Here is a 144,179-nt window from a genome sequence, read left to right as displayed (position 1 = left end):
TCAAGATGGCAGTGTCACAGAAATACCAGCTTCTGCCCCCAAAATGGGACTTTGGCTCTCCAAAACAAGACATTTTCTCCCAGAAATACCAGGACTCTTAGAAATACCTCACGTTTCATCTCAAGAATACTGCTTTCCACTCCTCAAGATCACACTGACTCCCATCACAATGGCCTTTTCTCCCACATACACCAGCTTTCTCCCAAATACACGACATTTTCTCCCACATACACCCGTTTTCTCCCAAAGATGGGACATATTCTCCCAGAAATGCCAGCTTATTCTTTGAGAAACGGCCTTTTTTCCCCAAAATACCAGCCTTTTCCCTCTCTAGCATCTGTTTCCTCACCAATACCTGGCATTTTCTCCCAGAAACACCAGCTTTCTCACAGATACATCACCTTCCCCCCCCCACATCAGACCTCTTCTCCCAGAAATACCAGGACTCTGCTGAATATTTCCCATTTCCTCCGGAACATACAGCATTACACTCCGCAAGAGGACAGTTTCTTTCAGAAATGTGGCATTTTATCACAGATACGCCATTTTTATGCCCAGTAGAGCTCCTTTTCTCCCAGAAATAGCACTGCTCTTAGGAAGAGCTCCCATTTTCTAACCAAAATGCTGCTTTACACTCCTCAAGATCACACTTACCCCCATCAAGATGGCAGTGTCAGAGAAATACCAGCTTCTGCCCCCAAAATGGGACTTTGGCTCTCCAAAACAAGACATTTTCTCCCAGAAATACCAGGACTCTTAGAAATACCTCACGTTTCATCTCAAGAATACTGCTTTCCACTCCTCAAGATCACACTGACTCCCATCACAATGGCCTTTTCTCCCACATACACCAGCTTTCTCCCAAATACACGACATTTTCTCCCACATACACCCGTTTTCTCCCAAAGATGGGACATATTCTCCCAGAAATGCCAGCTTATTCTTTAAAAAACGGCCTTTTTTCCCCAAAATACCAGCCTTTTCCCTCTCTAGCATCTGTTTCCTCACCAATACCTGGCATTTTCTCCCAGAAACACCAGCTTTCTCACAGATACATCACCTTCCCCCCCCCACATCAGACCTCTTCTCCCAGAAATACCAGGACTCTGCTGAATATTTCCCATTTCCTCCGGAACATACAGCATTACACTCCGCAAGAGGACAGTTTCTTTCAGAAATGTGGCATTTTATCACAGATACGCCATTTTTATGCCCAGTAGAGCTCCTTTTCTCCCAGAAATAGCACTGCTCTTAGGAAGAGCTCCCATTTTCTAACCAAAATGCTGCTTTACACTCCTCAAGATCACACTTACCCCCATCAAGATGGCAGTGTCAGAGAAATACCAGCTTCTGCCCCCAAAATGGGACTTTGGCTCTCCAAAACAAGACATTTTCTCCCAGAAATACCAGGACTCTTAGAAATACCTCACGTTTCATCTCAAGAATACTGCTTTCCACTCCTCAAGATCACACTGACTCCCATCACAATGGCCTTTTCTCCCACATACACCAGCTTTCTCCCAAATACACGACATTTTCTCCCACATACACCCGTTTTCTCCCAAAGATGGGACATATTCTCCCAGAAATGCCAGCTTATTCTTTGAGAAACGGCCTTTTTTCCCCAAAATACCAGCCTTTTCCCTCTCTAGCATCTGTTTCCTCACCAATACCTGGCATTTTCTCCCAGAAACACCAGCTTTCTCACAGATACATCACCTTCCCCCCCCCACATCAGACCTCTTCTCCCAGAAATACCAGGACTCTGCTGAATATTTCCCATTTCCTCCGGAACATACAGCATTACACTCCGCAAGAGGACAGTTTCTTTCAGAAATGTGGCATTTTATCACAGATACGCCATTTTTATGCCCAGTAGAGCTCCTTTTCTCCCAGAAATAGCACTGCTCTTAGGAAGAGCTCCCATTTTCTAACCAAAATGCTGCTTTACACTCCTCAAGATCACACTTACCCCCATCAAGATGGCAGTGTCACAGAAATACCAGCTTCTGCCCCCAAAATGGGACTTTGGCTCTCCAAAACAAGACATTTTCTCCCAGAAATACCAGGACTCTTAGAAATACCTCACGTTTCATCTCAAGAATACTGCTTTCCACTCCTCAAGATCACACTGACTCCCATCACAATGGCCTTTTCTCCCACATACACCAGCTTTCTCCCAAATACACGACATTTTCTCCCACATACACCCGTTTTCTCCCAAAGATGGGACATATTCTCCCAGAAATGCCAGCTTATTCTTTAAAAAACGGCCTTTTTTCCCCAAAATACCAGCCTTTTCCCTCTCTAGCATCTGTTTCCTCACCAATACCTGGCATTTTCTCCCAGAAACACCAGCTTTCTCACAGATACATCACCTTCCCCCCCCCACATCAGACCTCTTCTCCCAGAAATACCAGGACTCTGCTGAATATTTCCCATTTCCTCCGGAACATACAGCATTACACTCCGCAAGAGGACAGTTTCTTTCAGAAATGTGGCATTTTATCACAGATACGCCATTTTTATGCCCAGTAGAGCTCCTTTTCTCCCAGAAATAGCACTGCTCTTAGGAAGAGCTCCCATTTTCTAACCAAAATGCTGCTTTACACTCCTCAAGATCACACTTACCCCCATCAAGATGGCAGTGTCACAGAAATACCAGCTTCTGCCCCCAAAATGGGACTTTGGCTCTCCAAAACAAGACATTTTCTCCCAGAAATACCAGGACTCTTAGAAATACCTCACGTTTCATCTCAAGAATACTGCTTTCCACTCCTCAAGATCACACTGACTCCCATCACAATGGCCTTTTCTCCCACATACACCAGCTTTCTCCCAAATACACGACATTTTCTCCCACATACACCCGTTTTCTCCCAAAGATGGGACATATTCTCCCAGAAATGCCAGCTTATTCTTTAAAAAACGGCCTTTTTTCCCCAAAATACCAGCCTTTTCCCTCTCTAGCATCTGTTTCCTCACCAATACCTGGCATTTTCTCCCAGAAACACCAGCTTTCTCACAGATACATCACCTTCCCCCCCCCACATCAGACCTCTTCTCCCAGAAATACCAGGACTCTGCTGAATATTTCCCATTTCCTCCGGAACATACAGCATTACACTCCGCAAGAGGACAGTTTCTTTCAGAAATGTGGCATTTTATCACAGATACGCCATTTTTATGCCCAGTAGAGCTCCTTTTCTCCCAGAAATAGCACTGCTCTTAGGAAGAGCTCCCATTTTCTAACCAAAATGCTGCTTTACACTCCTCAAGATCACACTTACCCCCATCAAGATGGCAGTGTCAGAGAAATACCAGCTTCTGCCCCCAAAATGGGACTTTGGCTCTCCAAAACAAGACATTTTCTCCCAGAAATACCAGGACTCTTAGAAATACCTCACGTTTCATCTCAAGAATACTGCTTTCCACTCCTCAAGATCACACTGACTCCCATCACAATGGCCTTTTCTCCCACATACACCAGCTTTCTCCCAAATACACGACATTTTCTCCCACATACACCCGTTTTCTCCCAAAGATGGGACATATTCTCCCAGAAATGCCAGCTTATTCTTTGAGAAACGGCCTTTTTTCCCCAAAATACCAGCCTTTTCCCTCTCTAGCATCTGTTTCCTCACCAATACCTGGCATTTTCTCCCAGAAACACCAGCTTTCTCACAGATACATCACCTTCCCCCCCCCACATCAGACCTCTTCTCCCAGAAATACCAGGACTCTGCTGAATATTTCCCATTTCCTCCGGAACATACAGCATTACACTCCGCAAGAGGACAGTTTCTTTCAGAAATGTGGCATTTTATCACAGATACGCCATTTTTATGCCCAGTAGAGCTCCTTTTCTCCCAGAAATAGCACTGCTCTTAGGAAGAGCTCCCATTTTCTAACCAAAATGCTGCTTTACACTCCTCAAGATCACACTTACCCCCATCAAGATGGCAGTGTCAGAGAAATACCAGCTTCTGCCCCCAGAATGGGACTTTGGCTCTCCAAAACAAGACATTTTCTCCCAGAAATACCAGGACTCTTAGAAATACCTCACGTTTCATCTCAAGAATACTGCTTTCCACTCCTCAAGATCACACTGACTCCCATCACAATGGCCTTTTCTCCCACATACACCAGCTTTCTCCCAAATACACGACATTTTCTCCCACATACACCCGTTTTCTCCCAAAGATGGGACATATTCTCCCAGAAATGCCAGCTTATTCTTTGAGAAACGGCCTTTTTTCCCCAAAATACCAGCCTTTTCCCTCTCTAGCATCTGTTTCCTCACCAATACCTGGCATTTTCTCCCAGAAACACCAGCTTTCTCACAGATACATCACCTTCCCCCCCCCACATCAGACCTCTTCTCCCAGAAATACCAGGACTCTGCTGAATATTTCCCATTTCCTCCGGAACATACAGCATTACACTCCGCAAGAGGACAGTTTCTTTCAGAAATGTGGCATTTTATCACAGATACGCCATTTTTATGCCCAGTAGAGCTCCTTTTCTCCCAGAAATAGCACTGCTCTTAGGAAGAGCTCCCATTTTCTAACCAAAATGCTGCTTTACACTCCTCAAGATCACACTTACCCCCATCAAGATGGCAGTGTCAGAGAAATACCAGCTTCTGCCCCCAAAATGGGACTTTGGCTCTCCAAAACAAGACATTTTCTCCCAGAAATACCAGGACTCTTAGAAATACCTCACGTTTCATCTCAAGAATACTGCTTTCCACTCCTCAAGATCACACTGACTCCCATCACAATGGCCTTTTCTCCCACATACACCAGCTTTCTCCCAAATACACGACATTTTCTCCCACATACACCCGTTTTCTCCCAAAGATGGGACATATTCTCCCAGAAATGCCAGCTTATTCTTTAAAAAACGGCCTTTTTTCCCCAAAATACCAGCCTTTTCCCTCTCTAGCATCTGTTTCCTCACCAATACCTGGCATTTTCTCCCAGAAACACCAGCTTTCTCACAGATACATCACCTTCCCCCCCCCACATCAGACCTCTTCTCCCAGAAATACCAGGACTCTGCTGAATATTTCCCATTTCCTCCGGAACATACAGCATTACACTCCGCAAGAGGACAGTTTCTTTCAGAAATGTGGCATTTTATCACAGATACACCATTTTTATGCCCAGTAGAGCTCCTTTTCTCCCAGAAATAGCACTGCTCTTAGGAAGAGCTCCCATTTTCTAACCAAAATGCTGCTTTACACTCCTCAAGATCACACTTACCCCCATCAAGATGGCAGTGTCAGAGAAATACCAGCTTCTGCCCCCAAAATGGGACTTTGGCTCTCCAAAACAAGACATTTTCTCCCAGAAATACCAGGACTCTTAGAAATACCTCACGTTTCATCTCAAGAATACTGCTTTCCACTCCTCAAGATCACACTGACTCCCATCACAATGGCCTTTTCTCCCACATACACCAGCTTTCTCCCAAATACACGACATTTTCTCCCACATACACCCGTTTTCTCCCAAAGATGGGACATATTCTCCCAGAAATGCCAGCTTATTCTTTGAGAAACGGCCTTTTTTCCCCAAAATACCAGCCTTTTCCCTCTCTAGCATCTGTTTCCTCACCAATACCTGGCATTTTCTCCCAGAAACACCAGCTTTCTCACAGATACATCACCTTCCCCCCCACATCAGACCTCTTCTCCCAGAAATACCAGGACTCTGCTGAATATTTCCCATTTCCTCCGGAACATACAGCATTACACTCCGCAAGAGGACAGTTTCTTTCAGAAATGTGGCATTTTATCACAGATACGCCATTTTTATGCCCAGTAGAGCTCCTTTTCTCCCAGAAATAGCACTGCTCTTAGGAAGAGCTCCCATTTTCTAACCAAAATGCTGCTTTACACTCCTCAAGATCACACTTACCCCCATCAAGATGGCAGTGTCACAGAAATACCAGCTTCTGCCCCCAAAATGGGACTTTGGCTCTCCAAAACAAGACATTTTCTCCCAGAAATACCAGGACTCTTAGAAATACCTCACGTTTCATCTCAAGAATACTGCTTTCCACTCCTCAAGATCACACTGACTCCCATCACAATGGCCTTTTCTCCCACATACACCAGCTTTCTCCCAAATACACGACATTTTCTCCCACATACACCCGTTTTCTCCCAAAGATGGGACATATTCTCCCAGAAATGCCAGCTTATTCTTTAAAAAACGGCCTTTTTTCCCCAAAATACCAGCCTTTTCCCTCTCTAGCATCTGTTTCCTCACCAATACCTGGCATTTTCTCCCAGAAACACCAGCTTTCTCACAGATACATCACCTTCCCCCCCCCACATCAGACCTCTTCTCCCAGAAATACCAGGACTCTGCTGAATATTTCCCATTTCCTCCGGAACATACAGCATTACACTCCGCAAGAGGACAGTTTCTTTCAGAAATGTGGCATTTTATCACAGATACGCCATTTTTATGCCCAGTAGAGCTCCTTTTCTCCCAGAAATAGCACTGCTCTTAGGAAGAGCTCCCATTTTCTAACCAAAATGCTGCTTTACACTCCTCAAGATCACACTTACCCCCATCAAGATGGCAGTGTCACAGAAATACCAGCTTCTGCCCCCAAAATGGGACTTTGGCTCTCCAAAACAAGACATTTTCTCCCAGAAATACCAGGACTCTTAGAAATACCTCACGTTTCATCTCAAGAATACTGCTTTCCACTCCTCAAGATCACACTGACTCCCATCACAATGGCCTTTTCTCCCACATACACCAGCTTTCTCCCAAATACACGACATTTTCTCCCACATACACCCGTTTTCTCCCAAAGATGGGACATATTCTCCCAGAAATGCCAGCTTATTCTTTGAGAAACGGCCTTTTTTCCCCAAAATACCAGCCTTTTCCCTCTCTAGCATCTGTTTCCTCACCAATACCTGGCATTTTCTCCCAGAAACACCAGCTTTCTCACAGATACATCACCTTCCCCCCCCCACATCAGACCTCTTCTCCCAGAAATACCAGGACTCTGCTGAATATTTCCCATTTCCTCCGGAACATACAGCATTACACTCCGCAAGAGGACAGTTTCTTTCAGAAATGTGGCATTTTATCACAGATACGCCATTTTTATGCCCAGTAGAGCTCCTTTTCTCCCAGAAATAGCACTGCTCTTAGGAAGAGCTCCCATTTTCTAACCAAAATGCTGCTTTACACTCCTCAAGATCACACTTACCCCCATCAAGATGGCAGTGTCACAGAAATACCAGCTTCTGCCCCCAAAATGGGACTTTGGCTCTCCAAAACAAGACATTTTCTCCCAGAAATACCAGGACTCTTAGAAATACCTCACGTTTCATCTCAAGAATACTGCTTTCCACTCCTCAAGATCACACTGACTCCCATCACAATGGCCTTTTCTCCCACATACACCAGCTTTCTCCCAAATACACGACATTTTCTCCCACATACACCCGTTTTCTCCCAAAGATGGGACATATTCTCCCAGAAATGCCAGCTTATTCTTTAAAAAACGGCCTTTTTTCCCCAAAATACCAGCCTTTTCCCTCTCTAGCATCTGTTTCCTCACCAATACCTGGCATTTTCTCCCAGAAACACCAGCTTTCTCACAGATACATCACCTTCCCCCCCCCACATCAGACCTCTTCTCCCAGAAATACCAGGACTCTGCTGAATATTTCCCATTTCCTCCGGAACATACAGCATTACACTCCGCAAGAGGACAGTTTCTTTCAGAAATGTGGCATTTTATCACAGATACGCCATTTTTATGCCCAGTAGAGCTCCTTTTCTCCCAGAAATAGCACTGCTCTTAGGAAGAGCTCCCATTTTCTAACCAAAATGCTGCTTTACACTCCTCAAGATCACACTTACCCCCGTCAAGATGGCAGTGTCACAGAAATACCAGCTTCTGCCCCCAAAATGGGACTTTGGCTCTCCAAAACAAGACATTTTCTCCCAGAAATACCAGGACTCTTAGAAATACCTCACGTTTCATCTCAAGAATACTGCTTTCCACTCCTCAAGATCACACTGACTCCCATCACAATGGCCTTTTCTCCCACATACACCAGCTTTCTCCCAAATACACGACATTTTCTCCCACATACACCCGTTTTCTCCCAAAGATGGGACATATTCTCCCAGAAATGCCAGCTTATTCTTTAAAAAACGGCCTTTTTTCCCCAAAATACCAGCCTTTTCCCTCTCTAGCATCTGTTTCCTCACCAATACCTGGCATTTTCTCCCAGAAACACCAGCTTTCTCACAGATACATCACCTTCCCCCCCCCACATCAGACCTCTTCTCCCAGAAATACCAGGACTCTGCTGAATATTTCCCATTTCCTCCGGAACATACAGCATTACACTCCGCAAGAGGACAGTTTCTTTCAGAAATGTGGCATTTTATCACAGATACGCCATTTTTATGCCCAGTAGAGCTCCTTTTCTCCCAGAAATAGCACTGCTCTTAGGAAGAGCTCCCATTTTCTAACCAAAATGCTGCTTTACACTCCTCAAGATCACACTTACCCCCATCAAGATGGCAGTGTCACAGAAATACCAGCTTCTGCCCCCAAAATGGGACTTTGGCTCTCCAAAACAAGACATTTTCTCCCAGAAATACCAGGACTCTTAGAAATACCTCACGTTTCATCTCAAGAATACTGCTTTCCACTCCTCAAGATCACACTGACTCCCATCACAATGGCCTTTTCTCCCACATACACCAGCTTTCTCCCAAATACACGACATTTTCTCCCACATACACCCGTTTTCTCCCAAAGATGGGACATATTCTCCCAGAAATGCCAGCTTATTCTTTGAGAAACGGCCTTTTTTCCCCAAAATACCAGCCTTTTCCCTCTCTAGCATCTGTTTCCTCACCAATACCTGGCATTTTCTCCCAGAAACACCAGCTTTCTCACAGATACATCACCTTCCCCCCCCCACATCAGACCTCTTCTCCCAGAAATACCAGGACTCTGCTGAATATTTCCCATTTCCTCCGGAACATACAGCATTACACTCCGCAAGAGGACAGTTTCTTTCAGAAATGTGGCATTTTATCACAGATACGCCATTTTTATGCCCAGTAGAGCTCCTTTTCTCCCAGAAATAGCACTGCTCTTAGGAAGAGCTCCCATTTTCTAACCAAAATGCTGCTTTACACTCCTCAAGATCACACTTACCCCCATCAAGATGGCAGTGTCAGAGAAATACCAGCTTCTGCCCCCAAAATGGGACTTTGGCTCTCCAAAACAAGACATTTTCTCCCAGAAATACCAGGACTCTTAGAAATACCTCACGTTTCATCTCAAGAATACTGCTTTCCACTCCTCAAGATCACACTGACTCCCATCACAATGGCCTTTTCTCCCACATACACCAGCTTTCTCCCAAATACACGACATTTTCTCCCACATACACCCGTTTTCTCCCAAAGATGGGACATATTCTCCCAGAAATGCCAGCTTATTCTTTGAGAAACGGCCTTTTTTCCCCAAAATACCAGCCTTTTCCCTCTCTAGCATCTGTTTCCTCACCAATACCTGGCATTTTCTCCCAGAAACACCAGCTTTCTCACAGATACATCACCTTCCCCCCCCCACATCAGACCTCTTCTCCCAGAAATACCAGGACTCTGCTGAATATTTCCCATTTCCTCCGGAACATACAGCATTACACTCCGCAAGAGGACAGTTTCTTTCAGAAACGTGGCATTTTATCACAGATACGCCATTTTTATGCCCAGTAGAGCTCCTTTTCTCCCAGAAATAGCACTGCTCTTAGGAAGAGCTCCCATTTTCTAACCAAAATGCTGCTTTACACTCCTCAAGATCACACTTACCCCCATCAAGATGGCAGTGTCAGAGAAATACCAGCTTCTGCCCCCAAAATGGGACTTTGGCTCTCCAAAACAAGACATTTTCTCCCAGAAATACCAGGACTCTTAGAAATACCTCACGTTTCATCTCAAGAATACTGCTTTCCACTCCTCAAGATCACACTGACTCCCATCACAATGGCCTTTTCTCCCACATACACCAGCTTTCTCCCAAATACACGACATTTTCTCCCACATACACCCGTTTTCTCCCAAAGATGGGACATATTCTCCCAGAAATGCCAGCTTATTCTTTGAGAAACGGCCTTTTTTCCCCAAAATACCAGCCTTTTCCCTCTCTAGCATCTGTTTCCTCACCAATACCTGGCATTTTCTCCCAGAAACACCAGCTTTCTCACAGATACATCACCTTCCCCCCCCCACATCAGACCTCTTCTCCCAGAAATACCAGGACTCTGCTGAATATTTCCCATTTCCTCCGGAACATACAGCATTACACTCCGCAAGAGGACAGTTTCTTTCAGAAATGTGGCATTTTATCACAGATACGCCATTTTTATGCCCAGTAGAGCTCCTTTTCTCCCAGAAATAGCACTGCTCTTAGGAAGAGCTCCCATTTTCTAACCAAAATGCTGCTTTACACTCCTCAAGATCACACTTACCCCCATCAAGATGGCAGTGTCAGAGAAATACCAGCTTCTGCCCCCAAAATGGGACTTTGGCTCTCCAAAACAAGACATTTTCTCCCAGAAATACCAGGACTCTTAGAAATACCTCACGTTTCATCTCAAGAATACTGCTTTCCACTCCTCAAGATCACACTGACTCCCATCACAATGGCCTTTTCTCCCACATACACCAGCTTTCTCCCAAATACACGACATTTTCTCCCACATACACCCGTTTTCTCCCAAAGATGGGACATATTCTCCCAGAAATGCCAGCTTATTCTTTGAGAAACGGCCTTTTTTCCCCAAAATACCAGCCTTTTCCCTCTCTAGCATCTGTTTCCTCACCAATACCTGGCATTTTCTCCCAGAAACACCAGCTTTCTCACAGATACATCACCTTCCCCCCCCCACATCAGACCTCTTCTCCCAGAAATACCAGGACTCTGCTGAATATTTCCCATTTCCTCCGGAACATACAGCATTACACTCCGCAAGAGGACAGTTTCTTTCAGAAACGTGGCATTTTATCACAGATACGCCATTTTTATGCCCAGTAGAGCTCCTTTTCTCCCAGAAATAGCACTGCTCTTAGGAAGAGCTCCCATTTTCTAACCAAAATGCTGCTTTACACTCCTCAAGATCACACTTACCCCCATCAAGATGGCAGTGTCACAGAAATACCAGCTTCTGCCCCCAAAATGGGACTTTGGCTCTCCAAAACAAGACATTTTCTCCCAGAAATACCAGGACTCTTAGAAATACCTCACGTTTCATCTCAAGAATACTGCTTTCCACTCCTCAAGATCACACTGACTCCCATCACAATGGCCTTTTCTCCCACATACACCAGCTTTCTCCCAAATACACGACATTTTCTCCCACATACACCCGTTTTCTCCCAAAGATGGGACATATTCTCCCAGAAATGCCAGCTTATTCTTTAAAAAACGGCCTTTTTTCCCCAAAATACCAGCCTTTTCCCTCTCTAGCATCTGTTTCCTCACCAATACCTGGCATTTTCTCCCAGAAACACCAGCTTTCTCACAGATACATCACCTTCCCCCCCCCACATCAGACCTCTTCTCCCAGAAATACCAGGACTCTGCTGAATATTTCCCATTTCCTCCGGAACATACAGCATTACACTCCGCAAGAGGACAGTTTCTTTCAGAAATGTGGCATTTTATCACAGATACGCCATTTTTATGCCCAGTAGAGCTCCTTTTCTCCCAGAAATAGCACTGCTCTTAGGAAGAGCTCCCATTTTCTAACCAAAATGCTGCTTTACACTCCTCAAGATCACACTTACCCCCATCAAGATGGCAGTGTCACAGAAATACCAGCTTCTGCCCCCAAAATGGGACTTTGGCTCTCCAAAACAAGACATTTTCTCCCAGAAATACCAGGACTCTTAGAAATACCTCACGTTTCATCTCAAGAATACTGCTTTCCACTCCTCAAGATCACACTGACTCCCATCACAATGGCCTTTTCTCCCACATACACCAGCTTTCTCCCAAATACACGACATTTTCTCCCACATACACCCGTTTTCTCCCAAAGATGGGACATATTCTCCCAGAAATGCCAGCTTATTCTTTGAGAAACGGCCTTTTTTCCCCAAAATACCAGCCTTTTCCCTCTCTAGCATCTGTTTCCTCACCAATACCTGGCATTTTCTCCCAGAAACACCAGCTTTCTCACAGATACATCACCTTCCCCCCCCCACATCAGACCTCTTCTCCCAGAAATACCAGGACTCTGCTGAATATTTCCCATTTCCTCCGGAACATACAGCATTACACTCCGCAAGAGGACAGTTTCTTTCAGAAATGTGGCATTTTATCACAGATACACCATTTTTATGCCCAGTAGAGCTCCTTTTCTCCCAGAAATAGCACTGCTCTTAGGAAGAGCTCCCATTTTCTAACCAAAATGCTGCTTTACACTCCTCAAGATCACACTTACCCCCATCAAGATGGCAGTGTCACAGAAATACCAGCTTCTGCCCCCAAAATGGGACTTTGGCTCTCCAAAACAAGACATTTTCTCCCAGAAATACCAGGACTCTTAGAAATACCTCACGTTTCATCTCAAGAATACTGCTTTCCACTCCTCAAGATCACACTGACTCCCATCACAATGGCCTTTTCTCCCACATACACCAGCTTTCTCCCAAATACACGACATTTTCTCCCACATACACCCGTTTTCTCCCAAAGATGGGACATATTCTCCCAGAAATGCCAGCTTATTCTTTAAAAAACGGCCTTTTTTCCCCAAAATACCAGCCTTTTCCCTCTCTAGCATCTGTTTCCTCACCAATACCTGGCATTTTCTCCCAGAAACACCAGCTTTCTCACAGATACATCACCTTCCCCCCCCCACATCAGACCTCTTCTCCCAGAAATACCAGGACTCTGCTGAATATTTCCCATTTCCTCCGGAACATACAGCATTACACTCCACAAGAGGACAGTTTCTTTCAGAAATGTGGCATTTTATCACAGATACGCCATTTTTATGCCCAGTAGAGCTCCTTTTCTCCCAGAAATAGCACTGCTCTTAGGAAGAGCTCCCATTTTCTAACCAAAATGCTGCTTTACACTCCTCAAGATCACACTTACCCTCATCAAGATGGCAGTGTCACAGAAATACCAGCTTCTGCCCCCAAAATGGGACTTTGGCTCTCCAAAACAAGACATTTTCTCCCAGAAATACCAGGACTCTTAGAAATACCTCACGTTTCATCTCAAGAATACTGCTTTCCACTCCTCAAGATCACACTGACTCCCATCACAATGGCCTTTTCTCCCACATACACCAGCTTTCTCCCAAATACACGACGTTTTCTCCCACATACACCCGTTTTCTCCCAAAGATGGGACATATTCTCCCAGAAATGCCAGCTTATTCTTTAAAAAACGGCCTTTTTTCCCCAAAATACCAGCCTTTTCCCTCTCTAGCATCTGTTTCCTCACCAATACCTGGCATTTTCTCCCAGAAACACCAGCTTTCTCACAGATACATCACCTTCCCCCCCCCACATCAGACCTCTTCTCCCAGAAATACCAGGACTCTGCTGAATATTTCCCATTTCCTCCGGAACATACAGCATTACACTCCGCAAGAGGACAGTTTCTTTCAGAAATGTGGCATTTTATCACAGATACGCCATTTTTATGCCCAGTAGAGCTCCTTTTCTCCCAGAAATAGCACTGCTCTTAGGAAGAGCTCCCATTTTCTAACCAAAATGCTGCTTTACACTCCTCAAGATCACACTTACCCCCATCAAGATGGCAGTGTCAGAGAAATACCAGCTTCTGCCCCCAAAATGGGACTTTGGCTCTCCAAAACAAGACATTTTCTCCCAGAAATACCAGGACTCTTAGAAATACCTCACGTTTCATCTCAAGAATACTGCTTTCCACTCCTCAAGATCACACTGACTCCCATCACAATGGCCTTTTCTCCCACATACACCAGCTTTCTCCCAAATACACGACGTTTTCTCCCACATACACCCGTTTTCTCCCAAAGATGGGACATATTCTCCCAGAAATGCCAGCTTATTCTTTAAAAAACGGCCTTTTTTCCCCAAAATACCAGCCTTTTCCCTCTCTAGCATCTGTTTCCTCACCAATACCTGGCATTTTCTCCCAGAAACACCAGCTTTCTCACAGATACATCACCTTCCCCCCCCCACATCAGACCTCTTCTCCCAGAAATACCAGGACTCTGCTGAATATTTCCCATTTCCTCCGGAACATACAGCATTACACTCCGCAAGAGGACAGTTTCTTTCAGAAATGTGGCATTTTATCACAGATACGCCATTTTTATGCCCAGTAGAGCTCCTTTTCTCCCAGAAATAGCACTGCTCTTAGGAAGAGCTCCCATTTTCTAACCAAAATGCTGCTTTACACTCCTCAAGATCACACTTACCCCCATCAAGATGGCAGTGTCAGAGAAATACCAGCTTCTGCCCCCAAAATGGGACTTTGGCTCTCCAAAACAAGACATTTTCTCCCAGAAATACCAGGACTCTTAGAAATACCTCACGTTTCATCTCAAGAATACTGCTTTCCACTCCTCAAGATCACACTGACTCCCATCACAATGGCCTTTTCTCCCACATACACCAGCTTTCTCCCAAATACACGACATTTTCTCCCACATACACCCGTTTTCTCCCAAAGATGGGACATATTCTCCCAGAAATGCCAGCTTATTCTTTGAGAAACGGCCTTTTTTCCCCAAAATACCAGCCTTTTCCCTCTCTAGCATCTGTTTCCTCACCAATACCTGGCATTTTCTCCCAGAAACACCAGCTTTCTCACAGATACATCACCTTCCCCCCCCCCACATCAGACCTCTTCTCCCAGAAATACCAGGACTCTGCTGAATATTTCCCATTTCCTCCGGAACATACAGCATTACACTCCGCAAGAGGACAGTTTCTTTCAGAAATGTGGCATTTTATCACAGATACACCATTTTTATGCCCAGTAGAGCTCCTTTTCTCCCAGAAATAGCACTGCTCTTAGGAAGAGCTCCCATTTTCTAACCAAAATGCTGCTTTACACTCCTCAAGATCACACTTACCCCCATCAAGATGGCAGTGTCACAGAAATACCAGCTTCTGCCCCCAAAATGGGACTTTGGCTCTCCAAAACAAGACATTTTCTCCCAGAAATACCAGGACTCTTAGAAATACCTCACGTTTCATCTCAAGAATACTGCTTTCCACTCCTCAAGATCACACTGACTCCCATCACAATGGCCTTTTCTCCCACATACACCAGCTTTCTCCCAAATACACGACATTTTCTCCCACATACACCCGTTTTCTCCCAAAGATGGGACATATTCTCCCAGAAATGCCAGCTTATTCTTTAAAAAACGGCCTTTTTTCCCCAAAATACCAGCCTTTTCCCTCTCTAGCATCTGTTTCCTCACCAATACCTGGCATTTTCTCCCAGAAACACCAGCTTTCTCACAGATACATCACCTTCCCCCCCCCCACATCAGACCTCTTCTCCCAGAAATACCAGGACTCTGCTGAATATTTCCCATTTCCTCCGGAACATACAGCATTACACTCCGCAAGAGGACAGTTTCTTTCAGAAATGTGGCATTTTGTCACAGATACACCATTTTTATGCCCAGTAGAGCTCCTTTTCTCCCAGAAATAGCACTGCTCTTAGGAAGAGCTCCCATTTTCTAACCAAAATGCTGCTTTACACTCCTCAAGATCACACTTACCCCCATCAAGATGGCAGTGTCACAGAAATACCAGCTTCTGCCCCCAAAATGGGACTTTGGCTCTCCAAAACAAGACATTTTCTCCCAGAAATACCAGGACTCTTAGAAATACCTCACGTTTCATCTCAAGAATACTGCTTTCCACTCCTCAAGATCACACTGACTCCCATCACAATGGCCTTTTCTCCCACATACACCAGCTTTCTCCCAAATACACGACATTTTCTCCCACATACACCCGTTTTCTCCCAAAGATGGGACATATTCTCCCAGAAATGCCAGCTTATTCTTTAAAAAACGGCCTTTTTTCCCCAAAATACCAGCCTTTTCCCTCTCTAGCATCTGTTTCCTCACCAATACCTGGCATTTTCTCCCAGAAACACCAGCTTTCTCACAGATACATCACCTTCCCCCCCCCACATCAGACCTCTTCTCCCAGAAATACCAGGACTCTGCTGAATATTTCCCATTTCCTCCGGAACATACAGCATTACACTCCGCAAGAGGACAGTTTCTTTCAGAAATGTGGCATTTTATCACAGATACGCCATTTTTATGCCCAGTAGAGCTCCTTTTCTCCCAGAAATAGCACTGCTCTTAGGAAGAGCTCCCATTTTCTAACCAAAATGCTGCTTTACACTCCTCAAGATCACACTTACCCCCATCAAGATGGCAGTGTCAGAGAAATACCAGCTTCTGCCCCCAAAATGGGACTTTGGCTCTCCAAAACAAGACATTTTCTCCCAGAAATACCAGGACTCTTAGAAATACCTCACGTTTCATCTCAAGAATACTGCTTTCCACTCCTCAAGATCACACTGACTCCCATCACAATGGCCTTTTCTCCCACATACACCAGCTTTCTCCCAAATACACGACATTTTCTCCCACATACACCCGTTTTCTCCCAAAGATGGGACATATTCTCCCAGAAATGCCAGCTTATTCTTTAAAAAACGGCCTTTTTTCCCCAAAATACCAGCCTTTTCCCTCTCTAGCATCTGTTTCCTCACCAATACCTGGCATTTTCTCCCAGAAACACCAGCTTTCTCACAGATACATCACCTTCCCCCCCCCACATCAGACCTCTTCTCCCAGAAATACCAGGACTCTGCTGAATATTTCCCATTTCCTCCGGAACATACAGCATTACACTCCGCAAGAGGACAGTTTCTTTCAGAAACGTGGCATTTTATCACAGATACACCATTTTTATGCCCAGTAGAGCTCCTTTTCTCCCAGAAATAGCACTGCTCTTAGGAAGAGCTCCCATTTTCTAACCAAAATGCTGCTTTACACTCCTCAAGATCACACTTACCCCCATCAAGATGGCAGTGTCAGAGAAATACCAGCTTCTGCCCCCAAAATGGGACTTTGGCTCTCCAAAACAAGACATTTTCTCCCAGAAATACCAGGACTCTTAGAAATACCTCACGTTTCATCTCAAGAATACTGCTTTCCACTCCTCAAGATCACACTGACTCCCATCACAATGGCCTTTTCTCCCACATACACCAGCTTTCTCCCAAATACACGACATTTTCTCCCACATACACCCGTTTTCTCCCAAAGATGGGACATATTCTCCCAGAAATGCCAGCTTATTCTTTAAAAAACGGCCTTTTTTCCCCAAAATACCAGCCTTTTCCCTCTCTAGCATCTGTTTCCTCACCAATACCTGGCATTTTCTCCCAGAAACACCAGCTTTCTCACAGATACATCACCTTCCCCCCCCCACATCAGACCTCTTCTCCCAGAAATACCAGGACTCTGCTGAATATTTCCCATTTCCTCCGGAACATACAGCATTACACTCCGCAAGAGGACAGTTTCTTTCAGAAACGTGGCATTTTATCACAGATACGCCATTTTTATGCCCAGTAGAGCTCCTTTTCTCCCAGAAATAGCACTGCTCTTAGGAAGAGCTCCCATTTTCTAACCAAAATGCTGCTTTACACTCCTCAAGATCACACTTACCCCCATCAAGATGGCAGTGTCAGAGAAATACCAGCTTCTGCCCCCAAAATGGGACTTTGGCTCTCCAAAACAAGACATTTTCTCCCAGAAATACCAGGACTCTTAGAAATACCTCACGTTTCATCTCAAGAATACTGCTTTCCACTCCTCAAGATCACACTGACTCCCATCACAATGGCCTTTTCTCCCACATACACCAGCTTTCTCCCAAATACACGACATTTTCTCCCACATACACCCGTTTTCTCCCAAAGATGGGACATATTCTCCCAGAAATGCCAGCTTATTCTTTAAAAAACGGCCTTTTTTCCCCAAAATACCAGCCTTTTCCCTCTCTAGCATCTGTTTCCTCACCAATACCTGGCATTTTCTCCCAGAAACACCAGCTTTCTCACAGATACATCACCTTCCCCCCCCCACATCAGACCTCTTCTCCCAGAAATACCAGGACTCTGCTGAATATTTCCCATTTCCTCCGGAACATACAGCATTACACTCCGCAAGAGGACAGTTTCTTTCAGAAACGTGGCATTTTATCACAGATACGCCATTTTTATGCCCAGTAGAGCTCCTTTTCTCCCAGAAATAGCACTGCTCTTAGGAAGAGCTCCCATTTTCTAACCAAAATGCTGCTTTACACTCCTCAAGATCACACTTACCCCCATCAAGATGGCAGTGTCAGAGAAATACCAGCTTCTGCCCCCAAAATGGGACTTTGGCTCTCCAAAACAAGACATTTTCTCCCAGAAATACCAGGACTCTTAGAAATACCTCACGTTTCATCTCAAGAATACTGCTTTCCACTCCTCAAGATCACACTGACTCCCATCACAATGGCCTTTTCTCCCACATACACCAGCTTTCTCCCAAATACACGACATTTTCTCCCACATACACCCGTTTTCTCCCAAAGATGGGACATATTCTCCCAGAAATGCCAGCTTATTCTTTAAAAAACGGCCTTTTTTCCCCAAAATACCAGCCTTTTCCCTCTCTAGCATCTGTTTCCTCACCAATACCTGGCATTTTCTCCCAGAAACACCAGCTTTCTCACAGATACATCACCTTCCCCCCCCCACATCAGACCTCTTCTCCCAGAAATACCAGGACTCTGCTGAATATTTCCCATTTCCTCCGGAACATACAGCATTACACTCCGCAAGAGGACAGTTTCTTTCAGAAATGTGGCATTTTATCACAGATACGCCATTTTTATGCCCAGTAGAGCTCCTTTTCTCCCAGAAATAGCACTGCTCTTAGGAAGAGCTCCCATTTTCTAACCAAAATGCTGCTTTACACTCCTCAAGATCACACTTACCCCCATCAAGATGGCAGTGTCACAGAAATACCAGCTTCTGCCCCCAAAATGGGACTTTGGCTCTCCAAAACAAGACATTTTCTCCCAGAAATACCAGGACTCTTAGAAATACCTCACGTTTCATCTCAAGAATACTGCTTTCCACTCCTCAACATCACACTGACTCCCATCACAATGGCCTTTTCTCCCACATACACCAGCTTTCTCCCAAATACACGACATTTTCTCCCACATACACCCGTTTTCTCCCAAAGATGGGACATATTCTCCCAGAAATGCCAGCTTATTCTTTAAAAAACGGCCTTTTTTCCCCAAAATACCAGCCTTTTCCCTCTCTAGCATCTGTTTCCTCACCAATACCTGGCATTTTCTCCCAGAAACACCAGCTTTCTCACAGATACATCACCTTCCCCCCCCCACATCAGACCTCTTCTCCCAGAAATACCAGGACTCTGCTGAATATTTCCCATTTCCTCCGGAACATACAGCATTACACTCCGCAAGAGGACAGTTTCTTTCAGAAAAGTGGCATTTTATCACAGATACACCATTTTTATGCCCAGTAGAGCTCCTTTTCTCCCAGAAATAGCACTGCTCTTAGGAAGAGCTCCCATTTTCTAACCAAAATGCTGCTTTACACTCCTCAAGATCACACTTACCCCCATCAAGATGGCAGTGTCACAGAAATACCAGCTTCTGCCCCCAAAATGGGACTTTGGCTCTCCAAAACAAGACATTTTCTCCCAGAAATACCAGGACTCTTAGAAATACCTCACGTTTCATCTCAAGAATACTGCTTTCCACTCCTCAACATCACACTGACTCCCATCACAATGGCCTTTTCTCCCACATACACCAGCTTTCTCCCAAATACACGACATTTTCTCCCACATACACCCGTTTTCTCCCAAAGATGGGACATATTCTCCCAGAAATGCCAGCTTATTCTTTAAAAAACGGCCATTTTCCCCAAAATACCAGCCTTTTCCCTCTCTAGCATCTGTTTCCTCACCAATACCTGGCATTTTCTCCCAGAAACACCAGCTTTCTCACAGATACATCACCTTCCCCCCCCCCACATCAGACCTCTTCTCCCAGAAATACCAGGACTCTGCTGAATATTTCCCATTTCCTCCGGAACATACAGCATTACACTCCGCAAGAGGACAGTTTCTTTCAGAAATGTGGCATTTTATCACAGATACACCATTTTTATGCCCAGTAGAGCTCCTTTTCTCCCAGAAATAGCACTGCTCTTAGGAAGAGCTCCCATTTTCTAACCAAAATGCTGCTTTACACTCCTCAAGATCACACTTACCCCCATCAAGATGGCAGTGTCACAGAAATACCAGCTTCTGCCCCCAAAATGGGACTTTGGCTCTCCAAAACAAGACATTTTCTCCCAGAAATACCAGGACTCTTAGAAATACCTCACGTTTCATCTCAAGAATACTGCTTTCCACTCCTCAAGATCACACTGACTCCCATCACAATGGCCTTTTCTCCCACATACACCAGCTTTCTCCCAAATACACGACATTTTCTCCCACATACACCCGTTTTCTCCCAAAGATGGGACATATTCTCCCAGAAATGCCAGCTTATTCTTTAAAAAACGGCCTTTTTTCCCCAAAATACCAGCCTTTTCCCTCTCTAGCATCTGTTTCCTCACCAATACCTGGCATTTTCTCCCAGAAACACCAGCTTTCTCACAGATACATCACCTTCCCCCCCCCACATCAGACCTCTTCTCCCAGAAATACCAGGACTCTGCTGAATATTTCCCATTTCCTCCGGAACATACAGCATTACACTCCGCAAGAGGACAGTTTCTTTCAGAAAAGTGGCATTTTATCACAGATACACCATTTTTATGCCCAGTAGAGCTCCTTTTCTCCCAGAAATAGCACTGCTCTTAGGAAGAGCTCCCATTTTCTAACCAAAATGCTGCTTTACACTCCTCAAGATCACACTTACCCCCATCAAGATGGCAGTGTCACAGAAATACCAGCTTCTGCCCCCAAAATGGGACTTTGGCTCTCCAAAACAAGACATTTTCTCCCAGAAATACCAGGACTCTTAGAAATACCTCACGTTTCATCTCAAGAATACTGCTTTCCACTCCTCAAGATCACACTGACTCCCATCACAATGGCCTTTTCTCCCACATACACCAGCTTTCTCCCAAATACACGACATTTTCTCCCACATACACCCGTTTTCTCCCAAAGATGGGACATATTCTCCCAGAAATGCCAGCTTATTCTTTAAAAAACGGCCTTTTTTCCCCAAAATACCAGCCTTTTCCCTCTCTAGCATCTGTTTCCTCACCAATACCTGGCATTTTCTCCCAGAAACACCAGCTTTCTCACAGATACATCACCTTCCCCCCCCCACATCAGACCTCTTCTCCCAGAAATACCAGGACTCTGCTGAATATTTCCCATTTCCTCCGGAACATACAGCATTACACTCCGCAAGAGGACAGTTTCTTTCAGAAATGTGGCATTTTATCACAGATACACCATTTTTATGCCCAGTAGAGCTCCTTTTCTCCCAGAAATAGCACTGCTCTTAGGAAGAGCTCCCATTTTCTAACCAAAATGCTGCTTTACACTCCTCAAGATCACACTTACCCCCATCAAGATGGCAGTGTCACAGAAATACCAGCTTCTGCCCCCAAAATGGGACTTTGGCTCTCCAAAACAAGACATTTTCTCCCAGAAATACCAGGACTCTTAGAAATACCTCACGTTTCATCTCAAGAATACTGCTTTCCACTCCTCAAGATCACACTGACTCCCATCACAATGGCCTTTTCTCCCACATACACCAGCTTTCTCCCAAATACACGACATTTTCTCCCACATACACCCGTTTTCTCCCAAAGATGGGACATATTCTCCCAGAAATGCCAGCTTATTCTTTAAAAAACGGCCTTTTTTCCCCAAAATACCAGCCTTTTCCCTCTCTAGCATCTGTTTCCTCACCAATACCTGGCATTTTCTCCCAGAAACACCAGCTTTCTCACAGATACATCACCTTCCCCCCCCCACATCAGACCTCTTCTCCCAGAAATACCAGGACTCTGCTGAATATTTCCCATTTCCTCCGGAACATACAGCATTACACTCCGCAAGAGGACAGTTTCTTTCAGAAAAGTGGCATTTTATCACAGATACACCATTTTTATGCCCAGTAGAGCTCCTTTTCTCCCAGAAATAGCACTGCTCTTAGGAAGAGCTCCCATTTTCTAACCAAAATGCTGCTTTACACTCCTCAAGATCACACTTACCCCCATCAAGATGGCAGTGTCACAGAAATACCAGCTTCTGCCCCCAAAATGGGACTTTGGCTCTCCAAAACAAGACATTTTCTCCCAGAAATACCAGGACTCTTAGAAATACCTCACGTTTCATCTCAAGAATACTGCTTTCCACTCCTCAACATCACACTGACTCCCATCACAATGGCCTTTTCTCCCACATACACCAGCTTTCTCCCAAATACACGACATTTTCTCCCACATACACCCGTTTTCTCCCAAAGATGGGACATATTCTCCCAGAAATGCCAGCTTATTCTTTAAAAAACGGCCATTTTCCCCAAAATACCAGCCTTTTCCCTCTCTAGCATCTGTTTCCTCACCAATACCTGGCATTTTCTCCCAGAAACACCAGCTTTCTCACAGATACATCACCTTCCCCCCCCCCACATCAGACCTCTTCTCCCAGAAATACCAGGACTCTGCTGAATATTTCCCATTTCCTCCGGAACATACAGCATTACACTCCGCAAGAGGACAGTTTCTTTCAGAAATGTGGCATTTTATCACAGATACACCATTTTTATGCCCAGTAGAGCTCCTTTTCTCCCAGAAATAGCACTGCTCTTAGGAAGAGCTCCCATTTTCTAACCAAAATGCTGCTTTACACTCCTCAAGATCACACTTACCCCCATCAAGATGGCAGTGTCACAGAAATACCAGCTTCTGCCCCCAAAATGGGACTTTGGCTCTCCAAAACAAGACATTTTCTCCCAGAAATACCAGGACTCTTAGAAATACCTCACGTTTCATCTCAAGAATACTGCTTTCCACTCCTCAAGATCACACTGACTCCCATCACAATGGCCTTTTCTCCCACATACACCAGCTTTCTCCCAAATACACGACATTTTCTCCCACATACACCCGTTTTCTCCCAAAGATGGGACATATTCTCCCAGAAATGCCAGCTTATTCTTTAAAAAACGGCCTTTTTTCCCCAAAATACCAGCCTTTTCCCTCTCTAGCATCTGTTTCCTCACCAATACCTGGCATTTTCTCCCAGAAACACCAGCTTTCTCACAGATACATCACCTTCCCCCCCCCACATCAGACCTCTTCTCCCAGAAATACCAGGACTCTGCTGAATATTTCCCATTTCCTCCGGAACATACAGCATTACACTCCGCAAGAGGACAGTTTCTTTCAGAAATGTGGCATTTTATCACAGATACACCATTTTTATGCCCAGTAGAGCTCCTTTTCTCCCAGAAATAGCACTGCTCTTAGGAAGAGCTCCCATTTTCTAACCAAAATGCTGCTTTACACTCCTCAAGATCACACTTACCCCCATCAAGATGGCAGTGTCACAGAAATACCAGCTTCTGCCCCCAAAATGGGACTTTGGCTCTCCAAAACAAGACATTTTCTCCCAGAAATACCAGGACTCTTAGAAATACCTCACGTTTCATCTCAAGAATACTGCTTTCCACTCCTCAAGATCACACTGACTCCCATCACAATGGCCTTTTCTCCCACATACACCAGCTTTCTCCCAAATACACGACATTTTCTCCCACATACACCCGTTTTCTCCCAAAGATGGGACATATTCTCCCAGAAATGCCAGCTTATTCTTTAAAAAACGGCCTTTTTTTCCCAAAATGCCAGCTTTCTCACAAACACCTGTCATTTTCCAACCAAGTCTGCTACTATCTCCCAGAAACAGCCGGTTTCCGAGAAATACCTGACGTTTGCTCTCCCAAATACTACTTGACACTCCTCCAGAGGACATTGTCTCCCCTATTTACCACGTTGTCTCCCCAAGAGACCACTTGGCACACCAAAAAGACCACCGTTGCTCTCCAGTACAAGATCTTCTTTCCCACCGGTTCCCACTTTTCTCCCCCAGCTATGTCATTTCCTCCCAGAAATGCCACTTTTCCCTTGGAAATTTCACCTTCTCTTCCAAAAAGAGGAGATTTGCTCCCAGAAATACCCCTTCTCTTACAACTGCCACACGCTTTCTCCCCAAAAAGCCTCCATGACAATGCCAAATGGGACACTTGCAGCCAAGAAGAGGACACCTTCTCTCAGAAAGACCACTTTTCTCCCCAAGAGAGGAGATTTTCTCCCAATTGGATGACATTTGCTGTAAGAAAGACCTGTTTTCTTCCCTCAAGAGGACATTGTCTTTCCCACTGAGGACATTTTCTCCCAGAAGTGCCGCTACTCTGTGAAACACCTCCATTTCCTCCCAAATCTACTCCATGACACGCCTCAGGATGACACTGAGTCCCCGATTTGGGGCATTTTCTCCCAGAAATACCACTTCTCTCCCAAAGGGATGGCCTTTTCCCTCTCTAGCATCTGTTTCCTCACCAATACCTGGCATTTTCTCCCAGAAACACCAGCTTTCTCACAGATACATCACCTTCCCCCCCCACATCAGACCTCTTCTCCCAGAAATACCAGAACTCTGCTGAATATTTCCCATTTCCTCCGGAACATACAGCATTACACTCCGCAAGAGGACAGTTTCTTTCAGAAATGTGGCATTTTATCACAGATACGCCATTTTTATGCCCAGTAGAGCTCCTTTTCTCCCAGAAATAGCACTGCTCTTAGGAAGAGCTCCCATTTTCTAACCAAAATGCTGCTTTACACTCCTCAAGATCACACTTACCCCCATCAAGATGGCAGTGTCAGAGAAATACCAGCTTCTGCCCCCAAAATGGGACTTTGGCTCTCCAAAACAAGACATTTTCTCCCAGAAATACCAGGACTCTTAGAAATACCTCACGTTTCATCTCAAGAATACTGCTTTCCACTCCTCAAGATCACACTGACTCCCATCACAATGGCCTTTTCTCCCACATACACCAGCTTTCTCCCAAATACACGACATTTTCTCCCACATACACCCGTTTTCTCCCAAAGATGGGACATATTCTCCCAGAAATGCCAGCTTATTCTTAAAAAAACGGCCTTTTTTTCCCAAAATGCCAGCTTTCTCACAAACACCTGTCATTTTCCAACCAAGTCTGCTACTATCTCCCAGAAACAGCCGGTTTCCGAGAAATACCTGACGTTTGCTCTCCCAAATACTACTTGACACTCCTCCAGAGGACATTGTCTCCCCTATTTACCACGTTGTCTCCCCAAGAGACCACTTGGCACACCAAAAAGACCACCGTTGCTCTCCAGTACAAGATCTTCTTTCCCACCGGTTCCCACTTTTCTCCCCCAGCTATGTCATTTCCTCCCAGAAATGCCACTTTTCCCTTGGAAATTTCACCTTCTCTTCCAAAAAGAGGAGATTTGCTCCCAGAAATACCCCTTCTCTTACAACTGCCACACGCTTTCTCCCCAAAAAGCCTCCATGACAATGCCAAATGGGACACTTGCAGCCAAGAAGAGGACACCTTCTCTCAGAAAGACCACTTTTCTCCCCAAGAGAGGAGATTTTCTCCCAATTGGATGACATTTGCTGTAAGAAAGACCTGTTTTCTTCCCTCAAGAGGACATTGTCTTTCCCACTGAGGACATTTTCTCCCAGAAGTGCCGCTACTCTGTGAAACACCTCCATTTCCTCCCAAATCTACTCCATGACACGCCTCAGGATGACACTTACTCCCCGATTTGGGGCATTTTCTCCCAGAAATACCACTTCTCTCCCAAAGGGATGGCCTTTTCCCTCTCTAGCATCTGTTTCCTCACCAATACCTGGCATTTTCTCCCAGAAACACCAGCTTTCTCACAGATACATCACCTTCCCCCCCCCACATCAGACCTCTTCTCCCAGAAATACCAGGACTCTGCTGAATATTTCCCATTTCCTCCGGAACATACAGCATTACACTCCGCAAGAGGACAGTTTCTTTCAGAAACGTGGCGTTTTATCACAGATACACCATTTTTATGCCCAGTAGAGCTCCTTTTCTCCCAGAAATAGCACTGCTCTTAGGAAGAGCTCCCATTTTCTAACCAAAATGCTGCTTTACACTCCTCAAGATCACACTTACCCCCATCAAGATGGCAGTGTCACAGAAATACCAGCTTCTGCCCCCAAAATGGGACTTTGGCTCTCCAAAACAAGACATTTTCTCCCAGAAATACCAGGACTCTTAGAAATACCTCACGTTTCATCTCAAGAATACTGCTTTCCACTCCTCAAGATCACACTGACTCCCATCACAATGGCCTTTTCTCCCACATACACCAGCTTTCTCCCAAATACACGACATTTTCTCCCACATACACCCGTTTTCTCCCAAAGATGGGACATATTCTCCCAGAAATGCCAGCTTATTCTTTAAAAAACGGCCTTTTTTTCCCAAAATGCCAGCTTTCTCACAAACACCTGTCATTTTCCAACCAAGTCTGCTACTATCTCCCAGAAACAGCCGGTTTCCGAGAAATACCTGACGTTTGCTCTCCCAAATACTACTTGACACTCCTCCAGAGGACATTGTCTCCCCTATTTACCACGTTGTCTCCCCAAGAGACCACTTGGCACACCAAAAAGACCACCGTTGCTCTCCAGTACAAGATCTTCTTTCCCACCGGTTCCCACTTTTCTCCCCCAGCTATGTCATTTCCTCCCAGAAATGCCACTTTTCCCTTGGAAATTTCACCTTCTCTTCCAAAAAGAGGAGATTTGCTCCCAGAAATACCCCTTCTCTTACAACTGCCACACGCTTTCTCCCCAAAAAGCCTCCATGACAATGCCAAATGGGACACTTGCAGCCAAGAAGAGGACACCTTCTCTCAGAAAGACCACTTTTCTCCCCAAGAGAGGAGATTTTCTCCCAATTGGATGACATTTGCTGTAAGAAAGACCTGTTTTCTTCCCTCAAGAGGACATTGTCTTTCCCACTGAGGACATTTTCTCCCAGAAGTGCCGCTACTCTGTGAAACACCTCCATTTCCTCCCAAATCTACTCCATGACACGCCTCAGGATGACACTTACTCCCCGATTTGGGGCATTTTCTCCCAGAAATACCACTTCTCTCCCAAAGGGATGGCATTTTCCCTCTCTAGCATCTGTTTCCTCACCAATACCTGGCATTTTCTCCCAGAAACACCAGCTTTCTCACAGATACATCACCTTCCCCCCCCCACATCAGACCTCTTCTCCCAGAAATACCAGGACTCTGCTGAATATTTCCCATTTCCTCCGGAACATACAGCATTACACTCCGCAAGAGGACAGTTTCTTTCAGAAACGTGGCGTTTTATCACAGATACACCATTTTTATGCCCAGTAGAGCTCCTTTTCTCCCAGAAATAGCACTGCTCTTAGGAAGAGCTCCCATTTTCTAACCAAAATGCTGCTTTACACTCCTCAAGATCACACTTACCCCCATCAAGATGGCAGTGTCACAGAAATACCAGCTTCTGCCCCCAAAATGGGACTTTGGCTCTCCAAAACAAGACATTTTCTCCCAGAAATACCAGGACTCTTAGAAATACCTCACGTTTCATCTCAAGAATACTGCTTTCCACTCCTCAAGATCACACTGACTCCCATCACAATGGCCTTTTCTCCCACATACACCAGCTTTCTCCCAAATACACGACATTTTCTCCCACATACACCCGTTTTCTCCCAAAGATGGGACATATTCTCCCAGAAATGCCAGCTTATTCTTTAAAAAACGGCCTTTTTTCCCCAAAATACCAGCCTTTTCCCTCTCTAGCATCTGTTTCCTCACCAATACCTGGCATTTTCTCCCAGAAACACCAGCTTTCTCACAGATACATCACCTTCCCCCCCCCACATCAGACCTCTTCTCCCAGAAATACCAGGACTCTGCTGAATATTTCCCATTTCCTCCGGAACATACAGCATTACACTCCGCAAGAGGACAGTTTCTTTCAGAAACGTGGCATTTTATCACAGATACGCCATTTTTATGCCCAGTAGAGCTCCTTTTCTCCCAGAAATAGCACTGCTCTTAGGAAGAGCTCCCATTTTCTAACCAAAATGCTGCTTTACACTCCTCAAGATCACACTTACCCCCATCAAGATGGCAGTGTCACAGAAATACCAGCTTCTGCCCCCAAAATGGGACTTTGGCTCTCCAAAACAAGACATTTTCTCCCAGAAATACCAGGACTCTTAGAAATACCTCACGTTTCATCTCAAGAATACTGCTTTCCACTCCTCAAGATCACACTGACTCCCATCACAATGGCCTTTTCTCCCACATACACCAGCTTTCTCCCAAATACACGACATTTTCTCCCACATACACCCGTTTTCTCCCAGAGATGGGACATATTCTCCCAGAAATGCCAGCTTATTCTTTAAAAAACGGCCTTTTTTCCCCAAAATACCAGCCTTTTCCCTCTCTAGCATCTGTTTCCTCACCAATACCTGGCATTTTCTCCCAGAAACACCAGCTTTCTCACAGATACATCACCTTCCCCCCCCCACATCAGACCTCTTCTCCCAGAAATACCAGGACTCTGCTGAATATTTCCCATTTCCTCCGGAACATACAGCATTACACTCCGCAAGAGGACAGTTTCTTTCAGAAACGTGGCATTTTATCACAGATACACCATTTTTATGCCCAGTAGAGCTCCTTTTCTCCCAGAAATAGCACTGCTCTTAGGAAGAGCTCCCATTTTCTAACCAAAATGCTGCTTTACACTCCTCAAGATCACACTTACCCCCATCAAGATGGCAGTGTCACAGAAATACCAGCTTCTGCCCCCAAAATGGGACTTTGGCTCTCCAAAACAAGACATTTTCTCCCAGAAATACCAGGACTCTTAGAAATACCTCACGTTTCATCTCAAGAATACTGCTTTCCACTCCTCAAGATCACACTGACTCCCATCACAATGGCCTTTTCTCCCACATACACCAGCTTTCTCCCAAATACACGACATTTTCTCCCACATACACCCGTTTTCTCCCAAAGATGGGACATATTCTCCCAGAAATGCCAGCTTATTCTTTAAAAAACGGCCTTTTTTCCCCAAAATACCAGCTTTCTCACAAACACCTGTCATTTTCCAACCAAGTCTGCTACTATCTCCCAGAAACAGCCGGTTTCCGAGAAATACCTGACGTTTGCTCTCCCAAATACTACTTGACACTCCTCCAGAGGACATTGTCTCCCCTATTTACCACGTTGTCTCCCCAAGAGACCACTTGGCACACCAAAAAGACCACCGTTGCTCTCCAGTACAAGATCTTCTTTCCCACCGGTTCCCACTTTTCTCCCCCAGCTATGTCATTTCCTCCCAGAAATGCCACTTTTCCCTTGGAAATTTCACCTTCTCTTCCAAAAAGAGGAGATTTGCTCCCAGAAATACCCCTTCTCTTACAACTGCCACACGCTTTCTCCCCAAAAAGCCTCCATGACAATGCCAAATGGGACACTTGCAGCCAAGAAGAGGACACCTTCTCTCAGAAAGACCACTTTTCTCCCCAAGAGAGGAGATTTTCTCCCAAGTGGATGACATTTGCTGTAAGAAAGACCTGTTTTCTTCCCTCAAGAGGACATTGTCTTTCCCACTGAGGACATTTTCTCCCAGAAGTGCCGCTACTCTGTGAAACACCTCCATTTCCTCCCAAATCTACTCCATGACACGCCTCAGGATGACACTTACTCCCCGATTTGGGGCATTTTCTCCCAGAAATACCACTTCTCTCCCAAAGGGGAGAAACCACTTCTCTCCCTTTTCCCTCTCTAGCATCTGTTTCCTCACCAATACCTGACATTTTCTCCCAGAAACACCAGCTTTCTCACAGATACATCACCTTCTCCCCCCCACATCAGATGTTCCCTCCCAGAAATATGGCATTTGATCACAGATATACTCTTTCAAGGGAATACCAGGTTTCATAAAAATACCTCATAATTTCTCCATGAAGTTCGTTAGCAAGATGACACTTTCACCCTAAATAGGAGATTTTCTCTCAGAAATGCATGCTTCCCCCTCACAGAACGGCATCTTCTCCCCAAATTAGGACATTATCTCCCCGAAATACCACATTTCTACAATCCAATGACATTATCTCTACGGAGAGTTTGCAGTTGCTGCCCGTTAAATCTCTTTTCTCCCCGAATACCACTTTCAGACTTCAACAGCGGTCTTGTCGGATGCCGAGAAAGGGCGACTTCAGCCGGATGCTTTTCTCGGACGAGCGGCTTCTTCTGCGCACATCGCAAAGGAGTGGTTCTGACTTCTCCTTGTGTCCATGCATTCTGCACTACGCTTCTCTCTCATTCTTAACCCTTGATTCCTAGGGACATTTCGTTTTTCTCTGTTTTTCCGATGCTACACTTCAGCATTCTGTGACGAACAGAGTGGAAGGGAAAAGCCCCTCTAATAAGGCAGCTAGAAGTTCCAGGAGAGACACACGTTGTGCTTTCAGAGAGGACGTTACAGAAAGTCGAGAGATGTGGATTCTTTCCTGCGGAGAAAAAAAACCCTGTTTTCAGGAAATGCAGTATTCTGAAATCGCACGTTCTCGGCATAGCAATTTCGCTATTTCGCTCTCGTGGGTGGACAGCGCCACTCTCTGTTAACCGCTTCGGAGAGTTTGCAGTTGCTGGCCGAGACATCGCGGTTCTCCCCGAATGCCGCTGTGTGCCTTCAGCAGCGGTCTCGTCTCTCTCGCATGCCGAGAAAGAGCGACTTCAGCCGGATGCTTTTCTCGGACGAGCGGCTTCTTCTGCGCACATCGCAAAGGAGCGGTTCTTGTCTTCTCCTTGTGTCCATGCATTCTGCACTACGCTTCTCTCTCATTCTTATGCCTTTCCGTTTATTCCTAGGGACATTTCGTTTTTCTCTGTTTTTCCGATGCTACACTTCAGCATTCTGTGACGAACAGAGTGGAAGGGAAAAGCCCCTCTAATAAGGCAGCTAGAAGTTCCAGGAGCGACACACGTTGTGCTTTCAGAGAGGACGTTACAGAAAGTCGAGAGATGTGGATTCTTTCCTGCGGAGAAAAAACCCCCTGTTTTCAGGAAATGCAGTATTCTGAAATCGCACGTTCTCGGCATAGCAATTTCGCTATTTCGCTCTCGTGGGTGGACAGCGCCACTCTCTGTTAACCGCTTCGGAGAGTTTGCAGTTGCTGGCCGTTAAATCGCTTTTCTCCCGAATGCCGCTTTGTGCCTTCAGCAGCGGTCTCGTCTCTCTCGCATGCCGAGAAAGAGCGACTTCAGCCGGATGCTTTTCTCGGACGAGCGGCTTCTTCTGCGCACATCGCAAAGGAGCGGTTCTTGTCTTCTCCTTGTGTCCATGCATTCTGCACTACGCTTCTCTCTCATTCTTATGCCTTTCCGTTTATTCCTAGGGACATTTCGTTTTTCTCTGTTTTTCCGATGCTACACTTCAGCATTCTGTGACGAACAGAGTGGAAGGGAAAAGCCCCTCTAATAAGGCAGCTAGAAGTTCCAGGAGCGACACACGTTGTGCTTTCAGAGAGGACGTTACAGAAAGTCGAGAGATGTGGATTCTTTCCTGCGGAGAAAAAACCCCCTGTTTTCAGGAAATGCAGTATTCTGAAATCGCACGTTCTCGGCATAGCAATTTCGCTATTTCGCTCTCGTGGGTGGACAGCGCCACTCTCTGTTAACCGCTTCGGAGAGTTTGCAGTTGCTGGCCGTTAAATCGCTTTTCTCCCCGAATGCCGCTTTGTGCCTTCAGCAGCGGTCTCGTCTCTCTCGCATGCCGAGAAAGAGCGACTTCAGCCGGATGCTTTTCTCGGACGAGCGGCTTCTTCTGCGCACATCGCAAAGGAGCGGTTCTTGTCTTCTCCTTGTGTCCATGCATTCTGCACTACGCTTCTCTCTCATTCTTATGCCTTTCCGTTTATTCCTAGGGACATTTCGTTTTTCTCTGTTTTTCCGATGCTACACTTCAGCATTCTGTGACGAACAGAGTGGAAGGGAAAAGCCCCTCTAATAAGGCAGCTAGAAGTTCCAGGAGCGACACACGTTGTGCTTTCAGAGAGGACGTTACAGAAAGTCGAGAGATGTGGATTCTTTCCTGCGGAGAAAAAACCCCCTGTTTTCAGGAAATGCAGTATTCTGAAATCGCACGTTCTCGGCATAGCAATTTCGCTATTTCGCTCTCGTGGGTGGACAGCGCCACTCTCTGTTAACCGCTTCGGAGAGTTTGCAGTTGCTGGTCGAGAAATCGCGGTTCTCCCCGAATGCCGCTGTGTGCCTTCAGCAGCGGTCTCGTCTCTCTCGCATGCCGAGAAAGAGCGACTTCAGCCGGATGCTTTTCTCGGACGAGCGGCTTCTTCTGCGCACATCGCAAAGGAGCGGTTCTTGTCTTCTCCTTGTGTCCATGCATTCTGCACTACGCTTCCCTCTCATTCTTAACCCTTGATTCCTAGGGACATTTCGTTTTTCTCTGTTTTTCCGATGCTACACTTCAGCATTCTGTGACGAACAGAGTGGAAGGGAAAAGCCCCTCTAATAAGGCAGCTAGAAGTTCCAGGAGCGACACACGTTGTGCTTTCAGAGAGGACGTTACAGAAAGTCGAGAGATGTGGATTCTTTCCTGCGGAGAAAAAACCCCCTGTTTTCAGGAAATGCAGTATTCTGAAATCGCACGTTCTCGGCATAGCAATTTCGCTATTTCGCTCTCGTGGGTGGACAGCGCCACTCTCTGTTAACCGCTTCGGAGAGTTTGCAGTTGCTGGCCGTTAAATCGCTTTTCTCCCCGAATGCCGCTTTGTGCCTTCAGCAGCGGTCTCGTCTCTCTCGCATGCCGAGAAAGAGCGACTTCAGCCGGATGCTTTTCTCGGACGAGCGGCTTCTTCTGCGCACATCGCAAAGGAGCGGTTCTTGTCTTCTTGTGTCCATGCATTCTGCACTACGCTTCTCTCTCATTCTTAACCCTTGATTCCTAGGGACATTTCGTTTTTCTCTGTTTTTCCGATGCTACACTTCAGCATTCTGTGACGAACAGAGTGGAAGGGAAAAGCCCCTCTAATAAGGCAGCTAGAAGTTCCAGGAGCGACACACGTTGTGCTTTCAGAGAGGACGTTACAGAAAGTCGAGAGATGTGGATTCTTTCCTGCGGAGAAAAAACCCCCTGTTTTCAGGAAATGCAGTATTCTGAAATCGCACGTTCTCGGCATAGCAATTTCGCTATTTCGCTCTCGTGGGTGGACGGCGCCACTCTCTGTTAACCGCTTCGGAGAGTTTGCAGTTGCTGGCCGAGAAATCGCGGTTCTCTCCGAATGCCGCTGTGTGCCTTCAGCAGCGGTCTCGACTCTCTCGCATGCCGAGAAAGAGCGACTTCAGCCGGATGTTTTTCTCGGACGAGCGGCCTCTTCTGCGCACATCGCAAAGGAGCGGTTCTTGTCTTCTCCTTGTGTCCATGCATTCTGCACTACGCTTCTCTCTCATTCTTAACCCTTGATTCCTAGGGACATTTCGTTTTTCTCTGTTTTTCCGATGCTACACTTCAGCATTCTGTGACGAACAGAGTGGAAGGGAAAAGCCCCTCTAATAAGGCAGCTAGAAGTTCCAGGAGCGACACACGTTGTGCTTTCAGAGAGGACGTTACAGAAAGTCGAGAGATGTGGATTCTTTCCTGCGGAGAAAAAACCCCCTGTTTTCAGGAAATGCAGTATTCTGAAATCGCACGTTCTCGGCATAGCAATTTCGCTATTTCGCTCTCGTGGGTGGACGGCGCCACTCTCTGTTAACCGCTTCGGAGAGTTTGCAGTTGCTGGTCGAGAAATCGCGGTTCTCCCCGAATGCCGCTGTGTGCCTTCAGCAGCGGTCTCGTCTCTCTCGCATGCCGAGAAAGAGCGACTTCAGCCGGATGCTTTTCTCGGACGAGCGGCTTCTTCTGCGCACATCGCAAAGGAGCGGTTCTTGTCTTCTCCTTGTGTCCATGCATTCTGCACTACGCGTCTCTCTCATTCTTATGCCTTTCCGTTTATTCCTAGGGACATTTCGTTTTTCTCTGTTTTTCCGATGCTACACTTCAGCATTCTGTGACGAACAGAGTGGAAGGGAAAATCCCCTCTAATAAGGTAGCTAGAAGTTCCAGGAGCGACACACGTTGTGCTTTCAGAGAGGACGTTACAGAAAGTCGAGAGATGTGGATTCTTTCCTGCGGAGAAAAAACCCCCTGTTTTCAGGAAATGCAGTATTCTGAAATCGCACGTTCTCGGCATAGCAATTTCGCTATTTCGCTCTCGTGGGGGGACGGCGCCACTCTCTGTTAACCGCTTCGGAGAGTTTGCAGTTGCTGGTCGAGAAATCGCGGTTCTCCCCGAATGCCGCTTTGTGCCTTCAGCAGCGGTCTCGTCTCTCTCGCATGCCGAGAAAGAGCGACTTCAGCCGGATGCTTTTCTCGGACGAGCGGCTTCTTCTGCGCACATCGCAAAGGAGCGGTTCTTGTCTTCTCCTTGTGTCCATGCATTCTGCACTACGCTTCTCTCTCATTCTTATGCCTTTCCGTTTATTCCTAGGGACATTTCGTTTTTCTCTGTTTTTCCGATGCTACACTTCAGCATTCTGTGACGAACAGAGTGGAAGGGAAAAGCCCCTCTAATAAGGCAGCTAGAAGTTCCAGGAGCGACACACGTTGTGCTTTCAGAGAGGACGTTACAGAAAGTCGAGAGATGTGGATTCTTTCCTGCGGAGAAAAAACCCCCTGTTTTCAGGAAATGCAGTATTCTGAAATCGCACGTTCTCGGCATAGCAATTTCGCTATTTCGCTCTCGTGGGTGGACAGCGCCACTCTCTGTTAACCGCTTCGGAGAGTTTGCAGTTGCTGGCCGTTAAATCGCTTTTCTCCCCGAATGCCGCTTTGTGCCTTCAGCAGCGGTCTCGTCTCTCTCGCATGCCGAGAAAGAGCGACTTCAGCCGAATGCTTTTCTCGGACGAGCGGCTTCTTCTGCGCACATCGCAAAGGAGCGGTTCTTGTCTTCTCCTTGTGTCCATGCATTCTGCACTACGCTTCTCTCTCATTCTTAACCCTTGATTCCTAGGGACATTTCGTTTTTCTCTGTTTTTCCGATGCTACACTTCAGCATTCTGTGACGAACAGAGTGGAAGGGAAAAGCCCCTCTAATAAGGCAGCTAGAAGTTCCAGGAGCGACACACGTTGTGCTTTCAGAGAGGACGTTACAGAAAGTCGAGAGATGTGGATTCTTTCCTGCGGAGAAAAAACCCCCTGTTTTCAGGAAATGCAGTATTCTGAAATCGCACGTTCTCGGCATAGCAATTTCGCTATTTCGCTCTCGTGGGTGGACGGCGCCACTCTCTGTTAACCGCTTCGGAGAGTTTGCAGTTGCTGGCCGAGAAATCGCGGTTCTCTCCGAATGCCGCTGTGTGCCTTCAGCAGCGGTCTCGTCTCTCTCGCATGCCGAGAAAGAGCGACTTCAGCCGGATGTTTTTCTCGGACGAGCGGCTTCTTCTGCGCACATCCCAAAGGAGCGGTTCTTGTCTTCTCCTTGTGTCCATGCATTCTGCACTACGCTTCTCTCTCATTCTTAACCCTTGATTCCTAGGGACATTTCGTTTTTCTCTGTTTTTCCGATGCTACACTTCAGCATTCTGTGACGAACAGAGTGGAAGGGAAAATCCCCTCTAATAAGGCAGCTAGAAGTTCCAGGAGCGACACACGTTGTGCTTTCAGAGAGGACGTTACAGAAAGTCGAGAGATGTGGATTCTTTCCTGCGGAGAAAAAACCCCCTGTTTTCAGGAAATGCAGTATTCTGAAATCGCACGTTCTCGGCATAGCAATTTCGCTATTTCGCTCTCTTGGGTGGACGGCGCCACTCTCTGTTAACCGCTTCGGAGAGTTTGCAGTTGCTGGTCGAGAAATCGCGGTTCTCCCCGAATGCCGCTGTGTGCCTTCAGCAGCGGTCTCGTCTCTCTCGCATGCCGAGAAAGAGCGACTTCAGCCGGATGCTTTTCTCGGACGAGCGGCTTCTTCTGCGCACATCGCAAAGGAGCGGTTCTTGTCTTCTCCTTGTGTCCATGCATTCTGCACTACGCTTCTCTCTCATTCTTATGCCTTTCCGTTTATTCCTAGGGACATTTCGTTTTTCTCTGTTTTTCCGATGCTACACTTCAGCATTCTGTGACGAACAGAGTGGAAGGGAAAAGCCCCTCTAATAAGGCAGCTAGAAGTTCCAGGAGCGACACACGTTGTGCTTTCAGAGAGGACGTTACAGAAAGTCGAGAGATGTGGATTCTTTCCTGCGGAGAAAAAACCCCCTGTTTTCAGGAAATGCAGTATTCTGAAATCGCACGTTCTCGGCATAGCAATTTCGCTATTTCGCTCTCGTGGGTGGACAGCGCCACTCTCTGTTAACCGCTTCGGAGAGTTTGCAGTTGCTGGCCGTTAAATCGCTTTTCTCCCCGAATGCCGCTTTGTGCCTTCAGCAGCGGTCTCGTCTCTCTCGCATGCCGAGAAAGAGCGACTTCAGCCGGATGCTTTTCTCGGACGAGCGGCTTCTTCTGCGCACATCGCAAAGGAGCGGTTCTTGTCTTCTCCTTGTGTCCATGCATTCTGCACTACGCTTCTCTCTCATTCTTATGCCTTTCCGTTTATTCCTAGGGACATTTCGTTTTTCTCTGTTTTTCCGATGCTACACTTCAGCATTCTGTGACGAACAGAGTGGAAGGGAAAAGCCCCTCTAATAAGGCAGCTAGAAGTTCCAGGAGCGACACACGTTGTGCTTTCAGAGAGGACGTTACAGAAAGTCGAGAGATGTGGATTCTTTCCTGCGGAGAAAAAACCCCCTGTTTTCAGGAAATGCAGTATTCTGAAATCGCACGTTCTCGGCATAGCAATTTCGCTATTTCGCTCTCGTGGGTGGACGGCGCCACTCTCTGTTAACCGCTTCGGAGAGTTTGCAGTTGCTGGCCGAGAAATCGCGGTTCTCTCCGAATGCCGCTGTGTGCCTTCAGCAGCGGTCTCGTCTCTCTCGCATGCCGAGAAAGAGCGACTTCAGCCGGATGTTTTTCTCGGACGAGCGGCTTCTTCTGCGCACATCGCAAAGGAGCGGTTCTTGTCTTCTCCTTGTGTCCATGCATTCTGCACTACGCTTCTCTCTCATTCTTAACCCTTGATTCCTAGGGACATTTCGTTTTTCTCTGTTTTTCCGATGCTACACTTCAGCATTCTGTGACGAACAGAGTGGAAGGGAAAATCCCCTCTAATAAGGCAGCTAGAAGTTCCAGGAGCGACACACGTTGTGCTTTCAGAGAGGACGTTACAGAAAGTCGAGAGATGTGGATTCTTTCCTGCGGAGAAAAAACCCCCTGTTTTCAGGAAATGCAGTATTCTGAAATCGCACGTTCTCGGCATAGCAATTTCGCTATTTCGCTCTCGTGGGTGGACGGCGCCACTCTCTGTTAACCGCTTCGGAGAGTTTGCAGTTGCTGGTCGAGAAATCGCGGTTCTCCCCGAATGCCGCTGTGTGCCTTCAGCAGCGGTCTCGTCTCTCTCGCATGCCGAGAAAGAGCGACTTCAGCCGGATGCTTTTCTCGGACGAGCGGCTTCTTCTGCGCACATCGCAAAGGAGCGGTTCTTGTCTTCTCCTTGTGTCCATGCATTCTGCACTACGCTTCTCTCTCATTCTTATGCCTTTCCGTTTATTCCTAGGGACATTTCGTTTTTCTCTGTTTTTCCGATGCTACACTTCAGCATTCTGTGACGAACAGAGTGGAAGGGAAAAGCCCCTCTAATAAGGCAGCTAGAAGTTCCAGGAGCGACACACGTTGTGCTTTCAGAGAGGACGTTACAGAAAGTCGAGAGATGTGGATTCTTTCCTGCGGAGAAAAAACCCCCTGTTTTCAGGAAATGCAGTATTCTGAAATCGCACGTTCTCGGCATAGCAATTTCGCTATTTCGCTCTCGTGGGTGGACAGCGCCACTCTCTGTTAACCGCTTCGGAGAGTTTGCAGTTGCTGGCCGTTAAATCGCTTTTCTCCCCGAATGCCGCTTTGTGCCTTCAGCAGCGGTCTCGTCTCTCTCGCATGCCGAGAAAGAGCGACTTCAGCCGGATGCTTTTCTCGGACGAGCGGCTTCTTCTGCGCACATCGCAAAGGAGCGGTTCTTGTCTTCTCCTTGTGTCCATGCATTCTGCACTACGCTTCTCTCTCATTCTTATGCCTTTCCGTTTATTCCTAGGGACATTTCGTTTTTCTCTGTTTTTCCGATGCTACACTTCAGCATTCTGTGACGAACAGAGTGGAAGGGAAAAGCCCCTCTAATAAGGCAGCTAGAAGTTCCAGGAGCGACACACGTTGTGCTTTCAGAGAGGACGTTACAGAAAGTCGAGAGATGTGGATTCTTTCCTGCGGAGAAAAAACCCCCTGTTTTCAGGAAATGCAGTATTCTGAAATCGCACGTTCTCGGCATAGCAATTTCGCTATTTCGCTCTCGTGGGTGGACGGCGCCACTCTCTGTTAACCGCTTCGGAGAGTTTGCAGTTGCTGGCCGAGAAATCGCGGTTCTCTCCGAATGCCGCTGTGTGCCTTCAGCAGCGGTCTCGTCTCTCTCGCATGCCGAGAAAGAGCGACTTCAGCCGGATGTTTTTCTCGGACGAGCGGCTTCTTCTGCGCACATCGCAAAGGAGCGGTTCTTGTCTTCTCCTTGTGTCCATGCATTCTGCACTACGCTTCTCTCTCATTCTTAACCCTTGATTCCTAGGGACATTTCGTTTTTCTCTGTTTTTCCGATGCTACACTTCAGCATTCTGTGACGAACAGAGTGGAAGGGAAAATCCCCTCTAATAAGGCAGCTAGAAGTTCCAGGAGCGACACACGTTGTGCTTTCAGAGAGGACGTTACAGAAAGTCGAGAGATGTGGATTCTTTCCTGCGGAGAAAAAACCCCCTGTTTTCAGGAAATGCAGTATTCTGAAATCGCACGTTCTCGGCATAGCAATTTCGCTATTTCGCTCTCGTGGGTGGACGGCGCCACTCTCTGTTAACCGCTTCGGAGAGTTTGCAGTTGCTGGTCGAGAAATCGCGGTTCTCCCCGAATGCCGCTGTGTGCCTTCAGCAGCGGTCTCGTCTCTCTCGCATGCCGAGAAAGAGCGACTTCAGCCGGATGCTTTTCTCGGACGAGCGGCTTCTTCTGCGCACATCGCAAAGGAGCGGTTCTTGTCTTCTCCTTGTGTCCATGCATTCTGCACTACGCGTCTCTCTCATTCTTATGCCTTTCCGTTTATTCCTAGGGACATTTCGTTTTTCTCTGTTTTTCCGATGCTACACTTCAGCATTCTGTGACGAACAGAGTGGAAGGGAAAATCCCCTCTAATAAGGCAGCTAGAAGTTCCAGGAGCGACACACGTTGTGCTTTCAGAGAGGACGTTACAGAAAGTCGAGAGATGTGGATTCTTTCCTGCGGAGAAAAAACCCCCTGTTTTCAGGAAATGCAGTATTCTGAAATCGCACGTTCTCGGCATAGCAATTTCGCTATTTCGCTCTCGTGGGTGGACGGCGCCACTCTCTGTTAACCGCTTCGGAGAGTTTGCAGTTGCTGGCCGTTAAATCGCTTTTCTCCCCGAATGCCGCTTTGTGCCTTCAGCAGCGGTCTCGTCTCTCTCGCATGCCGAGAAAGAGCGACTTCAGCCGGATGCTTTTCTCGGACGAGCGGCTTCTTCTGCGCACATCGCAAAGGAGCGGTTCTTGTCTTCTCCTTGTGTCCATGCATTCTGCACTACGCTTCTCTCTCATTCTTAACCCTTGATTCCTAGGGACATTTCGTTTTTCTCTGTTTTTCCGATGCTACACTTCAGCATTCTGTGAAGAACAGAGTGGAAGGGAAAAGCCCCTCTAATAAGGCAGCTAGAAGTTCCAGGAGCGACACACGTTGTGCTTTCAGAGAGGACGTTACAGAAAGTCGAGAGATGTGGATTCTTTCCTGCGGAGAAAAAACCCCCTGTTTTCAGGAAATGCAGTATTCTGAAATCGCACGTTCTCGGCATAGCAATTTCGCTATTTCGCTCTCGTGGGTGGACAGCGCCACTCTCTGTTAACCGCTTCGGAGAGTTTGCAGTTGCTGGCCGTTAAATCGCTTTTCTCCCCGAATGCCGCTTTGTGCCTTCAGCAGCGGTCTCGTCTCTCTCGCATGCCGAGAAAGAGCGACTTCAGCCGGATGCTTTTCTCGGACGAGCGGCTTCTTCTGCGCACATCGCAAAGGAGCGGTTCTTGTCTTCTCCTTGTGTCCATGCATTCTGCACTACGCTTCTCTCTCATTCTTATGCCTTTCCGTTTATTCCTAGGGACATTTCGTTTTTCTCTGTTTTTCCGATGCTACACTTCAGCATTCTGTGACGAACAGAGTGGAAGGGAAAAGCCCCTCTAATAAGGCAGCTAGAAGTTCCAGGAGCGACACACGTTGTGCTTTCAGAGAGGACGTTACAGAAAGTCGAGAGATGTGGATTCTTTCCTGCGGAGAAAAAACCCCCTGTTTTCAGGAAATGCAGTATTCTGAAATCGCACGTTCTCGGCATAGCAATTTCGCTATTTCGCTCTCGTGGGTGGACGGCGCCACTCTCTGTTAACCGCTTCGGAGAGTTTGCAGTTGCTGGCCGAGAAATCGCGGTTCTCTCCGAATGCCGCTGTGTGCCTTCAGCAGCGGTCTCGTCTCTCTCGCATGCCGAGAAAGAGCGACTTCAGCCGGATGTTTTTCTCGGACGAGCGGCTTCTTCTGCGCACATCGCAAAGGAGCGGTTCTTGTCTTCTCCTTGTGTCCATGCATTCTGCACTACGCTTCTCTCTCATTCTTATGCCTTTCCGTTTATTCCTAGGGACATTTCGTTTTTCTCTGTTTTTCCGATGCTACACTTCAGCATTCTGTGACGAACAGAGTGGAAGGGAAAATCCCCTCTAATAAGGCAGCTAGAAGTTCCAGGAGCGACACACGTTGTGCTTTCAGAGAGGACGTTACAGAAAGTCGAGAGATGTGGATTCTTTCCTGCGGAGAAAAAACCCCCTGTTTTCAGGAAATGCAGTATTCTGAAATCGCACGTTCTCGGCATAGCAATTTCGCTATTTCGCTCTCGTGGGTGGACGGCGCCACTCTCTGTTAACCGCTTCGGAGAGTTTGCAGTTGCTGGTCGAGAAATCGCGGTTCTCCCCGAATGCCGCTGTGTGCCTTCAGCAGCGGTCTCGTCTCTCTCGCATGCCGAGAAAGAGCGACTTCAGCCGGATGCTTTTCTCGGACGAGCGGCTTCTTCTGCGCACATCGCAAAGGAGCGGTTCTTGTCTTCTCCTTGTGTCCATGCATTCTGCACTACGCTTCTCTCTCATTCTTATGCCTTTCCGTTTATTCCTAGGGACATTTCGTTTTTCTCTGTTTTTCCGATGCTACACTTCAGCATTCTGTGACGAACAGAGTGGAAGGGAAAAGCCCCTCTAATAAGGCAGCTAGAAGTTCCAGGAGCGACACACGTTGTGCTTTCAGAGAGGACGTTACAGAAAGTCGAGAGATGTGGATTCTTTCCTGCGGAGAAAAAACCCCCTGTTTTCAGGAAATGCAGTATTCTGAAATCGCACGTTCTCGGCATAGCAATTTCGCTATTTCGCTCTCGTGGGTGGACAGCGCCACTCTCTGTTAACCGCTTCGGAGAGTTTGCAGTTGCTGGCCGTTAAATCGCTTTTCTCCCCGAATGCCGCTTTGTGCCTTCAGCAGCGGTCTCGTCTCTCTCGCATGCCGAGAAAGAGCGACTTCAGCCGGATGCTTTTCTCGGACGAGCGGCTTCTTCTGCGCACATCGCAAAGGAGCGGTTCTTGTCTTCTCCTTGTGTCCATGCATTCTGCACTACGCTTCTCTCTCATTCTTATGCCTTTCCGTTTATTCCTAGGGACATTTCGTTTTTCTCTGTTTTTCCGATGCTACACTTCAGCATTCTGTGACGAACAGAGTGGAAGGGAAAAGCCCCTCTAATAAGGCAGCTAGAAGTTCCAGGAGCGACACACGTTGTGCTTTCAGAGAGGACGTTACAGAAAGTCGAGAGATGTGGATTCTTTCCTGCGGAGAAAAAACCCCCTGTTTTCAGGAAATGCAGTATTCTGAAATCGCACGTTCTCGGCATAGCAATTTCGCTATTTCGCTCTCGTGGGTGGACGGCGCCACTCTCTGTTAACCGCTTCGGAGAGTTTGCAGTTGCTGGCCGAGAAATCGCGGTTCTCTCCGAATGCCGCTGTGTGCCTTCAGCAGCGGTCTCGTCTCTCTCGCATGCCGAGAAAGAGCGACTTCAGCCGGATGTTTTTCTCGGACGAGCGGCTTCTTCTGCGCACATCGCAAAGGAGCGGTTCTTGTCTTCTCCTTGTGTCCATGCATTCTGCACTACGCTTCTCTCTCATTCTTAACCCTTGATTCCTAGGGACATTTCGTTTTTCTCTGTTTTTCCGATGCTACACTTCAGCATTCTGTGACGAACAGAGTGGAAGGGAAAATCCCCTCTAATAAGGCAGCTAGAAGTTCCAGGAGCGACACACGTTGTGCTTTCAGAGAGGACGTTACAGAAAGTCGAGAGATGTGGATTCTTTCCTGCGGAGAAAAAACCCCCTGTTTTCAGGAAATGCAGTATTCTGAAATCGCACGTTCTCGGCATAGCAATTTCGCTATTTCGCTCTCGTGGGTGGACGGCGCCACTCTCTGTTAACCGCTTCGGAGAGTTTGCAGTTGCTGGTCGAGAAATCGCGGTTCTCCCCGAATGCCGCTGTGTGCCTTCAGCAGCGGTCTCGTCTCTCTCGCATGCCGAGAAAGAGCGACTTCAGCCGGATGCTTTTCTCGGACGAGCGGCTTCTTCTGCGCACATCGCAAAGGAGCGGTTCTTGTCTTCTCCTTGTGTCCATGCATTCTGCACTACGCGTCTCTCTCATTCTTATGCCTTTCCGTTTATTCCTAGGGACATTTCGTTTTTCTCTGTTTTTCCGATGCTACACTTCAGCATTCTGTGACGAACAGAGTGGAAGGGAAAATCCCCTCTAATAAGGCAGCTAGAAGTTCCAGGAGCGACACACGTTGTGCTTTCAGAGAGGACGTTACAGAAAGTCGAGAGATGTGGATTCTTTCCTGCGGAGAAAAAACCCCCTGTTTTCAGGAAATGCAGTATTCTGAAATCGCACGTTCTCGGCATAGCAATTTCGCTATTTCGCTCTCGTGGGTGGACGGCGCCACTCTCTGTTAACCGCTTCGGAGAGTTTGCAGTTGCTGGCCGTTAAATCGCTTTTCTCCCCGAATGCCGCTTTGTGCCTTCAGCAGCGGTCTCGTCTCTCTCGCATGCCGAGAAAGAGCGACTTCAGCCGGATGCTTTTCTCGGACGAGCGGCTTCTTCTGCGCACATCGCAAAGGAGCGGTTCTTGTCTTCTCCTTGTGTCCATGCATTCTGCACTACGCTTCTCTCTCATTCTTAACCCTTGATTCCTAGGGACATTTCGTTTTTCTCTGTTTTTCCGATGCTACACTTCAGCATTCTGTGAAGAACAGAGTGGAAGGGAAAAGCCCCTCTAATAAGGCAGCTAGAAGTTCCAGGAGCGACACACGTTGTGCTTTCAGAGAGGACGTTACAGAAAGTCGAGAGATGTGGATTCTTTCCTGCGGAGAAAAAACCCCCTGTTTTCAGGAAATGCAGTATTCTGAAATCGCACGTTCTCGGCATAGCAATTTCGCTATTTCGCTCTCGTGGGTGGACAGCGCCACTCTCTGTTAACCGCTTCGGAGAGTTTGCAGTTGCTGGCCGTTAAATCGCTTTTCTCCCCGAATGCCGCTTTGTGCCTTCAGCAGCGGTCTCGTCTCTCTCGCATGCCGAGAAAGAGCGACTTCAGCCGGATGCTTTTCTCGGACGAGCGGCTTCTTCTGCGCACATCGCAAAGGAGCGGTTCTTGTCTTCTCCTTGTGTCCATGCATTCTGCACTACGCTTCTCTCTCATTCTTATGCCTTTCCGTTTATTCCTAGGGACATTTCGTTTTTCTCTGTTTTTCCGATGCTACACTTCAGCATTCTGTGACGAACAGAGTGGAAGGGAAAAGCCCCTCTAATAAGGCAGCTAGAAGTTCCAGGAGCGACACACGTTGTGCTTTCAGAGAGGACGTTACAGAAAGTCGAGAGATGTGGATTCTTTCCTGCGGAGAAAAAACCCCCTGTTTTCAGGAAATGCAGTATTCTGAAATCGCACGTTCTCGGCATAGCAATTTCGCTATTTCGCTCTCGTGGGTGGACGGCGCCACTCTCTGTTAACCGCTTCGGAGAGTTTGCAGTTGCTGGCCGAGAAATCGCGGTTCTCTCCGAATGCCGCTGTGTGCCTTCAGCAGCGGTCTCGTCTCTCTCGCATGCCGAGAAAGAGCGACTTCAGCCGGATGTTTTTCTCGGACGAGCGGCTTCTTCTGCGCACATCGCAAAGGAGCGGTTCTTGTCTTCTCCTTGTGTCCATGCATTCTGCACTACGCTTCTCTCTCATTCTTAACCCTTGATTCCTAGGGACATTTCGTTTTTCTCTGTTTTTCCGATGCTACACTTCAGCATTCTGTGACGAACAGAGTGGAAGGGAAAATCCCCTCTAATAAGGCAGCTAGAAGTTCCAGGAGCGACACACGTTGTGCTTTCAGAGAGGACGTTACAGAAAGTCGAGAGATGTGGATTCTTTCCTGCGGAGAAAAAACCCCCTGTTTTCAGGAAATGCAGTATTCTGAAATCGCACGTTCTCGGCATAGCAATTTCGCTATTTCGCTCTCGTGGGTGGACGGCGCCACTCTCTGTTAACCGCTTCGGAGAGTTTGCAGTTGCTGGTCGAGAAATCGCGGTTCTCCCCGAATGCCGCTGTGTGCCTTCAGCAGCGGTCTCGTCTCTCTCGCATGCCGAGAAAGAGCGACTTCAGCCGGATGCTTTTCTCGGACGAGCGGCTTCTTCTGCGCACATCGCAAAGGAGCGGTTCTTGTCTTCTCCTTGTGTCCATGCATTCTGCACTACGCGTCTCTCTCATTCTTATGCCTTTCCGTTTATTCCTAGGGACATTTCGTTTTTCTCTGTTTTTCCGATGCTACACTTCAGCATTCTGTGACGAACAGAGTGGAAGGGAAAATCCCCTCTAATAAGGCAGCTAGAAGTTCCAGGAGCGACACACGTTGTGCTTTCAGAGAGGACGTTACAGAAAGTCGAGAGATGTGGATTCTTTCCTGCGGAGAAAAAACCCCCTGTTTTCAGGAAATGCAGTATTCTGAAATCGCACGTTCTCGGCATAGCAATTTCGCTATTTCGCTCTCGTGGGTGGACGGCGCCACTCTCTGTTAACCGCTTCGGAGAGTTTGCAGTTGCTGGCCGAGAAATCGCGGTTCTCTCCGAATGCCGCTGTGTGCCTTCAGCAGCGGTCTCGTCTCTCTCGCATGCCGAGAAAGAGCGACTTCAGCCGGATGTTTTTCTCGGACGAGCGGCTTCTTCTGCGCACATCCCAAAGGAGCGGTTCTTGTCTTCTCCTTGTGTCCATGCATTCTGCACTACGCTTCTCTCTCATTCTTAACCCTTGATTCCTAGGGACATTTCGTTTTTCTCTGTTTTTCCGATGCTACACTTCAGCATTCTGTGACGAACAGAGTGGAAGGGAAAATCCCCTCTAATAAGGCAGCTAGAAGTTCCAGGAGCGACACACGTTGTGCTTTCAGAGAGGACGTTACAGAAAGTCGAGAGATGTGGATTCTTTCCTGCGGAGAAAAAACCCCCTGTTTTCAGGAAATGCAGTATTCTGAAATCGCACGTTCTCGGCATAGCAATTTCGCTATTTCGCTCTCGTGGGTGGACGGCGCCACTCTCTGTTAACCGCTTCGGAGAGTTTGCAGTTGCTGGTCGAGAAATCGCGGTTCTCCCCGAATGCCGCTGTGTGCCTTCAGCAGCGGTCTCGTCTCTCTCGCATGCCGAGAAAGAGCGACTTCAGCCGGATGCTTTTCTCGGACGAGCGGCTTCTTCTGCGCACATCGCAAAGGAGCGGTTCTTGTCTTCTCCTTGTGTCCATGCATTCTGCACTACGCTTCTCTCTCATTCTTATGCCTTTCCGTTTATTCCTAGGGACATTTCGTTTTTCTCTGTTTTTCCGATGCTACACTTCAGCATTCTGTGACGAACAGAGTGGAAGGGAAAAGCCCCTCTAATAAGGCAGCTAGAAGTTCCAGGAGCGACACACGTTGTGCTTTCAGAGAGGACGTTACAGAAAGTCGAGAGATGTGGATTCTTTCCTGCGGAGAAAAAACCCCCTGTTTTCAGGAAATGCAGTATTCTGAAATCGCACGTTCTCGGCATAGCAATTTCGCTATTTCGCTCTCGTGGGTGGACAGCGCCACTCTCTGTTAACCGCTTCGGAGAGTTTGCAGTTGCTGGCCGTTAAATCGCTTTTCTCCCCGAATGCCGCTTTGTGCCTTCAGCAGCGGTCTCGTCTCTCTCGCATGCCGAGAAAGAGCGACTTCAGCCGGATGCTTTTCTCGGACGAGCGGCTTCTTCTGCGCACATCGCAAAGGAGCGGTTCTTGTCTTCTCCTTGTGTCCATGCATTCTGCACTACGCTTCTCTCTCATTCTTAACCCTTGATTCCTAGGGACATTTCGTTTTTCTCTGTTTTTCCGATGCTACACTTCAGCATTCTGTGAAGAACAGAGTGGAAGGGAAAAGCCCCTCTAATAAGGCAGCTAGAAGTTCCAGGAGCGACACACGTTGTGCTTTCAGAGAGGACGTTACAGAAAGTCGAGAGATGTGGATTCTTTCCTGCGGAGAAAAAACCCCCTGTTTTCAGGAAATGCAGTATTCTGAAATCGCACGTTCTCGGCATAGCAATTTCGCTATTTCGCTCTCGTGGGTGGACGGCGCCACTCTCTGTTAACCGCTTCGGAGAGTTTGCAGTTGCTGGCCGAGAAATCGCGGTTCTCTCCGAATGCCGCTGTGTGCCTTCAGCAGCGGTCTCGTCTCTCTCGCATGCCGAGAAAGAACGACTTCAGCCGGATGCTTTTCTCGGACGAGCGGCTTCTTCTGCGCACATCGCAAAGGAGCGGTTCTTGTCTTCTCCTTGTGTCCATGCATTCTGCACTACGCTTCTCTCTCATTCTTAACCCTTGATTCCTAGGGACATTTCGTTTTTCTCTGTTTTTCCGATGCTACACTTCAGCATTCTGTGACGAACAGAGTGGAAGGGAAAATCCCCTCTAATAAGGTAGCTAGAAGTTCCAGGAGCGACACACGTTGTGCTTTCAGAGAGGACGTTACAGAAAGTCGAGAGATGTGGATTCTTTCCTGCGGAGAAAAAACCCCCTGTTTTCAGGAAATGCAGTATTCTGAAATCGCACGTTCTCGGCATAGCAATTTCGCTATTTCGCTCTCGTGGGTGGGTGCGCCACTCTCTGTTAACCGCTTCGGAGAGTTTGCAGTTGCTGGTCGAGAAATCGCGGTTCTCCCCGAATGCCGCTGTGTGCCTTCAGCAGCGGTCTCGTCTCTCTCGCATGCCGAGAAAGAGCGACTTCAGCCGGATGCTTTTCTCGGACGAGCGGCTTCTTCTGCGCACATCGCAAAGGAGCGGTTCTTGTCTTCTCCTTGTGTCCATGCATTCTGCACTACGCGTCTCTCTCATTCTTATGCCTTTCCGTTTATTCCTAGGGACATTTCGTTTTTCTCTGTTTTTCCGATGCTACACTTCAGCATTCTGTGAAGAACAGAGTGGAAGGGAAAAGCCCCTCTAATAAGGCAGCTAGAAGTTCCAGGAGAGACACACGTTTTGTGCTTTCAGAGAGGACGTTACAGAAAGTCGAGAGATGTGGATTCTTTCCTGCGGAGAAAAAACCCCCTGTTTTCAGGAAATGCAGTATTCTGAAATCGCACGTTCTCGGCATAGCAATTTCGCTATTTCGCTCTCGTGGGTGGACGGCACCACTCTCTGTTAACCGCTTCGGAGAGTTTGCAGTTGCTGGCCGAGAAATCGCGGTTCTCCCCGAATGCCGCTGTGTGCCTTCAGCAGCGGTCTCGTCTCTCTCGCATGCCGAGAAAGAGCGACTTCAGCCGGATGCTTTTCTCGGACGAGCGGCTTCTTCTGCGCACATCCCAAAGGAGCGGTTCTTGTCTTCTCCTTGTGTCCATGCATTCTGCACTACGCTTCTCTCTCATTCTTATGCCTTTCCGTTTATTCCTAGGGACATTTCGTTTTTCTCTGTTTTTCCGATGCTACACTTCAGCATTCTGTGACGAACAGAGTGGAAGGGAAAAGCCCCTCTAATAAGGCAGCTAGAAGTTCCAGGAGCGACACACGTTGTGCTTTCAGAGAGGACGTTACAGAAAGTCGAGAGATGTGGATTCTTTCCTGCGGAGAAAAAACCCCCTGTTTTCAGGAAATGCAGTATTCTGAAATCGCACGTTCTCGGCATAGCAATTTCGCTATTTCGCTCTCGTGGGTGGACAGCGCCACTCTCTGTTAACCGCTTCGGAGAGTTTGCAGTTGCTGGCCGTTAAATCGCTTTTCTCCCCGAATGCCGCTTTGTGCCTTCAGCAGCGGTCTCGTCTCTCTCGCATGCCGAGAAAGAGCGACTTCAGCCGGATGCTTTTCTCGGACGAGCGGCTTCTTCTGCGCACATCGCAAAGGAGCGGTTCTTGTCTTCTCCTTGTGTCCATGCATTCTGCACTACGCTTCTCTCTCATTCTTAACCCTTGATTCCTAGGGACATTTCGTTTTTCTCTGTTTTTCCGATGCTACACTTCAGCATTCTGTGAAGAACAGAGTGGAAGGGAAAAGCCCCTCTAATAAGGCAGCTAGAAGTTCCAGGAGCGACACACGTTGTGCTTTCAGAGAGGACGTTACAGAAAGTCGAGAGATGTGGATTCTTTCCTGCGGAGAAAAAACCCCCTGTTTTCAGGAAATGCAGTATTCTGAAATCGCACGTTCTCGGCATAGCAATTTCGCTATTTCGCTCTCGTGGGTGGACGGCGCCACTCTCTGTTAACCGCTTCGGAGAGTTTGCAGTTGCTGGCCGAGAAATCGCGGTTCTCTCCGAATGCCGCTGTGTGCCTTCAGCAGCGGTCTCGTCTCTCTCGCATGCCGAGAAAGAACGACTTCAGCCGGATGCTTTTCTCGGACGAGCGGCTTCTTCTGCGCACATCGCAAAGGAGCGGTTCTTGTCTTCTCCTTGTGTCCATGCATTCTGCACTACGCTTCTCTCTCATTCTTAACCCTTGATTCCTAGGGACATTTCGTTTTTCTCTGTTTTTCCGATGCTACACTTCAGCATTCTGTGACGAACAGAGTGGAAGGGAAAATCCCCTCTAATAAGGTAGCTAGAAGTTCCAGGAGCGACACACGTTGTGCTTTCAGAGAGGACGTTACAGAAAGTCGAGAGATGTGGATTCTTTCCTGCGGAGAAAAAACCCCCTGTTTTCAGGAAATGCAGTATTCTGAAATCGCACGTTCTCGGCATAGCAATTTCGCTATTTCGCTCTCGTGGGTGGGTGCGCCACTCTCTGTTAACCGCTTCGGAGAGTTTGCAGTTGCTGGTCGAGAAATCGCGGTTCTCCCCGAATGCCGCTGTGTGCCTTCAGCAGCGGTCTCGTCTCTCTCGCATGCCGAGAAAGAGCGACTTCAGCCGGATGCTTTTCTCGGACGAGCGGCTTCTTCTGCGCACATCGCAAAGGAGCGGTTCTTGTCTTCTCCTTGTGTCCATGCATTCTGCACTACGCGTCTCTCTCATTCTTATGCCTTTCCGTTTATTCCTAGGGACATTTCGTTTTTCTCTGTTTTTCCGATGCTACACTTCAGCATTCTGTGAAGAACAGAGTGGAAGGGAAAAGCCCCTCTAATAAGGCAGCTAGAAGTTCCAGGAGAGACACACGTTTTGTGCTTTCAGAGAGGACGTTACAGAAAGTCGAGAGATGTGGATTCTTTCCTGCGGAGAAAAAACCCCCTGTTTTCAGGAAATGCAGTATTCTGAAATCGCACGTTCTTGGCATAGCAATTTCGCTATTTCGCTCTCGTGGGTGGACGGCACCACTCTCTGTTAACCGCTTCGGAGAGTTTGCAGTTGCTGGCCGAGAAATCGCGGTTCTCCCCGAATGCCGCTGTGTGCCTTCAGCAGCGGTCTCGTCTCTCTCGCATGCCGAGAAAGAGCGACTTCAGCCGGATGCTTTTCTCGGACGAGCGGCTTTTTCTGCGCACATCCCAAAGGAGCGGTTCTTGTCTTCTCCTTGTGTCCATGCATTCTGCACTACGCTTCTCTCTCATTCTTAACCCTTGATTCCTAGGGACATTTCGTTTTTCTCTGTTTTTCCGATGCTACACTTCAGCATTCTGTGACGAACAGAGTGGAAGGGAAAAGCCCCTCTAATAAGGCAGCTAGAAGTTCCAGGAGAGACACACGTTGTGCTTTCAGAGAGGACGTTACAGAAAGTCGAGAGATGTGGATTCTTTCCTGCGGAGAAAAAACCCCCTGTTTTCAGGAAATGCAGTATTCTGAAATCGCACGTTCTCGGCATAGCAATTTCGCTATTTCGCTCTCGTGGGTGGACGGCGCCACTCTCTGTTAACCGCTTCGGAGAGTTTGCAGTTGCTGGTCGAGAAATCGCTTTTCTCCCCGAATGCCGCTGTGTGCCTTCAGCAGCGGTCTCGTCTCTCTCGCATGCCGAGAAAGAGCGACTTCAGCCGGATGCTTTTCTCGGACGAGCGGCTTCTTCTGCGCACATCGCAAAGGAGCGGTTCTTGTCTTCTCCTTGTGTCCATGCATTCTGCACTACGCTTCTCTCTCATTCTTAACCCTTGATTCCTAGGGACATTTCGTTTTTCTCTGTTTTTCCGATGCTACACTTCAGCATTCTGTGACGAACAGAGTGGAAGGGAAAAGCCCCTCTAATAAGGCAGCTAGAAGTTCCAGGAGCGACACACGTTGTGCTTTCAGAGAGGACGTTACAGAAAGTCGAGAGATGTGGATTCTTTCCTGCGGAGAAAAAACCCCCTGTTTTCAGGAAATGCAGTATTCTGAAATCGCACGTTCTCGGCATAGCAATTTCGCTATTTCGCTCTCGTGGGTGGACGGCGCCACTCTCTGTTAACCGCTTCGGAGAGTTTGCAGTTGCTGGCCGAGAAATCGCGGTTCTCTCCGAATGCCGCTGTGTGCCTTCAGCAGCGGTCTCGTCTCTCTCGCATGCCGAGAAAGAACGACTTCAGCCGGATGCTTTTCTCGGACGAGCGGCTTCTTCTACGCGCATCGCAAAGGAGCGGTTCTTGTCTTCTCCTTGTGTCCATGCATTCTGCACTACGCGTCTCTCTCATTCTTATGCCTTTCCGTTTATTCCTAGGGACATTTCGTTTTTCTCTGTTTTTCCGATGCTACACTTCAGCATTCTGTGACGAACAGAGTGGAAGGGAAAAGCCCCTCTAATAAGGCAGCTAGAAGTTCCAGGAGCGACACACGTTATGCTTTCAGAGAGGACGTTACAGAAAGTCGAGAGATGTGGATTCTTTCCTGCGGAGAAAAAACCCCCTGTTTTCAGGAAATGCAGTATTCTGAAATCGCACGTTCTCGGCATAGCAATTTCGCTATTTCGCTCTCGTGGGTGGACGGCGCCACTCTCTGTTAACCGCTTCGGAGAGTTTGCAGTTGCTGGCCGAGAAATCGCGGTTCTCCCCGAATGCCGCTGTGTGCCTTCAGCAGCGGTCTCGTCTCTCTCGCATGCCGAGAAAGAGCGACTTCAGCCGGATGCTTTTCTCGGACGAGCGGCTTCTTCTGCGCACATCGCAAAGGAGCGGTTCTTGTCTTCTCCTTGTGTCCATGCATTCTGCACTACGCGTCTCTCTCATTCTTATGCCTTTCCGTTTATTCCTAGGGACATTTCGTTTTTCTCTGTTTTTCCGATGCTACACTTCAGCATTCTGTGAAGAACAGAGTGGAAGGGAAAAGCCCCTCTAATAAGGCAGCTAGAAGTTCCAGGAGAGACACACGTTGTGCTTTCAGAGAGGACGTTACAGAAAGTCGAGAGATGTGGATTCTTTCCTGCGGAGAAAAAACCCCCTGTTTTCAGGAAATGCAGTATTCTGAAATCGCACGTTCTCGGCATAGCAATTTCGCTATTTCGCTCTCGTGGGTGGACAGCGCCACTCTCTGTTAACCGCTTCGGAGAGTTTGCAGTTGCTGGCCGTTAAATCGCTTTTCTCCCCGAATGCCGCTGTGTGCCTTCAGCAGCGGTCTCGTCTCTCTCGCATGCCGAGAAAGAGCGACTTCAGCCGGATGCTTTTCTCGGACGAGCGGCTTCTTCTGCGCACATCGCAAAGGAGCGGTTCTTGTCTTCTCCTTGTGTCCATGCATTCTGCACTACGCTTCTCTCTCATTCTTAACCCTTGATTCCTAGGGACATTTCGTTTTTCTCTGTTTTTCCGATGCTACACTTCAGCATTCTGTGACGAACAGAGTGGAAGGGAAAAGCCCCTCTAATAAGGCAGCTAGAAGTTCCAGGAGAGACACACGTTGTGCTTTCAGAGAGGACGTTACAGAAAGTCGAGAGATGTGGATTCTTTCCTGCGGAGAAAAAACCCCCTGTTTTCAGGAAATGCAGTATTCTGAAATCGCACGTTCTCGGCATAGCAATTTCGCTATTTCGCTCTCGTGGGTGGACGACGCCACTCTCTGTTAACCGCTTCGGAGAGTTTGCAGTTGCTGGCCGAGAAATCGCGGTTCTCTCCGAATGCCGCTGTGTGCCTTCAGCAGCGGTCTCGTCTCTCTCGCATGCCGAGAAAGAACGACTTCAGCCGGATGCTTTTCTCGGACGAGCGGCTTCTTCTGCGCACATCGCAAAGGAGCGGTTCTTGTCTTCTCCTTGTGTCCATGCATTCTGCACTACGCTTCTCTCTCATTCTTATGCCTTTCCGTTTATTCCTAGGGACATTTCGTTTTTCTCTGTATGCAGAATTCAAACGATGCGGTTCAACGCGAGAGCCAATTTAGACGTGCGTGTGCGAAATAACGGAACTGTGATGCCAAGAACGTGTGAATTCTGAATACTGCATTGCCTGAAAACAGGGGGTTTTTTCTCCGCAGGAAAGAATCCACATCTCTCGACTTTCTGTAACGTCCTCTCTGAAAGCACAACGTGTGTCTCTCCTGGAACTTCTAGCTGCCTTATTAGAGGGGCTTTTCCCTTCCACTCTGTTCGTCACAGAATGCTGAAGTGTAGCATCGGAAAAACAGAGAAAAACGAAATGTCCCTAGGAATCAAGGGTTAAGAATGAGAGAGAAGCGTAGTGCAGAATGCATGGACACAAGGAGAAGACAAGAACCGCTCCTTTGCGATGTGCGCAGAAGAAGCCGCTCGTCCGAGAAAAGCATCCGGCTGAAGTCGCCCTTTCTCGGCATCCGACAAGACCGCTGTTGAAGTCTGAAAGTGGTATTCGGGGAGAAAAGAGATTTAACGGGCAGCAACTGCAAACTCTCCGTAGAGATAATGTCATTGGATTGGAGAAATGTGGTATTTCGGGGAGATAATGTCCTAATTTGGGGAGAAGATGCCGTTCTGTGAGGGGGAAGCATGCATTTCTGAGAGAAAATCTCCTATTTAGGGTGAAAGTGTCATCTTGCTAACGAACTTCATGGAGAAATTATGAGGTATTTTTATGAAACCTGGTATTACCTTGAAAGAGTATATCTGTGATCAAATGCCATATTTCTGGGAGGGAACATCTGATGTGGGGGGGAGAAGGTGATGTATGTGTGAGAAAGCTGGTGTTTCTGGGAGAAAATGTCAGGTATTGGTGAGGAAACAGATGCTAGAGAGGGAAAAGGGAGAGAAGTGGTTTCTCCCCTTTGGGAGAGAAGTGGTATTTCTGGGAGAAAATGCCCCAAATCGGGGAGTAAGTGTCATCCTGAGGCGTGTCATGGAGTAGATTTGGGAGGAAATGGAGGTGTTTCACAGAGTAGCGGCACTTCTGGGAGAAAATGTCCTCAGTGGGAAAGACAATGTCCTCTTGAGGGAAGAAAACAGGTCTTTCTTACAGCAAATGTCATCCAATTGGGAGAAAATCTCCTCTCTTGGGGAGAAAAGTGGTCTTTCTGAGAGAAGGTGTCCTCTTCTTGGCTGCAAGTGTCCCATTTGGCATTGTCATGGAGGCTTTTTGGGGAGAAAGCGTGTGGCAGTTGTAAGAGAAGGGGTATTTCTGGGAGCAAATCTCCTCTTTTTGGAAGAGAAGGTGAAATTTCCAAGGGAAAAGTGGCATTTCTGGGAGGAAATGACATAGCTGGGGGAGAAAAGTGGGAACCGGTGGGAAAGAAGATCTTGTACTGGAGAGCAACGGTGGTCTTTTTGGTGTGCCAAGTGGTCTCTTGGGGAGACAACGTGGTAAATAGGGGAGACAATGTCCTCTGGAGGAGTGTCAAGTAGTATTTGGGAGAGCAAACGTCAGGTATTTCTCGGAAACCGGCTGTTTCTGGGAGATAGTAGCAGACTTGGTTGGAAAATGACAGGTGTTTGTGAGAAAGCTGGTATTTTGGGGAAAAAAGGCCGTTTTTTAAAGAATAAGCTGGCATTTCTGGGAGAATATGTCCCATCTTTGGGAGAAAACGGGTGTATGTGGGAGAAAATGTCGTGTATTTGGGAGAAAGCTGGTGTATGTGGGAGAAAAGGCCATTGTGATGGGAGTCAGTGTGATCTTGAGGAGTGGAAAGCAGTATTCTTGAGATGAAACGTGAGGTATTTCTAAGAGTCCTGGTATTTCTGGGAGAAAATGTCTTGTTTTGGAGAGCCAAAGTCCCATTTTGGGGGCAGAAGCTGGTATTTCTGTGACACTGCCATCTTGATGGGGGTAAGTGTGATCTTGAGGAGTGTAAAGCAGCATTTTGGTTAGAAAATGGGAGCTCTTCCTAAGAGCAGTGCTATTTCTGGGAGAAAAGGAGCTCTACTGGGCATAAAAATGGCGTATCTGTGATAAAATGCCACATTTCTGAAAGAAACTGTCGTCTTGCGGAGTGTAATGCTGTATGTTCCGGAGGAAATGGGAAATATTCAGCAGAGTCCTGGTATTTCTGGGAGAAGAGGTCTGATGTGGGGGGGGGAAGGTGATGTATCTGTGAGAAAGCTGGTGTTTCTGGGAGAAAATGCCAGGTATTGGTGAGGAAACAGATGCTAGAGAGGGAAAAGGCTGGTATTTTGGGGAAAAAAGGCCGTTTTTTAAAGAATAAGCTGGCATTTCTGGGAGAATATGTCCCATCTTTGGGAGAAAACGGGTGTATGTGGGAGAAAATGTCGTGTATTTGGGAGAAAGCTGGTGTATGTGGGAGAAAAGGCCATTGTGATGGGAGTCAGTGTGATCTTGAGGAGTGGAAAGCAGTATTCTTGAGATGAAACGTGAGGTATTTCTAAGAGTCCTGGTATTTCTGGGAGAAAATGTCTTGTTTTGGAGAGCCAAAGTCCCATTTTGGGGGCAGAAGCTGGTATTTCTGTGACACTGCCATCTTGATGGGGGTAAGTGTGATCTTGAGGAGTGTAAAGCAGCATTTTGGTTAGAAAATGGGAGCTCTTCCTAAGAGCAGTGCTATTTCTGGGAGAAAAGGAGCTCTACTGGGCATAAAAATGGTGTATCTGTGATAAAATGCCACATTTCTGAAAGAAACTGTCGTCTTGCGGAGTGTAATGCTGTATGTTCCGGAGGAAATGGGAAATATTCAGCAGAGTCCTGGTATTTCTGGGAGAAGAGGTCTGATGTGGGGGGGGAAGGTGATGTATCTGTGAGAAAGCTGGTGTTTCTGGGAGAAAATGCCAGGTATTGGTGAGGAAACAGATGCTAGAGAGGGAAAAGGCTGGTATTTTGGGGAAAAAAGGCCGTTTTTTAAAGAATAAGCTGGCATTTCTGGGAGAATATGTCCCATCTTTGGGAGAAAATGGGTGTATGTGGGAGAAAATGTCGTGTATTTGGGAGAAAGCTGGTGTATGTGGGAGAAAAGGCCATTGTGATGGGAGTCAGTGTGATCTTGAGGAGTGGAAAGCAGTATTCTTGAGATGAAACGTGAGGTATTTCTAAGAGTCCTGGTATTTCTGGGAGAAAATGTCTTGTTTTGGAGAGCCAAAGTCCCATTTTGGGGGCAGAAGCTGGTATTTCTGTGACACTGCCATCTTGATGGGGGTAAGTGTGATCTTGAGGAGTGTAAAGCAGCATTTTGGTTAGAAAATGGGAGCTCTTCCTAAGAGCAGTGCTATTTCTGGGAGAAAAGGAGCTCTACTGGGCATAAAAATGGTGTATCTGTGATAAAATGCCACGTTTCTGAAAGAAACTGTCCTCTTGCGGAGTGTAATGCTGTATGTTCCGGAGGAAATGGGAAATATTCAGCAGAGTCCTGGTATTTCTGGGAGAAGAGGTCTGATGTGGGGGGGGGAAGGTGATGTATCTGTGAGAAAGCTGGTGTTTCTGGGAGAAAATGCCAACTATTGGTGAGGAAAGAGATGCAAGTGTCATCCTGAGGCGTGTCATGAAGTAGATTTGGGAGGAAATGGAGGTGTTTCAAAGAGTAGCGGCACTTCTGGGAGAAAATGTCCTCAGTGGGAAAGACAATGTCCTCTTGAGGGAAGAAAACAGGTCTTTCTTACAGCAAATGTCATCCACTTGGGAGAAAATCTCCTCTCTTGGGGAGAAAAGTGGTCTTTCTGAGAGAAGGTGTCCTCTTCTTGGCTGCAAGTGTCCCATTTGGCATTGTCATGGAGGCTTTTTGGGGAGAAAGCGTGTGGCAGTTGTAAGAGAAGGGGTATTTCTGGGAGCAAATCTCCTCTTTTTGGAAGAGAAGGTGAAATTTCCAAGGGAAAAGTGGCATTTCTGGGAGGAAATGACATAGCTGGGGGAGAAAAGTGGGAACCGGTGGGAAAGAAGATCTTGTACTGGAGAGCAACGGTGGTCTTTTTGGTGTGCCAAGTGGTCTTTTGGGGAGACAACGTGGTAAATAGGGGAGACAATGTCCTCTGGAGGAGTGTCAAGTAGTATTTGGGAGAGCAAACGTCAGGTATTTCTCGGAAACCGGCTGTTTCTGGGAGATAGTAGCAGACTTGGTTGGAAAATGACAGGTGTTTGTGAGAAAGCTGGTATTTTGGGGAAAAAAGGCCGTTTTTTAAAGAATAAGCTGGCATTTCTGGGAGAATATGTCCCATCTTTGGGAGAAAACGGGTGTATGTGGGAGAAAATGTCGTGTATTTGGGAGAAAGCTGGTGTATGTGGGAGAAAAGGCCATTGTGATGGGAGTCAGTGTGATCTTGAGGAGTGGAAAGCAGTATTCTTGAGATGAAACGTGAGGTATTTCTAAGAGTCCTGGTATTTCTGGGAGAAAATGTCTTGTTTTGTTTTATTGTTTTTAATATTTATATATTTTTTATGTTGCAATTTCAAGGAAACACTTCGATAGAAATTGCTTTTAATTCTTTTGGCATACATAGAAGATGTGAAAATGCATATCATATTTTCACATGAATGTAGTAACACAAAAAAAGTTCAAAGCAGTAACTGATACACTCAATTATAAAAGCTGCCCTTCCTGTGCAAGAAATGTAACTCAGCCCTTGGGCTAGATGCCATTCTGTGTCATTGATGTAAACCTGGCGGACGGTACAAATACTCTGATTTTAAAATGGCATGACTAGAAATGGAGTCTTTCCTCTAGCTTTTAAGTTTTAAGAAACATAAAATATGTACGTATGCTTGGCAACTTTTCCTTTCATTATATACAAAAGTGACTCTCTCTAAAATAACTGTCAAACTAAGAGGGACTGTCAGAAACCTATCACAGGAGGTAATCTATTTGCTCAGGTTGCTGAAGAGCAATGAAAAAGTAGATATTGAGTTTCAGTTTTCAGCACATACATTAAAGTCCCATGCCTGTAATTAGGTCTCCTACCTTCCAAATAGAATTTTAAAAAAGTTTGATACATGATTATTTTAAATTATTTTTCTATAATTGGTTAGTGGTATTGTGGAACACATATTTAAGGATTAATGATGAGAAACATTAGAAATCCAAAAAGTGTAAAATTCCATGCAAACTCAATTAAGTTTCAAGGACATTTCCATCAGAAAGAATGGAAATGAAGAAAGAACGGAGCCCCCAGGCTGGTTGTTGAGTGAGAATTACTGCTTACCCAGCATCCGTTTGCTTCATCAAATGTCCCCCATCTGCTCACAGAAACCTCTCTAAGATGCTTTTCTGAAGAATATTTGGCAGCATGTTTCCCAGGGCTGATGCCTAGAGGAGAGGGTTACATGGAGACTTGCTGTCTATCTTGATGGCAAACCCCTCCTAAGTAGGAATCCAGAGCTGGTGACTCACTTTGTAGTCTTGTATAGGTCTGGGGCAAGACAACATTATGGCAGTGGGGAGATATTCATGGTCAGGCTGGACAGGCCTCTGAGGTCTCTGACCTCTGTGGGTGTCCCTGTTCATTACTGGGGAACTGGACTCAATGGTCTGTAAGAGTCCCTTCCAACTCAAAAAAAAATTCTATGATTCTATGATTCTATGAATATTCCTGGTTTTATTACAAGTACAAATACTGATAAAGCCTACATTCAAATTGTTTATTCCTTGCTTTTGGAGAAGCTAAAACACTAGCACTAAGAGTTTTAATCAACGTAGATAATAGCTTGTCAGTTGTTATGCACAGTGGTACGTGCACCCAGTTTGAAATTTCAGTGCCATTAATGTTTTTAATTTTTTAAGTGATATGACACAGTACATGCAATCAACAATAATGAACATACCATGGTTCAGGACCCCTGATCTCTCAGCTAGTAATTTAAAATATTTTCATGTGTAGAGACAAGACAAGTATTATGTCCTAAATGGAGTCTAGGTCCCCAGCACTATTTCTCTCTCTATTTGATCCCTAAAAACAACTGTTTTCTTGCCAAAGATTTTGCATCGTTAAATCTCCTTTCTGAAACAATGAATATTGTGTAGTTGCAGGCCACTTTTTCAAACCTGTGGACATTCCCTTTGCTTCTACTTCTTTAAGCAACCTGCAGTTGCAATACACTTTTGCAGTACAGTCTTGAACCTCTTTATTCCTTGTTTTTCAGTCACCATGGGCTGTGTCTGTGCTGTCTTTGTAACCAGGACCAGGGAATGACCTCTTTTCTCCCAGTCAGTTTTCTCAACACATCTACTGGTGTGGATGAAGCAAGCAAAGGCAACAAGAAAAGCAAATACAATTATACTAGCAAGCAGGAGTATCATTTATTATAGATGATAATCACATGTTGGTTTGTCACTAGGTGTGTTTAATCAACAACTTTCTTTTTGAAATAAGAGTGAAGATAAAAGAAAAGTTCAAATAGGATTCCTACATGTCTCGTTTTCATTAAAGATTAGATCTGCTACAACACGATGAACTGAGGATAATATAATGTAACGTCCAAACACTTTTTTTCAAGTAATGTTAACACTGAATGAAAGGTATACAGGCTTCAATGAAATTAGGCAGTTGAGGCCTAGTTGAATGCTATTTGTTGTTGAATGGTATTTGTGACAGTGTTGAAAGAAATGGCTGATGTTATTGTAAAGTTACTGTCTGTCATCTATGAAAAACGGTGTTCTGCACAGGTCTGTGAGTGTTAGAAATGGGCTTTCTTGAAGAGCTGTCTTTATGGAAAAGGAGGCATTGCTTGCAAACTGGTAAATTGGGAAAAAAAAAAAAAAAAAGTAACATTTCTGATTTCCAATTTAGTTATTAGAAAATCCCCATCATCTCTCTTTATATTATATGAATACTCCATGGTGTCCTTGGGATGACAAGATGCCTGTACTGCTATTTAGATATGCACAAATACAACAAATCCATGGGCAGATCTTTCCCCTACTGCATTTTTTTAATGTATTTCTTTATTGCTAAACTAAAAGGAAAATAATAGTAGAAAAAATTCAATCACCTTAATCAGCACATGCAAGTCTTAAAAATCTTTTTCTTGCTCTGTAATACTGAAAAGACCTGATGGGAAATGTTACCTTCCAAATTTTGCTCTGTGTATATGCATTTCCTATTTAAACCCTCACTCAGCAAGAGAAGGAAAAACACTTCTCAGTTTCAGTGTAAGTGCCCCATGGAATTTTCTACAGGAAAAATATCACTTTAGATCTGTCAGACAATAACATTTTATTACCTCAAGGATGTTATCTGAACCTGAGGTCTAATATCTAAATGAACTGCAGTTCAGATTATTTGAGATTTAGCAGAAAGACAGAGGGATGGAAAGTTTCATAGAAAGATTCTATGGGGAGAAGTCTCATTCATTTATTGTGGATAAATATGATGAAAAGGTATTCATATACCAAGTTTTAATAACTGTATGGTTAACAGGAGGAACAGTAGACAGCTTTGAGCAGTAGCTGACATACAGAACAGGAGAGTTGGAAGAGTAATATTTCCAAGAAGATTAATTTAATTTAAAGGCAGAATGTTTTTTGGCTATTGGAAAGTCCTCTGCTGTGTTGAGCAAAAGGATAGATATACTGGCTGAAAATAAACCTGTAAAAGTGAGGTAATGCATTTACTAAAACAACAATAATTGCTATATCAGGATGGATCATATATTAAAGGCAATAAAACTCTGATTAATAGCTGTCAGGTTATTTCTTTATTTTCTCAAATATTTATTTGAGCGCAACATACTATAAATACTTTAAAGAAAATGTTTATCTTATATTTGTACATGATTGCACTCAGTAATACATGGAAGAGCAGCCACTGAAGTGGGAGGATCATAAGCCCAATGTATGTGAAGAGAGAGAGCAATAAATTTGATTCTTCTCAGCATTTTTCTGTTACAGGTTTTGAGAAACTTGTTAGATTTTAGTACCTGCAAATGTAAATGAAACCAACATAAAATACCATACATAACCTTATTACTTTAAATAACATAGAAAATATGGATTGGAAGACTCGTGTGCATGTTCTTTTTTTCTGTCTTAGACCTGAATAAAGCTGTAAAGAAGAAATTAATGCTCTAGTAAGTCACTGTCAACTCTTGCAAGTCCATTTGGGAGAAAATTTGACACTCCATTTTTTTTTTCTTGTTGTCCTTCTATCTCCTACTCTCCTTTCTGTGTATGTTTATTATTTGCCTCATTTCTGTGAAAACAAATCAGGCTCCATTAATAAAAGCAAAAACTGTTTAAGGCCATCCATCTTACTCTTTCTCCTCAAAGGTTTGCTGCCACTTGTTCTATCACAGAGGACTGCAAAACTTTTTTGCTCCACATTGTTACCCTCTAAAGATAAAATGAATAAATTGCTTAAGAAGATGTTGAAAGACTCTTAATGGTGCATTTATGATCATAACATACGTATTTGTGAGACCTAAGGATTTTTATTCATTCTATTTTTGTTCAATGTAAAATCAAGATTAACTTCTTAGATTTTCTGGACATCCTCGTTGTATAAATTTAATTTTTTACTCCTTTTCCTTGTACAACTTCTGAAATCTGACAGTAAGAACATTTTTATTTTTGTCTCAAACCTCTTTTTTATTCTTTGTCCATCTATTTTTTTTTTCCCCCTATGATGCTTCTTATAACTTTACCAGTTACTTTGTGTTCCATTTCATTACGTTATTTATTTTTGCTTTTTCTTTAGGGCAGGATATGTCTACTGCTATGCATCTGCACAGTTCCTACAATGGAGCTTTGATCCTGGTTGGATTGCTTAAGTGCCATTAACATAAACGTGGTTAACAAAAATAGTAGTTTCAGCTTAGTATTTTTCATGCTAAATCAGGTTCAAAACTAGAAGAATAAAAGTTTTTTTGTAAGAAACATAAACATCCATGTTGATTTCATAAGTGAAACTGATTCTGTTTTTGAAGAGCGGAAGAAATTTAAATAATTCATCTGAAAGCAAAGTTCACTTCTGTTTTTATATTCTCAGAAGTGAATCATCAGATTAAACTAGCATGCCACAGTTTAGTGGTAAACCTCTAACACTACCAAATCTACATATGTAGATTTTGCTTTAATGTCACAGGCAACAGAATGTAATCAACTAACAAACAAAACAAGCAAACAGAAAATTCACATCCAAATAAACCAGAAAGAGGAGTTTATAGACACTCTACAGAACTGTTAGCTGTGCTATGCTTTTCAAAAGCTGGAATCTGTCCTACAGACATCTCAGAAGTTGCACATCTGTCCAAGAAGAATCATTGCACTTTATTTCTACTGTACATGTTTATCTTATATCTTATTCTTCATTACTGTTATGTACTATGCAAAATACATAAAGAAAAAAAGCAGTAATCAAACTATACATACTGTGAGCAGGGCTTTGTGAAGGCTGCAGTACTGTACAGAAGAAAGCCTTGAACAGATCTATCTCAAATTCAGGGTAAAAATACATTTATTTCCTACCCACATTGCTCATGTAATCCACCAACTATTTTAGGAACGCCTAGATTCTTAAAAATACAGAAATTAAAGTGATTTCCTGATCAACCCTTACAGAAAGACACAAGTTTAAACATGAAAGCAACTATGAATGCTTTGGAGAGAAAAAAATAGAATGTAATGTTAATAATCCCTGTAATGTTAATAAGCTAAATAACAGTTTCAAAGTTTAGTATCTTGATGCTTTACGGAGCTCCCATAAAATGGCTCTGAGCCTTCCCTTTCTCATGATTTTGCACACCCACGCAACTTGCTCTGTGGGGATGGAAGATAATAGGATTTAGATCCTTGACACACTGCAATTGATTTAACAATAAATATTGTCCATCCTAGTTTTGGGTTACTATAAGATGAAAGCAAAAATGTATATACTGATCTACTGGTTTTCTTTTAAAAAACATTCACCTGATGCTGAAGGCTAATTCTGTAAAGCTGAAACTTAAATCCCAGCAGAAACAGGTTCCCAGATATTAAAAACAAACAAACAAACAAACAAAAAAAAAATCATAAAAGTATGTATAATGAAATCTTTAGGCATGTGACAAACTTTGTTTTATATATTATATGATTTCAGAACATCTGTCACACACACTCACAAACTTTCCTTAGAAGGAGAAGCAGAAGTTTAGATGATGATAAAGTTATGTTCTTACCACATTAGACGGTTCCAATTTCTTCCTTCTAGCAAGGTCAGTGATATTATTGCCATTGTAGTTGATGCTCTCCATACAGCCTTTGAAATTTTTTTCTGCTGTTAGAACTTGGCTTCCCAGAAAAAGGCATGCCTCCAAAGGTTATCTTTGAATGTATCAGAAAATGAAAGACAGTTACTGGAGGACAAGGGCTTAGAATTTTTGCTTACTAGAAAAAGAAAGTATCAAACAAGTACTGGAAAAGTAGGAAAAAGTCTATGATGAAGTCATGACTGCAAATATTTTTGGTGGTAAATTGTATCTGTTATTAGGTTTTCCCAAATACAGAGAAAATATGTATCACAGTTACATATAGACTGTAACGAAGAGAAGGTCTCTAAAAGGAATGCAGTCTTAAATGCTTGGCAGAGCAAAATGTCAGTATTGTTAAGAAACAAGAATTTGTTGGCCAGAGAATGTGCTGTCTGTCTGATCTTGGAGAAGAAAAGTCTGCCTTTCTTTACAAACCTGAATGCAGAAAGTTTGAGAAGTAAAGGTGCCCAGTAAAACCTATTTCAATATGTAGACTGAAACAAACATTAAAATAAAAAAAATCTACTAAATCAAAAGGGAAGAAGGAAAGCGTTGCTTTATGTAGAACATCCATCAGTTTGGTAGAGTGTCAGAAGTGAGAAGTGGTTGGTGGCAAGCAAGTATTATTCATTCTTTGTCATATATTAAAATAAAGGATGTTTTATTTTCTTTCATGTACCAAACCGTAATACCAAACAGTTCCATTTGTCTTAAATACTCTATACAACTGCAGATAATTACAGCAACATAAAAACCAGCATTATGACATACCTAGAGGGATTAGTTTGACTTGTGTTTGGTTCCCAGGTCCCAAGATGCCAGTATCTGGGAAAGTGGCCAATGGAAATTCAACTGTGCAGAGGAACAGGAAAAAACCCTATATCTGTATATCAGCAATACAGAAATAATTGATAAAATGCTCAGGAAACAAGCTGTGTTTAACCAGCACTGTCCAATCCAGCCTGTTGCAGGGTCCACGACAGCAGTGAGAGGAAAGAGCAGCAGACAAGACTCCTCTGGCTTGTACCATGGTATTAGTTCTAGCACGCTTAAGTTCTGCATTTGAAGTTACATTAGCAAGCCTGATGTGCCTGGCAACAGCACAACATCTCACTCCATATGTAACGTATTTTCTGTGGCAAAGAACTTCTTTGTTCATAACTCACGGACTTTGCATGTTCATAAAAGCTGTTACATACTTTGGAAAGTTCAGGCATATAGCATACCTTCAGTCCTCCTCTGTATTCGATTCCTACTGACTTCATAGTAACTGCTGTTCCCAGCTCAATGACAGCCGGCGCAGGATCGGGGCTGAATTTGAGGTAGCAGTCACTGGCTGAAAGGAATTCCTGTAATATGCTGCACTCCCCGAAGTACGATATTCAGTGGAATTTTGACGGGCTGGGCTTGACAGATTTACTGAATTAAGTGCAGAATCCATAGAGTCCTCAGAAAAGCGATGCTCTTTGGAAGTGCTGTTTTCTTCTATACGTAACGTTTCTGCTACAGAAAACAAAAGCATCAATCTGTTCAAAACGATGGGCTTTGTAGCTTTGTTATTTAATTCCTTGCTATGTTCTCTTGAAGATAATAACAAGCTCCAAGCCTGTTAACAAGTCTCCTGTGAGACAAGACTTACTGAAGAATAGTCATTCTCAAGTAATCACTGGTCCTTTACTACATTAAAAAATTTCCAGTAAAATGTCTAATAGACAAGTTTGAGACAGTCTTCCATAAATCATCTCAGCTGTATATGTTAAATATTATGAGCAGGATGTGGACATAAGGTTTGATTTTTTTTTTTCATTGTCTGATATTAGCATTAACACATATGCAATCTCAGTCAAGCATTTTCATTATCTTTCTTAATGGTTATCTTCTGAGAATTTGTTTAGGAGTGCATTATGTTTCTATTTTTTATAAATATAAAAAGAATTTTTTAACATAAAAAAACCTCTCATGTTAACTAGCAAATGTTTAATTTGTTCTACACAGTAGAGGGAGTCTCTAACTTCATATGCAAGAGGACAATTATCATCTGTAGATCTCCATATGTTCGGAGACAATAGCCATCACAAAAAACTGAAGAGACTACATGCAGAGCTGCAGAAGGCTGTAAATCCTAGACTCACATGCACACTAACACAATACAGTCTGATCACAATGCTGCAACTACGAGTCGTTAAACATCAGTGGGAACACCACTCCATTCTCTCATCATTGTATGTTCTCAGCTCCACTTGCACTAGGCCAACATCTAGCCTGAGGAAGAAGTTGGAAGCCTGATGCAAAAATCTGCATGAAACAAATGCTGCTTTGGCAAGAGACTTAAGAGCTGGAAAATATAGCTAACAGGTTCACAGAAGTGTAAACTCCACATTACCATCTTGAAAATTACTCTATGAAAGTTATAAAACATATGCTAGTGGAGCAGCATATTCTTGGGGGTAACTGGTACAATCTGTGAAACAAGTTCCTAGAATATGCTCTTTTAATCATAAATCTGTGTGCAAAGGTATTTATTTTTATTTGGCCAAGTTACTTGGCATGCAAAAATCAGCCGCTGAATTAACAAATTATTTTCTTCATTACATTGGACTGCCGGGTATAGACTTTGTGTGAGGACAGAGTGAGTAGTAATGGATGCCAGCTTTGAAATTTCCGGTCTGTTTACTATGATGCTTTCTGCCCCCATGTGCTGTAATCGGAGCAACCACACGAGCATACTTTCTCCCAGTTTTTGTCTAAACTGCTGCACTAGATCCAGAAGTTTGGCTGCTGTGTATGGTTGTGTCATTATATGTCATGCAGTCTGGGTTGGGGGGCCACTGGTCAGGGGGCACCCCACTGGTCAATCTTGCATCTTTTTTGTTTTCTTGCATCACGATAGGACAGATCTCAAATGGATATGGCTCAAATGGAGCCTCAAGATCCAACCTTCTAGACCTTCTAGTATTTTCAACTACTAAATCTAGGTGGTACAGGCTTACTTGTACAAGATCCTTGGTAGTTTCTGATGATATGTTCCCAAGTTTTCTCAGGGGAATGGTGAGATTTAGTTTTTCCCCAGTTAGTACGGTGACTTGTTGTTTGAATCTTTTGACTCAGTCACATAATAATTGAATTTCATTTTCCAGAATGAGATTCGATATATCCAATTGATTCAAGGCCATTGGAAATGGCCATCCCACAGTGGACACAGCCAGCTGTCATTTTTTTGTATCCAGTATATCTTTACTGAGGCCATGAAAATACTCTGCCATGCAGGCCAGAGACTCATAAAAATTGCTCCCATTCCACAGGGGCCCCATTTTCCATTAACCGTGGCAACCCCATAACATGGGGATCCTAGAAATACAAGGATATGGCGAGGAATAGGTTTTTTTTACCACTCAGTTATGTTCTTCATGTTCTCCTTTTCAGGAAAATTAGGTTTAAACACCTTTAAGAGGTTGATGCCTGCTTCGCTTGCCATTAATGTACAGTAAAATAAAGGTGGTGACAGTGCTTTCAAATAGGATACAGGAACTATGGAGCAATAGTAGGCAATAAAGAAGGAAAATTGTCTTACCCTTTCTGACATCCAGCAACAGCTCAAGAAGATAGTGATCTCTATCCAGAGAGATTCTGCTCACCCTTAAGTGAGGATGAGCAGGGATGATGCCTGGATCCACCCCTTCCAGTCTCTCATGTGCATCGCTTGTGCCTGGTCTTCCTGGGTTAGTGCACTTTTTCACCTGGTGTTTAACCATCGGTTCAGACTGTGACCTGGCAGTTCCACCGCAGACCACTAAGATCATATAGTACAATGATCAACCCATCATTCATAACACGCACTAAATCATGACCCTCAGTGCACATCTATACTTTTCTTGACAACCTTCAGGGAGGGTGACTCTGTCACCTCCCAGGGCAGCCTGTTTTAATGCCTCACTACTTTTTCTGAGAATAATTTTTCCCTAATATCCAACCCGAACCTCCATTTGTGCAACTTAGGGCCTCTGCCTCTCACCAACTAGTCACCTTGGAAAAGAGGCTGAGTCCTACCTCACTACAACCTCCTTTCAGGTAGTTGTAGAGAGTGATAAGGTCTCCCTCAAGCCTTCTCTTCTCCAGACAGACCAATCTCAGTTCTCTGAGCTGCTTCTTATAAGGCTTGTGTTCCAGACCATTGTTTGGACACACTCCAGGGCCTTAATGCCGTTCTTGGCACTTGCTCATATTTATCTTCATGGTGATTGTCCAGCCCACCAATCTGTCACAAGGAAATCAACATATTCTATCAACATAATATAGTCCTACTTAGTATGCCTTCGAGTCCTGCATCTAGGTAACTGTTGGGAAGCGTTAAATAGGACAAGCCCTAAAACGGAAACCTGTGTAACCCCCCTATTGTCTGTTCAACAGCATGATGTAACCTCATTTACTATAACCCTTTCAGCATGACCTGTCAGCCAACTGTTCACTGATCACACTGTCTTTACCAGTATGCTGGACATTTTGTCCAGTACAATACTTTGAGACACAGTACAGAAAACTTAAATGGAAACCTAAAAGATTATATCAGCTGGCTTCCCTTGGTCAACTAGGTGAGTGATTTTGTCATAAAAGGAAATAAAGTTTGTTAAACAGGACTTTCCCTTCATGAACTTGCATTGGCTGTGACAGCATTGTCTTTCACGTGCTTTTCAGTAGCTCCCAGAATAGCCTTCTCCATAATTTTACTGGGCACTGAAGTGAAATTGGTCTGTAATTACCAGGGTGTCCTTTCCAACCCTTCTTGAAAACGGGGACAGTGTTTGCCAGCCTCCACTGACTCAGAGGTCTCAAAATTCCAAAGACCACTGAAAAGTGAGGACATCAGCAAGCTCTTTGAGTACCCAGCATGAATCTCACTGGGCCCAAAGGCTCACATGCATCCAGCCAGAGCAGCAAATCCCACACAAGTTCAGGGTTGGCTGGGAGTTTAGCATTATTGCAGTCACGGTCCTCCAGCTCTGAGAGTCCCAGAGCCCATCATCAGTGCTGAAGACAAAGGTGAAGAAGGCATTAAACATCTCTGCTCTATCTGCATCCCTATTTGTGTGGTGACTGTCCTCATCAAGCAGTGAACCAATGTGATCTCTGGTCTTTCACTTGCTGATAACATATTTTGGAAAGCCCTTTTTGATGTCTCCCACAGGACAGACCAGCTTCAACGCCAACTGAGCTTTGGCTGCACAGATTTTCTCCCTACAACAGTGAACAACATCTGCGTAGTCCTCCTGTGTCTCCAAACCTTGCTTCCAGTGCCATATGCTTCCTTTTTCCATGTAAGCTCAAGAAAGTCCTTGCTCAGCTAAGCTGCCTTTTATTCCAACTGCCTGACTTGTGACAGTTTGTAATTGTCTGTTTCTGTGCTCTTAAGAGGTGATGCTTAAAAAGCAACCAGCACTGATGGACCCTGAGTGACTGCTATTGCAGAATTACTGCAGTAGTGCGAGTTGGACAGCTGAGGCTCCAAGACCTGAGGGAAAAGGGAAAGACTGGCAGCTGTAGTTCTCCTCTTTTCCCACTTCCCACCCCCAAACTTCCCCTCTTAACTAAAACAAAAGCTAAGCCTCTAGTTTCCTTGTCAGAACATCAGGCTGTTTTTCCCTTTTATATCTGTGCATCCTGATTACTATTTTAGAGAGTTTCGGATGTAGTGCTGCAAGAGAGGCGATCTTCTGATCCTGTCAAAACTCCTGAGAACCAGAAACCGCATAAGGAAAACCTGTTATGGGAAAACACATTGCTTATACTTGCTGCTTTTTTTCCTCTGAGCAGAAAAGAAGGAAAATTATTCCATGGTGACCAATCCGTCAATTTAAAGTACTCTCTGGCATTAAAGCACTATTTTAGATACTAGATGCACTTCAAATTTCTATAGCAGAATGTGAGTTACTGTGTAACCCACTGCTGGCAAAATCATTCTTAGCACTCACAGCTGGCCTTAGTTTATAATTTTAAATTCCAGTGATTATATCAGTTCACCCAGGCACCACCACTTCTTACAGTACCTCCCTGTTCTTCATTACCTGAGGTCTCAGCTCTTCTCAGTGAAGGAAGAATAATGAAATTACATGAAATTCTTACCTTCTTTTGTCAGGGAAAAAGAGGCTTAAAAGAATACTTACGTATCTTTTTTCCTTCACTCACTTTTATTCACTTTTCTGGTATCCTTGAAAAGGATCTCCCAGTGAAAAGCAGGGACTTTGAATGTTACCATGTCACAAAATAGCTGTAAATCTGTATGAAACCAAGAGCTGAAAGCTGTCAGAATTTGTGGGCTGCTGATTGCATTTTACACTGCTCTGTGAACCTCATGCCAAACTCAACTGTATAAGATTGGATTCTGGAACAGGGAAATGGCTTGGCTACTATAATTTGCAACAACATCTCTATTTCTTAGTAAGCCACCAAATTCAGAAGAGCTGTTTAGGAAACATGCTCTTTTTGAGCCACACAAGGGCCAAAAAATCTTGGATCTCCCTCATAAACACACTAGCCTTGATTCTCTAACTGTTGTTTCTCAGCCTGCTGGATTTACTCATGAATGTCAAGCTTGTGTCAAAGTAATCAGAATGTACAGAAGTTCACCTCTTCCATTCTTGATCACACTGAAGACTGGAAACAAAACCTCAGAACATCTAGCCACAGAATGTTATGGTTTGTCTCCCTCATGGACTTTAGAATTCACCTGTATTTCATTCTCTGCTTTTCAGATCTCTTGTGAGAGAAAATATCACACTGTAATGAAAGAGGCTGAAGCAAATACAAGTTAAACATAAAATAGAACAATTAGTGAGAATTCACTGTGAAATTCAGCTCAGCATAATCATTTGTTTATACTTGTATACTCATGGACACTGAATTTTTGGCATTTCATTTTGCAAAAATGTTCACAAAATTCAAAATAAAGATGGATACCTGTTTTCCCCACGACCGAGGCATGTTCTACCAGGGGCTAGCGATCTACCCTCGCTAGGGCCATTGCAGCACAGACACCAATATGAGGATGCAGCAGATGGCATTTATTATAGCGCAATAACTCCTTAAGTACACCTCTGGCTTCGTCTATGCCCCCTTAAGCATATGTCATATGTCCATCACAGAGCAGGGGAGGTCCTACTCCGTCACATCCCGAGTCCTCGTTAGTGCCTACTACAACATTTCCCCCTCCCCATGCTCGGTAAAGCCTCGCCCCGTTACAACGCGACTGCCATTTCCCAACCAACACCCACCGAGATCGGTAGCCTATGATGCAGAGGGGTTGGTAAGCTATGTTGTGTCTTTTGAGCTAGGCTACTTGCTTTAGCCTATGCCAAACTTTCACATATAATATGACTACAAGCAAAGCAACTATAAGTACCTTAGCTGCTGCCGTAAGTCGTGTTTTCTCCATTTTCCATAGCCCCTCCCAGAATCCATACATAGTCACAACATACACCGCATAGTGACGCACATTAATATAAGTACGATTATTATAATGACACAAACGATAAAGAGTTGCTTCAGCCATGTGAAGTTAGGTAACCAACTTGTGAGCTTCTCCCATAAGTCCCGGAATCTGAATGAAGTATCATCCATGGACACTTGATGGAGTAATTTAGTCTGTTCCCATATTGCGTGTATGTCCGTTTCTACCCTCTGAGTGTTATCAACATAGGCACAGCAGCTTTGATTTATTACCACACAGACTCCTCCTTCTTTGTCTGTTAAGAGGTCTAATGCCATCCTATTCTGTAATACCACCTTGCTAAGCGTTGAAATTTCTCCCTGTAATGTCCTAATTGCATCAATGGTGGCATTTTCTATTATTTCCAAAGTGGCTGAAATGTTAACAATCGCCTTTTCTAACTCACTCACCCCCAAAGATGGGATGAACCATCTAGCAAAACTGTGGAAACCAGTGGGTTTCTCCTCTAAAGGGTTCAGAACCCTCCGCACTGTCTTCCAAGATGTTCGTATGATGAACTTGAGGGGCAGGGTTGGCCCAACCAGCAGGATAGGGGAGGGGCCCTGGGGCTGGGGGACCCTCCCACTCCCATTTCCCTGTTGCTGCTCCTCTCCCTTACTCACACCCTTACTTAGGCATTGATAAGCAGTATGTCCATGCCCACTGCAGTTCCAACATACCCACCCTACCGGTCCCTTTGCCGGTCACTGCGGCCCCTGCATTCCACGCATATTCCGGCAATTTGACTTAATGTGGCCCATTTGGCCACACCTGTAACACGGTCCCTGGGGCTGTTGCGCATCAGTCGCCGCAACAATAGCCGCCGCTAGCCCTTCATTAGTCAGAGATGCCACCTTCTGTTTATCCAAAATATATTTAATCATCTCCCCTGGTGTGCTTAATCGAGGCGCTATCCGTAAAAGATCTCTAATCTCTGGCTGACACTGCTGTCACAGGCAATCCATAATAACTGGACCCTGGGCAGACTTAGGAAGTTCCAATCCTTGGATGGCCTTTAAAAGTCTATTCGCAAATTCAGAGAATGACTCCGTTGGCCCCTGGGTCACTTTAGTCGAGGGGTCCACTAACTCTGCACCTTTAGCTATCCTCCTGAACGCCTGGAGCATTGCGTCTGTAGCTGCTATAAGCTCCCCCGGTCTGAGCCTTCCCGCCTGACCATGAGGGGTCTCCATCCCCCTAGCCATTCCTGCTAGACGCATCAACGAGGACCCATGCAGCGGATGGTGGGGGCTGGATTCCGCTGCCCCTAGAGCCGCCTGCAATCCCACCGTCCACTCCGAGGACCACAATGTGTACTGCACTGGCATTAATACCACACGCATCAGATTTGTTATATCACGAGGGAAGAGGGGACCTAGTGATGTCATAGCTTCTAAAGTGTTCAGGGTGAGGGGTGAGTTTAATCCTTGCTTCTCCACAGCAATCTAACAGACGGGTGATACCTTTCAGATCAAGAGGCACCCAAGTCCTCGTTAGCGCCTGCTACAACAGATACTTGTAGGGAAAGGTGATGGCAGACAACCAGCTCTAAATTACCACCACCACCACCAAAGTGCCCTCACAGCCTAGAAAGCCAACTGTATTCTAGGCTGCATCAAAGGAAGCAAGGCCAGCAGGGAGACGATCCTGCACCTCTTGTCTGCACTGGTAAAACCTCACCTAAAGTACTACATCCAGGTGTGAAGTCCTCAGTACAGGAGAAACATGGAGCACATCCAGAGGAGAGCCACAGAAAATTATCCAAGGGATGGAACACCCCCTCCTTTCCCCTCCATGAGGACAAGCTGAGAGAGCTGGGGCTATTCAGCCTGGAAGGGAACTGTCAGATGCCTTTCAATATCTAAAGGGGGGAGGGGGGCGAGAGAAAGAAGGGAACAGACTCTAATGGGGTTTGCTGTGACAGGACAAGGGGAAATCATAGAATGCTGTGGGTTGGAAGGAACGTTTAAGATCATCTAGTTCCAACCCCCCTGCTATGGGCCAGGACATCTCCCACTAGACCAGGTAGCTCAAAGCCCCATCCAGTCTGGCCTTGAATGTTTCCAGAGTGGGGGCATCCACAATCTCACTGGGCAACCAGTTACAGTGTCATGCCACCCTCACAGTAAAGAATTTCTTCCTAATCTCTAGCCTAAAGTGACTCTTAGTTTAGACTCTTCCAGTTTAAAACCATTTTCCCTTGTCCTGTTGCTACATGTGTTTCTAAAAAGTCCCTCTCAGGCTTTTCTCTAGGCCCCCATCATGTACTGGAAGGCTGCTATAAGGTCACTCTGAAGCCTTCTGTTCTCCAAGCAGAGGAGCCTCAACTTTCTCAGCCTATCCTTGTAGGGGAGGTGCTTCAGTCAGTACAGTCTTTATACAATTCAGAATTGCTATTTCCTGTTGAAAGTTGTCACTGTACCTAGGTAATTGTTGCATTTACATCTGTCCTTGTAAGACTGCATTGATCACAGATTTTAGTCATGTATATTGTTGGTTTGCAAGAATAAACACTGTAACAGGGTTTGGTCATGTATTAAGACTCGAATGACTTACTACACGATCTCTGTTTGGCACAGTTAATCCAGTCTAGTTGCACTTAGCCTAAAGTTGCAACTGGTTTTTCCATGCCATTCTGCATATCAGGTGAGGGTGCACTCGATCCCACTGTCCATGTCACCTACAAAGATGTTAAATAACACCGGTCCCAGCACCAATCCCTGTGGAGCACCCCTCATGTACTTGGACATCAAGCTGTTGACTGCAACTCTCTGAGCATGACCATCCAGCCAATCCCTTATACAGCAAGTGGTCCACTCATTAAATCCATTTTTCTCCAATTTGGTGTCCAGGATGTCATGCAGGACAGTGTCAAATGCTTTGCACAGGTCTAGGCAGTTGACGTCAGTTGCTCTTTTTTTATCCACTGATGCTGTAACTCCATCATAAAAGGCCACCCACGTTTGCCCTTGGCAAACCCATGTTGGTTATCACCAATCAATTTGTCTTTATTTTCCCTGTGCCTTAGTAGGGTCTTTGGCAGCATCTGTTCATGGAACAGAGGTGAGACTGACCGGTCTGCAGCTCCCTGATCTTCTTTTTCTCCCTTCTTGAAAATGGGGGTTATGTTTCCTCTTTTCCAATCAGCGGGAACTTCTCCAGGCTGCCATGACCTATCAAATATGTTGGATAGTGGCTTCGCAACTGTATCTGCTTGTTCCCCTGGAACCTGTGGATGGATCTCATGGGGTCCCATGGACTTGTGCCCCTTCAGGCTCTTCAGATGGTCTCGAACCTGATCTTCACTTACAATGGGCAGATCTTTCTTCTCTGAGTTCTTTCTTTGCTTTCTGCAGCTTGGGCGGTGTGGCTAGAGCCCTTGCCTGAAAAGGCTAAGGCAAAGTCGTCATTGAGCCCCTCAGCTTTCTCCACAGCCCTCATAACCAGGTCTCCAGTTCCCTTCCAGAGAGGGCCCACATCTCCCCCAGCCTTCCTTTTATCACTGATACACCTGTAGAAATTCTTCTTGTTCCCCTTTATGTCCCTGGCTAGATTCAATTCTATCTGGGTTTCACCTTTCCTAACCTGATCCCTGGCCGCTCAAATGACTTCTTTGTTGTCCTCCCAGGTAACCCATTCCTGCTTCTTGTCCCTATAGACTTTCTTTTTGCATTTAACTATGTCCAGGAAATGGTTTCAAACTAAACAAGGGGAGATTTAGATTCAATACAAGGCAGAAGATTTTCACAGTAAGGGTGGTGAGGCGCTGGAACAAGTTGCCTTGTGATGTGGTGGATGCCCCATCCTTGGAGGCATTCAACGTTGGGCTGGAGCAGGCTCTGAGCATCCTCATCTGGCTGTAGATATCCCTGTTCTCTTGCAGGGACTAGATGACCTTTAAGGGTCCCTTCCAACTCAAACAATTCTATGAATCTATGATTCTATCTTACATATGGCTTTGGATAGCAAAATTCCACTTTAACTTTCCAGCAGTCAGTATCAGATTTGCACAGTTTTGTGATCTTTGCGTTGGCTTCAATACTTGGTGTTATTTCTGCTGCAGTCTAGATATGTCAACTGTTGCTAGCATCTTGCATTTCTATTCTGGGGGAAATCAACCACTCAGTGAAAAAATTCCATGTATGATCACTCAGTCTGTTGCTCAGGGTAGTGTCTTTAATCCAAAGCAAGCAATAGAGTCTCTGATTTCTGAACGTGCTTTTCAGCATTTTCACAGCATTTTTATTATCACCCTAGAATAACAGGTAGCAATTGTAATGTACCCTAAGCCAATTTGCCTGTAAAGGGCAGCAGTGATAGTAAGTGTAAATGTTATTCATGAACCCAAGCTGGCTAGGCCTTATCTCCTGGTTGTCCCACACATGCCATATGACTGCAGTCAAGACAATCTGCTCAATGACCTTCTCCTACTACCAGTACTGAGGTCATGCTGACAGGCCCATAGTTCCCTGGATCCTCATTCATGTAGATGTGTGTCACATTAGCAAGTCTGCAGTCATCTGGGTCCTCCACAGTTGACCAGAAGTGCTGATAAATGATGGAAAGTGGTTCAGCAATCACTTTTGCCAGCTCCCTCAAGACCCTCGGGTGGATCCCACTTGGTCCCATGGATTTGTGACAGTCCAGGTGGAGTAGCAGGTTGCTAACAGTTTCCTCCTGAATTGTGGGGAGGTTATTCAGCTCCCCATCCCTGTCTCTCAGCTCAGGGGGCTGAGTACCCTGAGGATAACTGGCCTGACTATTAAAGACAAAGTAAAGAAGGCATTGAGAACGACAACCTTTTTCTTGCCCTCGGTGAAAACCTTCTCCAACATGTCCAGTGAAGCCAGGAGATTCTCCCTGGCCTTCCTCTTTGCTGTTAGTGTATTTGTAAAATCATTTTTTATTATCTTTAACAATGGTGGCCAAGTTAAGTTCTTACTGGACTTCTGCTTTTCTAATTTTCCCTCTAGACAAATCCCTGTAGTAGAGACATCCTTGCGCTCTTCCCAAGTTGCCTGACCCTTCTTCCAAAGATGTCCTCCTTTCCCAGAGCCTCAGCAAATAATCCCTTTTCAGCCAGACTGGTCTTTCCTGCTGGCTCATTTTACAGCAAAAGGGGGCAGTCTGTTCCTCCCCCTTAAAGAGTCTGTCTGGCTACTGGGAAACAGTAGAGGGTAGATTTACAGTTGCATCGTATTCAGTTATCTGCAGTTTAGAATAGGTAAGAGGCTTTTTTTATGGAAAGGTTTGGGTTTAAAGGGACCGTAAGGATCATCTAATTCCAACTCCTCCGCCATGGGAAGGGGCACCTTCAGTTACATCAAGTTGTTCAAAGACCCATTCAACCTGGCCCAAACACTTCCACAGTATTTCTGGGTAACCTCTTCCTAATGCATAATCTAAATTTACCCTCTTTTAGTTTAAAGCTACTACTTCTTGTTCTATCACTACTTTTCCTGAGGAAGAGTCCCTCTCCAGCTTTCCTGTAGGCCCACTTTAGACAGTGGCAGGCCACTATAAGGCCTCCCCAGTGCCTCCTTTTTTCTAGGCTGAACAACTCCAGCTCCCTCTGTCTGTCTTCACAGGAGAGATGCTTCAGCCCTCTGATCATCCTCACAGTCCTCATCTAGACTCACTCCAACAGGTCCACATCCTGCTGGGGGGTCCCAGAGCTAAGCGCAGTAAGAATACTGTATGTGGGGTCTCAAGAGAATTAAGTAGAAGAGGAAAATCACCTCCATCAACCTCCTGGCCACGCTTCTTTTGATGTAACCCAGGATACGGTTGGCTTGCTGGGCTGCAAGTGCAAATTACTCATTCATGCTGAGTTTTTAATCAATCAGCTCCCCCAGGTCCAACTCAGAGCTGCTCTCAATCCTTTCTCCACCCAGCCTGTATTTGTGCTTGGGCCTTGTTGAACTTCATGGGGCCCACCTTGTCAAGCCCATCAAGATCTTTCTGGATGGCATCAACCCTTCTCTCCAGCACACTGACCACTTAGTGTCATCCACAGATTTGATTAGAGTGCACACAACCCACTGTCCATGTCACCAAGAAAGATGTAAAATAGTTCTGGTTCCAATACTGATCCCTGAGGAACACTACTGACCACTAGTCTCCGGCTGGACATTGAGTTGTTGACTGCAACTCTTTAACTGTAACCATCCAACCAATTTCTTACCCATCACGTGGTCCATCTGACAAATCCACGTCTCTCCATTTTAAAGACAAGGATGTCATACAGGACAGCATAAAACGCTTTCCACAAGTCCAGCTAGATGACATCAGTTGCTCTTCCCTTATCCACTGATGCTGTAACCCCACGGTAGAAAGCCACCAAATTTGTCAGTCACAATTTGCCCTTAGTGATGCTGTCACAAATCATCTCTTTGTTTCCCATGTTTCCAGGAGGATCTGCTCCATAGTCCTGCTGAACACAGGACTATATGAGACTGACTGGCCTGTAGTTCTCCAGGTCTTCCTTTTATTCCTTGTGTTTGGGAACTGTTGAGTCACGGCATGAACCACTGATGGGGTTTTGCACAGTGACAGATTCTGAGATAGCTGCTTGCGTTCTTTCAAACTTTATCAGGAACAACAATGGCCAGTGTTCTGTAACTCTGTGCAGCTGGTTAGGATCCATATTTTTTTAATAAATGTGGTTGATCCACATAGAAACTGTTCGATCTTCTTAACTGAGGTAAGGTTTACCCCTAGACCAGATGCTTTCCCTTTCCAAGAGTTAGTCAAGAAACACATAATTTCTAAGAGTGTACATGTGCAATTCTTGTAAATCATACCATGGATTCTTTTTAGCTCTGGAAGGGACAAAGGAAGGTGTCTTTCCTTTATAGCTTTTCTCTTGTGGGCCTTTTTTTCTGCTAAAGCTATTACATTATGTCCCTAAAATCTTAGTTTAGTAAGCACAGAGCTGTAGACCAGAAGGTTTATTGTTTCTGATACAAATAACAGCTTTCATCTCATTTATTTACTTTGAAATAGTTCACTACATTTATGTTTTTTGTGTTGTTCCCCCCTCCCCCCCCCCCCCAGATATTTGTTATCACAGGATGTTACTCATCTGAAGTCATTCGCAGTGTCTACAGCAAACCTACGACAGAGAGGTTTCCTGGGCCTCACTCACAAAATTAATCTTGTACTTGTGACTTGACCTTCAGAATTACAGGTCCACACACAGAAATTACTGCAGTGTGTATCACAGGTGCTAAAAGAATCACATATATTTTTTATTTGAAAGGTCTGTTTTCTATTACTATGCCTACAGCAGAAATGATGCATCCGGTTTACGGTCCTTGTGATGCAGAGTTCTGCTGTCTGAGAAGGCAACCACCACTACTCAGTTTCCTGTTACCTCTTCTGCACGCAGCCATGACTGACAGTGTGTGACCTTACGGTATTCCCAGTCTAACCTTGTCATACAACGACCATTACTATGCTTGCTTGGATACAAAATAAGAAAGATGAGAAGCAGAGCTGATATGCTGATGTTTCTTCCACTGTATTGGACATGCAGCCTCTGGCAGAGAGGTACAGAGTTAAGTTGAATAGGTCTTCAGGATTACTGAAGTCAAGTCCTACTACTGCCCCTTGCCACTCTTTGGCTGGTGAAGAATTCAGCGGTCTTTGCAGACTGTGAGATTTCTCTTACAGCAAATAAAATCATTTAGGTTGAACTGATGAATTTTGTTTCATTCCCTATCTTTATAGTCAGAATAAATATTATTCTCACAATGCTATAAAAGATAAATGCTATGCACTGGGAACAGAACTGATACTTCCCAAGGTTTGTACAGATGACTGACCTTCAAGGCTAGTCTCTTTTCCTGTAGAAAATATTTTCTACAGTACATTATAGTACAGTACAGTAAATTACATGTGAATATGTAGTTTGACAGCAACAGAAATGCTGATACTCCATTGATTTCATTTAAAAAACTGCCAATCAGTCACAGAGACTAGAAGAGACATCTGAAGGTCTGACACCCCCAGCTCAAGCACGCTGTTCAGAACTGTGTCCAGATGGTTTCTGGATGTCTCTAAGGAAGGGACTCCACAACATCTCTCTGGGTAACCTGTGCCAGTGCTCAGTTACCTGCACAGTGAGAAGGTGCTTCCTGATGTTTACGGGGAAACTTTTGCCTTTCAGTTTGTGTTCTCTGTCACTTACCCTGTCACTGGGCACCACTGAAAAGAACCTGACCCTGCCCTCTTTGCATCCTCCCTTCAGATGTACTTACCCAAACTAACAAGATGCCCCCCAGAGCTTCCTCTTCTCCAGGCTCCAGCTTTTTCAGTCTTTCCTCCTTCAACTTTGTGGCCCTTCACTGGTCTCTCTTCATTATGTCTTTGTCTCTCTTGTACTGAGGCACCCAGAACTGCGCATACTTCTTCAGCTCAGGCAAAACCATAGCTGAAAAAAGAGGGGAAGGATCATCTTGACCCTCTGGCAATACTTTGCCTAATGCAGCCCAGGATGCCAATGGCCTTCTTTGCAATGAGTGCACACTGCTGATTCATGCTCAGCGTGGTGTCCACCAGGACACCCAGAATCTTTTCTGCCAAGCTACTTTCCAGCCCAGCAGCCCTCAGTGTGTCTGGAGTTGCTCCTTCCCAGAGGCGGGACTTTACACTTGTCTTTGTTGTAACTGTTTTCTTCGTAGTTATTGGTGTTAGAATGTTGCTTAATTTTGCTTTGAGACAGTTGACTAACAGTTGTTGAAAAGCTATATAAATTTTTCTTGTATTCTTCCTCTGAGTCATTATCTGACACCACTGCTCCTGGGACCCTGTCAAGCAGGGAGTGCTGGAGTGCTCTCTTCAGAGGATTCATTAAGTGGAATGAGATAGCCTCCAACTAGACTTTGTGCCATTGGCCACTACTCTGTGGGCCCAAACTTCAGTCACATTTTACCACCTTACTGTGGATGACAAACATAGACAGGAATGTCAGTGGGGAAATTAAAAAAAAAAAAAAAAGAGAGAGAGGGAGAGAGAGAATTCATCTCAATTGTTGCAACTTTGCAACTTCATGTAGCTGAATTACTGTGAGCCTGTATAACACAGGAATTTAAAAGCTAAAGCACAGAATGTTACCTATGAATCTAAAACAAACCTATAAAAATATACTTACAAAGCAACAAAACAGCTTGTTTGAATGAGAATATTTTTACTTATTTGATCTTCACCCCAGTCTGCAATGCAGCAGTAGAGAAATGCAATGCAGACGAAACAGGTCTGTCATCTTAATACAGAAATTCCATCTCAGATTCCTGCAAAAGAGGCAGAAGGTTGAGTTTTTCACAGAAGTGAAAGTTCCTTAAAAGCTATCACAAAGACACAGAAAGTGACAGTACAGTATTGAAACTGGTAATTTGCATTTCATTTCAATAAAAATTGGGTGCATGCTTTTGTGAGTATTCCTTCACCTTCCTTCTGATACACCGTGCACCCAAACGTAACATCCACTGCCCATTTATAGCTTTTGAAGGAGGAAATTTTAAAGAGATTGAGCTCTTCAAACAAATATATACCTCTTCTCTCCTCTGAGCACTCAACAAGAAAATGCAAGCAATAGTCTTCCACTTCTCTCAACATAATTTTTGCCTGCCAACACATTGGCTACATTTGTCAAATTAAGTTGGTACACAAGAATGTACATAAATACTATTTCCCTTTAAAAGCTTAATCAGAAATACTTTTTCAGAGAATCACATAGAATCACAGTATCACTGAAACTGGCACAGTTCTCTGGAGAGGTATGTATCTCATTACACTGAAAAATATTTTGTGTACTATCTCTTAGATTCTTCATAGCTTGAAGATGATTTTACTACCAAAGTTCAAAGGCACTTTGCTGTCTTTTTGGAATGGATGTGATTTGGAATTATTCAAACAGTTGGCTGGGAATTGAAGAAGGTTGTACTATGACTTATGCAGGCCAACATTTAACATACCAGGATATTATGCCTATTTATCTCTGCTGAGAGGGGTAAATCCTATTCTCAACAGCCTCCTTAGCTCTTCGAGGCATCCTAAAATCCTAACTGGTCTCCCATCAGAGACCAATTTTGGTGAACTTTATAGAAATTGTTGGAACAGAACTGTCTTCCAGCAGAATCTTTTAGCTGGCCTACTTACAAATTTTTATAAATTTGTCACTCATAATGAAACAATAAAATAATAATAAAAATATTAACATAACATATCATTTTGGTTAAATTCAAATGCGGTTTTCCTTTTTGACTGATTGACAGAATAGAATAGCTGTTGATACATAAAGTGAAGAGTCTTAGAAAAACAGAAAAATTCTAGTGATGAATCTTCAAGGGTCAAGATAGTTGCCTGATGTTCCATTTCCCATAAGCAATTATGAGTTCATTTCATGTCTAATAGTTTTACACTGAGTTATCTAGGTGCTGATAATTGTTTTTTGACTTGTGGCCATGACGAAGTATGTCCGATCGCCTTAGCTTTTGATAAATACTTCCTTGCTTGACCTAAACACTGGTGCTTGAAAACTGTGGTGATGTCCAGGAGAAGCTTGAAAAGTATTAGTATTCGTGAAGAAGGACAATAAAAAGATGATGTACTGAAAAAAAAAAAAAAAATCAACAAAAAAAGTGCATGACAAAGGCTAAAGGTCAGAGGGAATAAAAGAAGATATTAAAATACACAGTATCAGACAATTCACTTCAGAATCTTCAGAATGAACATGGCAAAGTGCAGGAAATGAGAAGTATCTGTACTACTGTATCTGAAATAGTGGCATTTCTGAGAAGAACAGTGGAGATAAAAAAGAGCTTTGGGAGACCACTAAACAGAGTGTGTGCCTTCAGTCTATCACTGCCTATCAAGCCTAGCTTGTGCCTCCCTATAAAGATCTTCACTACACATTTGTTCCCTTTCTCTGCCTGTTCTCTTCTGCCAGCTCTCCACCTGATCTGCTTTGTTATTTATATTTCCTTTTCCTTTATTTATTCATCCTTTGATTTCCAGTCCATGCAGTTTAACTGGACTACTGCCATTATCTCGTACTTGAAATTATGCCAGATTGTCAATGTTTGAAGCCGTTCTTGCCCACTTCAACTAAAATCACCACAGTAGCACCTTCATTTTATCTTCTTTCCCCCAAAAAATATTTTAGGGAGAAGGATTTTATCAGCAGGAAATTTTTTTTCTCTTTTTCATGTAAGTTTCTCTTTAGCAACTCACATATCACTGATAGATGGAAGAAAATCTCTTTCCTTGATGTATAAAGCACAAATGGTTAGACTTTTTTATGTAGTGAGACCCTTCTTTTTCCAACAGTGAATCTGAACTGCCCAGGCCATGACCTGCAACTGTTGCTTTCTTCACATCATCCAACATTATCAAGAAGAATTTCATACTGTCATCTTATTAACAATCCGTATAGCTACTCATAAGCCACTACCAAGTGCTTTACCTCTTCTTCACCATATCCAACAAGCCCAGATTTCCTCAGAGGTTTTGCATCATAGCAGACTATCTTAGTAATATTCCACTGTACCGTCTCCAATGTATTCAACTCCTTATTGAGACAGGGGACTCAGAACTGGACACAGAATCAAAGATGGAGTCTTAATCTTATCACACAGAGAGATAAGTAATTTCACTTGGTTTAACCACATTACATTTAATATAGCTAATTATGCATTTTCTCTCTTATGTAGCAAGGAAGCATAATAAAGTTTTTTTAACCTAGCTTCACAATCTCCACCCTGTAAACTCAAAATGTTTTTCATCAGGACTGCTATGCAAGATTGCTTTGCAGTCAGTTTCTCAGTCTATTTCAAGTGTAGAACCTTGGGTTTCACCCAAGCTAATGACAAAATTGGAAATGGGTATGAATTTCCTGATGGCGAGCACTGTATTGTTGCAGCACTTGTCAATAATTACTGTTGATGGAAATCTGAAGTAATGAATGCTTCCATTACCATTTTCTCTTCAGTTCCACTACAGTTATATTAGTAATATGTTGTGATGTTCACATACACTTTATGCATAAAGTATTTAAATACTGAATGTTTTTGATATTTGGATTTTTTACAAATGTACTTTTACTATTACATCATTTTCTTTGTGCTGGTTAAGTTTTCCTTGAAATCTAACAAAAATGAGTCCATAAATGTGTTCCCGAGCTCAGTCTCAATGGTCAACTATAATTTTTAAATATTCTCAGGTTGAGTGTTCCTGTGAATTTCAATAAGTATAGGAAATTCTACTGAGGCTAATACCAGTTCTCTCCTGAAAATTTGACATTTTATCCCAGAAATAACAGTTTTCTCCCTGAAAATACAACATTTTTTCCCAGAAATACATGTTCCCTCCTGAAAATATGACATTTCCTGCTAAAAATACCAGTTTTCCTACTAGAAATATGACATTTCCTCCCAGAAGTATCAGGTTTCTCCAAATAATATGACGTTTTCTCCAAGAAATACCAGTTTTATCCCCAAAAATATGACATTTCCTCTCAGAAATAACAGTTTTTGCCAGAAAATATAAACATTTCTCCCAGAAATACCAACTTTCTCTAAAAAGATGACATCTCCTCCCAGAAATACCAGTTTTCTAACCCAAAATATGACATTTTCTCCCAGAAAAACCAGTTTTCTCACCCAAAATATGACATTTTCTCCCAGAAATACCAGTTCTCACCCAAAAGTATGACGTTTTCTCCCACAAATACCAGATTTCTACAAATAAAAAAAGACATTTTCTCCCAGAAATACGTTCTCTTCTGAAAAGATGACATTACTACCCGGAAATACCAGTTTTCTCCTCAAAAATATGAACTTTCCTTCCAGAAATAACAGTTCTCTCCCAAAAATATGACATTTTCTCCCAGGAATACCAGTTTTCTCTAAAAAAGATGACATTTCTTGCCAGAAATACCAATTTTCTGAGGAAAATATGACATTTTCTCCCACAAATACCAGCTTTCTCACCAAAAATAAGTCATTTCCTGCCTGAAATAACAGTTTTCCTAACGAAAAATGACGTATTTTACCCAAAATACCAGTTATCACCAAAAATCATAACATTTACTGCTGGAAATACCAGTTTTCTCACCAAAAATATGATATTTTTTTCCAGAAATACCAATTTGTAACCCAAAAAATGACATTTTCTCTCACAAATACAAGTTCTCTCCAAAAATATGTCATTTTCTCTCAAAAGTCACAGTTTTTGCCAGAAAATATGACAATTTCTCCCAGAAATGCCAGCTTTCTCTAAGAAGATGACATTTTCTGTCAGAAATAAGTTTTCTAACACAAAACATGACATTTTCTCCCCAAAAAACAATTTACTCACCAAAAATATGACATTTCCTCTCAGAAATAACTGTTTTCCACAGAAATTGTGACATTTTCTCCCAGAAATACCAGTTCTCTCCCCAAAATATGACGTTTTCTCCCACGAATACCAGATTTCTACAAATAAAAAAAGACATTTTCTCCCAGACATACAAGCTTTCTCCAAAATATATGACATTTCCTGCCAGAAATACCAGTTCTCTCCCCAAATTATGACATTTTCTCCTAGAAATACCAGTTTTCTCACCGAAAATATGGCATGTTCTCCCAGAAATTCCAGTTGTCTCATAAAAATATGACATTTTCTCCCAGACATGCCAGTTTTTGTCAAAAATATGACATTTTCTCCTAATAATACCAGTTTTGTCCAGAAAAATAAGACATTTTCTCTTAGAAATACCAGTATTCTCTCAAAAAATATGGCATTTCCTCTCAGAAATAACAGTTTTGCTTAGAAAATACGATCATTTCTCCCAAAAATGCCAGCTTTCTCTAAAAAGATGACATTTCCTGCAAGAAATAATAGTTTTCTCCCCAAACACATGACATTTCCTGCCAGAAATACCAGTTCTCTCACAATAATATGTCGTTTTCTCCCAGAAATCCCAGTTTTCTTCCTGAAAAGATATTTTCTCTGAGGAATACCATTGTTTTCAAAAAAATATAACATTTTCTCCCAGAAATACCAGTTTTCCCCTCAAAAATATGACATTTCCTGCCTGGAATAAGAGTTTTCTCTCCAAAAATGCATTATTTTCTGCCAGAAATACCAGTCTTCTCCTGAAATCTGACATTTTCTGCCAGAAATACCAGTTTTCGCAGAATCACAGAATCACAGAATGGCCAGGGTTGGAAGGGACCTCAAGGATCACGAACCTCCAACCTCCCTGCCACACGCAGGGCCACCAACCTCCCCATTTAATGCTAGACCAGGCTGCCCAAGGCCCCATCCAATCTGGCCTTGAACACCTCCAGGGATGGGGCAGCCACAACCTCTCTGGGCAGCCTGTTGCAGTACCTCACCACTCCCTCTGTTAAGAATTTCCCCCTGACATCCAACCTAAATCTCCCCTCCCTCACCTTAAAACCATTTCCCCTCGTCCTGCAGTTATCTACCGTTTCAAATAGTTGTATCCCCTCCCCTCTGTAGGCTCCCTTTAGGTAATGAAATGCTGCAATGAGGTCACCCCGCAGCCTACTTTTCTCCAGGCTGAATAAGCCCAGCTCCCTCAGCCTGCCTTCATAGGGGAGGTGCTCCAGTTCCTTGATTATCTTTGTGGCCCTCTTCTGGACCCTCTCCAAAAGCTCCCTGTCTTTTTTGTACTGGGGGCCCCAGACCTGGACACAGTATTCCAGATGGGGCCTCACAAGAGCAGAGTAGAGGAGAACAATCACCTCCTTGTCCCTGCTGGCCACCCCTCTTTTGATGGATACCAGAATATCATTTGCTTTCTGAGCTGCAAGGGCACACTGCTGGCTCATATTTTTTCATTTATCAAGATCCCCAGGTCCTTCTCCACAGGGCTGCTCTCAAGGACCTCTCCTTCCAGTCTGTATGGATGCCTGGGATTCCTCCGGCCCAGGTGCAAAACTCTGCACTTTGCCGTGTTGAACCTCATCAGGTTCACCCGGGCCTACCTTTCTAGCCTCTCGAGGTCCCTCTGAATGGCATCCTTTCCTTCAACCATGTCGACCACACCACTCAGCTTGGTGTCGTCAGCAAACTTACTGAGGGTGCACTAGATTCCATCATCGATGTCACTGATAAAGATGCTAAAGAGCACTGTCCCAAGACAGACCCCTGGCCGACGCCACTTGTTACCCGCCTCCACCTGGACATAGAACCATTGATGACCACCCTCTGTCTGCAGCCTTTCAACCAGTTTCTTATCCATCAAGTGGTCCACCCATCAAATCCACATCCCTCCAATCTGGAGATGAGGATGTGATGGGGGACCATGTCAAAGGCCTTGCTCAAGTCCAGGTAAATGACATCGGTCACCTTTCCCTTGTCCACCAATGCCATCACTACATCATAGAAGGTCACCAGATTGGTCAAGCATGACCTTCCTCTGGTGAAGCTGTGTTGGGTGTCTTGGATCACACGCTCATTCCTCAAGTGATCAAGCATGTCATCCAGGATGATCTGTTCCGTGATCTTCCCAGGCACAGAAGTGAGACTCACCCAGGCACTGTAGTTCCCGGGGTCCTCCTTGCTCCCTTTCTTGTAAATGAAGGTGATGTGACCCTTCCTCCAGTCATCCAGGATCTCACCTGACAGCCACAACTTTTCAAATATGATGGAGAGTGGCTCAGCAACCACCTCACCCAGCTCCTTCAGAACCCTGGTATGCACGCCATATGACCTCATAGACTTGTACACATTCAGTCTCATGAGGTGGTCTTGGACCTGCTCTGACCTCACAGTGGAGGGGAATTTACCACCCCGGTCCCCACCTAGAGTTTTAGGGATGCAGGGCTCAGGGACGTGAAAAATACTGGAATCCTGGCAGCCAGTGAAGACCAAGGCAAAGAACTCATTCAGTACCTCAGCCTTCTCTTCATCCGTTGAAGCCAGTTCTCCTTTTACATTTACCAAAGGAGGTACACTCGCTTTGGCCTGTTTCTTCTGGCCAATGTACCTGTAGAGAGTCTTCCTATTGTTTTTCACATCCCTCGCCAAGTTCAGTTCTGCCTGTGCCTTAGTTTTCCTGACCCACGTCTGCAAGTCTGGATGGCATCTCTGTGTTCTTCCCAGGTGACATGCCCTTGTTTCCAGAGCTTGTACGCACCTTTCTTTGCCGTCAGCGTGCCAAGCAGGTCCTTACTGAGCAACACTGGCTTCCTATCTCCTCTGCCTGCTTTTTTATTCAGAGGGACAGAGTTCTTGCACTCTCAGGAAGGCATCCTTGAAGAGTAACCAGTTTTCTCACCAGAAATATGACATTTTCCTACAAGAAATAACAGTTTTCCACAGAAAATATGACGATTTCTGCCAGAAATACCATCTTTCTCTACCAAAATAAGACATTTCCAGCCTAAAATACCAGTTCTCTCACAATAATATGACGTTTTCTCCCTGAAATACCAGTTTTCTCACCAAAAATATGACATTTCCTCCCAGGAATAGCAGTTTCTTCCAAAATTACATCATTTTCTCCAAGAAATACATGTTCTCTCCTGAAAATATGATATTTTCTCTCAGAAATACCAGTTCCCTCCTAAAAAATATGACCATTTCTCCCAGAAATACCAGCTTTCTCTAAATAGATGACATTTCCTGCGAGAAATAACAGTTTTCTCACCAAAAAAGATGACATTTTCTCCCAGAAATGCCTGCTTTCTCGCCAAAAATATGTCATTTCCTGCCTGAAATAAGTTTTCCCACCCAAAATATGACATTTTTTCCCAGCAATACCAGTTCTCTCCCAAAAGTATGACGTTTTCTCCCATGAATACTACTTTTTTTACGGAAAAAAATGACATTTTCTCCCAGAAATACATGCTTTGTCCAAAAAATGACATTTCCTGCCAAAAATAACAGTTTTCTCACCAAAAATATGACATTTTCTGCCAGGAATACCAGCTTTCTCAACAAAAATATGACATTTTCTCCGATACATGCCATCTTTTGTCAAAAAATATGACATTTTCTGTCGGAGAAAAGACCACGGGAGACAAGTCTCATGCTATCATGATCAACAGGTCTCAACTTTATTAAGTATATCGTGGCTATAGCCAAGAGCCTCAGGAGATAGCCAAGGCTGACCACTGGGATTTCAGAGTGGAGCATACACAGGGTCTGAAGAGTGCTACACTCCAAATGAAAAGGAGATATTAGCTGCATATGAGGGGGTTCAGGCTGCTTCTGAAGTAGTCAGTAGTGAAGTGCAGCTCCTTCTAGCACCTCGACTGCTAGTGCTGAACTGGATGTTCAAGGGAAAGGTTCCCTCCACCCATCATGCTACTGATGCCACTTAGAGTAAGTGGATTGCATTGATTACACAATGACCTTGGATGGGGATCCTCAGTCATCCAGGAATCTTAGAGGTGATCATGGACTGGCCTGAAGGCAAAAAGTTTGGAACATCACCAGGAGAAGAGGTATCGCGTGCTAAAGAGGCCCCACCATACAGTGAACTACCAGAAAATGAAAATAAATATGCTGTTTGCTGATGGATCATGTCATACTGTGGGGAAACATTACAGATGGAAAGCTGCTGTGTGGAGCCCTACAAAAAAAACTGCGAAGGCCACTGAAGGAAAAGGAGAATCAAGCCAATTTGCAGAGGCAAAGGCAGTCCCAGCTGGCCTTAGTTGCTGCTGAATGGGAGAGGTGGCCAATACTTTAGTTTAATACTGATGGTGGCAAGTGCCTTATGGAGGTGGTTACGGTAGTGGGAACAAAACAAGTGGCAATGAAAGGATAAACTTATTTGGGCTGTTGATCCTTGGAAAGACAACCACTGGGTGGTTTGAAACATGCACAGTACCCCATGCTATCTCCTGAAACACCTTATTAGGTCTCAAGAAACAAGTCCTGTGGCGACATGGCATTCCAAAAAGAATTGAATCAGATAATGGGGCTCATTTCAAAAATCATCTTATAAATATTTGGGCTAAAGATCATGGCATTGAGTGGATGTATCATATCCTCTATCATTCACCGGCTTCTGGTTAAACTGAATTGAATACAATGGGTTGTTAAAAACTATGTTGAAAGCAATGTGTGGTGGAACATTTAAGCACTGGAGGAAGCATTTGGCAGAAGCCACCTGGTTTGTCAATACTAGAGGATCTATCAATTGTGATGGCCCTATCCAATCCAGCTTCCTAATACTGTTGAGGGAGATGAGGTCCCTGTGGTACCTGCAAAGAGTCTGTTGGGAAAAGCGGCTTGGGTCCTTCCAGCTTCTGGAAAGAGCTAACCTCTCAGTGGTACTCTTTTTGCCCAGGGACCTCGGTCCACTTGGTAGGTGATGGAGAAAAATGTGTACCACAAGAGAATATGATGTTGGGGGAGTGTAGTCAGTAATTATATGTATATATATGTATATAGACATGTGTGTGTAATGCATTTTAATTATTGTTTTTTGTACATATGTATATATATTAAGCATGATGTAGTGATCGGTGCGGAATGTCATGGTTTTATAATTTTGTTATTGGTATTCCACATCATAACATCATGTAAAGCATGGATAATTAGAGAGTTAATACTCCAGTTCCGTGGACTGACAACTTTTCAGATACCTGGTTCTCATAAAAGAACTACATATCTCAGCGGACTTCATGTTCAGAGAGGAAGATAAGCCACAGGAGGAAGTTATGGGATCTTACTCTCTGTCTCGCTCTCTTGCTTGCTGCCTGGCAGTGTGTGTGGGTACTCCCTAGCCATGCGCCTTCAGTTCAAAGTGGGCCTTTCGGGTTTGGACACTCTCTCATTTTATTTATTAGCCTCAATTTCAATTATATTGTTTTATATTGCATTACATTCTAATATCATATTTAGTAAAATAAAGTTTTCCTCCTTAGATCGTTGCTGCTGCTCTGTTTTTGGGCCCAGATCTCATTTCCCCATCCTTCCCCTTTTCCCTTCTCATTTTGGGTCCAGGGGGCCTAACAGGCCTGCTGCCACCTGTCATGGGCACAGATTGATCTAGATAACTCCTGAACAATTTTAGAAAACAGGAACAACCTGTGTCCTTCCCCTGAGCAGATAAGGTGAGTTCTGTCAAGTCTCTGTATTAGGTAGATAAAGGAAGTTCTGCTCTGAAACATCTAATTTTATACAAGCAAATACTGTGCAGTCAACGTATTCTGCTCACAAAAAGAAGCAAAAATGCTTCTAATAGATTCTTGGCAATAACAAGAAATCTCAATTATGCCAAAAACAAAAAGAAGAGTTGAATTCACCCAACCATTGAGGGACTATACAGCACTCCTTCTCAGGAAACATCCTAGATCTAAGAGGTGGTCTCCTTTCAGTGGCTGGCCGTTATATGGGCTTCACCCTAGGTCCGTGCCTTCTGGTCACATGAGAAGCAAAGGTGCAAATAACTTGCCTGGGCTCCTGCCAATGGTTTCTGGGCCAGTTAGGCCTAGTTCCATGACAAATGGGGTAGGGGGACACATGGCCCAGGAGATGGGGGAGGGGAGAAAAGGGAAAAAGTAGGGAGATAGGTCTAAAAATAAAACAGTGGCAACAAGCTAATGGAGAAAAACTAATTTACTAAATATGATATCGGAATGCAAGATAACACAATATAATACAATATAGGAATTGAAGATAATAAATCAAGTAAAATGAGGGAGAAAGTATCCAAAACCAAAGGCCTTACTCTAATACTGAAGGCAAAATGGCTAGGGAGCGCACCCCACAGAAATGAGCAGTAAAAGAGAGTCTTGTTACTTGAGAGCAGTTTTATCTTTCCATCTGAACGGAAAATGAATACAGAACAGTGAAAGTCTTCTGGGATATGTAGTTCTCTTCTGAGAGCCATGTACCCAGAAAAACTGTCAATCCATGAAACTGGAGGATTAACTCTTTAACTCCCAGTGCTCTGCGTGATGTTATGATGTAGAACACTAATAACAAAAAACATAAAATCATGACATTCCACCACTTATTTCACATCACTACATAATATTTAAAACATATGCAAACAAACAATAATTAGCATGCATTAAACACACACACACAAATATACATACATGGATTTACTGACTGCACTCCCCCAACATCAAATTCCCTTGTGGTACACATTGAACATCCCCATTTTTCTGCATCACCCACCGAGTTGACCCAGGTCCCTGAGCAAACACAATTCCATGGAGAGTTTTCCCTTTCCAGAAGCTGGAAGGGCCTGAATCACTTTTCCTGATATGCTCTTTACACATAATATGGTGTTTCAGAAGGTAGCATGGGGTACTGCTCATGTTTCAAACCACCCAGTGGTTGCCTCCACCATGGTAAGTACATAACACTTACCTTCATGAGTTAATGGCAAGGTGATGTAGTCAACCTGCTACACCTTCTTACTTTTGCCATGGCCCTTTCCCCAGAGAGGTTTCATCCTCTTGGCTTGTTTAATTGCTGCACAAATTTCAGTCATGAATAGCCGGTGCAATAGCATCTAAAGTTAAGTCTAACCCTTGTTCTCTAGCCGACTTATATATTACAACTCTTCCTTGAAGGCCTGAGGTCTCATGGACCCAGTGAGCTAGAAATAATTCTTTGTTCTACTAGTCCAAGTCTATCTGAGCCACCTCAATTTTGGCAGCTTGACCTACGTGATGGTTATTTTGTTGCTTTTCAGTAGCCCCCCTCTTGGGTACATGAGCATCTACCTGGCGCACCTTTACGACCATATTCTTTATTCGAGCAGCAACGTCTTTCCATACTTCAGCAGCCTAAATAGGTTTACCCCTCCGTTACCAGTTGTTCTGTTCCCACTGCTGTAACCGCCTCCATAAGGCATTTGCCACCATCCATGAGTCATAGTATAAAATTACTAGTATAAAGATAAAGCATTGGCCACCTCTCCCGTTCAGCAACATCTAAGGCCAGCTGGACAGCCTTTACCTCTGTGAACTGACCTGATTCTCCTTTTTCTTCAGTGGCCTCTGCAACTTGTCATGTGGGGCTCAGCAGATTTCCATGTGCGATGCTTCCCCACAATACAACATGATCCATCTGTGAACAGGGCAAATTTTTCGTTTTCTGGTAGTTCACTGTATGGTGAGGCCTCTTTAGCATGTGATACCTCTTCTCCTGGTGATGTTCCAAACTTTTTGCCTTCAGGCCAGTCCATGGTCACCTCTAAGATTCCTGGATGGCTGAGGTTCCCCATCCAAGGTCACTATGTAATCAATGCAATCCACTTATTCCAAGTGGCATCAGTAGCATGATGGGTGGAGGGAACCTTTCCCTTGAACATCCAGTTCAGCACTGGCAGTCGAGGTGCTAGAAGGAGCTGCACTTCACTGCTGACTACTTCAGAAGCAGCCTGAACCCCCTCATATGCAGCTAATATCTCCTTTTCATTTGGAGTGTAGCACACTTCAGACCCCCTGACGCTCCACTCCAAAATCCTGGTGGTCAGCCTCAGGTCTCTCCTGAGGCTCGTTGCTACAAACTCCAAGTGGGACCTTTCTCTCCAGCAGCAGGTAGAGGATGTTCCCTACAACCTGTCCTGTCTGTACTGGATCCAGGGCCATGGCATGGGCTATCTCTTGTTTAATTTGCTCAAAATCCTGCTGCTGCTCAGGACCCCATGAAAAATTATTCTTCCATGTCACCTGATGAAGGGGGCTTACAATGAGGCTATAGTTTGGAACATGCATTCTCCAAAAGCCCACTACACCCAGAAAAGATTATCTCTCTCTTTCTAGTGGGTGGAGATATAGCAGTGATTTTGTCAATCACATCTGCTGGGATGTTACAATGCCCATTTTCCACTTTATACCTAGGAACTGAATTTCCGGGGCAGGTCCTTTCACTTTGCTTTGCTTAATAGCAAAACTAGCTTGCAGAAGAATTTTGATTATTCACTCTCCTTTCATGAAAACTTCTGCTGTACCACCCCACACAACAATATCATCAATGTGTTACAGGTGCTCAGGAGCACTGCTCTGTTCTAATTTTCTCTTATTATCTCCCACCGAGTGACCTTCAGTATCCTGCAGAGAAGCACTGGTCCTGTCTGGGTTCTCTGGGGCACTCTTATCCCCTGAAATTTCATAGCAAGATTACACAGTCATCTCTCTGCTATCTGAGATTATGGTCACATAGGAAACCTCAAGTACTGGAAAAAAGCAAACAAACAGATCAAATGGTTCTTTTGGGCCACACTTTAGAGCTGAATATTCTTAACATATAGGGTGTACTGAGGCATGCAGACCTTCTTGATACATCCAACTATATTAAGTCCATTACTGTATTTCAATTCCAATACCAAAAGAGACAGAGAGGTGTAAGGGAGGTTTTTTTGAGCTGCTACATCAGTAAGTAATGTCAAGCATCTAATGGGGTGCTGAGTACAGTCTGGCTTCTCACCATCAAATGGCCCCACAATCAGTAACTCCAATAAACTTGGCCAGCCAACCAGCTACTGCTAGTGGTACATTTGATTAGGGCAATATCCTCCCTAGGCAGCTTGCTGGCAGTCCCTTGCCAATAATAGATGTTCCTCTCTCCATCCTATGCATGGAAATGCAAACTACCATAACATTACCATACCTGTGCTAGGTAGTGCTTATTGGCATGCGTATAGGAACTGTTGAGTCATGGCCTGAACCGCTGATTGATCACCTGGAGGTCAGCCCCAGGAGCATAGCTGAAGGCAATTCACCTGCGTGACCGAAAGGGGTGGAGTCTGGCTCCACCTGTCCTAGACCCCATTTAAGGGCTGACTGCCACCATTCCTGGTAGAGTTTTTCCCTGCAAACCTGGAATCTTCTGATTTGGGTAAGCAATCTCCTTCCCTTCCTGCACCTTTCTATCATGTTCAACATCTCATCATATTGAGCTGCCCAATTGCTACAGCCCGGGTCATAATGATCTGGGTGATTTGATGCGTCTCACTAGCGCTCTGAGATCCACACTGCTGGGAAGCTCAAGGATATAATGTTGATTGTAAATGGTGGCAGATGAAAGAAGAGAATCCATTTCTACTTCTGTCTTTGATCCCTAAACTCCTCATCTGAAGAACCAGTTCATGACTTTCACTCTCATATTCTTCATGTGGTGTTTATCTCTTTAGGGGAGGAATCAAATCTAATGATTTATTTCTCTATTACAGCTGGTGATGAGGTTTTCCACCAGTGAAAATATGGAGAGCCATCATCTAAGAATTCATACGAAAATGAACAGGTTTTTACCTTTACATTCACCAACAGAGAGCCCAAATGGGACAGAAATCATTCAGAAACTGTGCTTGTGGCAAGGGTTTTGATGGGCATTATGACCTGACTCAGCATCAGTTGGTTCAAGCTGGAGAAAAGCCTTATCTCTGTGTGGGAAGAGTTGGAGTCGCTTCAGCAAGAAATTAGCAGCTGAACAGAGCAATGTTTACAGCGACTCCTGCAGGGCATCCTTCACTCTTCTATTAGAGATAGGATAAAGGAAAGAATAATCCAAGCAGGTCTGGGAAATCCTGCAGAGAACTTAAGGCACAGACACTACAGACAACAATGTGATATTGCTCCAGTGCATGGAGTAACAATGCCCTATCTTCGTTTTCTAAGAATCACTAACGAGGGAGGAGGAGGTATACTCACATGGTGAAATGAAGTTATAAAAAACAGCAGGGTGTATGGGGACAGTAGGGTAGCAAAAGTGGGGCATCAGCCACATTAGGATCTTTGCAGAGTTAAAAGAAAGTATCTCGGTGCTGGGCTGGTGTCTAGCTTGGGCATCTGGAGCAGATGCCCAAAACAGAAAGGCAATTTTACCCTTGTGGAGCTCTGAGGAAGCATAATATTACATATTCTAGAACTGTTATAATCATTATTTGCCCTTTATTAGTCCTTGTGAGCTGTAGCTTCTAATCACTCAAGATCCAGGACCTTACACAGTTGGTTGCTTTCACCTTCTGTCCCTTGGTGGAAATCAAATATCTGGACCTCCTATCCACCAACTTAGAGTTGTGACAAGCTAACATTTTAAACATTTCATCTTCATTTCTTTTTCCCTGTGATGGTTTGGGGACTGTAATTCATCCATCCTATGCAATGTGATAATTTCAGAAGAGATTCTCACTGAGAGAAATGCATCACGAGCACAGGACAAAGATGTGGTTTCTGCCTCAGTCAGTTTACAACATAAGCCTTCAATGTAATGTACCAAGTTTTTTTTCTAAGGTAGAAAAAGCACTCTTTTATAAGGTCATTCTGCTTTTATATTTTACTTGCGGTATTATTCTTGTGCTACTATTAATTAAATGCAAAGAAAAATAAAAATATCACTGTATGAATCATTCAAAGGCCCTTTTTATGAGTTAAGGACAAAAGTTTGCTTCACGAGAACTGTGTTTTTACTCATACAAAACAATCCCTCATCAGTCTGCCCTTCCAACAACAGCACCATGGCTCCAGACAAATTACACTTAAACAGCACTGTTATGGATGGTAGCATGTTGTACAATGGAAGGTCACATCTGAGCGCTCTGCTTTGATCACTCACCATATGGGAAAGGTTTCATTTTTGCATGATTGAGTTATGGGAGTGAGAGGCATTAAGAATCCTCTGCTGATATACAGTGTTGGACTACAGAAAGAAGAAAGAATACAAAGGAGTTAGTATACTGTTTCTATATCACAGCATCACCTTTGGTAGTTCTATTGCTGGATCCGCAATGGCCCAGAACAATGTATTTACCTACTGGGACTAAAGGACTTCTCCCCCACCCTTCCATTAAGACTAATTGTCAAAACACTGGTCCTTGGGAGATTTGGTAATATTATGGAGCTGCACATCTTACTCCTTACAAGGGACTGACTGCCAGCGGAAGTCTGAGTTGGATGTCTGTGGCCTGTGTCAGGAATTGATCCTACAGGAGATGATATGTGACTGAGCTTGCTTCTACCCATTGTTCATGGCAGTTTTAAGGACAACAGGCCACTCCTGTGGAGGTGATTTCAGGAACACGTGATCACTTTTCTACCAGTAAATGTGGGGGCTATTAAAAAATTAATATATATATATTTTTTTTTTTAAATTAAGGCCTTTCAGAGTGGTAGCATGGACAGCGTAGCTGTATTTTGGTCTTGTGCCACCATGGGTCAGAAAAGAACCTGTATTTTCAAGGACTAAAAAGGTCACTGATAATAAGAATCAAAACTGGATAAGAGTTGGGTTAGAGCAACTCCTACTGAAGTCTGCAATCAGCACTGTGCTCTTAAGGTAGGTCCTAATCAAGCTGTGTTATGCTAGCCAATACTGCGCAGTTTCTTAGGATAACATATACTTTGGCCTGATTTACTAGGGGAGGGGTGAAAGAGGCAAAGTCCAAGGGAGAATTGTTTCTCTTCTTCTTGTGAAGAACAGCAGTAGGATTTGCTTCCTGTCCCCAACAACCCCTCTTAAGGACAGCTTCTTTAGACTAAAGCTGATTCCCTGTCCACAGACAGAGCAAGAAGTTAGTTGCAGCCTCCCACACCTCGCTGTGTGTGAGAAGTAGATCAAGTTTTTGCATTAGAAAACTAAGCACTAAGGTATAGACCTTTACTAAACTTTCTTACAAAATGGCAGCAGGGGTTGTTGTCTACAATGAGATGTTGAGGCAGAGCCTAATATAAGCTAGAGTGAGTCTGCCAGGTATTCTGTTTTTCAGAACATTCTGACCAGGTGGGTAAACACTTATGGATCCACCTACGGTGGACAGGCAGGATAGCAAAAGCCTAGTATACACTGTCCTCCTGTCTCCCTTGAAAAAAGGGGAACTGCTGGTGGCCCTAGTATACATTGTCCTTCTGTCCTCTTGATGAATGGAGAACAACCTATGGGCCTAGCATATGTCCTCCTGTCCCCTTTGAAAAATGAAAAATGACAGGTGAGTGATAAACCTTATATGGAAACGCACCTTAACAACTGTGTCTAATACGCTGTGTGCCTGAGATGCTCAGCCAATGAGTAACAGGAGAGATATACTTAGTAGGAAGGGTATAACATAGTATCGATCTCACTAATTAAGCGCACAATTTCTTCCTTGCCACAAGGTGGCGTGCGCCCGCTATTGCAATAACGAATAAACTTCGTCACTTCACAAAGATTGTGTCTGATCAGAAATTATTGATTTTGAGTGTTTCTCGCACTATTGGCATAAGGCAACATGACTCTTGTGCACCAGAATGAACAAGCAGCTCTTGCCCTTTCTGAGGCTAGAATCTCTGAGGTTTTGTTTTTAAAAAGCTGAAACTATAAGAAAATGGTAGGTGTTGGCACTCCTAGAGAAATCCAGTGTATCTGCAGGGGTCATGGAGGACAAATTTCTAAAGGCACTTCACCAACATACACGTGTAAGAGTATATCTGTATTAACGTTACCTCTCCTGTCTGCAGGAAGGAGGCAATACCTTCCCAATACAGCATAGCATGTTATTACATACAGAAGCTGAGAGAGCACCTCAAGGATACCTCTCATGCAAGGACACTGGGGAGGAATGCATTTTTCAGCTTTGTCCCCCTCTGCAAAAGCCAAGTTTATGAAAATTTATGTGCTTATGTCATAAAAAACTGCACTGTTATGCATAATTATATGCACAACAAAACAAAAAAAACCCAAGGCCTTCATCCTGGTGGCAGGGAGAATTTCTGTAGCTTTAAGTGCCTGACACTACAGCCATTCAAGATTCTCTTAATTTAACACAAGGATGTTAGTGTGCAATCTTCTAATTAACTGGGAATCATCTATATACGTGCATGAGACTGATTAATTTATTTGTTTGTGGGATGCATTTTGTGTCTATCCAACAGAGGGAAAGAAAATAAAGGGCTGGTCTGAGTCATAAGCAGCACTGACCTTTACCACAGGAAACAACACTTAGATGGACAACATCACAAGTTGATCTTAGGCAGGAAGCAGCAGCTTCTTAGCACTGCTTGGAGTAGCAGCAATGTGCAGGATGGGGCTAAGGCAGCACAGGGGAAAGAGTCTGGATATCATCCTCCTCCCCTGGCTGCACATGCTAAGATGCTGCAGCTGCCTGCCTGGGTATATGTGCAATTCTTTCTGTACCCAGCTCCTACACAGCAATAGGATTGAACCATAGTACTATTTGGCAAGCTCTTCAATTGCAGCCTGCTTCTCCTTTCAGTTTTGCTTTCTATGCTGGATTTTGCTGAGGTCCTACTGTTTGAACAGCTTTGGCTAGCACAAAACAACCTGCAGCATTATGCCTTTGTATTTCACCTTTCACTTGCAGTCATTTATTTCCAGGGCTTGCAATGAACCTCAGGATAACTGACCTACCTAAATACAAAGAGAACAGGAGACAGAAGCTTCCTGGTTGTTCTGACAGAAAATGATTTGTTGTCAGCATTCCTTTTAGAGATGACTTGAAGTGTCATAGACAAGCACCCAACAGTTTATTGCTCCAAACACCCACATATATGAAAAAGTCAGAGGAAGACTGAGGAAGCACCTGTCTGCACAGCTGTCATTCCTGCTGTTCTCCTGTTACTACATTGGCAGAGTGGCAGAGCACAACACAGCAAACCCCAATTTTCCAGCTTACCAATAGGCCTGTTGGCAAAAATGTCCCTCTCCATCCCAGGAGGGCAACTTTGGAGATCCCTCATGCAGCTGGTCTGCAGGAAGAACTTTCTTCTTAAGCTTCAAGAGCCCTGTGGAAGTAACAAGAGGTAACAGCGGCTAACAGTTATTGAATGTATGAAGTCAGACAGATTGAGTTCCAGATGGGGCCCCAAGAGATAAAGAGCACGTAAGAGCAAAGATGTTAGTAAATTAGTCTCCAGTTCAAGAGAGGCAACATTCAAGATGAGGCTCTTAAGAACAGGATCACAGTCAGATTGCTGCAGAGACCTTGGCACGATCCTTAGGACCCTTTCCCATACACACATCAACTGTGCTCCTGCGCTGCAGCCCACACTGTTCTCAGCAATGCTGACACAGATATTTCAAAGCTGTATCTAAAATCACCAAAGGATTTGGAGAAGAAAATAGCTTTTTGCATTCCTCTTGCAATTCAGGATCACAAATGCAGAAATTCAGATCACTGCACAAAACAGAGCTGCACTATTGGCCTGCCAAAAATTCCCTGGGAACTGCATTGTAGGATTTCAGTAAGAGACACTTTCTAGTAACAAGCAATATGTAGTGTCTATTGCATGTAACATGCCAATGGGGAGAAAGATTTCCTCAAAACTGTCACTGATCTAGAAATGCCCTACCTAATTTGGCAGAAAGGAAGAGTTATTTGGAAATATTTGCATAACTAGCTTTTGGTAAGCTTTTTTGAAACTGTTTTACATTATTCATAGATAGTGCGACCAATGCTATGAACTCTGGATTCCCAGAAATTAACACATTTGATGATGGAGTAGAGGTAAGCCTACAAAAAGCTTTCTTATCTTTCTCCTCATTTGACATCTCATTCCCAAATACAGTTGTTTTGTCTCCATAATGTTTTTCTGTACCTTTGCAGCCATATGGTTTTGGGTTTAGAATCCCTGTTTAGAGATATTACCTTATATTACTTAGTTACACTTGTGGACCCTTTTTAGGTAGCCCATGGACCTCCTGATACGCATAGACAACAGATGAGAAATGACTGCAATAATCTTACTCAGTGAAAGGCGCCTATTCAGATACTGTGTGAATAGTGTGAACTGCAGGAAATGCGACCTTTCTCTTGTGCTAATTGAAGGTCCCAGGTTCACATTATTTAGCTGTAGGGCCACTTCCATATACATCTCCATATATTAGTCAGGTAGGAATGGGGCTTGAAAAGCAATGCTCAACACAAAGGAATGAGATGCCATGTTGCACAAGGTATATCAAATGTAATTTTTGCAGTTTTGGCTGAGGAAAATCTTCCTAAAGATTTAAAAACTCACTACTATTTCACTGGAAATGCAGTCACTAAGTTGCCAAATATTATTGGAGAGCAGGAAACAAATAACTTTGACTACCAAAGGCTGGGTAATTGCTTCAGAGAATATGTCCCATATAGGTATAGTTCCTTTTTTCCCCAATATTTACTCAAAGAAACTTCTTGCTTTTTAAAGTCCATATTTTATTAATCTTGAATAAAAAGACATTTAATTGAATTAGAATAAGCTTTAAGCTATTGCTTTCTGTCTTGTAAAACAATATATAAGAAAATAAATGTGAAATTTTGGGTTTCATTTTGCTCATTTCTGAGGGAAGTCAGTGAACAACACCCCCTGGGAATCTGTCCTCAAGGACAAGGGAGTAGAGCAGAGCTGGCAGATCTTTAAGAAAGCTTTCCTTAGAGAAAAAGAGCTCTCTATCCCTAGGCATAGGAAATCAGGAAAGGAAGGCAAGAGACTGACATGGCTAAACCGAGACCTGCTTGGTCAAACTGAAGATCAAAAAGAAAATGCACAGGCAGTAGAAGCAGGGACAAATAACCTGAAAGGAGTACAGGGATGCTGCTAGGCTGTGCAGAGATAGAGTCAGGAAGGCCAAAGCCCACCTGGAACTGGACTTGGCAAGGGGTGCAAAGAAGAATAAGAAAGGCTCCTACAGGTACATCAGCTAGAAAGGAAAGTCAAAGAGGGCGTATCCTCACTAGTGAGCAATACAGGCAAGCTACTAACAATAAACAAGGAAAAGGCTGAGGCATTCAGGTTCACAACTGCCTGTGGAACCTGAACAAGCATGGATCACAATGAGATGTATCCCAGAATTCTTGAGGGAATGTTCTGACATAGCCACTCTTCTTATTTGAAAAGTCATGGAGGTCAGGTGGAGTGCATAGTGACTGGAAAAAGGCAACATCACATCCATTTTTAAGAAGGGAAGAAAGCATGACTCAGGGAACTACCAACTGGTTAGCTTCAGCTCTGTGCCAGAGAAGACCACAGAGCAGATCCTCCTGGAAGCTATGTGTATGGGAACTTTTGAATCACGGCCTGAACCTCTGATTGATCACCTAAGGCAAGCACTGACTCAGCCACAGGAGAACAGGTGAAGGCAATTCACCTATGTGACTGGAAAGGGTGGAGAATGGCTCCACCTCTCCTAGACTCCATTTAAAAGCTGACTGCCACTAAAGAAGGAGCTCTTTCTAGAGATTACTATCTTTGGAGTTTTTTTGTGAGGCTAGGATATAGGTGAGCATTTTCATTTATTTCTGATTATCCCTTTTCACTGTGATAATCCTTCTAGTTATACAACCTGTAAAATACCAGCCTAATTACACCTTTCTGCTAATGGTATATTTGTTGATTGTACACTATCCTAAGGCACATGGAAGAGAGGGAGGTGATATAGGATAACCAGCATGATTTCACCAAGGGCTGGTCCTGCCTGACCAACTAATGGCCATTTATCATGGTGTCACTCTGTCAGTGGACAATGGAAAAGCCACTGATGTCATCTGTCTGAACTTCAGTAAGGCCTTTGACATAGTCCCCTATCATTTTCTCCAAATTTGAAAGATATGGATTTGACGAATGGACCTTTTGATGGATGAGCAAGATTGCATTACAAAGTATGGTGGTCAATGGCTTGATGTTCAGATGAAGGTCGGTGTCCCTCAGGGATCTTTATAGGAATAGGTGCTTTTTAATGTCTTCATCAATGACATCAACAGGGAGATTGAGTGCTCCCTCAGCAAGATTGCGGATGATGTCAAATTGTGCGATGAGGTCAACATGCGTGAGGGATGGGATGTCATCCAGAAAGATCCACACAACCTTGAACAGTGGGTCCAGGTGAACCTCATGAGATAATCCCCACTGTCAACACAAGCTGGGGTATAAAAGAATAGAGCACAGCCCTGCTGAAAAGAACTTGGGAGCACTGGGGGATGGCAGGCTGGACTTGAGCCAGCAATGTGCCCTAGCAGCCTAATTAAAGCCAACCATATTCTGGATTGCATCAAAAGAAGTGTCAGCAAGTCAAGGGAGGTGATCCTGCCCTTCTCCTCTGTGCTAGTGAGACTTCATCTGGAGAACTGCATCCTGATGTGGAGTCCTCAGTACAGGAAAGATACTGACCTGTTGGAGTGCATCCAGAGGAGGGCCACAAAACACCTCCCCTACAAGGACAGACTGAAAGAGCTGGGGCTGTTCAGCCTGGAGAAGAGAAGGCTCTGGAGAGACTTGATAGCAGCCTTTCAGTACCTAAAGGGGGCTACAAGGAAAAAGGGTCTACTGTAATATAAGACAAGGGAAATTGTCACTAACTAAAAAGAAGGAAGATTTTGATTGGATGTAAGGAAGAAGCTTTTGAAAACAAGGTGAGGCACTGAAACAGGTTGCCCAGAGGTATGGATGTGCAGTCCTTGAAGATATTTGAGGTCAGGCTGGACCATGCTTTGAGTAACCTAATCTATCTGTCTAGATGTCCCTGTTCATTGCAGGGGAATGTGACTAGGTGATCTAAAAGGGTCCCTTCCAACTCTAACAATTCTATAATTCTATATGAAATCATAGGTAGGAGACATGTTGTTGATTCTTTCTTCTTTCCCTATTTTTTCTACCTGCTGCTATGAACAGTTCACACTGGCTTGCTATGTCTGCTCAGCTGACAATATTTGCATTCTCAGCAAAGTAACTGATGATCCACTTTGCCTGCTTTTGCTACTAGTGGCTGGCCACTCCTTGCTTCAATGCAAGAAAAATCAGAATAGGTCAAGGAAGCCAGAATTTGCACATGTAAAGCAAAAACCCTTCTGAAGCCCTCGTATGAACAGTGACACCCAACCAGACTGCACTGCAAAAGCTGCAGCTGTGACTGCACCTGGAAAAATCCCACCCAGTCTATTTGCACAAAGCCAGAACCATGTTTGTGCCTTTTAAAGCAGGCAGTAGCTTATAAAAAGTGAACTGTTGTGCAATGACAAGGCTAAATGGATGCGTGCAAACAAAAATACACTTTTGCCTCCTTATGTAGCTGATGTGCAGGGAGACTCTAGCTGAGCTTGGAGACTCCAGCTGACCCCTTTCTCTTGCATTTTTAACAGTAGCCTGTTTCTGGCAGCAAGCCTGAATTCCTGCCCTTTTCTCTGAAATTTCTCACAAGCACCTATATGAAAGTAGTGTGTAGCAAGTAAGCCATTTAGGACAATGGCCCTGTTTGTACATCAGTCAAGACTACTGCTATTATTTTGGAAGAAACGTCCGCAACACAGTAAACAAGCCACTAGTTCTTAATCTATCTTCTTAGGATATGCATGCTCTCTGACAATATAGGTTACTGTCTCTGGACTGTTATAAATACATATCATTTCAGTAATCTGGTTTTATAACGTTTCACATAGGAAAACATATCCAGCACTGTAATCCAGTTCTGAATTTTCTTAACTCCTTCTGTCATGTCCAGCTATTCCTGAACTTAATTTGGAACAAATTTCAGGAAAGATCTCAGAAACCAGTACTTGATTATGTTAACTTTATTATTTCTTGAACTCCAAGAACAAGTGACACCCTGCCAGTCAACAGTAGATATTCACTATTACAGTTGTATTTGAAAACAATTGTTTTCAAATGTAATTGAAGCAGAGTCAAATTAAGACAGGCCCAAACCCATTTCCAGAAATGAAGAGCTACTGTGAAAGTATACAAAGAAATAAAAGCTCAACATACTGCTGCTTTCTATCTGCTGCCACGTAGGGAAATCAGAGCATGACATGCACCTGAATTTGAAGGGGGGGAGGGGGCAGCTCAAATCTGCATCTCTGAAAGATGGCTTCCATTCTGAAACAATTTAATATTTCATTAACTTCTTTCTGCTCTGCCATGGTGAATCCAAAGAGATGACTATAGGAATCTAGATATAAGTCATGACAATATTGCTAAGGCTATATTCAAGATAGTAACAAAAAAGATGAGTGGACTGTGTAATCCTGACAATATACTCTTTTTTACTCAAGTACTTGCTCTAGCTGAGTAAGGTGCTGACACCTACAAACCCAAGAAAAGCATAGACCCTGTAGCACTACCAGCACTGGCTCTTAACTTTCCTCACAGAGTCCATCAGCTACTGGCCAAAAATGTTGACTCACTGTAGCTCATCCTGCTCAAGAGGATGAGGAGGAGTACTCCAAGATTGGAACTGGACCTCTCCTGCTCATAATGTGGTGCTCCCGATAAGCAGATTTCTAAACAAACAAAAACACTTGTATTGCAAGGGTGGTTAAATTGGGACAGGTTGCTCAGAGAAGTCATGGAGTCTCTGCTCTTGGAGATGTTTAAAACCATCTGTTCTGATCATCATCCTGGGCAGCTTGCTCCAGCTGATCCTGATCTAAGGGGGGAGCCTGAGCTCACTGATCTTCAGAGGTGCCTTCCAATCCCATTAATTCTGAGTCTGTAGCATACTTATTCTTCACTAACCTTTCCTTTGTGTTACTGATGGAAGAAGTACCTCAACTGCATTTCAGGAATTTTCATGCAAACACACAGAAGTTAAGTTACAGAAGGAGAGCTGTCCCACAGAAGGATGTAGATACTGTGATACCAAGAGCTGTATGCTATTATTTTTATGCATATCTTCCCCCTAAGTAATACATGAAGAAAATTTAGGCACTCAAATTCCCTGTGCAATAGATAGGGAAAGCAAGATACCTCAGGATATGATTCACAGAGGCAGAAAAGAAAACTGCCTCTAGAGCCACTGGAGCTGCCAAGGAGAAGGGTAAAGTTTAAGCCCTTCTTAGACAATAAATCATCCTTTTCTGGATGACAGAGGTGCCATTTCTTAGTAGCTACTGGACTGGGGTTAGAGCTGCAGCCCACTACCTGCTGCTAGTTGCTTATAAAAATGCAGTAGGAAGAAGCATCACCTACGTAGATAATGGTCCGAAGGTTTGTGCAACAACCCAAAATACACACGATCCAGAGTTGGTTTCCCTAGTCCCATGCCTTTTGGGAATTTGAGGTATACATTTCTTCCCAGTTGACTGTAAATGCTGTGATATGGAACAGAAGTATCAACTGCAGAAGCTGTTCCACTACGAAGAAATTATTCATCCACACAACTGAAGAAAAGAGTATAAAAGTATAACAAAGTATCAAGCACAGGTAGGATTATCACAGTCTGGATAGAGCTTTCAGCTGGCCACTTCTGAAAGGAGTTTTCCTGCCAGAGAGATCCTGCAAGAAAGGGAGAATTGAGGAATACTCAGATGTGGGCTACCGGGTTTCTCAAGTGGTTTGGTCAAACTTTCCCTTCTCTTTTGCTCCAGTGTCCTGGTGGATACACTTCAGCAAGCCTCATGAAAAGGAAAAAAGATTCAGGGAAGGGACAGTATTGAATATCAGTTCAAGGAGACTGCAAATGTATTATGGATAACTCCTTCCTCACTCACCTGTCTAGCAAAATTCTTCACAGTTTTGGATCTAGTCATATTCCTCTTTTCTCTACTGGCCTCTGTCCCACTCTGCCAAGTCAGGGAAACTTCCCTACAGCCTGTCCCTGCAGCTACAGTCAAGCTGTAGATAACAACAGAACTTATTTCACTAGGAACTGATACACTGTCCCCTTCCAGTGCACAGTTGAACATGACAACCACAATAACCATAGAAAGTTTTTATGCAGCTAGGTTACCTAGGGATATTTATCTATGTACTGGGAAGGACAAGATGTCTGAGAATGGCTATTGTGGATTCAGACTTCTGGTAGAAATTAGTTTTTCTACTCAAATTCTGCTCAATTTCATCTTTAATAAGCTGTTTAATTCACTTACCCCTATTTGACAATCCAGGACATAATGTTAGGATCTCTGAGATCTACTGCAGGGGCTGAGCTGTGCTCTATGCTGTGAGGACAACTCTTCTAGCACCTGGTGTTTTCCCTTAAAATCCTGGCTATCTGTTGAGGGGGGAGGAAACACAGCAGAAGGGTTCACACATGCAAAAACAACAACCTTAAGCAGCAAGAAGAGAGACTCGGGTAATGAAGAAGGTAAAAAAAGTAAATGTCATAGTTCGTCTTTCTAGAACCGCAAACGACAGGGGGCAGGTATGCTGGCTCTGCTGTCGCCTTCAAGACTGAAAAAAAATCAAAACCAAAAAAACAGCGTTAAGCGCGTTTTCCACCCCGAGTTACGCACAGAAACATTCCTCGTCGTGCTCCGAGCCACCGCACGGCCAGCTCCAACACCGAGATGACTCCAGTGTGAGAGCTCACCAGGAAGAGGACGAAGACAACTCTCCTCGCGCCCAGCCCCGCACCCACCAGCGGGGGTGCGAGCCCCGCTGTCAACCCCGCACGCCAATCAGGCGGCCTGCCTGCCTTCCTGTAGGTGTGCCCGGCTCACCTGGGAGCTGCGGCGCTGATGACATACCTGCAGCCCTGGGGGAAGCACAGAGATCTCAGCCTGCTGTCGCCCAGGACAGGGGGGCCCCAGCCGGAGCGGTGCTGGGGGCAGCGTTGGCCCCGGCCCGGCCGCCGCAGGTAAGGGCACTGTGAGAGTGGCGTTGCCGTTTGCCTGGAGATGAGCGGGCCTGGCGCCCGATCCCACACAGGCCGGGCTGAGGCCGGGCTGAGGCCGGGCTGGAGGGGCGCTCTTCCCGGGGCCGGTGTGGTAGGGAGAGGACGGCCGGGAGAGCGGCCCGCCGTTTCAGGATCCGACGGGGAGGAGGCGTAGGAAGGATCTCGGGGGAAGGAACTCGCTTTCATTCCGCGGTGGGACGACGGGCCTGCTGCCCTCCTCTGTGACGCGGGGCTCGGCCCGATGCGCGTAGGTGTGGATTAATGTGTGGGGAATCGCCGTTCGGAGAAGCCGCGCGGAGCCAGGTGCGGAGACGTCCGCTCTGGTGCCTACGGGGAGAAGGAGCAAGGAGCTTATACCTTCGGGGGCCTTCGCAGCCTTTTCGTGATGCTCCTGCCCCTCACAGGTAGAAACAGAAATGTGGGCCCGGCCGCCGGTGCGCTTTTGCGCACTGCTGCTATGCCTCTCACATGAGAGTCAGGTCTTGCGTTGGTCGCTGGACTGTGGACTTCAGAGGCCCTGGTGTCTCAGGGCTGCATTTGGACTCTGGACACCTTTGCTCATTCGTGTCTTGTGACTTTTATGGCCTGTCATGGAGGAGCGGAAGAAGAGACGCATGCTTGCTGCACATTTCCCTTCTCACCACTTGGAGCTTAACCCAGAGCTGTGGTTACACCCTTGGTGCCCCAAGCGACTTGCCCAGCCTTAAAAGCTCCTGCCTGGCCCACCCAGCACCCTTGTTATCCTTACGCTTTGTGCTTTAAATTATTTTCAGAAGTTGGATGGATCAAATCTGGCAGACAATATAGGGGTAGGGAAGCACTTTTGCCAAGGGATTACTGGATATGGATGCTGTTGCCTTGTCCTTCCCCCTCACTTGCTGACCAAACCACATCCATAACATGCTATTGAAGTTTTGTGACAGCATTCACTGATGTTTTAGAATTTCTTGGAATCTAAAAGGCTTATTGGAGGTAACTTGTATAAGGACAAAGTCCTCTTAAAAGCTTGTGTGGGAGGGAGGTGGGTTGTTTTGGAGTGATAATGTATGAGTGACCTGGGTTTCTGGAGTGCAACTGAACTGGGTGAGGAGAAGGCATTGAAAATATGATTTGAAGTTGTTCTAAATCTGAATTATTCTTAAGTCTCAGTTGTTAATATTTGGTTTCCATGCACAATCTCATTTTGCCAGCTCATGGCTGATGAAGTACTTGTAGTGCTATCTGTGCAGTAGCTCGGTGGTCTTGATTAATCTGAATGGGAAGGGGGATCACATGCTATAATCACTGGTGGCAGCATGGACTAGAATTAAGCCTGGTGCTCCTGCTGAAGCCCTGTCTTTTTAATGTCTGAAACTGTGAAACCTGGGTACTTCCTTTGAGGAACTCTTCTGAGAGCCTTTGCTGTTTACAGCTTCATTTCTGGGCCTTGTTTTATTTCATTGTGTTTAATTTGGATCTTCTTGCTCTTGTCCCTTGAGCCTTCTTATTTCCTGTGGATCACTTTTTTTTTTTTTTTTTTTTCCAAGTCCCTTCTAGATTTAAAAAACAAAATTTTGCTAAGGCTTATGTTTTTTATTTATTTACTTATTTTTTATCATTGCTCCAACTAAAAATTAGCCCACATCCTTGGAAAAAAAAAAATCGTCTCCATGACCAGACAGTGCTGGTGCAGAAGGGTAGCTTGAAGCCAGGCATGAGTAGCCCTTGTGCTAAATTGAATAAAAGAAGGAATCATATGTTTAATTCCTATATTTCTGGGCTGAGGCAGTAGGCTGTGGTTGCACAGATCCTCTCAGCTAGCACTGCCACTGGAAGATGCTGTTATGCTACCATTTATCATCTGTGCCAGTTCCCTAGCCTGGCTTGTTGTGAAGCCACATGTGCATATGTGCTAGAAGGGAAAGAGCAATGTAGGATGGGAGTAAGGAGGGTGGGACGGCTCCTGGCATCTGTGTCAGTTGACAAGTTAGGGAACTTGTGAAACTAAGGCTTGAGGTACAGGAATTGTCACAAGCACACTTTACCTTAAATATTTATGGAAGATACATATTTTTCTTCTTTCAATATTTCCTTTAAAGCAAGTGTGTGAGACCAGCTGCCCTGATTCACTCATTAGCCCAAGTTTACTCAGTTGCAGGACTTGGTTGGTCAGCTGAATTTAGGTCTATGGCATGGATGTCCAACCTTTTGGTTTGCCTGAGTTGGACTGAATGAAGAGGAATTGTCTTGGGCCACGTATAAAATACATAATATCGTTACTGTGGGTAAGTAAGACAACTTACTTTCTAATGTATTTTTTTATTAAAACATAAAAAAGAGAGAATAACATAAACATAAAACTAGTGTGATATTTTTCCTTGTTTTTGTGAAACTAATGCATCAATGTCTGGTTCAGTGGAAGTGTTTGCAATTCTTTGTGAGTTCTCAAAGTGCTCGTCAGAGATTTCTGATGAAATATTACTTTTCCTGTGCTTCATCCTTTAAAACACTTGTTCACGAAACATATAAGCCACTGAAAGGTAATGACATGAATAAGATGTGATTGTGAAGTGAGGGTTATTATTCTCTGGTAAAATAGGTCTTGTAAAAGTGTAGTAGAAAGACATAATCAAACTTTTATTTGCAACTTGATACATTACATGTGAGAATTCACAGGTAATGTGTTTTTGTCAGCTGAAAAAGTAGTCAAGAATATATTAAAAAACTGATGGTATTTTTTTTTTTTTGAATCTTCAAACTTATCGCAAATTCCTTTATCAAAATAGAAAGCATAGCTGCATATTTTGTACTGTTCACAAGAATGTGTTTAGCCAATGCATCAAAATGTTCATTTGCCATAACTTGAACTTGCTGTAATTTTGAACAGTTATGATTTGAAATACAGCACAGATAAGTTGATTTTCATCTTGAGACACATCTTTAATTCATTTAAATGAGCGGTCAAGTCCACCAAAAGTGCTAGACCTCTGGGCCATTTTTTATCTTTAAGTTCTGGTGCAGAATTTCTTTTTTGATTCTGTAAATGACTTGGTTTCATTTTTAAAATCATGAAATCTTTTTAGCATTTTACCCCAACTTAGCCACCTCCTTTCAGAAAAGTAAATGACATTCCCATAATCAGCATGCAAACTTTTAAGGAACTCCTGGAACTGGCAATGGTTGGACAATGATGAAATTCTCAGATTTGATGATCATTTGCATTACATTATCCATTTTTAAAGCTTGTATATGTAGATTTTCTTGATGTCTGAAGCAGTGATGTTTCATCAAACATGAATTGCTGGTGGTAATTTCATTGCCTTCCTTTAATTGTGTAGGTCCCTCTTTTTTTTACCAGCCATCTCTGGGGAACCATCAGTAGCTATACTAGATGTATTGACAGAAGTTGAAGAAAATTGCTTTAATATATTTTTTACTGCTTCATACAGATCAAGAGATTTATTGTGTCTTTTAATGCCACCAAAGGAGTTATTTCTTCAGTGACACTATATTCACTATCAGTATCTCTAATGAAGATGACAAGTTGAGCTGTATCTGTAGCATCAGTACTTTCATCTATCACAAAAGCATAAAATTTGAAATCAGCAGCTTTACTCCCCAAGTTTCTTGTGAAAGACTTTCTGAATTTTTTTTTCCAGTTTGCCTGGCTACAGTATAGTGAGACAAACTGGTATTAGAAAAATCAATTTTTTAAAAATCAGGACAAATTAAATCTGTCACACTTTCCAAACATTGCTTAATAAACTCGTCATCAATAAATGATATTGGGTTTTTTTTTTCAGTTAGATTTGCTACCGTTTCACTAGCTTATTATAATAGAGTTCTTTTGAGTTGTAGCTTTTTTTAAAAAAGATTTTGTTGAGATGACAGATTTTTTTTTTTCAGTTCTGCTATTTTGTTTTTACAAAGTATGATCTCCATTGAATTTGTCATCATGTTTCTGCATATATCTTTTCAAATTATAATCTTTGAAAATTGACGCAGTTTCCTTGCAAATTAAGCATAGTGCCATATTGTTTATCTTGTCAAGAAAGAACTCATCAATCTATTTTTTTATTGAACGTTCTTCCTTCATCCATAATTTTCCTTTTTTGGGGTTCTCATTTTCTTTTGAGACACCATTAGGTATGTTGAAATATCAGTATCAGCAGTCACTATGTTTTGTTCAACAAGTGACACAAGCACATGTCACGTGTAATACATGTGGGTTTTGATGCAACTGAGTGTGTGTGATGGGTGTGAGAGAAAGTCTGTTCTGCACTATGCCCCCCTTGTTTTGAATAGTATATGAAAAGTGAACAGGAGTAGTTGGCTGTAAATTAACTTCCTGAGACTGTATGCTGTTTGCAGAAAGTCACATAGAAGTATGTGATGATTAGAACCATGGAAACATTCAGACATCAGACTACTTTTGTAGCCTCTAACTGAATGTTTAAGTTCTTAATGTGTGAGAACTTTGTTGGAGATCATTTTCCACCACTGGAGTTCTTGCCGTGTATTATACACAAAAATTCCCAAATCCAATTCCACTCTACCAAATGGCCTGAAACAGTGGTTGAGTACCTGCTGGGAAGGCAGGACCAACCCAGGTGTATGCAATGCACCTGAGTGACCAGAAGGAGCGGAGTGAGAATCCACTCCTTCCCACACCTCATTTAAGGGTTGGCAGTGGAGGGCATCTCTTGCTGGAGATCTCTGTCTACCTGAGGCCTTCTGAATGTAAGCAGCTCTTTTCCTTCATTTCTGCATTCATGGCTGCTGCATTAGGGCTCATTCTCATTTGCTATAGCCAGAGACTTTGCTGTTCTGCTATTATCATCCTATTATAGCATTACACTGGGTCATGCTGTGGTGTCTGGACAATCTAGTGGTCCCTTGCATGTGTGGGCAGGGCAGCACAGTCTTGCTGATGAGATTAAGCCTTGCACAGGCTTAATGCTACTTCATTGATTTATCCAATGGTAGTTTGAGGTTTCAAAATATTCCAATCTGGAGGGAAGGATTAGAATTATAGGATTTCTTCATATTAGAAGATGGGATTAAGGTTGCTTCCCCATAGCAGATGAAATGGGGAGTTAGAAGCATCTCTGTGTGTTTCAGGTGACTAGTTCCATCAATGAAAAAATTGGTATGCTAAACTGAAGAGCACACTAAACACAAATCCTGCCCCCCCAAATAAAGTGTCCTCATAATGCTCTGTATATGGAATGAAGGGAGAAAATAACCACTGGAGATGTATAGTCACAGAGGAATCACAGAATCACAGAATTGCCAGGGTTGGAACCTCAAGGATCATGAATCTCCAACCCCCCTGCCACACGCAGGGCCACCAACCATTCCACCTGATGCTAGACCAGACTGCCCAGGGCCCCATCCAATCTGGCCTTGAACACCTCCAGGGATGGGACATCCACAACCTCTCTGGGCAGCCTGTTGCAGTACCTCACCACTCTCTCTGTAAAGAACTTCCCCCTGATGTCCAACCTAAATCTCCCTTCCCTCACCTTAAAACCATTTCCCCTTGTCCTGCTGTCACTCACTCTTTCAAAGAGTTGATTCCCCTCCTGCTTGTAGGCTCCCTTTAGGTACTGAAAGGCTGCAATGAGGTCACCCCGCAGCCTTCTTTTCTCCAGGCTGAACAAGCCCAGCTCCTTCAGCCTGTCCTCATAGAGGAGGTGCTCCAGTCCCCTGATCATCTTTGTGGCCCTCCTCTGGACCCTCTCCAACAGCTCGCTATCTTTCTTGTACTGGGGGCTCCAGACTTGGACGCAGAACTCCAGATGGGGCCTCACAAGAGCAGAGTAGAGGGGAACAATCACCTCTCTGTCCCTGCTGGCCACCCCTCTCTTGATGGAGCCCAGAATCCCATTTGCCTTCCGAGCTGCAAGGGCACACTGCTGGCTCATATTAAGTTTTTCATCTATCAAGACCCCCAGGTCCCTCTCCACAGGGCTGCTCTCAAGGACCGCTCCTTCCAGTCTGTAGGAATGCCTGGGATTCCTCTGGCCCAAGTGCAAAACTCTGCACTTTGCCGTGTTGAACCTCATGTTGAACTTAGGAAGGCTACTAAATAACATGAAATTTGGTTCAGTTCAGACCAGGAAGTGCATCTGCCTGAGGGAGCAGAAGATCAGATACAGTTCTTTTGGACTGTGGGAGCCCTATGCATGTGGCACAAAACCTGAGCGGAGTCCAGTGCAGTGACTTGTTGGACATGGTCATTGTTTGCAGCTGCTGCAAGATGGCTGCAATGGCTACATATACATATGCACTTAATGATAGAAATAGATAACATAAACCAGTGTTGAACTAATGCACACAAAGCAATGGGAGTAGAAGTGACAAGAAGATTCTTTGCCCACAGATATTGCTTAGCAGATACAAAAAATCAGAGAATGAAAGCTTATGTATGTACCCTTTATATTCACAAAAATTACAGGTCTGGTAATCAAAAGTGCCTGCAAATACTCTTTGAATAGCCTAAGTCTTAACTAGAACCTTACTTTGTTACAGATTCCTGTCCTGTGAGAAGGTACTAATGAAAAATTAAGTGTATACTAGCAAGAGTATGTCTTTGCTGGCATACTTTATTTCGTAGCTGAAGGAAAGGTACAGCAGCCTTACTGATGCCTAGCAAAGCACTGATGTTGTAGCTGTGTCTTCAGAGGATCTGGGCTATAAGCAAGATTATTTTGGTATAGATTAAGCCTGTGCTGCTGTTAAGACATACAAATTGTACTGTAGGTATTCCATAGTACAAGTGTATAAGGGTAACTAGCCCTGTGAAATATAATCTAGCTGCAACATTTGAGTCAGCCTTCTTTCTAAAGAGCTCAGAGATTCCTATTCAGATTTACAAGGTAAGGGTTGTCAGGTTGCATGACAGCAAAGATGAAAAGGTGTAGGGTGCATGTTTCCCTTCTAGATTTATACAAGAACAGATGTTCCAGGCATACTGCCAGCCTTATAGGATGGGGTCAGTGTCTCACTACACAATATTTTGGACAGCAAGGGTTAGATCACAGAATCATAGAATTGTAGGTCCTGATGATTTATATTCTGTGTGGCTTGGATAAATTTTGCCACTGTCTGTTGCCTTTCTGTGTCTGTTTCTGTAACTCACTTTGCCCTGTCACTCTTCCTCATCTGTGGGAACTGCTGGGAAAAGGGGATGTTCTCTTAGTACATCTGGATAAGGGATTGAAAAGGAAACTAAGATATTTTCATAGTCACAGAGTCAGTGCTGCCTTCTGCTGTCTTGCTACAGAGCTCATTTCAGCCTGTGTTCTGTGCCACCAGGGAAGGCAGCCTGCCTCTGGCATTCACGTGGTCTACTGTATTGCTTTGCACAGTGTGTGAAACAAGTTTTATCTTCCCAAAGAGGTGCATGAGCAGCTTGGACTGCACTGGAGCAACAATAATGCTGTGACCAGTCACATGGCAAGGCAGTAAGAACCCACCTGAAATCATGTCTCCATTTATAGAAAAATAATAGCAACTGTATTGTCAGGCATAATGGAGCTCTTTACCTCAATTCTAAATGTTGCTTCATTCTTACCTATTTGGCTGCTGAGTGTATAGTAACAGAGATATTAAAAGAATAAAAGTAGGCATTGGAGTGGAAAATGGAATAACTCTAGCTCCTTGATAGTCACAGCAAAATGGCTTTAAAGAAAAAAGTATAAGAAAATATGGGATTTGATGGACCCTGCATGCAATGAAAAAAAATCCTGAAAATCAGGAATTTCAACTTCAGCAGAGCAGTATGAAGTCAAATCTGCCCTGAAATACATTATGTTTTACTAACATGTTTCCTTTGATAAGTTAATTTAAAATTCGGTACTGTACAAATTTTGATTGTGACAATGGAAAACAGTGTAGTGCATTTGAATTTTTTTCATTTTTATTCATGGAATTGCAGTATTGCAGGGGTTGGGAAGGACCTCAAGAGGTCATTGAGTCTAATCCCCCTGCTAAAGCAAGTTCCCTACAATAGGTCACACATCCAGACAGGTCTTGAATCTCCATAGAAGGAGACTCCACGACCACTTTGGGCAACTTGTTCCCATAAGCTCTGTCATACTTACCATAAAGAAGTTCTGCATGTTTGTATGGAACTTCCAATTTTCAAGCTTTAGACCATTGCTCCTTGACCTATCACTACACACCAATGAGATGAGCCTGGTCTCATTCATTTGCCTCCAACCTCCCTTGAGATTTTTGTAAACATTTATCATGTCCCTCCTCAGTCATCTTTTTCCCAGGCTGAACAGACCCAGGTTACTTAGTCTTTCCTCGTAAGGGAGATGCTCCAGACCTTCAGATACTGAAAATAAGGCCGAATTTCTCCAATTTGGAAGCACTGTACTATGATACATAACTCTCCAATGTGTATTATTACTTCAGTAATATATTGTCTTTAAATAGTTGTCTGGGGACATGGTAGAACTGCAGTTTTCTGCTGAAGTGATGCAGTAATCCTGAGCCAAGAGTTTAAGACCAGGCTCCTGAAATTAAATACCTGAATCCATTCAAAACAATTAGATATACTCAGTCTGCCTGAACAATTCCAATGTAATTAAAATATTATTGATTTGTGTCTGTGGGCTTCTTAAAGCCATAGGTTCAGAATTATAGATTATTTGAGAATAATAGTGGAAGGGGGAGAATTGGATTTTGGTGGTTTTGTTTTGTTTTCAACAGAGGAGACCCTTGATTTTGGGAAAGGTTTGAAGTGGGACAGGAGTGTGACATGGCTTCTGCAGCAGAAGACATTTAAAAAGTAATCCCAAACTTCCTTTGTCTCTCAAAGAAGAGATTTAAAAATTAAATTGCATAGGAGAGATCTGACCTGTACACCTAAGTTCAATTTTATTTGTGAAGAGTTGGTTTTCAAGGATGGTTTGGTGGAGATACTTGTTTTGTGCTTAGAGATGCCAAGAAATATTTGATGCTGTATTTCTTGAACTCATAAAATTGTTGGAATTGCAAAAAGGGGCTTATCTGAATATGGACAGAGTGAAAAATAAGCTGCTGTGAATACCTGACATTTGTGAAGTTATGGGGCAGGTACTTTCATCAAGTGAATCACTAGAACGTAAGCATGATACAAGAGTAAAACTGGTCCAGAATGAGTTGAAACAATTAATTATGAGCACTATTTCTATGTATCTGTTGTTTGTGTAAAGCAACAGTACAAAAGTAAAATACCTTAGGAACACCTTTCATATCTTGAAGAATTTGGAGGCAATAGACAATGTAAGGGATCTGAATGAACAACTAATACTTTTTCTGTTGGTGAAGGGATGGTTTAAATAAGACTTTACCTATAGTTGCAGTCTGTTACAGAATTTAAAACAGGGTTTTGTGTGTTGATCTCACTGAGTGGGCACTGACTTACTAATCCTGAGAGCACATCTATGAGGTAGGAGGGGTTGTGGTTCCCTCAGCTGCTCAGGTGGGCAAGAGCTGCTAATCAAAGAGTCAGAACTGGGAATTCTGTTAGGGAGAGTTGGAGGGTGAAGTTGCGGTTCTCAATTGCCTTGAAAAATCACTGGTCATCCAAGCCATTTGTAGATCCCTTTTTTTAAATTTAAATCAGATGGTAACAGTGGGTAATTGAAAGAATGAGAGTTCCTACTATCCTAAAGTGCACAGTTCCATTTCCTGTTATGTCACTGATGTCACCCTTTGTGGACCCATCAACTTGAAATTTGTGGATGACCACAACTGTTTAACTGTTCACAGGCTGTAGCTGTAGGAAAAGCACGACTTCATACAACAGTCATATTAGTGCATCTTTATCACCTTTTATTAGGATAAATGCTAGCAGAGCAGGAGTACATAAACATTTGCAGTGCAGGGTATTTTTCTTTTTGAAACAATAGCAGTAATACTGCTAATTCCTGGTGTGATTATAACTGTGATCATTCTTTCTCTACTTTCTTTCTGTTTCTCGAGAGCAGGTCTAAAATCACCCATTGTAACTCCTATGTATGCCAAGGGATACAAAAGTGTTTTGTTATCTCATGATGTGTCTCACTAGTGATTGTTCTCACAAGCATACTGAAATAATGAGCTTGTACTGTCCTTCAGTCCTACAGCAGTCAATCATAGCCAGATAGAATGCGAACCTGATACTGAGGAAAGACAAAGAACTGTGAAACAGTGGCTGGATGTGGGTTGTTAAAACCTCCTGCCCTGTGGCTATGCGGGTGAGACCTCACTTGCTGCAATGTTAGCTCTCAGGCATCATGTGTGCTGTGGAGAGCAGGTGATGTGCAGAAGTTGCTTGCTTCTTGCTGCTACCTGACCACCGATATGCTGTGAGACATGAGAGTATGCGGTTCATTAATTGTGAGCAGTGATTTGTTCTTTGAGCTAGATTTGCCAAGACTGGCAGAGGAAAGATGGAAGAGCTGTTCTCTGTATGGGAGTACATTTGGAAAGAGAGATTTGACTTCCCTTCCTTTCTGTCATGGTCTATGGACTACACCAACCCTTTCTTTTGTGCCATCCTGATCCTTCCCCCTTCAGACACTCCCTGTAGTTGTTGGCTTTCCCAAGACAGAACTGCTGTACCTGAGTGCATGCTGTGCTGTTGCCTGTAGTGACTGCTACGTGCAACAAAGTGATTTGCCATATTTGTCAAGTCTGATAATCTGGTATAGGTGAGTCTAATGAGCAGTGTCAGAAGTTAGGGCAGAAAGCTATCTGAAGCTTAACTCTGCTGAACTCCACTGAATCTAGGAGAGAGAGGATGTTTGTGTCTTGCTTATGTTCCACTGATTGAAATTTTTGCAGGTAATGAGAAAGACAGTGAGCTGAGTCTTGGATTTCATTAACTACTGCCTGTAACTTCCCAGGGGAAGTTACTTAGGCTGAAGTATGCACAGTCCCAGTGAGAATATAGTATGCATGCTTGTGTAGGTTGGTGGATCCGAATATGTCAAGGACTTTGCATTGCTTAGCTTGACATTATTGTGTGATAGTGTTGTGAAAGAGGTAGAGGAAATGATATAAACTCTCTGTTACACAATTAGTCATGATGACTATTAGGAGACAAATTGTCTCATGTTCCAATTTCTTACTAGCATACTGAAATTGTAAGCTTGGGAGTGAATTTAAGGTGCAAAGGACTGCTCTGTATTTCTTTTTGGAGGGGTGTGGCCTAGGAGGAGAAAAAGAAGCAGTTCTGTGTGCTGTAGGGCTTCTTTTTTTTTGCCTTTTTGTGTTCTACATTCTACATACAGTGTGTCATGTTGAGTCCTAATCTAAATTCACTTGGACCTGTGTATCCTCTGTTCTAATTAGTCAGGAATGAAGCCTTAACATTTTTTGGCTTAAAAGGCTAAGATAAACCCAGACAGTAAGATCTTGTCTTTGTGCCATATATATATATATATATATATATATAAAATTTTTTTCCCTGACCTTTTCCAAACTGATAGAGGTCAGACATACGTTTTTCTTGATTAAAAGCCAGAATTCTTGCATATCCACATGATTCTAGGAAGTGGGACTATATGTAAAACAAAATACTATGATGCACACAATGAGCCTTTGCCAGTTGTTACTCACAGCGCAGTGCCTGTGCATCCAAGACTTCCACGTCTTTGCATTAGTACTTTCCTGTTCATCACCCACACAATTCTTTTGGCTTTGGGTGTGTGATGCTGTTTTTTCCATGGGGAGAGGGATGGGGTCCTCACTGGTGCTTTCCCACGTTTACATTGTTTGAAACATTTTATTCATATCTAATACTTTTTGCTTCCAAAAGCAAACTTCTCACTATGCTTCTTTGATCTAAGTTCACCAGTTAACTGTCTAAGAAAAATCAGTTAATTCTCTGAAAAGTAAATTTGGAGAAGAATTTTATCAAAACCTGTTTTCCTCCCGCATGTCACTACATCCCTTTTGAATGGACTTTTATTTTTTGGCTGCAGGTTTCAGAACAAAGCAGCACCAATGTTGTAATATTGCCAAGTATTGTTGGCTATGATACATATCTCAAAACTTTTTTCACATTTTTCATTAAGTCTAATTACTAGAGTAATAAAACAATAAAAATGCTGTGGGGAGCAAAGACTGAAAACACATACTCTGAAAGCACGAAATGAGGACAAATGAGTTCAAGATTTAAGAAAAACAGTTGCTATGTCAGATGTAAAAAATCAATATTTTATTTGTATTTCCATTTGATGATACTTAAAATATTGAAGCCAAATACCTGGCATGTTTTTTTTTTTTGTTTTTTTTTTTTTGCTGTGGATATGATAGTTGTAGCTGATGAAGTTGTGCTGGTGAAGTTGTTAGCACAGTGTGATGAAGTTTTGTTGCTATTACTAGGAATTTTTTCAGTTGCGCATATATATGCTTCACTTATTGATATAAAAACACTGTTTTACCAGTACCTTGATGGCTGGGGATATTTTGCTGTATAGCTTACCAGTTGTCCTTTACTGATAAAATGTTCCAGCTTTGTATATTCCATTCTGTAAAGGCTCTGGCAGCTCTCACTACTGGAAGCAAGAAATCTAACTGTTCTCATATGGAACTTGATCCAGTTATGAAAACTTATGTTTTTTCCAAGAACATCAGAGAGGACAACTTCAGATGTCCTTCCTGCAAGGGAAGACAATTTGTTCAGGTTGTTGAATATTGTTCATCCTTATCTATCCGTACCTTAACTGCATTCATGACTGATACAGGTAATGTGGCGGTAACTGTACTTAGCAATGATTCCACTGAGCAGTTGGGGCAAGGCCACGCTTTCAAGTCTGTTTCCAAGCTCTTTATGTTTTAATGGCATTTCAATATGTCAAAGTGGTTTGGTATAAACATTTGCATTCTTTTAATGCTAAAAAAATCTGAGACTCAAAAACAGCAGCATGGGCTCATGTTTCTGTAATGTAGTAAGAGACTGTGAAATTTCGGCAGCTAGCTGGAGATCTTCTCACATCTAGGTTCTGAAATGCTTTGCTTAAAGAGAAACTGGAACTCCTGTGATTTATAGCAAAACTTCTGTCTAGGAATGTGTGTAGCATGTAGCATTCATCATAATATACGTTTCAGAAGTTCTTGCTTCCTTTTGGGCACCAGATGTTACTGTTGGTTGTTTTGTTGTTTGTAGAGACACCTGTATGGTGCAACTGGAAGTGACTGCATTGCTTTTACTGAAGGGAATGCTTCCTCTCTGAGTCCAGTAGTATAAACAATCTTACTGCTAAGCTATGTCAGTGAGCACTGTTTGCTGTTCCTGCTTATTCTTAAAGACTGTACTAAAGACTACAAAGTGTCAAGACTTATCCAGAGCTTTTGTGAATATAAAACTGAAGCTCTGCTTAAAATTAACCAATTCTCCTGATGTACAGATGGTTGTCAGAAGACTGAATCATTTCACTTGGGACGTGCAATATGCTGTCCAAGCTGTGGGCATCACTTGCTGTTTGGATTAACATTCTGTAGCGATTTCTGAGGTGAAATTCTGTACTACTAATTTTGTTTCTTTGAATTTTTTAAAATTTATTATTTAGTCTTAAAATCCATTTAAGAGAAAAGAAATACGGAGTTAGTATCCTTTTTCTCCCAGTTAGTGAATAATTTGATAATTAATATGCTCAGTACATCTTCAGTATGCCTACTATTGGTGAAAAACAGTGAGATACTGAATGATAAAACTCATCAAACTACACCCATATGACAGATGTCTTTTATTTTCCTGAGGTTCAGTAGCAACTTGGATGTATTTTCCCTTTTTTTTTTTTTTTTTCCTGCCCAAAACATTAGAGGAGGCAACTTTTTCCCAGCATGTCAATAGCATATAGGCTTTTTAGCATAGTGGAAGATGCTACATTATTTTGACTCATGCTTTTTATGACGACTTTTTATTCTTTGTTATTTCCTTTGGCAAGCTTCAAATCTGCTTTCCTTCACTCTAGTACTCTGTGAAATCTCTTCCTGAGCTCAGGAGTATTGACCCTGCTACTTCACCTTTCTCAGTGTACAGTGCAGTAGCCTGATGAAGATCACGAACTAGGCTCCAGCCATTTTCTGGTGTTTTTTTGTTGTTGTTGGTGTGTTTGTGTGGAGCTTTTTTTTTTTCCACATTTATTTATTTATTTATTGCAGATACATGTATGCGGTAGGCCTCACACAAGAGGCACTGAGCTGTGGAAATGGATTCAAGCAAGATGTTCAGTTATAGAGGCGCCCTTCTGGGGAACAGCCCACTGAAAATTGAGATTAGTGGTAGAGTAGGTTTTGTGCTAACGCAGCCCTGGCCATTGCACTGAGTTTTTTCTTGAGTGCCTGACCAAACCAATGTATATGCAGCCTCCAGGTAGAAGTGGGGATTTTCCTACACTGGATTTTGTATGGAGGAGGGTAGAGTTAGCCAGCTTCTGCCATCCTTGAAGTATGCTTGAGCTGTGTGGCAGCCCAGCTGGGGCCAGACATCCATTCACCACCCATCAGGGGGCTTGGCTGCCCCAGAGGTAAGGCAGCAAGGTTCATGCAGACCTTGTGGGCTGCAGAGGGCCAGTAGGCCAGGCAGACAACCCAACTAGTAGTGCATGTTAGTGCAGCTCCAGTTGTCAGACCTGTAATTGCAGGGCAGGGTTTTCTCAGGTGCAAGGCTGTTTACAACAACATGGGTGTATGCACCTTGTGCTCCCACCTCTATGCGCCTTGTGCTTCCACCTCTGCCCTGGCACAGGCTGGGGAGCTGGCTGGAAGCACCTCCAGCTCCTCTGCAGAGGGAAGGCAAGGTGAGGGCCAGGAGGCGAAGTCCATCCCCAGGTTGGCAGGAGGGGGATCTCAGCACTCGTCTAACTCTCACTTTTCTTAGGATTAGTGCTCTGTTTAATTCCCTGGAGTTGTTGCACCTTGTTTCCTGGCTAACTGTAGAGCTTGTCTGTGCTAGACAGCACTTGTTATGTCTTCTTTTTTTCTTGGGAGGAGGTGGGGAGGGAGAGTGAGTACTTTCTGTTTAAAAACTGAAGAGTTTGTCATGTCCATCCAAGTAATTGACACATGCGGGAAAGAAGACTGATACATTGTACTTTGTAATCTGAGAAAACTGTGCATAAACATGTACCATTCCAGTAATTGCCTTGTCTGCTAGTGCTTTCACTGCTATCTAGTTTTGTGTAGCTGGCCAACTTGCTCATCTTTCCACCCTAAAATTTAGTGCCCCCTATTGCAGTAAAACCAAGTACTACCCCTTTTTTTCCCATGCTGCTGTGCAGCTCACTACACCCACTCATTTCCAGCTTGCAGCTTGTCACGGAATTAACTAGATCAGTTTATGCCCGTGACAGGGGGCAGTAGGCCCCTGCCCTCCCCACCCCCCGCCTGGGCCCACAAAATGGGAAGGAAGGGGGAAAAGGAAAAAAACAGCGGCAACAATCTATGGAGGTAAACTTATTTTACTAACTATGATATCGGAATGCAAAATAATACAATATAATACAATCTAATTGAAATTGAGACTAATAAATCAAATAAGATATGAGAGAGAGTTCCCGAGACCGAGTCAAACCTGAAAAAGCTTGGAACGGCTAGGAAAGCACCCTCCAGCACCCACTGCCAGGCAGTAAGAGACCGCCCCACCCGGAAGGGTCAGATCCCATGACTTCCGTAATGTATAGGGATAGGTACATAGAATTAGAGCATTAACACTTTAATTCCAGTACATGATGTTTTGATGTGGAATATTGAAAATCAAATAAGCAAAAACCAAAACCATGACACAGCTGTTTTGCTAGCATCAATTAGCATCACTGTGCACTGTTGTTTGCATACAAGCTCTGAAGTCCTAGATTTTTAGGTCCTCTTGGCAAAAAAAAGTATGTTTCTGTGCTGGAGTGTCTTCCTGATGCTTGTGGAGAGGTAAAAGATAACTTATGAGGGCTGGCAGCAGTGAGATACAACAGAAGCCCTCTGGGACAGTTTTTGAATGGACCTATCAATTTATAATTTCAAAAAACAGTATGTTTTAAATATTTACATCTATTCTCAATTTCAAAAATCCAAATACTGAGTAATCTATTTTTATCTGATTTTGGAAAAAAATAAGTTTTCAAAAAAGAAAACCCACAAGAACAAACATGGGAAAAAGGAACAAAGTTAACTGGTTAACTGATTAACTCTTTTTTTTTCTTTCTTCTTTTTTGGTACATTTTTCTAAGCCTTAAAATGATGAAAATCCCCATGAAGCTGCATCAGGGTGGATGAGGTTGTACATTAGGAAAAGGTTCTCAACTGGGAGGGATGTTGGCCACTGGAATAGCCTCTCCACAGGGCAGTGGTGATGCCACTAAGCTGATGGAGTTCAAGAAGCATTTGTACAATGCTCTCAGAAGTATGGTTTAATTTTGGAGTGGTTTTGTGTAGAGCCAGGAGTTGGACTTAGTGATCTATTCCACTTCAGAATACTCTGTAACTGTATGATTGAGATATATACATGCATATAAATATATATGTATATACATAATGCTTCAGGTCTGGAATCATTGATTTCAGAGCAGGTATACTGTTTCACTTGACATAAGGAAAAATATTAGTGAAACCAACTTAAAGGTCAGGTCTATCCTGGCCATGGAGCTGGATGGGGCAATTAGTCCAGATGTAATCATGCCTATAGTGCTTTTACCTTCTGTGTGGAATAAGCACAATTAAATTGTTACTGATCTCAAAGACTGCTCTTTCCATGCAGAGACTTATCTTTCTCTGTGAGTCTCCCTAGTTGAAATTGTTTCCCTTTTGGGTTTGAGAGGAGTCACCATAGCCAATACTTTTCATAAATTGCACTTTGCCCATGTACAGAATGATCAGTGTCTCTACTCCTGACCAAAGTCACTTTCTGGATTTGCGTTTAAAACTTAAGAGGCACTAGTAGTTTTATTTTAGAGTTATAATCCTATACTGTAATCTTACCTCAAGTGTTTGTCTCAAGTTTTTGCCTCAGTCATGGTGTTTTTCTCAACATATAAGTATGTATTTTGTTTTCTTTCCCCTCGTCAGCATTAGTATCTGTTTTTTAAGCCAATTAGTTCTACTAATTCATTCTGCAGTACTAACAGAAAAATGATTTTTTTCTTTTTTATCTGAATGCATCATGGGATGGTCTCTGAAGATTCAGAGGGAAGGGAAGTACCACTCCCTTGGAAGCTTGCAGCACTGCTGGGGAAGCCTGGAATTCTGCAGTAGCTGAAAAAGAGCATCATGCCCTTCATGCATCAGTTGAAATGAACATCAGCCCACTGGATTCTGCAGAGGGAGCAGAGCTCAGCATACCTGAAGACTGTCTTTCTGCTCCAGGAGAAGCAGCAGAAATGCCAGGCAGACCCTCTAACCCTGTACAAAAAGTGCCAGCAATACTGGAACAAGAGCATGGTGATGCAGATCCTCAGAAGAGACTCTCAGAATGGGAGGGAGAAACGATTTTAGAGGGTGGACTGGATTGTTCATTTAAACTTAAGCAAGGGGAACTGGCTGACCTGGAAAGCAACCAGGACTTTTCCTATCTTAGCCCAATCCAGGATGTACCAGCTACTGGCAATGCCATCTCACAGTCTGTGGACCTCAGCACTGAATGTTCTCAGTTCCAGACAGAACTGGCTTTTCATGTCTCAGATCCTCAGACCCAGTATCAAAAATCTCCTTCGGCTGATGACATTTCCTCTCAAACAGAGGCACCTAAGTGCTTCTTGGTTTTTAAAACCATTTCGGAGGGGCACTATAAGGCTGAGCCATCTCTGGTTAAGGTAGAATCTTTACAGGAGATTGATGCTAGTGCAGAGCAGAAGCGAAACAGCAAAAAGGTGGCACTGGCAACTGATGAACGGCCTACCTTGGGGATACCAGCAGAGGACATGGCTAAACTTTACACTTCTGAAGATGGTAAGGAAAGCAGAAGAGTGCTCCAGAGTTGGGAAGAAAATACAGAGTCTTGCTATCAATTGACTTCCACCTTAACAGATGACAGCCAAATAAGCTCACTACAAACAGGAGGAAACATCTCAGCTTGTGAAATAAGGAGTAGCAAGCTGTTCAAAGACCAGGGATCATTAATGATTCTTAAGGAAAACCCATCCACTACTAAATGCATTCAGCTTGAAGATGATTGCAGAAAGAAAGACAGCAGACCTACCTCTTCAGTATCATGTGTTTTCTACAAAAAGGATACTGCTAAAAAAGTTAAGCGAGTGAATACTTCACAACATAAGGAAACAACACAGGAGGAAGCAGTGTCTGAACTTCAGCAGGAACAAGAGAAGAAAGAGTGCAAAGACCAGAACATGCAAGAAGAAGGAAAATTTTTGAAGCCCCAAAAACAAGAAAAAAAGGAACAAAATGAACAGAAACAGCAACTACAGAGGGAAGAGCTCAGACTGAAGACGCTGTCATCAGCTCTCCTTTCAGAGACACTTTATATGCCCAGGCATAAAGTGGACTTCTGTGGTTTGGAAAATGTTTTTTTGGCTGAGCAAACTGGAACAGCACTTCCTGGGGAATGTGATTTCATGAGAGAGCATCTTGCTGAGAGTGTGCTGCTCAAAGCTCATGTCACAGCAGTGGGTTCTAGATGTCAGAAACCTTTTGCCAGCCCTTTCCCATCAGAGAGCCTGAACCTAGTGGGTGAAGTTCCAGTGGTGCCTCTGCATGTGTGCCATATCCCTGACCTGGAAGAGCTGGAAGACACTGTCCACGTTTCCATCGGCAGTCAAGATGGTGTAGAAGTTGACAGGGATGACAACATAAGGCTGGGTGGGGATGCTCTCTGTGCTGACAGAGAGCACAGTGATAAACCTGGAAAGGCTGCCCAGATATTTGACAAAGGAGAAGCACCACACTGTGGAGGAGTGGCAGCACCTTCTAGCGTAGAGGACCAAGAGGCTTCTGTTCCAGTATGTTCCTCCACTGGTACTGAGAAGATGGACCCAATTGATCCTGTTGATCCTCATCCCATTACAGAAAACTTACGAAAAGCTGAGTTTCGTGACTTTGTTTCAGATTTACCCTTAAAGCTTGCCTTTGTGGCTTCGATGTCTGGCCTACAGCAAGAGGACACCAGTGGAGGGGCCCTGGTGAACCATGAGGACTGTCCTAGTTCCAGCTTGAACAAATTGCCATACTCTATAGAGAAGCATGCTAACCAGGCTGTTTCTGTGTGCATGCAGGACTTGGCATCAGTGGAAACTATTGTTTTAACTGCTGATCCAGAGGAGGGCAGTGGTTCCTACGAACTGCTTGCTCCTGAGGAAGACTTTCATGAAGACCTTAGTGTCTCATCTTCTTTCTCTGTAGTATATGCAAGCTCTCTTCCTGCAGAGAAGAGCCTTCCTGGGAACAGAGAAACTCTGTTTTTTGTTGCAGAGCCTCTGGAATCAACTCAAACATGGGGCAGGACTTCCACTCCCTTGAGCCAATCAGAAACAATTCTGCAGTACCAATATCCACCAGAAGAAAGTGCCATTATGCAAGAAGATGAAACTGGAACAAACATGTTTCATGAAGCACAACAGGTACCTTTATTTGATCAGTCTGACTGGAATCCTGGATCTAGAATCTCAAGCGTCCTGAGCACCCTAACTTGGCCCCCTGAAGGAGATACGGTCCTTGCTGTGAACCAGGGAGGACAACCTCTGTCTCCTAAGCCTAACACAAGCCTAACTCTGGTGTCTGAGCCTGATGCCAAACACATTCCTTCCCATGTCCCAAGCCCTGTTCAAGCTCAGGCCCCTGCACCTAATGCCAATCACTGTGTCCAGCCTCTAGCCCATGAGAGTCACAAGACACTGACTCCTGTACCTGACTCCAGGCCACATCTGAAATGTAATATGGACGATCGTGACTTACTAGCCCTTACTATAAGCCATCCTTTATGGACTACCGCTATTGTATCTGATGCTAACACTGCCACCTTTTCTCCCGATAGAAGTCTTACAGACAAAGTTGTCTTTGTTCCAGCAACTGAAGAGCACAATTTCTGTGTCTTGGGTACCCGGAATACAGAGGCTTCTAATGACTCAGGGGTCAGTTTGTTGGCCAAAGGCTTTTCTGCTGTTGGAAATGAGGCATTGGCAAGCTGTTCTGACACCAGCACTGAAACAATGATTCAGCACGTGGGTGTACAGCATGAAAAATCCTCACCTGACTACCTTTCATGGTCCTCATTGGAAGATTTGGGAACATTCACGGACTCCAAGAACAGAGACTCTCTACAGTCCCTTCCAATGCTAGCATTCACCAATCCAATTCACTTTCTCCAGCTAAGCCCTCCATCACCACCAACCACTCAAACAACCTGCCAGGAAGATGAGGTATCAGGAGAGCTGCAGTGGGTGCAGCAGACAGACCTCTCTGGTGTGGGCACAAAGAACATCCAAGCTCCATCAGCAATTACAGAGAAAGCAGAAAGTGAGGGAAGAGTAAAACAAAGGCTAGAAGAACAAGAAGAAGAATACCATTTGGTATCTCAATTAAAAGAAGAAGTACCCAAACATTTACCTTTGGAAAAATCATCAAGCTGGCCAGACAAAAAAACAACTGGGGTAGTTGCAAAAGAGCCAAGAGCCAGTCAAGAAAGTCTGAGTAAGTGCAGAGTAAAAAGCAAGGACTGGCACCGGCAGGGCCTAAAGAGGATATCTGTACCACCAGCCGTCTTGCAGGGTGAGTCCATCCTCCATCTCCAGCTACTCTTCTTCCCTCTGCAAAACTTAATGCAGATAGCAAAAGCCTGAAGTTAAATAGGCAATGTGATAGAAAGTCATGAGAGTTGAAAGTGTGGCAGTGCTTTTGTGCATTTCTAGCAGTACTTGGAACTGCAGCCCCTTGTGCTGCTATCACACAGCTCTCTTCTAAGCTCCTGTCTGCTACCTCATGATAAGTGCTTCCTGCTGCACATAGGGACTTAGTTCTCCTGCTTGCACTAACACCTGCAGCAGAGATCTTATTTTACTTTCTATTCCTTCTCTGTGTTTATTGATCTGCACCCTCAGTAAGTTTGCGGATGACACCAAGTTGCTCTGAAAGTAATGTCTTCTATTTATTTCCATGTAAACTACAGCAAAGAGTGCAATAATGCTGTTTGATAGAGCTAATTCTTAGCTAGAAAACACAGTTTTTCAATGTAGCCACCACCAATAGCTGTGCATTTTTGCCAGCAATGAAGAAGAGCCTGCATGATGCACTTGTAGAGTCTTTACTAGCGGAGGAGAGGTGACCCTGTTGCCCCTGCTTCAACACGCCACCCACTGCCTCACTTTGCTAACATCCACTGTTTGATCTCCATAAACATGAGCAAATGTCAATGAATATCAGTGGGTGCAATTTTTTCTGTATGGAAGAATTCAGTTCCACACCTTGGCATCTGACCCGGAGCGTATGAAGCCATTTTGTCAGACTGCCCTCTGCTGCCATCTGTTACATAGCAACAAAATGTAACAGAATATTGATGAAAAGGTTGAATCTCTATTGCCATACCACACCATCATGATCTGCCTTGAACGTCGTGGGCCAGCATAATAACATAGAAGGCAGTACTTTTGGAGTAGCCCTCATGTAATATTTTAAACATACTTGCTTTTTTTCTTAGAAATTAAGTTTATTTTCCAACCTCCACAATGTGCTGGAGTTCTGTTATGGAGGGAAAGGAGGGAATGGCTGAGGGGCACAAAGAGTTTGGTGGCACACTCAAATCATAATTTCTTCATGTATTGGACCTGTAAATTTTTTGTTCAATATTTTAAAACATTCAAGGCAGCAGTTTTTTTCCCTGACTTATATTTACAGCTCAGTCTCTAGTCTCACTTCCTTTTTTTGCTTCTGATGAATTTATATGTAATTTCTCCACTACTTATTTAATTAAGCCTCTCACAGAATGAAAGAGAAGCCCACATTTTCTTCATTTTATATAAACAGATGCTGTCTCAAACAGCTGTTTGTAAGCAATCAGGGCACATAAATACAAGTTTTGGATAACACCTATCATTCTCATGCAGGTGTCATCCTTTATAAAACTCTAGTAATGTGTAATTTTGTTACGTGTTTGGTATTTCTGTTCTGGATGTCACTGGGAGTTTTTGGAGCTCAACATCTGCAAAAGCAAGTCCAGATCCTCAGATACTTGGCCCAAGTTGCTGAAAAGGAAAAGGCAGCTTGCAAATATAAGGCCTGCAGGCAGTATCTTTGCTTAGGCAACTGAAAATCCATGTCTTAGAGATACTGTCACTTCTGAAAGTATCAGCCTTTCTATTGGTATGAAAAGCAAACGTGACTAAGTAATAGTTCTAAAGTATAAGTAATGCCAAGGATTACAAAAAACAGAAATAAAGTTCAGGAGGGCATTTGTGCTGTAGACTTAAGACTGTTGCATAGATAGGGTATGATAAGTGGTATCTGTGCCTTCTGTGATTTTAGCTCGACTCTACATTTGCATTTGTGTTTATCTTCTAATTATCTTATATAACAGAAGTCTGTCCTGTTCATTCAGAGGAAGAAGTACAGAAGGTGCACAGGGAACCACCAGTCAGTTCAGAAACAGTTATATTGCGGTAAGTCTCTTAAAAGCTCCATTGATTTTGGCCTCATGTCTGTGTAGCACAGATACCTGATGCTCTACCATTGTTTCTGAGGGGTCCAAATGAAGATAATAAGTAGAAAACTATGATAAAGTGACTTATAGCTATGTTCCTCTCCATGTCCTGTAGGAGAGGACTCCATTGCAGCAGAAGTATTTCTGTCCAGTGAACAGTATTTCCATCAAGCCAAACTTTGTTCTTTCTAAAGTATGTGGAGCTTGAGCTTGTTGGAAAGAGAGGGCCTTGTGCCAGATCCATTACTAAGATTTGGGTTATCCATCACTGGCACTGTGCTCTTCATTTTCTCTGTGTTTGCAAATCCTTACTCCCTGACAGAGAAAAGAAACCTGCAGATACAATGGGGACCTTCAAACGACGGCACTCCAAACTCATCAACTCCTGTAAGTATCTTCTGCTTGAAGTGCTATGGCAGACCGCTGTCTTCTGTCATCTCCCACCCTTGCTGTTGGTTTTGTCACTTGGGAGCATTAGAAAGGAGCATTTAGTGGAGGCATTGAAGCCATAGTCATGGTCACCACTTGGCTGATAGTAGATATATATGGTTTAATGTTATCCTAACAGTTTTCTCCAGACTGAAGTAGAGGACAGATAGCTGCCATAGAAAGTATAAAAATATATGCCTCTCTTCACAGCAAAGTTGCTGTATCAAGAATACAGTGATGTGGTTCTGAACAAGGCCATTCAAAGCCAGAAGAGAGTGGATTCTTTTGCAGAGGATGCAGAATCAAGTTTGCCAAGCTCACCGAGGCTACGAAGGAAAGTGTTGTCTCCCCAGGACTCATATTTGCAACGTCTGTCAGTGTCATCAAACGCATCCCTCTGGCAGGATATCCCCATGATCCGGGGCAGCAGAATGCTACTCAATATGTCCCGTGATGAGCAGAAGCTGCAAGAGGTAATGGATAGATGTAATAAGGTAGATCGGTGGCTTGTAGTCAAGGAGAATGCAGGACAGTGGTTAAAGTGGGAAGCAAAAATGCCTGATGTGGGAATGCAGTGGTTGAATGCAGAGGTCATTGTCTCATGTAAGCAGTTTGGGAATGTGTCAGTGCTTATAAGTAGTACAGTGCTGAAATTCTGCATTGTTGATGGAAGGAGCACAGAAATAAGATGAAAATTCTATCAGTAACTTCATGAAACAGATGCTAGGAAATTGGAACAAGAGAAAACAAGGAATTTTGAACAAGTTTGATGCAAAAGAGAATTTTAAAGAGAAGACTGAGCTTTCTCCCACACTTAAGCTTATGAGAGAATTGACCCATGTGTGCTGCAGGGCTGAGGGGGAATGAGAAGATGTATATATGTATTCAGCAAGTTGGTACATGGAGTAACAGGTTACGGAAGATAGGAGGGACCAAAAAGTGGATGGAAGAAACTTGAGAGAGAGGGAAAAAAACAACAGCATGTGAAACATGAAGGAGAAAAAGAATGTAGGCAGTGTGGATGCTGGATAATTTATGGGAGCACATAAAATAGGGGACTTAGTGAAAGTGGAGCCAAGGAATGAAAAGTAAAATTAGAACAGGTAACTATTGTTTTAAGTCATACTGCAAGCTGTCTTTCATTTCTAAAGTTTCTCTTCTTTTGTAATTAATTTCACACATTGCATACTAAAAAGTTCTCTTGCTTCGTCCCATCTCCACCTAATAAGATTCCTTCCAGGCTTGCCTGGTCTGCTGATGTTCTGCTCCCTTTTTTCTTCTCTCAAGGCCAAATTTGAGTTGATAATGTCTGAGGCTTCCTATCTGCGCAGTTTAAATGTGGCAGTAGATCACTTCCAGCGATCTACGGAACTCCAGGCAATTCTCAGTAATCAGGAGCGTCAGTGGCTTTTCTCACGCCTTCAGGATGTACGTGATGTCAGTGCCAGGTGAGATTACGCCCCCTTACTTTCACATCTAACACCCTCCGTGAAGTGTGAATTACAGCCTTGAAACACTAGTTTCTATCAGTAACATCTCTCACTCCTGTTCTGTATGTTCACTGATCTTCGAGTTGGATGTACAAGCGCATAGCACTTTGTGATTGCATATTAGTGTTGCCCTCAAAGGGAGCCTTCACCTTTTTAGGTGATAGGACAGTGCAAATCTTGATTAAGTCCTGGAAATGATACAACTGTGTGCAGAGATCATTAGAGTCAGAATGTTTGAAATGCCATGTCTTATTGACACTAACTACAAACAAGAAACTAGACCTCAGTCCAAACCAAACGCAACTTTTGCAAAATACATGTGGAGAAGATGCAGCTGCACAATCCTGAATCAAATATAAGTAAATAAGGTTACAGCCATAATATGACAGTACCTAATTTGAAATCAATTAAATGTAAGTCATAAAACATAGATCTGACCCTATATGCAAGGAATCCTCTTTGATTCTGTTTTTCCCTGCAAGGCTACTATGGTTTGCTCTGTGTTTTCAGTTTCTACCAATTCTTTTTGGTGATGTCCTTATTTGCTATTTTTTCCTGATTGTAATATTAGAAGTAGCAAATATAGCTTCTCAGGAGCAAATTAGAGGGCTGGGCAGTTGGCAAATGCATGAAAGTCGCAAGATTCAGATTGTATACCTGGGACAGGGCAACCCTGGCTGTATGTACAGGCTAGGATACAAGAAGCTGGTGAGCAGTTCTGCAAAAAGTGATCTGGGTGATAATTAGTTCAGTCTGAGTCAGCACTGTATCCTGGCGGCCAAAAAGGTGAACTGTACTCTGGGGTACATCACACAGCTGATCGAAGGAAGGCATTGTTCTTCTCTGAGCTGGTGTAGCCTCACCTTGAGCACTATGTGCAGTTTTGGATGCCATGTCTGTATGAAAATGTTTTCCTCCATAACCATGAGGATAGTAGAGGATCTAGAAGGCAAAAAGTATGGGAAGCAGCTGGGGTTCATTGTTCAGCCTGGAGAAGAGGAGGCTGAGAGGAGGCCTCATGATGGCCTACAGCTCCTCGTGAGAGGGAGCAGAGGAGCAGGAGCTGAGAGCTCTGCTCTGTGATGACAGCAACAGGACTAAAGAGAATGGCTTGGAGCTGCATCAGGAGAGGATCAGGTTTGGTATTAGGCTCTTTGCTGAGGGTGGTTGGGCACTGCAACAGATTGCCCAGGAAAAAAGCGATCATTGCACCAAGCCTGCCTGAGTTTGAGGAGCATTTGGACAGTAACATTCTCAGACATAGGGGTTGAATTTTAGGTGGGGTTGTGTGCAGCCAGGAGTTGGACTTGATTATCCTTATTGGGTTCCTTCCAAACAGGATGTTCTATGATTCAAAGAGGAGCAGTAACCCATTTTGCTTCTGCCTCTTCCTTGATGTCTACCCAAACTGTCATTGTACAGGCACTATGCTCTCTAGAAGTAGAGTTATCTTGTGCTTATATGTGAGCTATCCAGATTTTAGAGAAATGAATATGTTCCTGCTACTACTGACACTGATCACTCTGCTCTATATTTCTCTCTCCTTCTATGGCACCACAACTGTGTGCTGCAGTTTCCTTTTTGACTTGGAAGAGAAGTTTGAAGAGGACATGTTCACCTTCCATGTATGTGATGTGGCTCTGAAACATACTCCTGAGTTTCGCAGGGTGTATCTACCATATGTAACAAACCAGACATACCAGGAGCAAACCTTCCAGCGGTTACTGTAAGTTTTTCATTTGTTGAAACCTTCTACAGCCTCCTACTTGCTTGATGCACTTCTGATGTGCATGTTTCAAGTAACAGGGCATACAGCAAGTATGATCTGTTTGTTGGTACATCTGTTGGTGCATCTGTTTGCAGTACATCTCCAGAAGAAAAGGTGGGAGCCTTCTTCAATTCAATAGCATTTGGAACAGAAGGTCTGAGATGCCGTAAAACTCCTCTTTTGAGAGGAGAAAAAGAATAACTGAGGATAATGTAAGAGAATAACATTCAGTAGAAATATTCTACTGATGGCAATTGCCACGGCCTTAGAGCAAAAATGGCTGTCCTAGACTGTTGTTTTCAGTCTGAGGTTTTCAAACTATCACCTGAAAATGATAGTTAAGAAAAGTATGGTTGCTGCCATTAAATCTAAACTGGTTATCCAAGAGTGTTTGAAATTGATTGAAAATCGTAAGGCCAGACCATCACTAGTTTCTCTTGCTGTCGTCTTCTGCACTCAGTGGCACAATCAAGCACTGCTCAGGCTCAGTCATGAGCAAGGTTTCCTTAGCACTTCTGCACTAATTCCATCAGTAAAAACCCAATCCTAGTTGACGATTCTGAGAGAAGTCACTGTTGGAAACATTCAGGCACTGGGTGCTGCTGAGTGGGAGACATTTAGTCTTACAGTTGGTTTCCTTCAGTGAAGGCTCAGTTCTGTACAGAAAGAACCTTCAGTATATCATCTAGGGCATTGTGGGCCCAATAGCTGCTTGTGAGATACTTCTACTAGGCATAAAAGGTTCTTTTCCATCTCTTCAAATATACAATTTGGCTGTTCTGGCAGTAGATGCCACTTGCATACCATTGTTCTTGTATCTGCTGCTGCCCGAGACAGAAAACTGGATTGCAGTGCCTGTTTCTAAGAGGTTAAGCGACACATTAGAGAGGAAGGCAGGAGTAATACTCCTCCCAGCAGTAGCAAGATTGTGGAGACAGCTTTTCCACTCTCTGGGTAAAGCCCCTGGAGCTGGGCCATTTGGTATTAAGAAAGGATACAAACCACCACTATCCTGTGAAAGGTACCCTTTTTGTAGGTGAGACTGAAACATAGATGCTACTTCTGGTTATCCCAGAGTACTATATCACAAAGAGAAAAGATCAAACAAGATCGTTGTAGTGCTGCCCTCCTATAGCTGTTAGAAACCTATACTTATTCTGACTATGCAGAGTGGTCCAGTTTCTTGACATCTCTTGCTCCAGGGCCAAAACATGACTGCAGTGACTGGCAGACCCCAGCATTCACTGAAATCTGGTACTCTTTCTCTGCTAGAAAGACTATTTATTTGCTGTAATGCCTAGATATTCTTTCTCATTTACACTCCCACAGGAGTGGGAATGCAGGATTTCAACAAGTCCTGGAAAGACTGGAAAGTGATCCAGTATGCCAGCGCCTCTCACTTAAATCCTTCCTCATCCTCCCTTTCCAGCGCATCACTCGACTTAAACTCCTCCTACAGGTAACTGTTCTCATAATCAGTTTTTCTACACTTTCTTTTAAGCTGACCCTTCTTCAAGTCTGAAAGTCACATAAATATGAACTAGCATCAAGCACTAGCAGGAGTGGCTGCATACAGCTCTTCATGCTCTGTGTGATAAGTTTGGCTGGATGCCCTAAAGCAACTCCATTGCATTTATTGTGAATATGCCTTTCCAAAAACAAAGCAGGCATTTGTACAATGATAAATGGGTGTGTTAGACCAATGCCATTAATTGATACAGTCTCTCCTGTGAGGCAGTGTAGTTTTGTGTACTTGTTAGGACTTAGTTGTAACACTACAACGATTACATACCAATAAGTAATTCATGGAGTATCTCTGAACATGTTTTAAATTTTATTTTATTTTATTTTATTTTTTATTTTATTTTATTTTATTTTGCTTCCTTCTAGAAGCACATGTTCCCTGGCTGCCCTCTGGAAGGCAGTCTATCTCTACTCTTTGCGTGCAACATTGTCTCTCTGGAACACTCCTATTAAGTCAACATGCAAGTCCCCAGTGAATCAACCTTGAGCTCTTCCATGGAACTTCTTTTTATTATTATTTGAGCCTCTTTTGAAAAGGAGAAAAGGGATATCAGGCAAAGAATTATTCTGCACTTAAAACTGTGCTCAGATTAGTGGTTGTCTCCTATATCATGTAACTTATGGAGGATAGTAAACTCCATTTAAATTTTCAGGGATGTCCTGTTCAGTGCAGCTTGTCAGCTGCATCCTGCCTCTCAAATTTCTGGCCTTGTTATCTCCACATCTCCTGCCACTACTTCACTCTGTCTTGAGGCTAGTATCTTAATGTCTCCTTGTTTCTTGAGCCTTCTTAGAGCTCTGCTCTTCCTGTCTGCATTATGAAAAATGCTTTTTCTCATGCAGAATATCCTGAAGAGAACTCGGCCTGGGTCTGAGGAGGAAGTGCAAGCAACACAGGCCTATGATGCACTTGAAAAGGTAAGGCTGTCAACCTGTTCTCCACAGCCATACACAGTTGCAGAGCACCAAAGTGTCAGTATATGCTTTTTCTATTGACCCTCACACTTGTCACCCTTGTCAATGGCCTGTATTACTGATTGTCACCTATAACAAATTACTGTGTTCCTGTGAATCTTCTGCATTGAGCACTAAGACAGGACCTAGCTGGGATGCAACAGAGTCTTTGCCAATAATACTTAACTCAGGATTCATCTTTCCAGTTGTCCAGTCAGTAGGTTGCAAGAGAGGTAAATCTTTGGAGACCCCAAAATAGGGCACTCCCTTCTCTGCATGAGTCACCAAAGCAATGGAGTCATTCACAGGAACTATGCAAGACAATTCATTGAGGTTTCCAATAACAATCCAGGGCAACATTAAGCAAGCTTCTAACAAGGATAAATCAACTACTTCAAGGCAAGATTAGGCAACTTCCTAAAAATAATTAATCAATGTTATGGATAAAGGATACTTTGGCACTTATCAAGTGTTTGAAGGTAAATTTAGGCAATGGCTACTAAAGAAAATGAGTAAAAGAAGATCAAGAGGAAAAAAGAAGGGGAGAGAGAGAAATAGAGAAAGAATGAGAGACAGCGGAAGACAGAAGAGACATCACTGGTCCATTTCAAGGAGTTCCAGTGCTTGCCCACCAGTGCTGGAGAATAGATGAAGGGGAGGGGTGAGCTCATCCAAAGGTTGAATTCTCTATCTGGCAAATAGCAGAAAGTTAAAAGTCCCCTGAAGCTTCTCTCAGGCATCCTTTTATGCCTGCTGGGCTTGCAGGTACACCATCCCAAGGCTGTAAACAAGCAAGTTTGCAACAGTAAGTTTGTAGCAAAAACTTTACTGTGGGGAAAGTAGGTCTCTTTTTTGGACAGAGACTACCCCGTTATTTCACAGGATCCCATACTTCGCTGTTATCAGTCTTTGGTTTGTAGTCATGGCCATGGCCTTGTCCTGAGGTGTTGAAAACCTACCAAGCATACAGAAAGCCTGGAAGCATTTTTCATTTGTCCATTATACCAGTCTCCTAAATGTTCTCTCTCTTTTGTGTTTCTTATGTTTGTCTCTATTTAGCTATTAATTTATCCCTCACTTCTCCAAGAAAATCTTGCTCTAAAAAAAAAAAAACACCAAAACTCAACGTGTTTACTCTATTACATTCATCCTAACTCTCTGTTTATTAAAGAGGCAAGACTTAAAGTCTTCTGAGAGTATTTGTTACCTGCAAATTGTACTGCAAAATTGACTTGTTCCTTGGTAGCCCTTGTGCCCTTGTTCTGTCTAGTCTTCATTTGACCTTCTTGGAGTGTCACTCCCTTTCTTGTAATCACTCTGCAACTCTATACCACAAACCTAAACACCAGTTCTACATGATGCATACCTCCTTAAAATCTGAAGAACTGCATTTGCCTTCTGCACAGATCCCAAAACACTACAGTTTGAGACAGGTGAGTAAGATATCATACATAGAATTCTGTAATTTAGTTGTGTTTAAGCCATCTCTGCGACAATGTCGTGTACCTGCCTTGTATCACCTCAGACAGCTATGTAGGCAGCTTTAAGACTGAAATACATCTGTTGTGTCAAGTCCTCACAGTTACTGTAAAAAGCTCTGGGTTGTGAAAAATCTTGGCCTCATGTTTATCTAATCATCCTCCTGTCTTTACAGTGGAGCATCAAATAAAAGCTCCATCCAAATGACTGGTAATTAAACTTCTGTCACCTGAAAGGAGAAAGAAGTCTCTACTATCCCTCCCAGTATCCCCAAGTTAAAACAATACGTATAGAATATTCTCAGTTGGAAGGAACCCAGAAGGATCATTGAGATCACAGAGACTTCTTAAGAAATTCAGATGAAAACTTCAATGAAAAAAAAAAACAGTCATTGTAGGTATGGATAAGTTTTAGTATGCTTGCCTGAAATTTTCTTTTTTATTTTCCCCTCAGGAGGATGCCCAAGAATTGTAATTTACTGGTTTCTTCATGGGTTGCTGGGAACAATACTGATTCCAGTAGACAGTGCTGCACCTCACTATCACCTATTTTCCTCTGCAGCTCATCAAGGACTGCAATGAAAATGTTCAACGCATGAAAAGCACTGAAGAGTTGATTTACCTCAGCCAAAAGATTGAATTTGAGTGTAAGGTGAGCTTGTCCATGCCCTTGGCCTTGCTCTAGCCTAATATCTCTCATCTCTTTCCTTACAAAGTCACTTGTGCTTTCTTTTGTTTTTCTCCCCTGTATACATCGATCTGCTGGTTCGACAGCTTACGCAGCTGAATTCTTCATGAGTGCTTCCCTTACCCAAACACTTGTGTCAGAATTCAGTTGAAGGTCTCTAACACAAATTGTCCTGGTCCAGCTGAAGAAATGAAAGTATGCCTCCTCTGGAGAAAGATCAAAATCCAAAACTCATGGATACTTTTTCCTTGCATACACTTCACATAAATATTACTTCTGTCTTGTAGATATTCCCACTCATTTCACAGTCAAGGCGACTTGTGAAGTGTGGTGAATTAACAGCGCTGGACTTCAATACTCCAAGTCCAAAATGGAAAGTCACCACCCGTCCCATCTACCTACATCTCTTCAATGACTGTCTGCTCCTGTCTCGGCCAAAGGAGTGAGTGCTTCAGCCACAGTTCTTGGTGTCCCTTGTAAAATGCACCTTTCTGAATCTGTGCTTTAGTGAGAGTCTGTTCCTTCTGCCTGCCAGCAAGAGGCAGCATTTGTCAAGTCACTTCCTAACCTTGCATTACATGAGTATCACTTAAGTGACACTCCTGATATTTTAGTAAAATATACAGTAATATAACTAGGCACTTCATTGTGCAATATTTCCATTCTGTCTATCTCTACAATATGAAACACTTTTAGTAGCAATTTATTGTAGTTATACTCCGTATGGTAACTATTGAATCATGGCCTGAACCACTGATTGAGCATCTGGGGAAATGACTTGGTCATCTCTGGGAGCACAGGCACAGAAGGCCTGAAAGCTTGGCTCCACCTCTCTTAGACCTCATTTAAGGGCTAACTGCCACTGCGGAAGGATCTCTTTCAGAAGATCCCTCCTTTGTGGAGTTTTCCCTTGTGAGCTTAGATGTTTGAGACAAGTAAGCAGTCCTTTTTCATTGTCTTATAACATCTTTCTATTGAGTTAGTCCTTCTGTCATTATACCTCTTGTATCATCTTTCCATCATGTTGATCTTTTTGATTGTTACATACTCAAAGAATAATGATAGTATGAACGTACAAATTAATGAAACAGAAAAAGTAGTTTGAAAAGAGGTAGGTGGGTGTTTTTATTATGCTGTAATCTATTACATAAAACCTTGACTAGACAGAGTTTGCAAAGGTTGTATTTCTACCCTTTTAGTTAAATCTTCTCTGGCCCTTTCAGATTTCCAGCAAAAACAAAGCTTATCGTGCCTGAAGCAGATCAATAATCATTAAAAGCTTCTTGCTTTCCTAACATCAGGGAATTACGTGTACGTACTTGTTAACCTTCATCACCTTAATACTCACAATTTTTGTTCCTCCTCTTTACCTTCAGGGGTGGACGTTTTGTTGTGTTTGATCATGCTGCTTTCTCAGATGTGCGTGGGGAAAAGTGTGAGATGAAACTGCATGGAACGAACAAAAATGTTTTCCGTCTCTTTCTACTTCAGAATTACCAGGGAAAGAGAGTGGAGTTTCTATTTCGCACAGAGACACAGTGAGTTCGCTCAAGGTTACCTTAATATATCCTGATGCCATAACCACTCACCTTTTATGAGCCTAGTGGTTGTCCCTTAACTACCAATATGCTGAAATATAAAGCACAGCTGCTGAATGGAAACTCAAAAATAATCCTTTTGCCATAATGAGCTCCTAATGAATCATGTTGCTCCTTTTTCATCACAGCTGCTTATAGAATACTACAGTGTCATTTCATACCATCAGCCTGCAAAAATGGGAGTTTTTGCTTTGTCCCACCCTTTTTTCCACTTCTTCCCCTACTTCTGTAAGGACCCACTTCCTGACCCCTCCTGTGAGGATGAACATGTGCACACATGCACGTACACACTCTTACCATACTGCTTTCCCTCACACTGAAGTCTGACACATACCTGGTGATGTTTTTCAGTAGTGAGAAGCTGAGGTGGATCTCTGCTTTGGTTCCTCCACAAGGGGAATTGGACCTCCTGGAATGCCCTGGTAAGACTGCTCTGCTATTATTATCAAGAACGGTGCAATCACTGCAAGGTGGAGTATCCCAGAATGACTCCATGGCAGAATATTTGCCTTTACGTAATTAAAATGTATTCATGTTTTTTTTCCCCTCAGTGCTAGGTTCTGTCAGTCATTCTATTTATTTTTTATTCCTCATTTGGTAGAAGATGTGTTATCTCCCTTCCAGTTCTCTGCTCTTCAGTGATTGGGCAGTCTTTTATCCCCTTCCTCATCTGGGCTGATACATAGAAGTTCACTGTTACTTTCTTGTATACCATTATGATCTTTCCTCTCCTATTAGATGCACCACAGGTTCAATGCATAAGGATGTACAAAGCTCGGGAAAATGATGAGCTAGCTTTGGAGAAAGCAGATATCATCATGGTTATGCAATACAGCAATGATGGTGAGCAGAATGAACAATATCTAAAATTATGGTTAGGAAGTTACTTAAGTAGTGTAAAGCTATTGCACAATCCAGCTTCAGATGGAGCTTCTTATTTGTGGTTGATGGTCTGAAAGAATGAAGAGACTTTTTATCTTCATTAAGGAACTTTATGTGGAAGCTGAAAAGGGCTCTAGGCCTTTGTTGGAGTGAGGTTTGAGGGAAGAGTAATGGAAAAATCCTCACCTATTTTGCCTCATGTTGTGTTTGTCCCCACTCCTACAGGATGGATGGAAGGAGTGAGACTTTCAGACAGAGAGAGGGGATGGTTCCCCGCAGAACATGTAGAGCTCATCTCCAGCAAACATGCACGGCAGAAGAACCTGAAAGAAGAACAACGTGTGAAGATTGCCAAGCAGCAAGTCTTCTGCAGGAAATAATTTTACCTTGCTTGGACCTGTGCAGTCTCTCTGCTACAGAGAAACCATCTTTTTTCTATTGTTCCTCAGAATAAGCACCTCTGCAAAGAGTGTAATACAGTTGTGTCTTTTGCCAAAGAAAGTGGGAATTCAACCGGGAAAAAATATTCACTTCCTTTTTGTCACCAGAATCACAGCAGCAGAAGGAAAAATGTTGCATGTATTACTTGCTTTGTGTTAGTGGGGACTTTAATCGTACAAAGCACTGGAATCTGGACTCCTGGAAATGTATTCTGGTTTTACCACTGGCAAGTTACTTCAGAATTCTGCCTTAGTTTTCCTATCTATGAAATGGGGTTTTACTTACCTACCTCACTGGATGATGTGAGGCTAAATTGATTATTATTAGCCTACTGAGAGCTTTGAGTTCCTGAGAAAGAAGGCGCTAAGCACAAAGCACAACATAAGATGAGGAGAATTTTCCGTTTGAATATCTTCTTCATGTCTTGAGAGTATTGATCTCCATAGTATAATTTCTACTTGGAACAATGGGTCTGTTTGATCATACACATCTACTGTTTGTTGTTTTCTTTTCTTTTTAAAAGGTACAGGAAGCGCTAAGTTGAATTCAGCATGCTATTAAGAATTCTCAGTAGCATTAGAATACACACTTGAGTTTTAGAAAGTCTTTGGAAGGCACTGTTATGATTTCCTGCACCTTAAGAAGTATAAAACTGAATCACAGAATTGTAGGGGCTGGAAGGAGCCTACAGAGATCAAGTACAGCTCACCTACAAGGCAGGTCCCCTACTGCCGGCTACACAGGTGGGTGTCCAGGCAGGTCTTGAATATCTCCAGAGAAAGAGAATCCACAACCTCCCTCGACTGCTTGCTCCAGTGCTCCATCACCCTTACCATGAAGAAGGTCCTTTGCATACTGGTGCAGAACTTCCTATGCTCAAGTTTATGGCCATTTCCCCTTGTCCTGTCTCCATTGACTGCTGAAGAACCTGTTCTGCAGAAGTCCACCTCGCTTCTGAACCAGGGTCCCACTAAGCCATCTGAAATGACCCTGTTTTCCACTCTACCTCCCACTCAAAGTAGAACAGTTACTTTTTACAAAGATCTGATATGTAGGTACATGCCCTGTATGAAATAAGCATGTCTAGGCATTTGGAATGGAGGGGCATTTTCCTGCTGCTCCTAGTCTTATAACTGATCTGATACTACATGCACCATTTTGCACACTTATGGTAAACACTGAGATACTTCACCACTGAAGATAAAGTCAAAATATGTGCCAGGGACTCTGTTGCGTTTGTAGAACTCTCCAGTTGTAAGTCCAGTTTACACTTCTGCTTTTGTGCAGAACCTGTCTATTTGAGGACATGCCTTCAACTGTAAAATATTGTTGCTGCTGCATTTAGTTACGTCAATACAACATCAAGTATATGAATCAATACACCAAAGAAAACTCTGTATCTTTCTTGCATTTAATATATTTAAAGAATTATCTTAATTATCCAGCTTTCCTTTTCTATTCTACCTCTACGGAATCACAGAAGGGCCAGGATTGGAAGGGACCTCAAGGATCATGAATCTCCAACCTCCTTGCCCCAGGCAGGGCCACTAGCCTCCTCATTTAATACTAGACCAGGCTGCCCAGGACCCCATCCGATCTGGCCTTGAACACCTCTAGGGATGGGGCATGCACAACCTCTCTGGGCTTCCCTCACCTCATCACTCTCCATAAAGAACTTCCCCTTAACATCTAACCTAAATCTTCCCTCCCTCAACTTAAAACCATTTCCCCTTGTCTGGCTGTTATCTATCCTTCTGGAGAGTTGACTCCCCTCCTATTTGTAGGCTCCCTTTAGGTACTGAAAGGCTGCAATTAGCTCACCCTGCAGCCTTCTTTTCTCCAGGCTGAACAAGCCCTGCTCCCTCAGCCTGTCTTCATAGGAGAGGTGCTCCAATCCCCTGATCATCTTTGTGGCTCTCCTCTGGACGCTCTCAAACAGTTCTGTCTTTCTTGACCTGGGGGCCCAGACTTGGACACAGTATTCCAGATGGGGCCTCACAAGAGCAGAGTAGAGGGGGATAATCACCTTCCTTTCATTGCTGGTCACCCCTCTTCAGATGGAGTCCAGGATACCATTTGCTTTCTGAGCTGCAAGAGCACAGTGCTGGCTCATGTTAAGCTTTTCATCCATTAGGACCCCCAGGTCCTTCTCTGCAGGGCTGCTCTCAAGGACCGCTCCTTCCAGTCTGTATAGATGCCTGGGGTTCCTCAGTCCCAAGTGCAAAACCCTGCACTTTGCTATATTGAACCTCATTAGGTTTACCTGGGCCCACCTTTTGTGTCTGTTGAGGTCCCACTGAATGGCATCCCTTCCTTCGGCTGTGTCAGCCACACCACTCAGCAGTTGCTGAGGATGTACTCAATTATGTCATCATTGTCATTGATAAAGATGTTAAAGAGCACCAGTCCCAAGACAGCCCCTGGGGGTGCCATTCGTTACCCGCTTCCACCTGGACACAGAACCATTGATCACCACCCTCTGTCTGCAGCCTTTTAACCAATTCCTTATCCGTTGAGTGGTCCACCCATCAAATCCACATCCCTCCAATCTGGAGATAAGGATGTGATGGGGGACCATGTCAAAGGCCTTGCTCAAGTCCAGGTAAATGACATCAGTCACCTTTCCCTTGTGCACCAATGCTGTCACTCCATCATAGAAGGCCACCAGATTGGTTAAGCATGACCTTCCTCTGGTGAAGCCATGCTGGCTGTCTTGGATCACACGCTCATTCCTCATGTGATCAAGCATGTCGTCCAGGAAGATCTGTTCCGTGATCTTCCCAGGCACAGAAGTGAGACTCACCCAGGCACTGTAGTTCCCGGGGTCCTCCTTGCTCCCTTTCTTGTAAATGGGAGTGATGTGACCCTTCCTCCAGTCATCCAGGACCTCACCTGACAGCCACAACTTTTCAAATATGATAGAGAGCAGCTTGACAACCACCTCACTCAGCTCCTTCCGAACCCTGGGATGCACGCCATATGACCTCATAGACTTGTACATATTCAGTCTCATGAGGTGGTCTCGGATTTGCTCTGCCCTTACAGTGCCCCCCCATGGGGATTTACCATCTCAGACCCTACCCAGAGGTGTAGGGATGCAGGGCTCAGGGACATGAGAAGTACTGGAATCCTGGCTGCCAGTGAAGACCGAGGCAAAGAACTCATTCAGTACCTCAGTCTTCTCTTTGTCCGTTGAAATCAGTTCTCCTTTTACATTTACCAAAGGAGGTACACTCGCTTTGGCCTGTCTCTTCTGGCCAATGTACCTGTAGAAAGTCTTCCTATTGTTTTTCGTGTCCCTCACCAAGTTCAGTTCTGCCTGTGCCATGGCTTTCCTGATCCCACATCTGCAAGTCCGAACAGCATCCCTGTATTCTTCCCAGGTGACACACCCTTGTTTCCAGAGCTTGTATGCACCTTTCTTTGCCGTCAGTGTGCCAAGCAGGTCCTTGCTGAGCCATGTCAGTTTCCTACCTCCTCTGCCTGCTTTCTTGTTCAGAGGGACAGAGAGCTCTTGTGCTCTCAGGAAGGCATCCTTGATTCTTTATCCTTTAATTCCCATATACATTGTGGTATAGCTTATTTCAGCCTACTGATGTCAGTAATTGTAGCTAGATTAAGAAAAAAGAAGTTTTAGTCCTAGTAAATTCATGCACTTCTCCCATTAAAATATTAATAATTATAAAAATCTGCTTTCCTGACTTTAGATTTTCATATTAAATTAGGGTAGCTGACTATTTTCTGAATATTTTCAGAAATATATTCAGTATTTTAGTTTATTTTTTCCATAAACACTCCTTTCTAAGTTAAGTACAAATAGCTATACTTAGCAAAGGCAGTTAAGAAAACTTGCTTTACTA

At 43.9% G+C, this 144,179-nt stretch overlaps 1 protein-coding gene, 1 long non-coding RNA gene and 1 pseudogene across 9 annotated transcripts; 1 reads left to right on the top strand and 2 right to left on the bottom strand.

The window, feature by feature from the left end:
* Positions 1-65,837: 65,837 nt before the first annotated feature.
* Positions 65,838-106,409, bottom strand: LOC116231394 (uncharacterized). Of its 3 annotated transcripts, XR_016470105.1 has the most exons (6): positions 106,319-106,400; positions 105,719-106,022; positions 98,555-98,663; positions 80,111-80,249; positions 79,218-79,390; positions 65,838-67,266 (listed from the first exon to the last, which is right to left on the bottom strand). It is a non-coding gene; the product is annotated as an uncharacterized LOC116231394 (long non-coding RNA). The 3 variants fall into 3 exon arrangements; XR_016470106.1 differs by lacking the exons at positions 65,838-67,266; positions 79,218-79,390; positions 80,111-80,249 and adding an exon at positions 94,585-95,586 and having other exon boundaries at positions 105,719-105,843; positions 106,319-106,409; XR_016470104.1 differs by lacking the exons at positions 65,838-67,266; positions 79,218-79,390; positions 80,111-80,249 and adding an exon at positions 94,585-95,586.
* Positions 71,653-75,585, bottom strand: LOC149919748 (endogenous retrovirus group K member 8 Gag polyprotein-like; annotated as a pseudogene).
* Positions 106,063-143,976, top strand: ARHGEF5 (Rho guanine nucleotide exchange factor 5). 6 transcript variants are annotated; one of them, XM_090148200.1, is made up of 16 exons: positions 106,791-106,871; positions 108,599-108,731; positions 123,605-127,143; positions 128,945-129,026; positions 129,390-129,454; positions 129,707-129,969; positions 130,784-130,944; positions 132,560-132,712; positions 134,084-134,213; positions 135,122-135,196; positions 137,273-137,362; positions 137,686-137,840; positions 138,775-138,936; positions 139,348-139,418; positions 139,735-139,839; positions 140,104-143,976. In XM_090148200.1, the coding sequence occupies exons 3-16, from the start codon at positions 123,717-123,719 to the stop codon at positions 140,256-140,258; spliced, it is 5,094 nt and encodes a 1,697-aa protein (XP_090004326.1). In that variant the 5' UTR covers positions 106,791-106,871; positions 108,599-108,731; positions 123,605-123,716; the 3' UTR covers positions 140,259-143,976. The 6 variants fall into 6 exon arrangements, with proteins under 6 accessions (XP_090004315.1, XP_090004310.1, XP_090004305.1 ...); XM_090148189.1 differs by lacking the exons at positions 106,791-106,871; positions 108,599-108,731 and adding an exon at positions 106,063-106,428; XM_090148184.1 differs by lacking the exon at positions 108,599-108,731 and having other exon boundaries at positions 106,568-106,871; positions 128,966-129,026.
* Positions 143,977-144,179: the final 203 nt, after the last annotated feature.

Source organism: Phasianus colchicus, chromosome 1 (genome assembly GCF_987193195.1).
Source record: "Phasianus colchicus chromosome 1, bPhaCol1.hap1.1, whole genome shotgun sequence".
Taxonomy (NCBI): Eukaryota; Metazoa; Chordata; class Aves; order Galliformes; family Phasianidae; genus Phasianus; species Phasianus colchicus.
This window is presented reverse-complemented; position numbering and strand designations above follow the sequence as displayed.

What these genes read in the sequence shown, in the direction of transcription:
- ARHGEF5 (XM_090148179.1), top strand. Translation starts at nt 106,729, where the DNA reads ATGTGTGGGGAATCGCCGTTCGGAGAAGCCGCGCGGAGCCAGGTGCGG. An exon ending in GTACGTGATGTCAGTGCCAG is followed by an intron (nt 130,945 to 132,559) that starts GTGAGATTACGC and finishes TGTGTGCTGCAG; the next exon opens with TTTCCTTTTTGACTTGGAAG. An exon ending in AGATTGAATTTGAGTGTAAG is followed by an intron (nt 137,363 to 137,685) that starts GTGAGCTTGTCC and finishes TCTGTCTTGTAG; the next exon opens with ATATTCCCACTCATTTCACA.